We start from the raw sequence: 111,798 nt of genomic DNA, 5'->3' as shown, positions 1-111,798 counted from the left end.
GCTTTAGGATTAGTCATTTAATTGTAGGAAAGGCAGCGGATCCGATCAGCGTGCCTTGTGGTCGCTGGGTTTATTTAGGAAGCTCAACGTGGATGGTTTTGTTGTTTTGTTTTTTATTTTGTTTTTTTTTTCAGGTCCCATCATCAATGAACGACGCGCTTGTCGCCGAGGAGCCCCCGCACGCTGCCTGGGGATTAATTACCGTCGCTCTCGAGGCTGCCGCCGCCTTCTCTTCCTCTAGGCCAAAGCGCCCGGAGCCGAGTGCCAGCGGCACTTGCAGGGACGTCGCGTCCATCCGCCGGCTCTGCTCGCTGCCGCGGGATGCTCCAAGCGAGCGCCAGAGCGAAGCCGGAGGCGACGGTTCCCACGCCGGAGCCCCTTGCCGTGGGCGCCCCCGGCCTCGCTGCGCCTCCCCATCGCCGCGCCAGGGCTTAAGGTGTTTATCCGGTCGGATGGAGACGTGCCGCCCCATTCCCGCGTCCCCCCCCGTGCTGCCGCGGGGCTCTGCCGGGGCCGGCGCTGCCTCTGCCGCTCTGGAGAAGGCGTCTCATGGGCTGACGAACCTGAGATTGAGCCTCGTGTTTCACCATTCTCAGGTTAGACAGTCCTGGAGGTGCCTCTCGCCCGGGCGGCCGCGCGCGCGGCCCCGGCCCCGCTCCCGCTCCGGGGCGTCCGGCAGCCGGCGGCTGCAGCCAGGCGCCTGCTGAGTTTGGGTTTAAAGCCGCTGGTGGGGTTTTTTTTTAGTCTTTTTTGGCCATGCAATAGCGTTACCGCGTGGCGCTGGGACCCCGCTCCCGCCGCAGGGTTATCCGGAGGGGGAACTGCGGCCACCCCGAGGCCAGCGGGCACCCGGGGAGGGGGGGGGTGGCGAAGGGGGCCGAGCCCCCACCCGAGTCAAACGGCTCCTGGGGCCCGGCACGCATGTGGCTCGGCGGTGCCGGCGGGCTGCAGCGAGGACGGCGAGGCCACAGATGCTCCTGGGGCCGGTGCCGAGCGCCGCGAGCCCGCCAGTGCCGAAATCCGCCCCGGCTGCGGCGTCAGGGCTGCCCTGGGCAGAGCAGCCGAGGGCGCCCGCGCTGCGAAGCTGCGTGGCAGTGCGCAAAAAGCTTTTCTGGGTTAAAAGCAAAAAGAAAAGGAAAATAGCAGACAGAAGGGGCTGCGCAGTGAGCGGCACCCGATGCCGGCCAGGCCCCGGGCGGTGCGGGCGGCTCCAGTGCTCCCGACGCCATCCTGGCTGGCGGCACCGGCTCCCCGGCCGGCTCTGCCTGCGCGGTTTCCGAGCGCTTTCCGTTCCCGGCAGCGCCAGCCCCGGGGATGCTGCACACCCCAGCACATCCGCCGGCACGTTGCTGCTCGCTGCCAGGCATGGAGGAGATTCGCCTTTCGGCTTCCGAACACTAAACCCCGTCTCCGGGAAAGGGGATCTCTTGCCCCTTTCCTTGCAGTTGCATCACAGAGGTGCTTTTTTTTTTTTTTTTTGGCCATAAATGAGAAAAATGAATGTTAAAGTCTGACCAAAAAAAACCTGAATTAACTACAAAATCTAAAAGGGAAGGATTTTCCTTCCTAAGCTTGACACAGACGATCCTGTCCGTGCAAAACCCGAACAGGCCTAGAAAGTTGTCAGCAAAGGCGCAAAGGAATCTGCGATGGGTTTTCTGGCCCTTTCTGGGTTTCTTGTTGCGTTTGAAGCTTTCCGGGTCCTACCGCCTTCCCACGCGCCGCAGTACGGCCCGAGCCCTGCGCGGCCCGCGGGCACACGTGAGAAGCCCGGACGAGCCGTTTCGGTGGAGCGACTCTGCATTGGCCTGGGAGTAAATGAAAGAAAAAAAAAAAAAAATCTTTCGGCCGGGAACCGAGGGACTTGCAGAGCCGCAGCCCAGGTTTATCTTGTTGAATACCTCTATCTCGAATCTGTGATCACGGTTGGTGTTTTTTTTTTCTTGTTTTTTTTTTAAAATTCGCAGATGGGCTTGCAAAGACCAAAAAACCCAGATGCAACTAGCTCCTAGCAGCAAGTTTAAGCGCGGAACAGAGCAGCGAAGCATCGGCAAAAGCCTCCCGGCCTCACGAGAAGGCGCCGAGCCGAACCGCTCGAGGACTTCCAAGAATAGCTAGAAATCGCGTTTGCAGAAGGGAGAGAAAAGACGGTGCAGGGCAGCGCCTGCCTTACCTGCGGCGCCGCGGCGTCCCGGGGAGCGGCGAGCGGGCGAAGCGTGCCGGCGCCCGGCCGGGCCCCCCGCGCTCCTCCGCCCCCGCTCCCGCTTTTATGGCCCTTCTCGCCGCCGGGCTCAGCTGAGCCGGGCGACGCGCGAATTGCCACGCTTGCGGCTGGCTTCCTGTTTGTTCAGCGCGAGCGGCTGCGGTAAAATTTCCATTACACGCTGGACGGACAGGGCGGCGAAAAGAGGTGAAGAAAAGAGAAAGAAGAAAAAAAGAAAAAGGGAAAAAAAAAAAAGTGTTTTAGCGGTTCTCTCAATTTACTAGGAAAGAAGGAAGCGTGCGGCCGTGGGGAGGCGGGAGGGATTCCCGGGGTGGCGGCTCCCTGCCTGCGGGAACCGCGGCAGCCTCCCGCACCGCTCGCACCTGGCCCTCCTGCAAGCACCCCGGCCTCAGTCTGGCACCCCAAAGACCCTCTTTTCCCCCCCCCCCCAAAATGCATTTCTGAAATGCCACCTCTCCATGCGGAGCCCAGGCTTGGGGCAGGTTTCGGGGCAGCGGGTGCGTCTCTGTCCCCTTCCCACCTGACGGCCAGTCCCCTGAAGCAGCAAGTCCCCCCGGGATGCCCAAACCGGGGTGCAGAGCAGCACCAGCCTCTCACAGCTCTGAGCAGGGCAGAACCGCAGGGGAACAACTTTAATTTTATTTTTTAAAGCTTTTGTTAAACCTTGGCAGGCCCAGAAAAAGCCACTTTGGCCGTAGACCGCGGGAGCAGTGTGAGGAAAACAGAGGGAAAGGTGGGAAACGAGCTGTGAAAAGAGTGATGCTGCCGAAGGATCCGGGCGCATCGGCACCACTTGGTCCGGAGGAGAGGAGCGCGGGGCCGTGGCGCAGGGCGGACGGGAGGCTGCTCCTTGCCCTTGGTGCGAATCCCTCCCTGGGATCCCCGTGGCGGGAGCTGGCTGCGCCCTGGGGGCCCCTCGGCAGCAGCGTGGGCAGCGATGAGCACGGGAAACGCTGCTGCTGCTGTTTGCAAGAGAAAGCAAGGCCGGGGGGGGGGGGGGGGCAGCTGCGTGTTTGTTTGGATCCCCCCCCCCCAATCTGTTTATTAAAAGTGGAGAAGGAATATTTCGGCTCCAAGATTGCTTCCTCTGCACTGAATGTTGTGTTCTTCCAACCAGGCTTTTCAGAGTGCAGCTACCTTAGAGGCACCCCGACCGCCACATCGGTGCGATGCTCCCGACGGATCCCAGCACAGGCGGAGACTCCCGTGCTTGGCACAAGCAGCCCCACTGGCGCCCCGGGACGCCCCCGTCCGCAGCCGGGTGCCCCGCGCTCAGCTGCCGGCCCCGGCACAGCTCGCGGTGCTGCTGCACCCTCCGTGCAGTAATTTGACTCCCTCAGCAGCTCTCTATCATCTCCCTGGCTATTGCATTGGAGCATGCTGCTACTTTTATCACCTGCAATTTGCCCTGCAAATTATTGTTAATATAAAAGAATCATTTCCTATTAATTAATATTAGAAAAAGAAAAGAGGCACCGGGGAAGATGGATGAAACAGCTCAACTTTGCAAACCTATTGGCAGGGCACTGGAAAAGGAAATGGCAACAGCTGCGAAAGTCCTGGAGCCCCTGCTACCGCCTTTTGGGGAAGTTGTGCAGAGTTTCAAGGTGCGTTGTAATTTTATTGGCTAATGAGCAGTATAGAACAGTAGGAAAGAAAGCCAGATGGGTTTGCTAAAAGCTATCAATCAAACATGTGCGTGCAAAACCCTGCAGTTGCCATAACCAAGTTTCTGCACCTCCCAGACAGTGAACAGACCCCCTCATGCGGCTAAAATAATACTCTGAATGGCCCCGCACCGATCGGCCGCGGTGGCTTGGCCGCAGCAGAGACTGAGTGTTTTCACGGCCAGATGCGCTCGCCAGCCGGGCTGGGGCGGCGATGAGAGCGAAGGCCACTGCTTCGCCCTGTGATCGCATCCGTGGGGCTGGCGCCGGCGCCCTGCGGCAAGGGCTTGGTTGCAGCCGCTGCGGCGCCGCGGTTGCGCCTTCGCTGTCGATGATTTTGCCGAATTCTTTCCCAAGCCTTTTTCTTGTTGCAATGTGTTGATGCAGTCTATGGGCTAATAGGGTCAAAGGAACCTTCACGTATGTTCAGTGAGGTGGAATCAATTCTTTTAAATGTCTTTGATTTTTATAAACGGCTCTAGGACGAGTGAGCTTGACCAAGGATTACTTTACACGCGAGGGAGAGTGTGAATTTAATGTAAGAAAGATGTCAGTGAAAGAGTTTCCAGTGGTTCTCTCCGCTGGCCCAGGTAAACGCGTTAGTCTGTAACGTGTCAGGTGCATCGACTGATTGCAGGGTGTAAATATTGCCTCATACAACAGCTTAAAATACCCCTTTTTTCCACTGCAGTTTTGACACTGACTTCTGAAAAATAAAAATGCGTCTCTTAGTGGAGTAGTGTTTTTTGAAAGCAAGTCCTGTCCTGTCCGAGGCTGTTTGGAACAAATCCCCTCATTTAGAACAACCCAAAATGAGCTTTTTTTTTTTTTTTTTTTGCAGTTGGCCAAGGCTGTAGCCTGCGGAGCCGTGGCCCGGCGTGGTCGGGTCCAGCGAGCCCTGCAGCGCTGCCCTGCTCGGAGCTGGCACTGGGCAGGTGAGACGCGAGTGCGCCCCACTCCTGCAACGAATTGCAGAGGTCTCGGCTGAGCGGCGGGTTTCAGCCCATCAATTCTGCCTCTTTCGGAACAGATAGGAAACAAAGTGGTGGAAAAGGCAGAAGGGAACCGAGCTGTTTGCTTGGGCTCACTGTGCGACCCCCCCATTCCCGGTGCTGCAGCTGGCCACCATCCTCTCCGGAGAAACCCGGCCACGCTGCCGTGGAAAGCACAAACACACCCCAAAACTGCGCTCGCAGGCGCTGGTGGCTCGAGGCGCGTGCGTGTGCTCTTTGATGGTCCGGGAGATACCGTTCTCAGGGTTGTTTTTTTACGCGCTATGGTCTATTCTTAGCGACGAGGGGCCGGTGCCGCAGGGCCGGCCAGCGCCGCGGGGCAGGAAGCCGAGCGCGACGGTCGCGGCAGCACTGCCACCGGGGTCCCGGCGCCGCGGGGAAGCTGCCGTCACGGTGGCGCCGCGCCGGGCAACGGCAGGAGAGGGGGCAAAGCCGAAGCCTCGAGGCTGGCACGGCTCCACCTGGCACGTGGGAGGCTGGCGGCGGAGCAGGGCCCGGGACCGACCGAGCGCGAGGAAAGACGTGGCGTTTGGGGCGGGAATGGGCGATTTGGGCGGCCTCCCTGGTCACCGCGGAGGTGCCGCCAAGGCCCGCGGAGGGAGCCGGCCTCCCACGCGTTTTTTCCGCTGCGGCGCGTTTGCTGCCGGCAGGTGCTTGTAAACAAGGCGAAGCTGCGCTGGAGGCACCAGCGGAGGAAGGGTGGGGACAAGGGGCCGCCGCTGCCGCCTCGGCCGCTGCCACCGCCGCCAAGATGGCGTCGCGGCCCCCTCCAAGATGGCGCCGCGCTCGGCCTGGCCGCCTCCAAGATGGCGCCGGGGATGGCGGGAGGGAGGAGGACAGGGTGGTTTTGAGCAGCCCGGCGGAAGCGTAGCGCTGCTGGGGTAAAATGGGGGGTGCTGAGGTAAAAGGGGGCTTTGCCGAGGTCTGGTGTGGATCTGCTGGGAAGAAACAAAATCGCGGCTCCGCCGGGTGAAAGCAGGCGGCACCACCGAGCAGCTCCCGCGTGGCCGCGGCGCCGCTTCGCCCGGCAGCGAGGGCTGCGGCCGAGCAGTGCGGATCAGGACGAAGGGCGGTGGAGACGGGGTGCTTTGGGTGCCGCGGGCTCCTCGCCCCGGGGGCAGCCCCAGCCCAGCACCATCACCGCCTTGTCCCCCCCCTCCGCGAGGAGGCCCCGGGCTGCCGTCCTCCCTCACGCCCGGCTCCGGCGCCCGTCCCCCGTCCCTCGAGGCTCCCCCGCCGGTCGCCGGTCGCTGGCTGCCCCAGCCGAAGCCCCGGGCTGCTGCGCCGCCGGCCCCGGCGCTCAGGAGCCCTCCTCCCACCTACGCGGGCGACTATTTTTAGCCGCCTTCGATGGCGTGCCGGCGCCGGCTCTGGGCGTGTTTCGCGCGGGCTTCCACCGAGCGCCGGCAGGAACGCGGGCCCCTGCCGCCTTTTGAATTTAGCTGAGTATGTACACAGCAAGCCGTGGTGTGGTGGCAGTCATTTCGGGCCCATCACACCAGAGCCCACGGCAAAGGCCTGGCAGAGCATCCCCCCCCAGCCTGGCCCAGCTCTCCTTGCTCCGGCCGGGAGCCTGCTCCGGGCCGGCTCTGCTCATCTTGGCCCCTTTACAGCCAGCGTGAGGCTGCTGTGTTGCTGTGTTGACTCATGCAGGGAAGGAAACGCCTCGGTGCTGGGCCACGCGGCCCCCGTCTGCTCTAAGTCCCCCTCTTCGGGCCGGCCTGCTTGCGGCTTCCTGCCGGCAGCGGCGAGCCCCGCTCTGCCCCGGCGCGGCCCCGGCGTCCTGGCGTGAGGGGGAGCGCGGCGCCGGGTTTCAGTTCGGCTGCTCAACTGAAACAGGGGCTCGGTCCTTTTCAAGCTAAAGCGTGATTTGATTCAACCCGAGCTTCAGTTTTCCGGCCGACACGAAGCGCTGCCTTTCCGTGGGTACCAGCCCTTCGTTCAGGTCCAGAGCATGGTATTTCCTCCCCAGCGCCAGGCAGCAAGAGGAAGGAGCTGGGAAGAGTGTTTTGTATTTTTTTTTCCTGCTCCCAGCCCTGCTTTGGGCAGGAGACCGTGGTTTGAGGGGGGTTACGCTGTCTTTGCAGAGAGGCTGCAAGATGCTCTCTGTCCCCCCGGCTCTGACTAGGTGACGGTGCTGCAGAGCAGAAACTCAAGGTCCTTTGCACCCGTTTGCTCCCTGCTCGGCCGTGTCGGACAGAGCAAGCGTATCCCAGCAGATACTCCCCCAGGGCTCGGCCCTGTAAGGGCTGCTCACGGAGCACCCGCCTGGCTGTAAACTGCAGCGCAGACAGAAGAGGGCTCCAGGGCGGTGGGGTTGAAAGCAGGGTCTCAGCCTTTCATCGCCCACCCCTGCATCCAGAGCAAACCCGCTGTGCCGGGGCACCTCCCTTCCCAGGGCAGCAGTCCTGAAGGGTTACCGTTCCTCCTGGGCAAGCCCAGGAAGACCAGCAGCTCCTCAGGGCAGGGCTGCTGCCAACCAGTGGCTCCATTCAAGAAAACCAGAGAAAAAATTTATTATTTTTTCTTTATAAAATATCTCCAATAAGTTATATAGGCAAATATTTAAATTAAAATAAATTAACTCCACTCTACCCTGGGACACATGGCTGTCCACAGGGTCAAACTAGGATTTGTGTTTCTTTGAAAAAATATGCCCTAGATCTCCAATGTAAGATTTGAAAAAAATATCTATGCTTGGTGAGGAGGAGGGATGGACAGGAAAGGGTTAAGGTGCGGTGCTGAAGCTGCCTGTCTCCAGTGGCATCTCCACGTCCAGCTAAGTGCTAAGAGCATCTTCATCGTCACTCCAGTCGGGAGGAGCATCCGTCCCGAAGTACCGGTCACCGAAGTTCCCTGAGGGGAGAATGAGAGATGCAGTCATGGTGCAGCTCTGTGGGGAGAACCAGCCCCTCCAGCCTGTCCTCCTCCCAGCACACAGCACCACAAAAGCAGGGTTATCTGACAGCTCCAGTGGGGCTAAAATGTGTGGAGCAGCGAAACTGGAGCAGCCAGGAGGCTGTTTTAGCACCCCCTGGCAGGGGTGTTCCTGGCACCGCAGAGGCGAGGATGAGAGAACATGGTGAGTTTGTCTTGGACAAGCTTGTTTTGGAGGGCAGCTCAGGGAATGAGTCAGGCACAGGTTTGCTCCAGCTGTCCCAGCCCAACTTCTCCACCTGGGCTGCAGGAGGCTCATGGCACGTGGAGCAGCCCCCTCTGCCAACAAGGCCACGGATATCTGATGGTGCTCAGAGTGTGTACGTTCACTCCTTGACCCCACCACCCCAGTGGCAGCAGGATCTGGGAGAGGCTGCAGGTTCCCAGGTAAAACAAGGCCTGATCTAAGCTGCTGCTGACAACCAGCAGGCTTTACCCCCTCTGGTGAGTGGGCCAGAAACAAAATTCCCCTGCAATAGCTCATTCCTACCCAGTCACTCACCAATGCCAGGGATTATCCGGAAAAGGTCATTCACTTTCTTGTCCACAGCGGTGGTGATGATCTTCACCCGGGGAAAAGCATAGGCGACTGAGTGGACACCCATCTCTGCCATAAGTAGGGAGAGGAGGAAGATCTTGTCTTCTGGGACATCATGATCCTGCAGGAGAGGCACAGAGGCAGGGCAGAAGGGTGGGAGATGCAGCTTGGAGACACATGGGCTGACAAGCAATGGGATAAGGGTATCTGAGCTGTGTAATGGCCCATGCCTCCTGTAGCAGCAATTGAGGACCTTCCTGGAGCCACTTTCTCTCCTCCCCTCCCAGCAGCTGGCCAGGTTACTAGGCAAAGGACCAAGAAACCAACTGAATCCAGGTTGTTACTGCCCAAGGAAGGGGAGACTTTGTCAGTGTCAGGCTACAAAGTCATCCCAGCTCATTCTGTACCCCCTGTCCCCCTCCTTTGCCAGGAGGGACCAGTTGTAATGGACGGCTCCCCAGTATGGCTGGGGTCTGGTGTTTTGCATGTTTCTTGGGGCCCAACCAAACCTCTGACCCAGCACCCGCCCTCTGCAGAAAGCCCCACAGCCTCCGTACCAGCAACACCCTCACTGCCATCATGGCTGCTGCGCCCGTGGAGACCGTGCAGTCCATCAGGATCACGTGGTCTTCGCTGATGTCCTTTGGCAACCGCAGGTAGTGGAGCTGGGCAGGGGCAAGAGAGAGATCAGCTTGGGGGGCTGGAGGCATGAGGTGTCACGCGGGGACCTCTCCTGATGCACCGAATCGAGGGGCTTGCCAATCCCCTCTCATGGAGGGGCATAGGCCTGGGCTACATCAGTCCATCTTGAGCTCCTTCATGCATTTCTGTATCTCCAGGACCCAAGCCGTCCGCTTTGGGCCAGGCACAGGTGGCAAACACTTGGACAGCAAACCAGTTCCTGCATGCAGAAACATACTGGAAAGCCCACTTTGGAGGCTTTCAGAGCACTCACTTTGTGAGCGCTCACCCCCCGCCAAGATCAACTCTCAGATCTCTGAAGAGCTCTCATGAAATACCCAGGTCACCTCTCAAATACACGCTGATGGCCAGGAGATTCCCTCACCAGCCCAGGGCCCGAGCCTTTACCTCCGGCTCGCCTGTGTTGCAGTTGGTCTGGATGAGAATGGTCCCGATGCGGACGTCTTTGCACACAGCTCGCAGCGCTGGCTCCATAGTCTCACCTGCTCGCAGGATGGACACTCCGGTGATCTGCAGTGCACGGCAAGGATGAACGGCAAGGCACAACAAAGTGACTAGATGAGGACTAGGCTAGACCAGTAACTATGCCCCCAGTACAGCGCTGTGCCTGGACACAGTGAGCGCCTGCGGTGGGCAACCCAGAAGCACGTCCCCTCCAGGAGAGGCTTGTGCTGCTCTGAGTTCACCTGTCCCCTCCAGCGGGAGGGCAGCGGGAGGGCAGCAGTGGCACAGTGACACTGGAGCACACTGGTGACATCCCTGGCCACTGACCTGCTTCCTGTCCTGATGATATTGGGTATCATGCTCATGACTGCAGGTACCTCAGGTACCAAGTGCAGGCCTGATCAAAGCCCCAAGAAGCCAGGGGTGTCCTTCTCCTGAAGGCATGGGGTTTCAATCTAGCCCCACATGACAGGTTTGAATAGTGCCTTTTATTTCCACTTACTTGCTTCCCGCTGTACGTCCTCCCTTCGTAGTCCTGTCCCTGAGGAGTCTGGACTGTGCAACTCTAGAAAAACCACGTGGAAGCGTTACTACAGGCTCTGACATGGCCCTGGAGGAGCCCTGGTACCAGGGAGCCAGGTGTCCACTGGTTTGGCTGCTTGGAAGTGGAAGCTGGACAAAGCATCATCATCCAGAGATGAGAATCTGGGAAATGTGGCCATTTTCTGCACTTGTCCCCAGGGCTGTGCCAAAGGATGTCATCTCTTAGGGGACTTTCCAGCCTCCAAACGCTGGTTTGGGGGTGTGTGACAGCAAAGACCAGTCCATAGGCTAGCACCAGTCCCTGGACTGCCAGTGGGACCGGTCCGAGTTCTTTGCCATGCTGTTAACCTCTCCACCTGGGCCTTGCTGCAGGAGGTACAGCTTTACAAACGGATGCTTGCCTAGTCCAGTATGGCCCTCCCATCTCCCACCCCCCGGCGCTGCCTTCCCCAGTAAACGCACAGCAACGTGAGGGCACGGAGAGGCACGTGAACACAGATCACTGGGGTGGGAAAAGCAGGGGCAATAAAAGGCAAATGGGCTTGGCTGTTCTAGCAAGGAACAGATCACAGTGAGGTCACGTCGCTGCTCCACAGCCTAGGGGAATCCTGGCCCCATTTCAATCCAGAAGGAAAAGTTTGACATATGGGGAAGGCTGCAGGAAAAGAGCCAGGGCTGCCCCATCTTCCTGGCAGTTACAGGTTAGAAATTGGAGATGAAACACAGCACCCTACTGCCCATCCTCCCGGTACACACCGAACCTACCTGGAAAGGGAGAAACGAGAGTGCGTGCTCAATCAGCAACCTCATCAGCCTCTTGGAGTAGAAAATGAACTCGTCCCTGCTGGTCTCCTTGTTTCTAGAGGGGAGGGAAAGGCAATGTAAGCTATGGGCCAAAATGTGTCCCAGGAGATGCTGACACGGTCAGAAGCTGCCTGGAGGAGGGCAGCCCTCCTGGCCCTAGCTGGCTGTCAGCTTCTCGTTTACATGGTGCCCATGGGATGGAATTGCAATGGCAGTTTTAAGGTAAAAAGCAGACAAATTGTTGGCAAGACCATGGAGCACTTCAAGCCAGTGGATGCCTCTAAAAGCACCCCCAGCCCAGCTCCTGCATCTGGGGCCTACCATGGCATGGTCTGAACTGTGGCCTGGTGACATCTCACCTCCACGTGACCCAGCTTTCCCCGTACAAACTCCAAGGCCTCAGAGCGCAGATCACACCAGAGCCTTGAGCGCATCGTGCACCATGAGCAGACGCCCTGGCTTGGGCCCAACACCACATCTCACATAAGAGACCCATGAGAGATGAGGGCTGTCTTGTCCCGCATCCCCCATGCCACAGGGACAGGGCACAACATCAGCCATTGGGATTCAGGAGTCCAAACCAACCTGAGCCCGACCAAGCTGCCAGCCAAGCCCCATGTCGCCCGAGGAGCCGCGGTGCTGGGGGCTTTACCTGATGATGGTGTGCATGCCCCTCACCTGAGGGGTGCTCTTCAGCACACTGAGGGTCTGAGGAAGGGGGTGGCACTGGTGGGCAGAGGCCAGGGCTGCCCTGAAAAACAAACACAACATCAGAACCGCTCCAGGCGAGGCCTGCCCGAAGGCTGGAGTGCAGCACACGGCCAGAGCCATCCTCCCAGAGTTTATTTCACACTGCAAACACACACAAGGGTCATCCAGCTGAGCCACATGAGCGGCCAGCCCTGCCTGGACACCTGCGATGGCAAAGGGACCTCCTTGCACTAAAAGGGCAGGGAAAAGGTGGTCAGTGGAGCCAGAGCTGGAGGCAGGAGGTCTCACAGCCCAAGGACCCGCTCCCTTCCCACTAGGCAGCTGTGACACGCCAGGCTTTGCCCTCCAGATTCCACAGGCTGGGGAAAAAAATTTCCATGGAAAACAAAGTCAAAACATCCTTCTGCTTGAGAGTCTATCTGGCTACAGGCTGGTGATGGATCCTGAACTCACTGGGTGAGGAGGAGCCACTGCACAGTTTTCTCTGGCTTAGAAGACACGAGATGGACGTCACTAGGAACTGGACACTGAGCCAGGCCACCTGCGCTGGCGCATGGCTCGATCAGATAGGACAGAATCACGGGGATGGCTCTGCTGACTTGCGAGGGATGGAGAAACCAGGCTGCACTGAGATTGTTTGAGAGTGTGTCTGGCCCATTCAGAGATAGTCAAATCAATACCAAACTGGGAACAGCTTCAAGACTTTACTGCTGGACAGGACTGGCTCTGTGTGACTCATCTCCACATAACTAATAGGGCTGAGAGCTATTCTTGGATCAAGGGAACACCATTCACTAGGAAGCTTACAATGGATCCCCATTAGTCACCTCTCTATTTGAGAGCGATAGTAATGAGATGACGGTCACATCTATCTGGCTCTCATAAGGCTGGGCAGGATGGACAAGCAACTTTGTCTGGGAGGAGGGCTGGGTTCAGAAAGCCACACGTCATACCACAAACGTGAGAGCAGCTGTTTCCAGTCAGAGAGATGTTGGGAAAGAGAAGAAGAAAGCACACAAATGAAAACACCCGGTGAATGAGTTTCAAATCAAGCAGAAACCTGGATTAATTGCACACACACAGAGGCACACAAGCAGAAAAGACAAAGAAGATGACTGGGTAGGAATGGAGGATGGCAGGGCTAGATGGCCCGAGGCCTCCATCCGCATAGCCATCTCCTGGTCTCAGCCAGCCAACGCCAAACGAGACATTCCCAAGGCCTGCTGGGTACTTAAGGGCTCCTTTCTTTTGCCAACTCCAGTGCTGTGAGGCAGCAAAGAGTCCCTGTGCAGGGAACGCTCCCGAGAGCTGAGCCAACCTGTAACCGCTGCCGAGCACATGGGATGGGTTGCGTTCCCACTGCAGACCTGCCTGCTGCCTGGAGAGGCCGGGCTGGCTGTACCAACCCAGCATGCTCCCATGGCCAGAAGACCGCTGGTTTGGGAGAAGCAGCCCTCAAGGCCCTGGACTGGCCACCAGTGAAACGAGCCGCACTGTTAGTCACCAAAATTTGGGTTAGCCGTGTTCAGAGGTTTTCCCAGGCCCAGGCCCATGCTGCCAGCAGCACCAAGCAGCTCTGCTCCTGCAGCCCTCCCCTCCCTCCTCCAGCTTCGGCCTCCCACCAGCCCCTTGTCGCTGGCCCCGGGACAGACCCTGCAGGCGCCTCCGCTATCCAGCCCAACCTAAGCCCTTCCTGGCCCCAGGGACGCAGAGCTATGTGGCCCGAGCTGCCGAGGCAGGCTGGGGACGCGAGCCCTGCTTTCGGCAGGCGGAGGGTGCCTGCTCCCGGCAGCGGGGGCTGCGGGCTGGGACACGCTGCGCCAACACGCTGCTGCCCCCCGGCCGGGCAGGAGCCCATGGTGCGGATGTGGGGACGGCAGGGCACCGGGCTGCTTGCCACCCGCCACAGCCCATTGGGGCCACGTGCCCGAGCAGGCAACAGGCACCTCTCCGTCACTGCCACGTCTGCGCCCCAGGGACGCCCAGGGTCCCCTGACGCCAGCAGGATGGGGAGCTCCTCTCCTGCCCCAGGCTCTGCAGTGCCTGCTGCGACAAGCTGTGTCAATCGGCTCCTGTTCCCTGCCACAAATACCAGCAAGTCCTCCTACCTCTGCGAGCGGCACCGCGCGCCTGGGAACACCTCCCCTGCACCCCGAGCTGGGAACAGGCGCTGCTGAAACGCTGTCAGCGACCTGTCATCGAGCTTTCCGCGCCTCCCTGCAACGCCCGCTCAGGGGCTGGTGCTCGGCGCGGGGCTGGAGAGGTCAGGATTCAACCCTGCTCTGGCCTGGCATCCCTGGGAGCCCAGGAAAGTCACTTAGAGTTGTGGGCATCCCCACGGCTCTCTCCGGGGAAGCAGAGGCAGGTCCCGTTCCCAGGACGGAGGCATGGGATAAAGTCTCTTGAGTTTCTGCCCCCTGGTTTGGCCTGCAGAGCCCCAGCAAAGCAGGACCCCGCGCGCGGTCTGCCCGAACCCCCTGCCCAGGTTAGTAACGCGGCTCACGCTGCACAGCCCTCGCCCCCATCCACCGGTGTTAGCGTCACAACCAGAACGCGGCCGTTAGCGTTTGTCTCCTCACATATCCCAGCGCAGCTTCCTCTGTTCACCAGGTAGGAGGGATGTTCAGGGGAGACAAGACAGGAAACACGAGAGTTTAAGGGGAGAGGGACGAACACAACAGGAAACAAAGGAGAAAGCACTGTCATTAGTCCGAGGGGGAAAAAAAAAAGCCCTAACTGATCGCTGGCTCCCGGACCTGCCCGGTGCCCGGGCCATTGCAGCGGGCTCTGCAGGCGGTACGGACCCCGGCGCGCCTGCCTCGGTGACCAAGTGGTGTCACATCTGCTCTCCACAGTGCCTGCTCAGGTCTCGGCAGACACAGCCCCAGCTCCAAGGGAGAAAAGCCCCGTCTGCTCTCACCGCCCTGGACTCACAGCAGGGATGCTGTCACATCTCCATCCCGGACAGCGGCTCTCCGTGCCCAGACAGAAACGCCTTGAGGGCTGCCCAGCCCTCGTCCGAGCTGCTGCAATCCCCGCGCGAAGGCAGGTGCTCAAGGCCAAGCTTGCAAAACCTTCGCCCAACCCCTCCTGCACCCCTTCCCAGGCACGGAGGCCCCGCAGCGCTGCGGCGGGCCCACAGGGGCATGCAGCTCCTGGCCCGGTGGCAGGAGGCTCTGTTCAAGCCTTGGAGAGCCCGGAAGGGCCCAGCCTGGGAACAACGGGAGATTCCCAGCTCTGTCCCTGCCTGCCGGGAAGACCTGCACCAGCGTTCACCTGGGCCTGCCCTGGGGTCTCCGTCCCTTGGAGGGGGCTCGTACACCGCTGTGCCGAGGGGCCGCAGGGCCAGGTCAGGCAGAGGCAAGAGCTCAGCCCCTCCAGCTGCCGCCTCGCTTGCGGCCCAGGCGCTGCGGCTCGCCAGGCCTGCGGTCGCCCCCTTGCCCGGCCCGGCCGGGGGGCCCGGAGGGAGCAGGGCTCCGCTGTCACGACGAGCGTGCGAGAGCAATGCTTCCTGTCCCTCCCCCTGCGTGGCGGCACGGCGACGGAAAATTCAGACGGGCAGCCATGAGCGCGTCAAGAAAATGTCTCACTTTGGAAACTTATTTTTTCCCCCCAGAACAAAAGCTTTAAAGGAAAAAAAAAAAAAAGAAAAAAGAAGAAAGAAAGAAAGAAAAAGAAAGAGAGAGAGAGAAAGGGGGCGACCATGTCTCAGGAAGGCTTCAGGGAACATCCTCAGCTCTTTGTTGAGCATGCTATCAAACAGGAAGCAGACAAGAGACATCCAGCTACAAAGCAGCTAATGCAGTCAAGGCATTTCAAACACGTACAGCGGCTGGCTTTCACGGCTGACATTTCAAACAAGGGCTATTAAACTGCGCCACGGGTTGATATTTAAAGACACAATTGGCAAAGGGCATGCCAAGCTGATTGAGACCTGGCGAGGGGGGGGGATATTGATTGGCAAGGGAAATGCAGCTGAAAAGAGCAGCAGCTCCGAGAACTGGGTTTGTTGCTAAAAAAAAGTACGGCAGAAGGGACAGAAAATAGGCCTGGCTGCGAGCATCATGCCTCGGCAGGCTTGGGCTTGCGGGCCCAAGCTCCGCCGCTGGGCATGAGATAAAATACTCACCTGGGTGTGGGGGAAAGGGAGTGTGTGCACATAACCACACCTCCAGCACGTACATGGTTAAATATGCGGGAAGCTGGACGCGAAAATTCCTGATTGCAATGACACTGAGACCTGACCTGCACTCTGAAAGTGTCTTTCTGTCCTCTAAATCCAGAGGAAGGCAGCTATGTTCCTCAGCAGCCGACACAGAGGGAAAACCGGGGCCACATGTCCAGTGAACAGCACCATTTCCTTTAAACGCCTGAGAATTCACTAATCTGAGCAACTGACAGTCAGACAGGACCAAAAAAGTATCTAGGGTCAGGGCCAGATCTGAACACTAAGGTTTTATTCTACCAGCTACAAAGGCCAAGCTATGTCCCCACAGCCACCAAAAGGCACTGACATCAGAATGACTGTGACATTTAGATGAAGCCATTCAAGACTGGAGGATGGGGAATTGTTTTAGTTGAAAAGCCCATTTTGCCAAGCATGTCTCACTTGATATACATCTCCATCCACCTCACTCCTCTTTCTAGCCCAGAGCTGCAAGAGGAGCTGATCGGAAACCACAGCAGCAGTAAAACTACCAGGACTCCAGGAGTGTAAACAGATTTTTGCAGGAAATTTTTTCCAGGCTTTCTGGCAAAGGCATAAATGGAAACTACGAGCCTTAAACAGAAGACAAAAATTTCTGTGGCTGGGGTTATCATGGAGTTATTTGTGGCAGTCAAAGTTATCTTCCCAAACTTGCCATTATAAAATTACTAATATTGTCTTGACACATTATTAAATACTTGATTTTTAAGGTGCATGAGGAAAGTTCAAAGATCACCTCTACAGAGTGCTGCTTTGATAAAAGAGGAGAATAAGCGGAGAGAAATCTTATATCTGTCTATCTCCATCTGCTCTCTAATGTTCTTCCTGTAATTTTTTAAAGCAACAAACTTCTCTCCACACTAAATAGCACCTTCAAACCTGAACCTCCAGACACACAGGGAAGCTTACACATGGCACTGAAATGTCTGTATGGAAATGTCAGGCCCCATGGTGTTAAACAAACAAACAAAAAGAAATAAAATGAAACATTGACCAGTCTGGGAAAGAAATGGCTTAAAGAAAAACAAGCAAAGCAGAGAGTCTTTTCCTGTTCATCTTAGGTATTTTAAAAGCTTTTTTGTATGCCAAATGTAAATTTTAGGGTTACTTGAGTTAAGTGTCTCCATAGAGTGATGGAGATGTAAATGGAAACCCATCTGCAGTAATGCATCCCACTTGCTTCCTACAAAAATACCTGGAAACTTAGCTAGCTGCTTAATGAAAGTAAGAGAGCACAAGTCCCATCTGGATTCAAATGCTGAAGAGGTTAAGTAAAGTGCTGTATACTTTATAGCATCCACCTGTAGGTACTAAGAAATTAGAAATCCTGCTGGATTAAGGCTTAAGTATTTTCTTAGTCCCAAAGTAATTGCTGTGGAATTTGTCCTCTTTAGGTACTGCATAAAAGCAGGTATCTCACCATGCCGAAGCTGTTATGCTCCTTTTGGGCGCCATTAGCCTTGTGGCTTAGAGCCTCTCTGCACAGTGTGGATCCAGGGCTCCCACCGTCCTCGAGCAGCTTCGTTTAATCTAAGCCCTTACTGTGATTCAAGTGCCCTTGCGGCCAGGTTCTGTTCAGGGGTGGAGAGTGGCTCCGAACAACTTTTTGTCTTAGAAAACAAAGGAAAATAAAAGAGAATCCCAGGATGCAAAGCCTCCCACCCTGCAGAGATCTGGGGTCCCCAGCTAACAAACCTGACCCTGCCCCAGCTTCCAGGCTCTGTGCTCAGGGGGGTATGAGCTGGCGGCACCCTCGCAGGACGTACGCATCCCTGATGAACAGCCCTGGCCCTGCTGGCCCCACAGCTGAGGACGAGGTGACATCTCGTCAGCTCTGAACGTAACGAGGCCGTGTGTTGTGTGAGCTGTCGGTCTCGACCGCAGGTCGCGGTTAGGCCAAGCAGTGCCTGGCATTGGAAATGCCTCGGGCTGCACAGACAGGACAGAGTTAGGGACTCTTACCTGACACTGAGTTCACGCTGCGGCAGCAACACAAAGACACAATGCAACCGGTATTAAGCATTGTCAACACCAGGGTCGTTTCAAGATAAAAGAAAAGGAAAAATAGGAATATTTTCCTGCATTCACATCTTGCCTTTTCCCCTTCTTCCCCTCCCCAAATAAATGAAAGCCCCTCCCCAAGCCAACCCCTAGCCTGGCTCACAGCAGAGCTCTGGGTAGGAGCTGCCGCGTTTGCGGGCTGCAGCACGCAGCTGAGAGCTTTCCTTTCCAGATCCCAGGGGCTGGGAGAAACAGCCATTTCCCCCTCCTGGCCTGTGCTCCAAGGCTGCGGGCCTCCTTGGCCTGGTGTTAGAAATGATGCCAGGGCGGTGGGCCTTGCACAAACAGGCACTCCTGTGACCTCGGAGCAGGGTGTAGAAACCAGCTTTTCGACCTGCCAGAGTTTAGCGTTATAAAATAGGGCACTTGGAAAGCAGGCCCTGACTGCTGCTTGCAGCCCTGCAGAAAGCGGGAGCTCTGGGAGGGGGAACCTTCCAACGCCTTTGCATAAGAGGAGTCTCTCCTGAGCAGACGTGGGAGGCATGATGCTGTCACGTGCAGCCTCGCTTCCAGAGACTGAGCGCTCCTGCCATCTGGGAGCTCAGAAAGGCCTACAGGAATCAAGACCTTCACTTCCAAGTGCATCCATCTCCAGGTCATGCTCCTGCCACCTTCCAGAACATTGCTCCAAGCAGAGCAGGTGTCTCGAGAAGCAAAGTGACTCCAGTGCTGAGAAGCACTGCAGGGTTAGGATTTGGCAAGCATCTTCACAACTTAAACATCAAAGCTACAAACCACTCCAGTGATAAGGAGTGGGAGGAGGCTGTGCTGCTCAGAGAACGGCAACACACAACAGTCTCCTCTGATCAAAGGTCCCAGACTCAACCCACCGGTCCAGGCTGGCCCAGGACAGAGCAAAGAATTAAAGACTTGTTCAAGCTAGCGAGGGGGAAGGAGAGAGGAGCGTATGCCTGGATCTGGACTCAGGTTGGGAGTCAAAACATGATATGCCTTTGGGCTTGATACCCATGGGCTGCACCTGACAAAGAGGTGGAAAACTGGGCTCCTGACTGGAAAGACTCTGTGCAGCAGTGTCTGCAAGGGGGTGAAGAGGAGAAGCCAGAGCCAGCAGCCAGATAGCGAAATATTGCAGGGTTTGGTGCGATGCTGGGCCTGGGAAGGCTGTGAGGGCAGGGAGGGTACATCACTTAGATCATTTGAGGATGGTTAGTTTGTCTTCACTGGACTTGCTCTCCCAGGGAGACAGGGAAGGAAGGAAGCTCCTGCTGGACACAGATTGCAGAGGAGGGTTGCACTAACCAGAGCACAGGGATGAGGCAGTCTCCTTCAGTGGGCTCGGAGGATTTGCTGGGGAGCAGCCCTGCTGCTCACATGCCTGGAGCACAGAGGGAAGCCAGGCCATTCCCGCCTGGGCACCATGCTTTGGCACCCAGAGCGCTAGTTCCTGGCAATGCCGCAACTGCATAGGCAAGGTCGACCCCCACCAGAGACACCCGGGTGACCAGGCAGCTCTTACCTCTTCCAGCTGGCTGTGGACATGCTGAACAATCAGGTCGATGGCCACCGTGTTTCCACTCCCTGGAGCAAGTCAAAAACACGAGAGACATGGCCTGCATCAGAGCCACAGGGCTAACAGTGCCTGAAACAAGTTTCTTTCCCACGTTTCCCTCTATGCCCAAGAACATACAGGATTCCTGCTTTCCCAAACAGCCCTCCCCTTGCAAACCATCATTCAGCAGGAAACATTCTTGCTATTATTGTTATTATTTAATAATCTATTATTGTATACCTAGAAGTCACCTCTAGCCTTTAAATCCCTAAGCAGCAGGAGCTTGTATGGCAGGAGGCTGGTTGAGGGAAAAGTGTTTTTATGATTTCTGTTAGGAATCTGCTTTTGGTTGGTGTTGGAGAGCCTGGACCAGAGGGAACCTTTGCTTTGCACAGTACAGCCCCTTTTCTGTCCTCATCAGCCGGAGGACAGAGGGGGCTGGCTAGCAGAGCTGAGCCAAAGGGACGGCAGAGGGACTGTGCTGCCAGGTCCCGCTCAGGACTGAGCCACACGGCAGCTCGGGGGCAGCCCTGGGCAGGTACCTCGGGGCACGACGATGTCAGCCAGCCGCATGGTGGGCTGGATGTACTGGTCGAAGGCAGGCTTGACAAACTTGTTGTACTGTTTGATGACACCCTCAATGTCACGGCCACGCTCGCTGATGTCCCTGCGCAGGCGACGCACCAAGCGGATGTCCGAATCCGTGTCCACAAATATTTTCAGGTCAAGGAGCTGTAATGAGAGGGGAGGGAACAAACAGTGTGTAATTTGGACCAACCTTCTCCACTAGACACAGCCGGGAGGCTGAGCCCTACCTTCAGCAGAGCACTTCTTTAACGGAGCTTGGCTCATCTCCGGCTCCGGCCTGGACAGATGCCAGGCTGATGTCAGCTTTGCCTCTGCAGGCTCTGAACCTGGCTACCCAAAGGCAGTGCAGACATTGCAACAGGTCCCTTGTTGCCACCTGCCTTTTACTCTCATGCCCCGAAAGACCTGTCCTGCTCCAAAACCCATCCCCCTTTATAAACAGCCCCCAACCCTTCGGCTGGATGCTATTTAAGAGTGAGGAAAAAAGAGAAGTTAATGACCATGACACAGACCAACTGGCTTAACGCAGGAGTGCTGGCTTCTTAATGCTGGAAGGGAGCCAAGCACAGCAGGTCGACTCTGGGGCTGAGATTCATGACACTGCCCTTAAGTGCAAAAGACAAGAATGACGGTTGTTTGGAGGAAATGCTCCTCGGGGATTTACCCAGCTGTCCACTGGAGGTCATCGTTGCTCCAGGAAAGCATAAAACACTCACTTGGCAGGGAAGGACACTTTCTAGAGTAAATTTGGCTAAGTTTCTGCATGGCTCACTCCCTCCTATTTTTCACTTATCCCAAAAAATTCCCAGGAAAGCACCACCTGAGCCTGAAGTGCTGCATGAATCCACCCTAGGAACCCTGGGCTTTGCACCGCCAAGCAGCAGAGCAGGCTTTGCTTCCGGCTATGCAAGCTGAGACATGCAGCATGGAGGTGGGTTATTTCTAGTCATATTTATACATCATCACTGCCAGGGACCAGGTCACCACTCAGCTCCTAGTTCCTGGGAACGAAGGGCTGAGACCAAGGTCTCTGCAGAAAAGCCTGACCACTGCTGGGGGTTTTTCCACCTGCCTCTGCAAGAGTCAAGGCCTATTTCTCTTACACAGTGAGGAGCTGCAGCAGCTGGGGGTAACCTGGAGGACAAGGCCATTTCCCTGCTGCTGAACCTCAGGAGAAAGCATCCTCCCACCATCTCCCCCTGGCAGGCCATGGGGTGGAGTGCTGACTTGTAGGAGTGGGCACTGAAGCATTGCAGAGCAGGGTCCCGTGCAGGAGCCCCAGGGCACCTGCAGTAGTGGGACTCTGCCTGTGATACGCTGGGATATCAGGCTGCAGAATAGGGGGACTGGAGCACTCACACCTGTCAGGCTTCCCACAAACTGATTCCAAAATCCTTCCTCACCTTCAGGAGCTCCTTGTCTGCGAATGCCATGATGCCTTCAAAAATAATCACATTGGCGCCATATAAGGTTTTCTGTAGAGTCAAAATCAATGTGGTTAGACAGAGAACATGTGTTCAGAGATACCCCCATTCCAGGGAAAACGATAATGCAACAGGGAGATGAGCAAGAACAGGAAGGATGTGAATTTCTGCTCCCTTTCTGTTCCCCAGGCTTTGAGGTCATTGACAGCACTCCAAAAAGCTGCTGGCGGGATATTGTATGTGACACAAACAGGATCCTTCCAGCTACAGCTTCCTCTTCTGCACAGCCTGCAGCCCCTTGTAACATCCCGGCCCCTGTAAGCAGACTGAACGGACCCATATGCACTGCACAGACATCCTTGCTCCTGCCTCTCGAGTCCAGATGAGACCGTACTCCTTCCACTCTACATGCGCCTGCTTCTGCCACATGCTAACAAGGGCTGCCCTTGCTGCCAGCAGTCCTCTCTAGGTTGTTAGTGACTGCAACAGCGGTGCTGCTCACCTGATATATGCACCCTGAGCCAGCCAGGGAGCAGAGGACAATTGCAAGAGTCTCCTGCCTGCAAGAGGCAGGGGTTGGAGGGGTCCAAATGGCAGCCCTTGCCTTGGCAGGGCAGTCCCTCCCCTGTCTTGCCCCACATCCCTAAGTGCTCCGTACCCATTCCTTCTTCTGGCTGTGGGTGGTAAAGTCGTAGATGGGGATCTTCACACTCTTGCCTTGCTTCAGCTTCTTCAGGGTGGCGATGATCAGATCGAAGTCAAAGGCGTCAGGGTGGTCAAAGTTGAAGTCATTGCTGGCTGCCTGCTCTTGCTGCTGCTTGGTCAACACCTGTCCACGAGGGAGATGTTAGAGCCTGTGGCTGTCCCCTCTGGCAAGCTCCCCTCCCCACTGCTGTGCTCCTCCTGCCCACCAGCCCCATTCACCATCCCAGAGGGCCAGAAGAAAACATGAGGCTGTCAAACAGTGCATTTCCCCATCAGGGGGTTTAGGCCAAGGACCAGGGCAGCCCAAGAAGCCTAGCCATTATGACAAGCAACCTCACCTTGTAGAAGGAGTCCATGGACAGCAGAACCACCCACGGGACATCAAGAGCTTCAATGATCATTGTGGCCACTGTAGTCTTCCCAGAGGCGCTGCCTCCTCCCAGGCCTGCCAGAGAGAAGGAGACGAAGCCACCTTAGCCACAGTCTGGCTTTCCAAGCACAGGCTAGAGCCTAGCTCTTGCTTTGTTGCACTGAGTTGGAATGAACTTCCAAAAAGGGAAACTGATAGGCAGTCCAAGGGAGAGGTTATCCTTGAAAATGCCAAATGGAAAGTACTCCAATTGCCACTAATGCGCAGCAAAACTGTGAAACCCTTCATATGATGCTTGAGTAACAAGCGGAGAGCTGGCAAGACGGCCAGCCTGGATTAAATCCCTGGGAACTCGTGACAACTCAGGCAACAAGTACAAGAGCTGTGGGAACAGCCAGGAAAGACTGTGATCCACCCAGTGCCTGCAATAGTACATCATCCCAATTTGCAAGCTCCTCGCTTCTGCCCAATTCTAGGGGCTCACCTAGTCAACACTGGACTAACCACGGCGACTGTCCTTGCTCTTGCCTGGGCTGAGCAACTCACAGCCCTGAGTCTGGAGCCAACCTGAAGGTTGTAACGAGCGTGGGTGAAGCAGGAATCCTCCCAGGGACTCCTTGAGAGTCAAAGGACAGGTACACCAATGCCTCCAGCGCTAGCCTGCCCCGGCGCGACTCACGGCTCCAACGCTAACACTGGGGAGCCGAAGCACAGAGGTGAAACAGCCCTGACGTGCACTGCCTCTACCTACCTATCACGAAGGCCTCTTTGGACTGTGTCCCATGCTCGTTGTACCACGGTGGCCGGCCAGCTGTGTAGATGGTCCTTTTGCTTGTTCGCAGCAGGGGTGGCTCAGACTTGCACTGGCTAGTGGTCCGCTTTCGAGGTGGCTTGGTGGACCCCACTGTAGGATACAGCCGGTCCAAGGATTCAGCACTGCTGTTGCTGGGGAGAGGAAGAAACTTGGTTAGCTGGTGGTGCAAAAGAGGCCTGTGTCCTCCCCGGGCCAGAGCACCCAAAGCAGGGCTGCCCCCGATAAGGGGTCTGACTCTGCTGGTGCTTGGGGAGCAGGGTCTCTGGGAGGTTCTTGTGCTGCCAGTATGGGCGAGGGAGGGACGCAACGGAGGAGAGGGAAACGCCTGCAGCTCTGCAGCACCACTGCCAGCACCCAAGCCTCTCTGATCACAGGCCACGGCCGGCATTTAGAGCTTCTCATGCAGCATCACTTTTTTATCTGGAAAAGGTGCAGTGTAAGCATTGTATCCTACAGCTTTATTGCTTGGGGAACCCATGTGTTAAACAAACACCCTAGTGTTTGAGCTCTCATATGCACAGAGGAGTTTTACTATACAGGGCAATAGCCTGTCCTGAAGTGCCCGAGACACCTTTCCGGGGCAGGGAGGCCAACGCCCCTGGCTACAGTTAGACCTCATTCTGCCTTGCACACCCTTGTCCTCTTTTGCACTCATCTCCACACACAGTCCCACTTCCATCCCAATTTAGAGCTCCCCAATCTTGTGCCAGACTTCTAGTCCTCCCATCCGTTAGTGCTGCAACCCCTCGGGACAAGGCTGTGAGCTTGCCCAGGCCAGGCAGAGGGGCTCCACACGGTGCTGTGGCTGGAGGTGTGGGGAGAAACGCCCTCGCTGAGACTGCAAAGCCGTTTGCATCTGCTTTGCTCTGTGGCCCAAGCCCCAGCGCGGAGCGGGTGCCGCGCAGCCGGGTGCTGCGTGCGGCCCTGGAGCAGCCAGCGCTGAGCTGCTAAATGCCGCTGTCTTATCTAACCTCCCACTGCGGCCCAGGGGAGGGAGAGGAACAAACTACCTTCCAGAGGCCTTTCATGCTTGGCAGCGGGAGAGCAGAGGCTGGGAGGCGATAAGTGGACTCTGGCCAGGAGATAAGCTGCAGCCGCACTGCCCAGCCAGCGCAGGGATGGGGAGGATTATTTATACCAGCTCCTGCTATCTGTGTTCCTTCCCACTTTCCGTTTTGGAGGCTTGGGACGGATATTTCCTCCTTGTAAGTTCACAGAAGGGGCTAAGGACACACCAGGGCTGGAAGCAGGCTTAGCTCATCTCTCCTTCCAGCTGAGGGTCTGCGAACTGGCCCGGGAACGGCAGGAGCCGGGGCGGCAGTGCCTTCCCCGCAAAGGCAGCGGGGTCGTTTGCCTGGTTTCTATAGCCAGGTGCCCAGCGATGCAGGCGGAGGAATCCCCTGGCCAGGAAATCAGCCTTTTCCCCCAAATGCCAAGCACGCCGCGAGGGCCAAGGGGTGCCTTCGATACCGGCTCAAGCGCCTCCTCCCCGAGCACGACACATGTATCTGAGGCGTCCCAGAAACGCTGGGCAGAAGCCAAGGAAAACCGCCTCCGTGGGCAGGACCGGCTGAGAGGAGCAGGAGGGGAAGAGGCCAAGAGCTGCCGGCCACCGGGCTGCGGCGGGACGGCCACAGGCTGTAACCTTTCCCCGCCGGCCAAGGGACTCGCTGCAGCAGGGAGGCACGCGGCCAAGGGATTAGAGAGGGATCATCTCCCCGGGCCGGCAGGGACGCCCACCGCACTCCCCCCTCGGCCGCTTCGGCGGAAAGGCCAGGCAAGCACGCGGGGCCGGATCCAGCCTCGGGGCTCGGTTTCCACGTCGGTGCAAAGGGCTCCCCTGCTCAGCTCACACTCGCGCCTCTCTGCCAAGCGGCCACTCTCCTCTCCCCAGCCGTGCCCGGAGCAGAGACGAAATCGCTGCAAGGTCGGAGAGCCCCGGGCAGCAGGAACACACCCAGGAGGGCACGGTTTGGGGCAGCCGGACCTAGCTGGAGGGGCTTTGCTGCCTTTTTGTTATTTTTTTGCTCCTGAAAGGGTTTAAGCTGTAGGGTTTCATGAACTTTTGTTTGTTTTTAAGCTGTTTTGGTATGAAGATTAAGTCCTTTCCCTCACCCATCCCTTTTTAGAACAATTTCAGATAATGATCAAAATTTGAGAGCAGCCATCTGTGCTTAAAGCCTCTGCAGCAATCCCCATCAACGGACATCTCGGGGCTGAGCACAACGCGAGCGCTGGCCACGAGCAAGCGGCGAGGCGGGGAAGGTCTCTGCTTCGGCTAGAAGGGAAGCGGGCTCGTGGTTAAAGACAAACAGACCGAAAAGTCCCCGGCCCGGCCCCGGCGCTGTCACCTGAGCTCCCGTGGGGAGGAACAGCGCGGCAGGAAGCGAGACCTGCCTGCGCCAGGCAGCAGCCGCCTTGGGACACCTCGCGGAGCCGCTTCGCCCAAGTGGAGCCTTGCGCTGACGCCCGCGGCATCCAGCAAAACCCGCTCCTATCTCCGGCAGGCCTGGCCCAGCACCGTGCAACTCCACCTCTCCTGCATCCGTGCCTATTTAACAAGGTGGAAGGAAACAGCTATTTGCCCAACTTTGCCTGATCCTTCTGAACAAAACGCTGTTTCCAGCTCTTTCCCCTGTCCCTGGCACTCTCGCATCAACGCTAACTCTACGAGCGCTGCTGTTCACCCACGCGGTCCCTCCGAAGGACCAGAGCACCAAACTAAACCTGCCCATTGCAAGCACGAGCCCTCAGTGCACGCAGCCCGGACTGAGCACCGCAGGCCTCCAGCTTGCCCCAAAGTCAGAAACACCCGAACAATCATTTTTTTAAAAGCAACATCGCAAGGCGAGATCAGCCAGGAAAACCTTCTGGAGTTTCTTTCTGTGGAAAAGGAAGTAACATGGCTCCTTCCACCAGAGCGGCAGAAAAAGCAAAAACAGATGGGATCTTTTATTCTCCTCTCCCACAAGTGACTCTGCAGCAGCAATTAGCCACCGTGCACTATTCCCAGAGCAGGGCTGACATCAGACGATGATGCTGGTGCATAAACAAAGTCATTTTAGCCTGATAAAAGCAGAGATGACAAAGACGCAGTTGTTTACCAGAAAATAAAATCGTTCCTTTCATCTGCAGTCCAGCCCCCTCCCCAGGGACTGCAGCTACTCGAGAGCTGCTCTGGGAGCTTTGCCGCTGAGGGCTCCTTAGGCAGCGCTTTGCACTCGGGTTTCTTTTAGGGCCGTGACCATCGGTTTCTGGGCGGCACAGGGTCCCGGCGCAGCGGGTCAGCGAGACGAGGCCCGGGCTCTCCTCTCGGGCGTCTGATGTAACGTGGCACCAACCTCTCCCTTGCTAAACCTCAAAGCACAAAGTCGCATCTCAGCATAACGCTCGCGCAGCTCCCGGCGCGCGCCTTGGGCGCAGGCAGCCGCCGCGGCTCCTCTCCGCGCAGGGACCTCCGCAGCCAGGAGCAGCGGGGCGTCTTGCACGCCGAGACGCTGACGGAGGCCAGAAGCCACAGAGCAGCTCAAAGTCGGGCCCACCTGACAACCGTGAAACCTCAACCCAAACTTCATGAGAGGCCGCCGGTTTGGGGAGCCCAGAGACGGCCCACCAGGCTGATCCTTCCAGGGGTGCCACCGGCACCTTCACTTAGACCTGACATAACTCAGCTCTTTGCAGGGACGAGGAGGTTTTGACCCGCAACGGCCTCAGCCGTGCCCAGAATTACAGGCCGCGTGTCCAAGCTGACAACTCAATTTGCTCGTGTCTCACTCCACCACCTTCCCGCTTTCCTGAGTTACCCGCGTCTAGAGCACACCAAGTACGCTGGGCTCCGAGGGGACCTACCGGACGGATCCGCTCTGGGGCTGCGGGGAGTATTCCTTGCGCCGATCGCTGCGGGATTACGGACACGTGCAAGGAAGGGCCGGGACAGGAATTTCCATCTGCGAGAAGCAGAGCCATCCTCTACTAGCCCTCCCAGGGGCCTGCTCTTGGATTCAGAAGGTCATTTTAATCCTGTTCCAAGAGTTCATTTGCTGTCTTTTCTCATCCAAATACTTCTGGACTTTTATATAAATTGTATAATCCACCTCTTAAATCAATGTTTCCCATGATTTATCTCAGATAAACATGGGCTTTGGGGAGTGCTGCAAAGATCATAAATTCTCTGCTAATGTTACACATCAAGTTTCGTACTTGCAGCTTGTTTTCTGCTGCTGCATTTGCTAGGAAAGGGCTCTCCTGCCCTCCGAAGGAACGGCTGATCCCAGCCATTTCTTACTTATCTCATTTTGCTGTTTGTTTCTATCACTTTTTAAAATTCCCTGGAGAAGGGACAAAGCATTTTCAATGCACCTATTCGCAAGGTAAAGCGCCCAGAGAAGGGGAACTCTATTTATAGCATGAAGTTAATACCGTTGCTTTAACCACCCTGCAGTAACCCCCGGGCAGCAGGGACGGGAGCGGTGCAGATCACGGACCCACGGACAGCTTTCTGCTACTCCCAGGCGTGGATTTGCAGGGGCGGAGGAAGGAGCACCCCTCTGCGCCCCAGGGTCCCGCTCAGCCCGTCCCCGTGCCCCCGTGCAGCAGCCTGGCGCGGGTCCCAGCAGCCCGCGTGCTCCACAGCCGGCAAGGACAACTGGCAAAGCCCGAAGCCCACCTCCCAAACGGGAGAGCCTGTCCTCTGGCCCCAAGCGCCATAAACAGCGTGCTGACCAAAGCCTCAAATCAACCTTCAAATCCTCCCAGTAAGCGTCCCCGAAAGGCTGCTGTCAGGCTCTCCGCACTGGCTTCATCCCACGTCCCGTGGGAAGCTGATCTTTCCCCCAGCTGCTGCCTGTTATTTCCCAGCCTCAGACAAGCGGGAGCGGGGCTGCCAGGACCGGAGCAGCCGAGAACCCGCTGCCCAGAAAACAGGCAGCGAAAGCAAACAGAAAATCCCCGAAGCGACGCACAGGCAGCACTCACCTGCCTTCAGGCCCGAGGGCCCAGCAGCCCGATATCCGGACGCTGGAGTAGGTGGGAGGACTGCTCATTTTGACCCTGCCGCGGAGATCCAGGCGATCCCGGGCAGAGGGGTGTTTACTCGGCGTGCGCGCGCGGGTATTTTTTGGCTCGCCGTCTCCGCGCGTCCAAGGCACCAGGCTCGCAAGAGGGCTGCCACGTGAGTGCTTCGGCGCTCGGCGCAAACCGGGCGGAGAGGAGCCCCGCGCGGGAGCGGCCCCTCCGACGGCTCGGGCCCCGGGGAGGCCGGCGGGGAGGCAAACCCCGAGCTGAACCGCGGGGCCCGAGGCGGTAGCACGGGGCTGGGACGGGAAGGTGGAGGAAGGAGAGAAGAGCGCTGCCGGGGGAGTGTCTTTTGCTTGGAGTTGCGGAGCGGCCGGAGCGCATAAGAGGATAGCTTAACCCAGAGATTACGTTCATTACCTGATATTAATAGCACTGGCTCGATTAAAGAAAAAGCGGGGGGGGCAGGAGCGACACCTCCTCTAACCGCCCCTCCGGTGACACAAATAAACGCCCCCCCGCGCCTGTGCTCTTCGGGACCAGGGTTCATTCACCTGCCTCTGACATTCAGAGCTGGCTCGGCGAGCGGAGAGGTCAGCCCTGCCGCCGGGTAAGTGAGCGGGTGCCGCGGGTGCTGCGCTGCCGAGCCCCCGGGCGCCGATGGGGGCTGCCGGCGCTGGCCGAAGCGGCGCTGGGGGTCCTCCCGCGGGTGGGCAGGCGGGAACAGCCTCCGGGCAGGGGACGGATCGGGGCCGAAGCGGGTGCTCCGCTCGGCGCCGGCGTGGGCTCGGGGCCGCGAGTGGCGCAGGGGTGTTGCTCTCTGTGCCGGGCTGGTGGGGCAGCCCTGCAGGGACGGTGAGGGGCTCTCCGGCCCTCCGGAGCGGGGAGGTCCAGCCCCAAGCACTCCCACGGGTGCTCCTGCAGCTCAGCTGCCCCTTGCCATCTCCTTGCTCTCCGGCCCCAGCATAAACAAGCCTGTGAAACTCAACACCCCGGGGCTGCGGCGGACTAAGAATAACGTCCCCCGGCTGCTCAGGCCTCTGCGCTCTCAGCCCTCCCGCTGCCAGGCGCTTGCTGCCCTCCCTGCCGTTTCAGCAGCACAGCTTGCCAGCAGCTCCCGGCCCCTCGGGAGTCTCCCCGGGAAGGGCAGGAGCCCAGCCGCTGGCCCCTGCGCTCAGTCCCGGCACGAGCAGCCCTCGCAGGCAGCCAGGGACGAAGGGCAAGATGCCCAGCGAAGGATGGGAGACAGCTGGGCACCATGGCAAAAAGGGCCTTGGCCAGGCACGGAGCAGCCAGCGGGAGCAAAGAGGAGCCTGTAGGCAGTTTATTTTCCCATGGCACGTGAGAAATTGTCTGCAGCGGTTCTAGACAATGCTCCGAGGTCACGGATGCCTCCACGTGATGCCCATATGCACCATATGGGCTGAGGCAAGAGCAGCACCCAAGAAACAGCACTTGGCTGATGCAAAAGGAGGGAGGTAACCGAGGTCACATCAAAACCCTAAGCAGGGAGCAGCAAGCACGTTCTGCCAGTGACACAGTGAGTCACGATGATGTCCTGCAAATGCCGAAAAAGCTCCCCAGCCCACCCTCAGTGCTGGCGAGATGAGAGCTCTGCTTCACTGCACGCGTCTCCAAGGAGGAGCAGCCGAGGATGCTCCTCTGTCATTTAGCATCAAGCAGGGATGGATGCTGGGAGATGGGTCCAGAAACGGTGAAAAGACATCTCCCCCCGCTATCCCAGACAGTTCGGACACATTGCACCCATGTGTCCCGACCCAAGGAGCTGCTGTAACACGGGGCAGCACCAAGCACAACCGGACCTGAAGGTCTGCTAGCGCAGAGGAGCTCCGGATGCGACCCGTGGCGCAATCGGTGTCCCGCGGCACTCTCAGGCCTGCCAGCGAGACCTGCCTGTGCCCGTCCATCTCCGTGCGCGCTGGCAGGCGAGCTCCCGCTGCGCCCAAGCTCGCGGGCTAGCCCTCCCGTGCAAGGCTCGAGCCCAGCTTTGGGACATCCAGAGCGGGGACTGCTCTTCGGAGCAGATGCGGAGCACCACGGATGGCCTCCTCTCAGCCTTGGCCCTTTCGCGGGGCAAGCGGGGCATTCAAGGGCCAGATTTCTCCCCTGAAGCCACATACGTAGCTGAAACCAAAGTCTAGCTGGTTCTGGAAGAAAAACCCCAGGTGCCTGGATCCTGCCTGCACTGAGACATGGGCCCCAGTTAATGCAATATTGCTGATTCTGGAAACAGAAAATAAATCCTAAAAGACATCCCGAGGACAATTTCCTAGCCAGGAAGCCCCAGTCTCATAAGGTACACACCAGGCCGCCTGTGCTCGTGCCCAGCGGCGGGACTGACAGAGGAGAACATCACACTGAAACAGATCTCTAATCACTAATTGCTTGCCCTCTAACACTGCTAAAAACCAGGGACATTTAGGAAAAGACTCTGGCCTCTGAATAGCTGACTGAAGGAAGAGGGAGACCGTGACAGAGGTTTGCAGAGGTAACGTGTCCCCAGCTCAAACCGCTGGCCTTCGCCGCTACCCCTAACAATGCCAATAAAACGACTGATGATCAAAGGAGCTTTTCCATCCTGTAATTTTAGTATCAACTCCCCTTTCTCTGTAAAAGCCCTTTCAAAAGTTTAAAAATAAAATTCCTTTCCGTAGCGATTTCTATTCTTTCCTATTAAAGGAGAAAAAAAAAGGGACAAGAAATTTGAACTTAACAAGTCCTTGCCAATGTGTCATTGTTCCTTATCACACACTCCCTGGTGCCTTTTTTCCTGTCTTTGTTTAAAATGTCCAAGCAATGGGACCAATTCTCTCAACGGCTTATTCAACATCCTAATCGAGCTCCCAGGTAGGAAGAGAATTGCCTAAACCAACTTTTAATCCCTATAACAAAAAAAAAGCCCTCGCCGATGTCAAACACTGCCTTCGTAAATCACCTCCGACTCTGAGCAAAGAGCTGGTGTGGGTACACAGAGTGCTAAAAAGAATGATAGGTATCATCTGAAACAGGACTGACAGCTCTGCTTTCCGGTGACATCTATTGCCTCCCACAAAGAGCTTGCTGACCTTCAAGACGAACAACCTGCGATGCCGTCAGTGACGATTGCGCAAAAAGGGTGCCCGACGCTGTGGCGCGAGGCCAGCTGTAAAGGAGCGAGCTGCAACCGGGAAATCAGGTGGCTCGTCACTTGGCTTTTGAATTCGCTTCCTGGTCTCTGAGCTCTTAAACTGGCCGAAGATCATGTTTTTGGACTTTTTTCTTCTAGAAGATTTTTAAGTGCAAATTCATTCTCTATAACTACAGGACTCCAGGAGCTAGACTTAAAATTGCAAGAAATAGTAAAATGGTGAAGGTTAATGAAGCTGTATTGGAAGCAACTACTTCAACTCACTTCATTCTGTAAGGAGAGTTGAAGAAATAGGATTGTTTAATCTAGAAAAAAAAAGAAATAAAAAAGCAAATGTGGCATCCTTGAAATACATAAAGATTGTCACACAGGGGAAGAGACGAAGATGTTCTCCATGTGCACTGGAGATGGGGAAAAGAGGACTTTACCTGCAGCAAGGGAGATGCAAGCTAGTGTACGGCTGGGAGCGGGACAGTCAGTGCTGGGCAGCTGGGAACAATAAAGTTATCCCAGAGAATTCAGGATGGGACACATTCTGAGCCATGAACACCGGGGTTCCCTTTTCCTCCTCCACCTTCCTTCCAGAGATGGAAAGTTGATCAATTGTTTTTCCTTGGGATTTAAGGACGGAAGCTGAATTGAACATGGCTTTTCCTGTTTTGGTCACTGTAATCCGAATATTGTGATCGGATCCATGCAGGATCAGGAAACACCTAGCCAAAAGATAAGAGGTGCTTGCATTAAAGTACAGCTTGGCTTCGATGCGTACGATAACTAACAGGAGAAGCTCCTTTGTCCAAGGCAGGACAGGCCCTGGGTCGCTCACCCAGCTCTCATCACAGCTGTGCAGAGGAGCAGGAACCGCCTGAGTCTGGAGGCCAAACCTGATTCATTCCTATCTCTGAACATGTTACCAAACATTTGGTTTTGTTGAGTTTGCCTCGGTCTGTGCGCACCAGCCTGGGGTTAGGTCTGGCTTTTGTATCTTATGGCATCTTTTACTTAAGCTGAAAACAATTTCACTGTGAAGTTCAGCCTGATCTCCGGAGAGTTTCCAGGTGACGGATGACCTGGTCCACAGTCAAGTCACTGTCTGTCCAGCCTGCTAGGCTGGGGTGGGGAGGACATGGGATTGCACACTGGGCCGAGCAAGCACCCCTGCGAACAGCCCTCTGGCCGCAGCTCGTCCTTTGCTGCGCGAACAGCTCGCCCACGGCAGCCGCTGCTGCTCAGCACAGCCGTGGGGCAGGACACGGATTCAGTCAGCCCGTTGGGCAGCTCCTGGATTGGGATGGGGAAGAATCCTTCCTTCCCACCAGCAGTGAAACAGGATGGCCTGAAGCAGGCCTGAAACAGGACGGGAAGATCTCGCTGCCTCAGCTGCCACCACACAGGCCTGCCCACCACATCTGCTTTCACAGAAGGAGAGGACTTCCTTCAGTCCAGCTTCAGCAGGAGGGAGCAGGGTGCATCTGCACCCCTTGTGCATCAGATCAAGAGCATCACTATGGCCTAGTGCAAAAAGAGGATGTGAACTGACCCCTTATTTTATGTGGTGCTGCCCTGCACCAGGAATACCCTCATCCAGGGACCAGAGCGAGACATGGCAGGATCCCACCACCCTGACGACGCTGGGAGCCAGCCAGTCCGGAGAACACGTTTGCTGCAGGGAACACACAAAAAATGCTCTGAAGCCCTGAGCATCAGGATGGAGAGACCAACCTGCACTCGCTCTGCCACCAGCTCCGGCAGATGCCAGGAGGACACCCGGGGCCCCCGTAGTGGGAAATGCTCAGACACCGAAGCCCGCAGGAGACCTGCCACTTCCTTCTCTTGCAAACCCATCCCAGGGTGAGAGCATGAGAAATGCCAGCTCCATGGCTTCAGCCAAAACGTCAAGCGACGCCAGGCAGGGTGGGCCAGGACTGTTAGAGCGATCACCTCCAGCAGCCAGGCCTTCTTCAAAAGAAACCCGGCTCAGAGTTCAGTTCTCCCTAAACTCGCACCAAGCTTTGCAGCGATGTCGCTGCCTTGCCTCTACCAGAATTATTCTCCATCAGCGCTGGGAGCGCGGAAACAGGCCCCTGCATAGTTCACATGCGCACAGTTTTAAACGCTATTAAGGACTTTGATTACTAAATGCAAAAGGATAAACATTTTTCTTTTGAAATCCAATTATCTCGCTGCTATTTATACGAAGTGAAGCCAGCATTCTCTCTCCGCTGGGACATGGAAACCCTGCGGTCAATCTAACCGGCAGCCTCGGTTAAAATAGACAGTGTTACACAATTCAGTTACTCATCTCCTATCTAACTAGTATTACTCAGTAAGGCTCTTTCTTCCTTTACTACCCAACTCATATTCACAATCTCCATTTTACAAACCGATGCAACTGACTCAACAGGAAGGGCAAGGGCAACGTTTTCAAAGGCAGCTGCAGGGGCCATATTTAGCTATCGAAATAAGTGGTCTGTTTTTTTTCCCCTGACTTGCACGGAGCCCAGCTTGTTCAGCAAAGAATCGCAGCGCCCAGGTTTGAAAGTTTTCTTCTCTGCGGTCACGGCCAAGGTCGTTCATGGCATCAGGGATCGCGGGCTCGTGCCGACTGCAGGCACGCTCCCTCGGGTCCCGTTCCAGGAGCGAAAAACAAAGATTGCAACATGAGCAGCGCTTCGGTAGCACTCAAAGAGGCTTCCTGGGCATTTCATATTTGGAATTGGTTATTCTCCTCTCAGCCCAAGGACAAAAGCGTTTAAAAAAGGAAGGGAAAATCTGTCTTCTGAGTGAGGGGAAAAATGTATATTTCTTCTCCTCAGATAACAAACTTCCAGGAGGTTTCCCCTCCCTGCTTCACCAGCACCTCGTGTTCTCCGAGGTGGACGTGCACATATCAGTTCACTTACAAACAGCTCAAGTTCAGCACGTTTCAGTGACCAATCCTCACCGCGGATTAGTCTGCCAGTCATCACAAAAACCAGCGAGGAAGAAGAGCAGCGACTAAGGCCCCAGTTAGGAGATGCCTTCTAGAAACTTTCCAAAGGTTGCGATATGCAAATCTACCGCCCATCAAGAAACTTTCTTTGCTGAAAGATTTCAGTGCAGAAGGAGTTTTTCCAGGAAAACAAGGTAAAGGCAAACGGTGGTTTCAGGGAGGCTCCGGCCCCACCAACGCCCTCATGCCGTTGAGGGCAGCAGAAGTTCAGCTGCGGCGCTCCGCAGGGCCACCCCGGAAACTGGCTCCAGAGGCGCAGCAAGAGACGCTTACAACGAACGCGGCAAGCACTTTCGCAAGCAACTAACTGCATCGCGCTGCTCCGTGACGGGACAGGATGTGTCACGGGGTCACCGACAAAACCGGGCTGCGACACGGGAGCCCTGCTTGCCCTCCCGCCCAGCGCGGCCTCCCCCAGAAGGGCTGGGTGACGAGGACGACGCCGTTCCCAGGCCTGGCCCTGATGGGGAACCGGCTCTGGAAAATGGGGCAGCTTCAACCCCCGCTGGCACCAGGACCCCAAAGACGGATCATCCTGGCTCAGCTGCGAGCACCGCACACCTTTGCGGACACCCCAGTGCTCAGTCCCCAAGCGATATCCTAAGGCAGCGCAGCCAGTCCTGGCGGTGGGACATCCCCATCCCCCAGCGCTTGATCCAGGGCAGCACAGCCAGTCCTGGGGGGGACATCTCCGTCCCCCAGCACTGGATCCAGGGCAGCACAGCCAGCCCCGGGGGGAGGACATCCCCGTCCCCCAGCGCTCGATCCAGGGCAGCCCCCTGGGGCGGGACGTCCCCGTCCCCGTCCCCCAGGCCTTGTCCCGGGTGATGCCCCCGGCCCTGGGGCAGGACGCACTGTGTCCCAGGCTCCTTCCCACAGCAGCGCAGCCAGCCCCGGGGCGGGACGTCCCCGTCCCTCCGGCCCTGCCCTGGGTAACGCACCGAGCCCCGGGGCGGGACGTCCCCGTCCCCCGGGGGGCGGGTGGCACGTGCGACCCCCCAGGCCCCGTCCCAGGCGATGCAGGCAGCCTTGGGGCGGGACACCGTCTCGCCGCGGCCCTGTCCCGCGGAGGCGGCCAGCTCCGGGGCGGGCCCGGCGCGGCCCCAGTCCCCACGCGGGGGCAGCCCCGGGCGGGCCGGGCCGGGCCGGGGCGCGGCGGCGGCGCGGCCCCTCCGCGGGCGCTGCCATGGGAACCGGGCTCGGGCAGCGCTGCCGCCGGGCTCCCCGGCAGCCCTTACCTGTCCTCCGGCGCCGCCGGCCGCTCCGCCGGTCCCCTCTCGGCCGCCGGGGCCGCGGCCATGGTGCTCCCGGTGCGCCCGTGGGAGGGGAGGGGAGGCGGCAGGCCCGGCGGGCCGGGGCGGGCCGCGCTGGGGGCGGTGCCCGCCGCCGCGCGGCATCATGGGAGTCGTAGTCCGATGGGGAGGTTCCGCGGGCAAGACAGGGGTGCCGCGCGGCGTCATGGGAGTTGTTGACCGACGGGGGCTACGGCCGCGCGGCGTCATGGGAGTTGTAGTCCGAATTGGGCTACGGCCGCGCGGCATCACGGGAGTTGTAGTCTGATGGGGGCTGCGGCCGCGCGGCACCATGGGAGTTGTAGTGCCCCGGGCTGCGGGGCCTTGTCGGTGGGGAGCGGGGCCGTGGGAGTGGGGCAGGCCGCGGGCCCCGGCGCCGCGCTGCGGGGCGCTCCCGAGGCCGCCGGCGCTGGGCTGCAGCTCGGAGGAGGAGGAGGAGGAGGAAGAGGGTGGCGCAGGGAAGCGGGGGCGAAGGGGCGTCCCATCCCGCCATGCGGTGTGGGGCTCACGGGCGTGGCCAGGGAGGCGCCCGGTCGCCCTTTCCCCCATCCCAGCGGTCACCGAATTGCTTTTCCCCACGAACAAAAAAACGCCGAAGCAGAGAAGAGCAGATGGGGGAGGAGGGAGGGCATCCCTCAGCCGACAGCGTGCTAAAAAAGGCATTAGGAAGCGGAAGAGGATTTTAACCCCCAACCCAAGGCTGCCGGTGGCTCTGGTTCCCAGCGTGGCGCCGGGCTGGGAGCCAGTGCGGCCGTCGAGTGCTGTCAGGGCTCAGCACCGACGTCCCCCCGGCAGAGCGGGCCGGGTGCGTCCTGGCTGCCGGGCCATGCGCACGCTCCGGCCCCAAACCCGGCACCTGGGCCGAGCCGACAGCTCGCGCGCACATGGACGGGCTTCAGTGGGCTGCTGGCGCCTCCTCGGCTCCCAGGGCAGCCGGACACCCATGACTGGCATGGCCATGGGCACGGTCGGGTCTTCCCGGCACTGGAAATTCCCTGCTGTGCCAAGAGCCGGTGCGAGAAGTGCTGCCGTTTCCCACCGCCGCCATCCAGGGAAGCCCCAGGAGACCCGTTCTCCCCCCAGTCCTCCCTCATCGGCTCCTCGCCCCGGTTTTGGGGGTCTGTGCCCTGCCTGGGGGCACCTCCTGGGCCTGGCGGAGCCGGGAGAGCTTTGCCACAACACGAGCTCCATCCAGTGGCACAAGGCTGGGGCGTCCCCGGAGGCTTCCCCTGCCACACGCGGGCTGTCACCGAAGGAAGGACGAAACTGAATCGATCCCCCTCCCCAGATCGCTGGAAATGGCGCAATTAGATGCGTCTCCCCTCCAAGCCCCAGCGTGAAGCTCCTCCATGAAAGCAGAGGTTGAGATCTGGGCTTTTTCCACCCCATCCTGACGTCCACTGTTGCTGCCGGGTTGCGGCCCTGTGCGAATGCCCCTGCCTTGGGATCCGGGGCAGCGAGGTCCAGGGACTGTCCCTGGGGGTCCAAGCTGCTCCTGGGGATCTGAGCTGCCCCCGGGGTCCGAGCTGCCCATGGGAGCATCCCTGTGCGACAGGCCCAGGGGAGGCTCCAGGTGGATCTGCGGGGAGAGACGCAGCCAGGACATTTCCCAGGAAAAGTCCTCCCTGCGAGGCTGGAGGTGCTGCCGGAACAGCCCGTCCGGCAGCGGGGCCTCTCAATGGGGCCGTTTCCCGCATGCTCGCGCAGCATCGTGCTCATCGAGGGACGAGGAAAACTCGCTTGGGCTCGAACCGAGCTGCGAGGGCCCCTGGGAACCACGGGAGCAAAGCGGCGGCGAGGGCCTGCCTGGCCGTGACCCCCTCGCTTCCAACAAACTCTCACACCAAACTGCAAAATAACAATAATAATAATAAAAAATCAATAAACATTTATTTGATACAGCTGTTTTTAATACATACAGTACATAGAGTTATCCCTTCTAGGTGTTCAGTGGCGCTGTTATTAATAGCTGTTTATTACAGTACTCTCAAACTGAGGATTTGTCAATGATTAACAAAAGAACAGATCGTCACAAATTGGGAGTTTATTATAAGATAGTTTACTGTTAAAACAATTTTATTTTTTGCAAATAAACACTTTTTAATATATATATTTATATATTTATATATATGGTTACAAGTGATAAATTGAAAATTCTTTTTTTTTTTTCCATTTTGTTTTTTTCCCCAAAATACACTTATGCACTAATAACTGGCATTGACGAGAAACATTCGGATATGCTGTGGAATGGGTGGCACCGAGGAGAGAAAGAAAAGAACAAAACGGTCCCGGCGTGACCGTGCGCGGGGGCAGCTCCCCGGGCCCCTTTCGCGCTCCTGCAGGCGGCGGTGACCCGGGGGAGGAATCCGTGACCGCGGGAACTACAGCGAGGAGGACGTGGTCGGAGGCTGCCGTCTCTCCCTGCCCCGAGCGGTGACTTTGCCGTTGGGGTGCAGCCGACCGTGCCGGGCTCCCGGGGAGGTTTCCTGCCTGCTACCTGTGGTCGGGAGCCGTTTTGGGGACGGCGCCGCTGAATTTTCACGCGTAACGGGACGCGAGGTTGGCCGCCCGCCCGGGACCACGCTCAGAGTTTAGCCCTTTCCCGTGCAAAGCGCGGGCCTGCCATCGCCGCCTGCTCCTGCGGGACGGCCCTCGAGCCGGCGGAGGCACGGGCAGGAGACGGCGGGGGACGAGCTGGCCACGCTCGTCACCGGCATTTCCGCGAGACAGCGTCGCCCGCTCGCCCGAGGCGGGCTGCTGCCCTCGAGCACCGCTCTCCCGTGCGGCGCCGCCGTCCTGCGCCGCCCTCCGAGGCCTCGCGCGGGCAGCAACTAAAACATGAAGGAACCAATGTGCTAGAGCGATGCCCCACGGGGCTGCGCCGCAAAGCAGGGCCGGCCCCGGGGCCACGCGCCCAGCGCCACGCGGCCGCCTGCTGCCGGTGAAATTCCTATTATTGCTTTGGAGATGGGCAGGGAGCGGGGAAAGAGCTCTCTCGCTCTGCTTTCCCCGGAGAAGCGCGGAAACAAAGGTGTCAATGGCCCGGCCGGATTGCGGCCGAGCTCGCCTGCCCCTCGGGAGCAGCCTCGAGGGCGACGCGGAAGCGCAGCAGCGCTCCCGGCCCCAGCTCCCCGGCTCCTGCCTCCCTGGTACCGCGTGTCCTTGGGCACAGAAAGGACGCGGGAGCTAAAGAGAGAGAGCGCTGCAGAAACGGAAACGGCAAGGCAGAGACCGTGAGCTTTCCTGCCACCGGGATGCACGGAGAAAAACGCACCGATTTTTGCAACGCCCTCCCCGGTCTCGGGGGTTTGCTTGCCAGGGCCCCACCGAGCAAACGGGAATGCCTTTGCCTGCCTTTCCGGACGGATGGTCCTTGGGTACCGACTGGACCGACCTCTCCCAGGCCGTGGGACACGAGAAACGTGCGCTCGCTTGGTTTTGAGGGCGCTGGCTCCTGGCAAAGTTAATGGGTGAAAAACCTAAAAATCAGGAGCTTGGGCCTGACCTTGCTTCTGTTTGGGGTCAAATCCAGAGCAGGAGCCACCCGCAATGTCCTGGGGGGTCCGCACGGCCGCGGCCCAGGAGCAGCCCCGGCTGCAGGCGGCAGAGCCCACGCCGTGCCCGGCCGCCCGCCTCGCTCCGTGCCCTGGGGTTTGCACGGCCGGGGCTGCCCGGGACACAGCCGGCTTCGCGCTCCCTCCCCGGCCGCGGCTTCTCTCTTTGCAAGCTGCCACTGTGGAAGCAAACGGGGATTTGCACAAGCAACTCGGGTAGCAGGACGGATGCAGTGGGTCCCGCTGAAATTCGGGACACACTGTATAATGTTTGCATCAAGACTTCTCTGGTGAGTTATTATTCCATTTAGTTTTTTGCCTGCAATGAAAACGAAACCTTTGGGCCCTTTCTGCCATGGAGGCTGGGGTCCCTTCGGCTTGGGGCGATCTGGCCAGGCCGCCGGGACCAGAGACCCGGGAAGAAACGGGTTCACTTTCAGCGGGCTGAGCTCCCGGGGCTGGTTCCCGCCCGGCCACGTGCCGGCGGAGGCAGAAGGCGGCCAGGGAAGGCAGCGATCCCTGCCGGGCGCGCGTCTCCTTCTCGGGAAGGCGGAGAGGCAGGAGGGCCAGCGGCTGGGGGATGCCCCTGCAAACCCTGCTCCGCTCTGCCGAGGAACGCCCGGCTTTCAGCCTTCCGCTCCCGGCCCGGCTCTCGGTCCAGCGTTTCGTATCGGTCGGGAGTTCCCAGGCCCGGAGACCGCGCTGCGCCGCGGGAGGCTCCGACAGCTCACGGTGCGGCAGCCGGCTGCAAACAGCTCTGGCTACGTGACAACACTTAGGAAGAAATATATCCCCGTATTTTCACCATCATTAATGCTTTTTGCAGAACTTCTCCTTCGTTACGGAGAAGAAAGCAGCGGGAGAACGTTTTCCTCTTTGACTAATGCCCAGTGGGGAAAAAATACCTTTTAAGGAAAAGAACCCTTGAAGATTTCAATTTCTTGTAAAATTTTCCACTTGACCCAGGGGCAGCTTCCCGGGCAGCTCCAGCCGCAACGGTGCCCTGCGGCGCCGGCAGCAGCCCCGCAGCCCTGCTGACCCGCGGCTCCCGTCGGTGGCCAGCCAGGGCCCTGCGCCTCCCGCCCTCCGCCAGCACCGACCCGGAGCCAGCGGTGCCGGGCGGGATGTTTCCAGCCGGTGCCAACTGCCCACTCGCTGCCCAGGGCGCCAGGTTTGGGGGCTGCTGGCTGCCCGTTCGCACTATGTTCTTCCCTCTCCCCTCTGAGCTGCTGCCAAGTGAAAAGCTCTTCCGTCCCGGGATTGGGATCAGGGCACGGAGAGGCGCCCGGGCAGCCTGCATGCTGTCCGGGCAAAGCCCCCCGCCCAGCTCCCTCCAAAATATGCAGGATTTTACACCAGGCAACATGGAAAAGGCAAAAAATGCTACTTCTGACCAACAGGGCCAGGCTCTGCGGCGCTTGCCCCTGCCCGCGATCTTCTGAAGATGCTCGTTTTTCACTACAGCACAGGGACAGCCACCGCGCGCTGCCGGCGACGACAGCCGAGCCCGGGCGCCCCGAGGAGCTTTCGCCCCGCTGCCGGCGGACCCGGCATGGCATCGACTGCCGGGTGGCTCTGGAGGGGCTGCGGCACCCGCCGGTTCCGGGATCCCACCGCCCTCCGGGAACGCCCTGCCTGCCAGCATGGCGCAGAGCGTTGCGTCTGATTTTAATCAATGAGAATCCAATTAATTACATGTTACTGAGCACCAAAGCCCAAGGGGAGGCGATGCGGATTAAACGGCAAACTTTGGGATAACGCGGCCCGGCCCGCAGGGGTGCAAGCGCGCAGGCGAGCGGGGGTGGTGGCTCCTTCGCCCCGTGCAAGCTCAGCATGGCACTGCTGCTCCCGCGAAACCTTGGCACCACCCGGCCCGGCCTGCTGCAGCCGGGGAGCCGGCGTTTGCCGTGCCCGGAGGCAGCAGCCTCCTCGCAGGACAAACCGGCGAAGCCGCGGCACCTCCGCTGGCGTAAGGCGGCAGCGAGAGGTGCCGCACGCTGGCAGACCGGTGTTTTCCCAGAGTTGCTGGTGCCTGGATGCACTGGGATGCCGGCATGGATTTTATGGATTTTATGGCTTGTGGCTGCTGTCAGGAAGGCAAAACCCTGAGCCAAGCCGGGGACTGACGTCCAAGCCAGGCCCTGCTCCGCGCAGGAGCAACGAGGCAACGGCGCCTTCCCCGCGCTGCATCGTCCTTGCAGCTCTGCTGAGACCCGCGCGAGGGCTTGCTCTGGCCTCTCCCCTTGCCACGGGAAGCAGGAGGGATGGAGGGAAAGGGAGGGATACTTTCAAGGCGAGTCCCAGTCCGCTTCCACTGACGAGCAGAGGGGCTGCAGCCGCCTAGGCAGCCTGCAGGGAGGCCCAGGCGGTTCGTCCTAAACCACAGTAATTTTAGCCGCATCCCTCTGGAGAAGGAGGATTTTGGAAGAAAAGGAATCAATCTCTTTTGGGAGGAAGTCTTCAGACTTCCCTCGGCATCATCCCCCCCGCCGGGGTGAGCTGCCACCAGAGATTTATGGCTTTCCCGGAGAAAAGGGAAGATTCGGACCTTGCTGTCTCTCCACCGCGAGCAGGGGGGACGAGGAAACGAATGACCTGAGCGATGCGGCTCGCGGGCAGCGCGGCTCCTGGCGATGCCTCGCCTGCAGCCATTCAACGAGCGGGAGCCCAGAGCCTGGCCTCTGCATCCGTATTTAGGCTCCTAAATAAGCGAGCTGATTTTTGGAGCCAGCAGCTCCCTCTCTCACATTGGCAAAAGCTGCCAGATTCTCGGCCGTTTTGGGGGGAGAAAACATCCCCAAACGGGCCACTTAAAGCACCTATGTGGAGATTTCAGTGCATAACTCTGAGCCGCTTCCCTGGAGCCTCCCCGCGCTGCCGTGCAGTCGCTCCGACTGCTGCTCTCTCTCCTTCTCGCAGCCGATAAAAACAACCCGAAGAGGCTCCTCGCCCTGCACCTCTGCTGCGCACGAGCTCCCGCCGCAGCGCCGGCCAAGGACGGGCCAGCAGCGCTTCCGAGCAGGTTTTTCTCGGGGCCGGGGCAACAGCAGCCTCCTCGCAGCGTCTTTCACCGCTGGCCGCTTTGCCGGCCCAGCGCGGAGCTCCGCGGGAAGCAGGCGCCGGCCCCCGGGCTCCCGCTGCTCGGGGCGGCGGCGAGCCGTCGTCCAAAGTCCGCAGGCCTCTGCGGCAAGCGTCTCCCCGCTGCTGCTGCGGCAGCGGCCGAGCGGGCCGGGAGAGCTCCGGTCCTGCCGCGACTTGGAGCATCGCCCTTCCCCAAGGAGGTAAGAGCTGCGCCGCTGACACCATCAAAATAAAGCTCAGCTGCAGCGCAACAGGCAAACAGGACGAGCCGCAGCGACTAATTAAGCTGTCTCGCTAATTGCTTTAAAGCCCAACGCGACTAACAGTCTTCCGTAAACACCGGGCGAGCGCGCAGACGGGGTTTTCTCGCCTGGAAGCGCCAGGCCGGCCGGCGGGACGGCCGCCGCTCCCCTCCGCAGCCGAGCGCTGCCGGGGGAAACGCGCGTGTTCGCATCCAGCTGCCGGGAGCCCCGGCCGGGGCGCAAGCGGAGCCTCCCCGGAGAAGCTGCCCCAACTCGGGAAGCAGCCGTCTCTCCCCCCCTTCCTCCGTGGCAGCAATAATGTGTCAGCAGAGACGGACGTTAATTATCGCTGAACGGTTCCTCGGAGCGCAAAAACCACACGGAGCCTCGGCGGGGCGGAGGACGGGCTGTGAAGAGCAGCAAAGGAAAGCGAGGCTTGAGATTTTAATTGACTAAAGTAAAAGCAGAACTTCCCCTCCCCAGCAAACATCACCTTCCCAAGTCCCCCGCGGGGGAAGAATGGATGCGAAGCAGAATTAAGGTTTTCGTTCCGTTACCGAGAGCAAACTGCTGCAAGCGCCTTTCGGGCTGCAGCGAGACGTGTCCGTTTCCCAAGGATAGAGGTAGCCTGGTTTTTGTCTAGAGACAGACACATTTTGGTCTGGGGATGGTTTCCTCCAGGCCAGAACGAGGTGTTACGATGCTATTAGTGCGGGAAAATGCAGACAGAGAAAAAGCCCAGGAACAGAAAACAAGCAAGGAAAAACGCGTCTTTCAGAGACCCTCGTTCCCCATCCCCTCTGCAAGGAAGACGGTCGGGGGCTCAGGTGCGTTTCGGGGGAGCACAGACTTGTCCCCGGGAGCTGCGGCACATCCCGGCCGAGGGACAAGCCGAGCTCAACAGGCCTCGTCCAACGGGTCCCAGCCGCGTCCCGCCGGGAAGCAGGACCCATGATTGTCACTTGGCGCTGCCCCGTCACAGACCTCCCCGCGGCCTGGCAAAGGCGCTGGGCGAGCAAACGCGGGGATTGCTCTCGGCCCCGGGGCTGCTGCCGTGAGACAGCGCGGGAGCGGCTTCCATCGAAAATGGTCCCGTATCCGTCCACTCTCCCTCGGGCTGGGCGATCCTCACCTTTGAGACGGGGGCAGGATGGGGAGCCTGAAGTCCCCTGCACGCCAGCCGGCCGCAGGCTCAGACACCTGCCGCGCTGCTCGCCCAGCTCCGCGCCCCAGCTGCACGGCGGCAGCAGCGGTTTGGTACAGTACTTCGTGGCCGGGTCTGTTTGCAAAGAGCATTTAAGCAACAGGGCGCAGTTCTCCCACGTGCCACAGGTTTTCCTCCCTCGGCCTCCCCGTGACGCTCCAAGGTGCTGAGAGCATTTCCACAACCTTCAGCTAAACCAGCAAATCCGACCTGCAGCAACTGCCCTTCCCCATCCGGTGGGGCTGCGAGCGCTCAGCACCTCTCCCGACCTCCCTTCTCGCACGGCGCACGAGGCAAGCCCACATCCAGCCCGGCGCCGCCTTCCCCGCTCCTCAGGACCAACGGCGCTGGTGCCGCCACGCCGCTCTCCCGACTGCCCCCTGCTCGCTGCTCCATGCGGCTTGCTCCCGCCATCCCCAGAGCCGAAGAGAAACCACCATCCCGAGCAATCACAGCAGGCCACGAAGCCAGCAGACCGCGGAGCAGATCCCTGCCAAGGACAGCCCCACCATGGCTCTCCGCTCCGTGCCAGGAACGCGCTGCGGGAAAGCACCACCCCAATGCCTGCTGCCAGACCCTGCTGCTCCCCGGCCCTTCCCAACCCTGCCTGGCCGTTTGCATGGATCAAACATCTTTGGAAACGTCTCCCTGGGTGCAGGAACACGGGCAGCGCCCGCGCGAGGAGGCTCCAGCCTGCCCAAGGTTTCCCTGCCGGACCGGCCGGACTCGGAGGTGGGCAGCGGGGAGAGCCGCCGCATCCGGCCGCCCCCCGCCCCGGCACAGCCAGCCGCAGTGCGACCCCGTCCAAGGAGGCCCCGCTGCTATTGCACTTTTCTTTCACTCAAGCGTCACCAGTTTCGCGCACGGAGATAGGAGGAAAGTCCCGGGGAAGGGGCAGGGGGAAGGCAGCAGGGCGCTGGGCAGGGGCAGGACAGACGGACAGCCCGCGTCGGCGCGGGAGCGCAAGGGCAGGGGGTATGTACATGGGCGGCGAGGGGCAGAGAGCGGTCCAGCTTGCTCGATCCTGTTTGTTTTCCAGTGTGAAACAAGGTCCATGACTTTGCTTAAAGTGGTTAATTGGTATTTTTTGTCTTTTTTTTTTTGTAAAAAGGGGGTGAGTGGAGGGTGGGGGAGGTGGGAAGGGGAAGGAGGGGAGGGGGGGCAGAAAACCGGGAGTGACCCCCACCCTGTTACCCTGGGCTGTAAACGAATCCTCGGAGACAAGTCTCTGAGCTGCTCATTTCTCGGGCATCTTGCTGGCTCCCGCCTTCCGGTGGCTCGGGGGCTTGGGGACGCGCTCCTCCCCGTCGGGGCCGCAGCGGGAGCCTTCCCAGTGCTCGAGCGTTTTCTTGTGATTAGTCTTTGCTGCCACGCTCTCTCTGCCTTTCAGGGCCGTTTCCGGAGGCCTCTCCTTGGGTTTCCTCCCCCTTTTCTTCCCGCTTGTGCTTTTCTTTTTCTCCTCCTTGCTGGAAGAAAGCTGTTCCCTGCTTTTCTTTTTCCGGCTGGCCTCGGCGGAGGTCCGGAACCAGTTCTGCATCCAGGGGGAGACCAGGGCGGCTGGTTAGGGACCTTCCTTGGACGGCACGGCCCCTGGGGCTGGACGTGCCCAGCACGTGCCGACCGCCGCCGCTCCTGCCCTCCTCCCCGCGGCCGGGCAGGACGCCCGTCCCGCGCCTCGCTGCCATCGCCCGACGAGGAGCAGAGGCCTCTCCGACAAGGAGCCGGCGGGTGCTGAGCAGCCACGGCCGTGCCCGGGGGTGTCAGGGACGCGAAGAGGGCCGGCGAGGTCCCCCCCGGCAGGACCAGAGGCGTCAGGTCCGCGGCACGTCGGGAGCCCGTCGCGGCATTGCTGCCGCTGAGCAGCGACGCTGCGCGCCACGCAGACAGGACGGAGGGGGCGGACGGCAAATGGGGGCTCGTTTCAGCAGGGAACAGCCCGGGCCGGCCCTAGCCGCTTCCTTACCTCCGAGTGAGCCTTGATGATGTGGTACTTCACGCCGCTTTCGGAGCTGAACTCCTTCTGGCACAGGAGGCAGCGGTACTTGCCGACTGAGTGGTCCCCCTGCAAGAGAGAGCATCCTCCTGCAGCCGGAGCAGAGCCCCGCACGCCCCGAAGAGCCGCTGCCCCTGCTCTTCCCCCAGCCACGGGCCGAGGTGAAAGGAGACGTGAAGCGATGGAAAATAAACCCAATACATAAGGTCTCCGCAGGCCCTCGGTCCCAGGCCAGGAGGTCACAACCGCAGCAGGTCTCTGCTCTGACCGTCAGCCTGCCTGCGCAGCGGTAGCACAGCTGCCGCCGCCGTGCAGCAGCGCGGGCCGTCACGGCAGGAAAACCAGGCATCGAAGCGGGGGGTCCGGCCAGCTCGGAGGGCGCCGAGCGGGGGGTTTTGCTGTCCGTGCATTACGAATACCAGTTGCTGCGTCACCACCAACACCATGCACGTGCCTGCGGGCGTGCGGGTGTGCACGCGGGGGGCTAACGTGGCCAAACACCCCCTTTCCTCGCTGTCAGCAAATCTGCCATCTACCAGGACTGAACAGTCGTCTAATTTATGTCCAACAGACTCACCTAATTTTCCTTTCATGCTGTCAAAGAGACGCAGCAACTGCTGCCTTTCTGTCATTAGAGCCCTTGTGAGGATGACTGATCTCTGCGCTGCCGCAGTTCACGGCACAGCGGAGGTAACGTGCTCTCTATTGACTAGGGGCTTATGGACGGGCCCCTTCAGGCGATATATATGCTCGGTGGGAATTCCTCCGTAACTGGGTCCGCGCCGTAAATCTGGAGTTAGACAGGTCTTCCATTTCTAAGACAGGCAGCGCGCGGGCAGGCCTGGGCCTGCTGCAAGCCACCTTCATAAATACACATGCAAAAATCATCTCAGCTCATCAATCCCTTCTGAGGACGGGGCAGTGCCTGGGAGTCTCTTTCACCCTTGTTAACGCTTGATGTATTTCAACCAATTCTGTAGGATTTTACAGAAAAGATCGTTCAAGGCAGCTCCGGAGGGGCTGTGTGAGTTACTCTGGTTTGGCCATGGCTGGCTACGCACGTATCCACTGCAAAGCTAAACTCGTAGCAGTAGCAAAACTCTTGGCAACCCCAGCAAACTCCACGTGCGCGGTCCGCAGCGGGCGCGGGCAGAGCCCCGGGCAGGGACCCGCAGCCCCAGGCTCTGCGTTTCGCAGTGGGAGCCGCGGTGGGCAGCCGGGGGACCCGCAGCCCCTGCTCGGCTGCGCCCCGCGCCTGCGGGAGGGACAGCCCCTGGCCCCCGGGTGGGCTGTGCCGGACTCGCCAGACCCGGGCAACGTGGCCGTGGGTTTAAATAAAATGCTTATGCAAACGTCTGGCTGCTTTCTGCGTGCAGGTACCAGAGCGGTGACAACGGCACTTGTGGACGAGCCAGCCGGGCTCCCCCCGGGACGTGCCAGGCGCGCCGGTACATGCGAGGTGGTGTTAACGCAGGCCTGCGCCACGCTCAGAGGCTCCATTTCGCCCCCGGGGCTGTTTGCTCGTGGGCTGCCTGATTCTGCACACTAGCAAAGGAACTGCCGTGGTCTCCCATGTTTGCGCTTTTATCCTGCATAAACCCTGCTTCTTCTGCTGGATCTCTGCAGCCTGTTTTCTAGACGAGCTCATTAGGGGATGACGTTCCAGCTAGTGTTGGTGGAGTGCGCGAGTTGGTGTTTTTAATAACCACGGGGTATGTACTGGAGCTGCCTCCTGGAAGCTACATTCAATGGAAGCTGCAGCTGGAAACGTTTCAGGGTATAAAGCTTTACTAGCTCTTACTCCGTTCCAGTTCGAGGGACCTACGCTGAGCTCCCGAAGCCTCCTCCTGCGGCGGCTGCCGGCCACCGGAGCTCGTTTACTGCTCTGTCTAGCGAGAGGAACAGCGCTCATGTCCGTGGGCACCCATGTCCCTAGACAGACCATTTGCCTCTTCCATCCCGGGGACGCAATGCACCGTTAGGCACAGAGCTGCCTCTCCGTATGGATTCCAGAGGGGCTGCAGGGTTTGGTGCCCAAATCCATGGAGAAAGGGCCCTAATTTCCACATCCCTTGGAAAAGGTTCAGCTTCCAAGCTTTCCTCCTTGGCTGAGCTCTGCTTGACGTGCTGCTGACCACGTTTGGTAGCCGGAGCGGCAGCCTCACCCGGCTGGGGCAGTGGGGTCCTGGGGAGCCGGCGCTGCTCGGACTCCCTGTCCCTGAGGCCCTGGCTGTGTCGAAGGTCTCGGCCCTCGGGTGAGGGTGTCTGCACAGGTGAGACCTCTCCTCCCAGGCTCGGGAGCTAGCTAAAACCCCTCCTTGACATCTGCAAGGCCCAGGCCTCTCTGCCGGTGGCTGCCCACGGCCGTGGCTTCCGTCCTGCGCAGGGGGATGGTGCGGAGCTGAGCACCCAGGCCAGGCCATGGACCGGGACGGTGCAACAGGTCAAATGGCCACAACCCGTGGCCAGCCCTCCCTGCGGGCCTCGCACCCTGCCTTGAGCTGAGGGGTTACGGGACGGAGCGCGGTCCCACAGGCAGGATTTGGGAGCGGCATGCAGTATCTGTCTTCCATCCATTCCTGGCACTGTCTGGCAGCCACAGGAAGGTGGTTGTGACATTTAACCTGTGCCATTACCCCTTGGCCTGTTTCTTCCAAACGAGAAGTGGGCAGAGAAAGACAAGACCCACCCCCATCTCAGAGCCAAAGCTGTAAGAAGCGGGACCTACCTTGTTGCAGTTGGCCAGGTGAGCTTTCAACCCGGAGACGCTGGAGTAAATGGCTTCACAGCACTGTGGGGAAAAAAAAAAACGGAGGGTTTGCCACGTTTCTGCCTCGCCTCCTTGCCTTCCTCCATCCCGTGGCCAGGAGCCTGGTGCGCCAGCAAGGCCACCGGTCCAGGCTAATCAGCGTGAGGTTAATGCTCTGCGAGAGGCAGAGGGCTCTGGTCACACGTTTCCTATTAGTGCTAATGGGAGTCATGTGGCCACGTCCCTCTGCAACGGGCTCAGAAATGTCTCCCCTAAATGTCTCCGTGGAAAACGTACATTTGTGAGCAGTCAGGAGGCCCTGCTGGGCTACAGGAGTTCTTGGAGCCACAGCAGACGCTTAACGGAGAAGAGAAATCACCCGGGCAGCAGCATGACCAGTTTCTGAGCAACGTCTTTTCAAAGTGCCTGTGTATGACATTAATTAGCCAGCGCGTCTCCCCCGGCCTTGCGGTAACAGCCCCGTTCAACGTTCCCATTACCAAGGCTTTGTTTCAGATCATAAATCAATGGCCCAGCACGAGGGTGGAGTTCACCTCCCTGGGAGCTCAGGCCAAGGCTGCGTTTTACAGAACGATGAAGCACACACACCACGTCCCAAAGATCCGCGCCTACCCATATATCTTAAGAAACAGACTTAAAACCGGTCTCAGCTTTACTCTGCAAGAGGCGGGTGCTGTATGTAAAAAGGCTCTTAAGCACAGACAGTGCAGCCTTTACTCTGTCCTGATCTTGGGAACTGCCCAAAGGCAGCTCTAGAGCTTGAATCGGGCAACCCAAGCTGAACCATCAGCCCAAGAGCACCCGCTCCCACCTGGGGACAGGGTGCCCCTGCACCCTAGCCCCCCCCGAACCCTCGAGAGCGGTGGGAAGTTCCTGCGGACGGGACGTGCTTTGAGTAGCCACTGCAGCAACTACGGGGGAGCTGGTGAAACGGGTGTCTCAGCAGTAACCAAACCCCACCCTGGTTTCACCACCAGCTTCCTCAGGGGGCTGAATGACAATCTGCCTTTGGTGGGTTTCTGCCCCCAAAACTTCCCCCTCCTAGTGCAGCCTGCAACCAGGCCAGCCCAGAGGAGAACAGAAATGGTCCTTACGTTGTTGGGACAGTTGATGTGACCCTTCTCCTTCACTTCGTTCTTCCAGTTTTCCAAAAGCCTCGGATTTAGCTTGGGAAGTCCTGGTCGGGTGTAATTGAGCTGCGAACAATAGAACATGATTAGCAGAGCGGCACGTGCCAGTCCTGGCCTAGGTGGAGTCCTTGGCCCTCAAACGGGGTCTGCCCCCCAGAGAAGCGAATCGGGGCTGAAAATTAGTTGGGAAGCTTTGCCCCGAGATGTCATCGGCTCCCCGAGCCCCGTGCAGCCCTGCGGTGGGTGTCCCTGCTGCTGTGCCACCGGCGAGGAGGCAGCAGGGCTGGAGGACGGCGGCAGCAGAGGAGCACGGCACAAACCGCCTGTGCTACGGCCACCTCCGAGCAGCGCTGGGAAACCTCTCGCCTTCGGAGGAGAGACGTCCCAGGGTCTGCTCTCCCGCCGGCTAAAGGGGGGCCAGGCCCGGGCCCAGCGTTTCCGGCGCGTTGTGTCGGAGCGGTCCTTCTGCCGCGTTTCATAACCGGCAGAACCAGCAACCCTGCGCGCTGGGCAGAGGGGACGGCCGCCAAGTTTGAAGAGCCTCCCTGGCTGCCTTCCACCGATTAATGGGCATAACCCATTAAACAATGAAAGACTCTTGCGTCTCTGTCTCTCCTTTTGGCAGGGCTGCTCTTTCCAAGTGCTTTTAATTACTGCTTTATTAGCGACTTTGAGGCTTAGCATAGCAGGCTGGTCCTTCAAACTCCGTTTCTGCCTGTTCAGCACATGCAAACACGCCGGCAGCACCTCCACGCCGTGCGATCGTGTCGCTTGCCCGTACCTGCAGGGCCTGGTTTCTGCCTGCCGCTGCGGGGCTGGCTCCAGAGGCGCCAGCAGGACGGCGACAGCGAGGTCTGCACAGGAGATGAGACGCTCTGCCTGCGACCTGAGCTGCCTTGCGGCCACGGGACTACGTTGGCACAACTCCTGGCCTCACCAAACGAGCTCTGCTAGGACCGAAGGATGCTCCTTGGGTCCCAAAGCCCAGGCTCTCCCCACGGCAGAGCACGGTCTGGGCAACTTGCACTGGCTCACGATGTACAGACCAAGGTACCCAATGCCCAAATAGCTGCTTCCCTACTCGGGTACCACCGTGGCCTTTCTGCCCGCGCCCCCATGCATGCCAAGCGCTGATGGACACGGCCGCAGTGCCTCCAGCCCGTCGGTCTATCTGTGCTCACCCGGGAGGAAGCACAGAGAAACCGCGCTTGCAGAGGTGCAAAAACAGGCCCCGTTTTAAAATGTGCCCCTAGGACTCGGAGCTCACATTTCCGACGACGCGGGGAGGCAGCTGGCTGTGTTTCTTTCCCAGCTGTGACTTTTCCTGAACATGCTGATAAGCTGTAAATTTGCCGTTGTCCAGCTGGGCCGGGGTAACCCGCCTCCCCCGAGCAGGCTGCTCCGAAACCTCTGGCTCCCTGAACAGGCAGCTCCCACCGCGACTGCCCGACTTGCGAAGTGGAGGGCTGGCCTCGAGCGCAGCTCTTTCCTTTTCGCGCAAACCTAAGGGGGACGCGAGCACGCGCTCCCCCTCTGCCCCCGTCTCGGCACGTCGGAGGAGCGCGAGCGAGGAGAAAGGGAGCCCGGGGAGACCTCGCTCCTGGCGAGGGGCAGGGGCACGGCGGCTTGCGAAAACAGCGGCGTGAGCGGTTATGAGGACGGATGTGGAAAAATCCCCCGCGCCGCAGCATGCCGCTCTTCTGTCGTGCTTCGCAGCTGCGGAAGATGCCAGCGGAGCGCTTTGAAGCGCTGGGATGGTGCGTCTACCAGCGCCTGGTCCACCGCCCGGGGAAGGCAATGCCACCTCCGGCGGAGAACACAGGAGTCCCTTTTTGTCATTGATACTGAGAGCTGGGATGCCAAACGGCCTCCTTAATTAAAAGCCAATCAATCCCATGAATGAACAAACATTAATGGTAACCGCACACAGGCCCAGCAACAACCTCTCCCTCCGCGCGTCCCCCGGGAGGAGGCAAGGGGGGATGTTCAGAGATGTGGATTCTGCTGCTCTGGCTTCCCACTCCAGGGAAACATCCCTCCCCGCTCTCCTCCCACAGGCACCGCACAATAACATGCAAATCCCTGTCTTCCTGGGGCGCTGCGGTTCTGGGAATGTCAAAGTCATCTTTATGTCTCTATTAAGAAGGAGCCTCAGGCATGGAATATTTTATTTTTTTCCATTCATTTTCCTCAAACAGCCTGTAAGTGAAAATCTTCATGGCCAAATCATTAAACGACTACAACTGGTTTTGGCCACAGCCCATCTCTTCTGAACAGTCGAAGGATGTTGGGGTGGGAAGGCTTGTTTTCTTTGACTGACAGTTTTATTTAATTAACTTTCATATTTCAATCCTCTTGCTCCCTAGACAGCTCTCCCCTTCCCCAAAATATATCGCAATAAATGAGAACCATGCACGCCACCTCAGCCCAAGCCAACACGCTTCAATTTAAGCAGGCCTGCTAAGTTAGAAAGGTTCCTAGGGCAAGACACGGCGCCCTGATCGCCCCGCGTTCCTGTCCCTGGGAAACCACGGCTAATTTTGTCTGGAAGGCAAAGGCAAAACACATCCAACAGCTTTGGCTGAAAGCCGGTTCTGTAACGCCGTTCTGGACAGCTCTGTCACCAAGTCAGCTCTTGGCAGCACAGCGAAAAAGGAAGGACACAGCCCTGCCGAGGTCTCACCTGGAGGCTTCGGCTCAGACCTAGCGTGGCCCACAGTGAAACGAGCCTGCAGGGCTCAGCCGGGCTCCTTCGCTCGCCGGCTTCTGCCCAGATCACAGGGCCATTGTTCTGGGGACGACGCCGAGCCAGGCTCTTCTGGTCTGGAATTTATCCTGGTTCCACAGTGAGGTTTGCTTAAAACCCCAAGCCCAAAGCTGACTTTTGCCTTTCTGTTTTATGAGCGGCCTACACCAACCCTTCGCTGCAAACAGCCCTGGCTTCCCACCCCTGGAGCACCCCGGCTCTGCTGGGACTTTGCAGCCAGGGCCCTCGGCGTCTGCCCCGGCCGCACGCTGTGAAAGCGGCCCGGTCCTGCGGCAATATAGACCCCGATCCGCGGAGAGGCACCAAGAGACCTGCGGGCTTGGAAATGGGTCACGCTTGCGCTTCTGCGCAGGGCTGAGATGCAGGTGCTCTGCCGTCCTCCCGTGAGCGCCAGCGCTGCCCGGCGTGCCCGGCGCTCGCGGCAGCCCCAGAGGGAACCGGACCCTCCTTTCCTGCCACGTCCCTAAAGGAGGCGCTCCACCTTGAGCCATCACTAATTAACCCATCGTTAACACAGCAGTCCACGGCGGCACGAGGAGCCGGTCAGAGCGGGCAGCCAGTTCTCACCATGCACGAGCACAAAAGCAAACTGCTCCCGAAAGAGCCCTGGTGAGGCCGGAGGAGCGGCGTGCCGGGGCCGAGCCCCCGCTGGAGCCAGGGCCTGAGGAGCTGGCAGGCACGTGGCATGCACACATCCCTCCCCCAAAACCTCCGGCAGCGCAGGCTCTTCCACAGGGGCACCGGAAATGCATCAAACCATGAAATAACTGGATTTCCATGGCATTTTCTCCTGTCTTGCATTTTCTCCCATCTAACATCTGTTAGATGTTTCTCCCCTTGCTCAAGGAGGCTGTTTCTCTCAGTCAGTCGTCCAAAACTGGCAGGGGAATCGCTCCTCTGCCCGAGACCAGAGAAACCACCACATGGACAGCCGGAGCAGGGCCCGGTGTAGCTGCCTGCCCGCGCCGCGGCACCCGGGAACCTCTGCGGCCTCTTGCTCCTCTGCCAAAAGCCCGAATCCTTGCTCAGTAGACGGAGGCATGATCGGAGACTGCTCACAGGAACCTTATGCCCACTTGGCCCCGGCAAAGGCCAGTGGAGGGTCGGAGGATTGACAACGTCTTCACGGGGCTTCTGGAAAGGGGACTTTTCCCAGAAAAGTGGCAGGGGTGTGCCCTTCCCCATCTGACATCCCCAGCAAGCAGCCGTTGTGAAACACCCCATCTGGTTCAGCTTATCCAGAGGCAAATAAAGATTGGAGTGAGAAAATAAGACTCCAGTGTATATTTAGAAATGCTGGATTTGGTTAGTGCAGAAGGGAGGCATCGGAGGGCCTGGGATCCGAGCAGCAATCGTTTATTCCGATGCCATTGCTTTGGTGTGAAGGAATCTGTTCTCTTGGGGAAACGTGAACGCATCCCACCACGGGCCACCAACGGGATTCGAACCCAACCTCCCCTCCCCGGCCAAGACCGGCTGCCATCTGGCCAGGGAGGGGAGGGCCACGCGTGGGGCTGGGCCTTCGGGGAGGCGAGGGCCCGCGAGGGAGCCCAACGTGCCCAGCGCAACGGGCACGGCTCGCGGGAGATGTGGGAGCTCATGAGATCCCATCGGCTTGCTGAGGAGCTGCACGACTTTCCCTGAGGTTTTAGGGGATACCGACGCACACCAGATTGCTCCAAGGAAAATCCTTGCTGATTGGAGAAGGGATGGAGAGGAGAGGTGGCCTTCTTCATCAGCTCCCTCAAAATCCCCTCCGATGGGGGGACCGTGGTGGGTAACCCAGTGCGGAGAGTTTGGGGACAAGCTGGTGTTGCTCTGACACAAGCAGTGGGAAAAAAAAAAGCAGAAATCCCCAGGTCCTGCTGAGACGGCTGTAAGTGCAGTAGCAATCCGCTGCTCATCCCGGACATCCCACTCTTCTGCAGGTACAAGCCAGCGAGGGCCCCGCCGTGGCCAGGTGCAGCTCTGCAGCGTCCTCCCAACGGCCGGGTATGGTCCGGGCGAGAAGAGGAGGTGGCATGTGTTGGCTCTTCTCGACACAGTTAGTCCTTGGGCCCCAGTCCCAGGTAACAGGCATTTGTCTTTCCGCAGCTCCAGCAGCTCCAATTTGTCGGCTCCCCGGGAGGGCCAGCCACCACGAAACGTGGCAGCAGCATCGCGGGGACACTGCCCATTCCTCCGATCCTCCCGCATGCTCAGGGACCGGACCCACAACAGAGCACTCCTGCCAGGATGGCTGAAGTCAGTCCTCAGGAAAGTGCTATTTTTGGGGCTGTAACTGGGTCAGTCTGGGCATTCGCTGGCACGTTTCGGTCACTCAGAGTTGGCAGGTTTTTCCCGTACTCTTAACTGAAGCAGTTTTGAACCGCAGACCAGTCCTAAGCGATGCAAGACGTTACTCAGCAAAGCAGTGCTGGACCCAGCAGGACATGCTGAAGTCAGCAAAGCTCCTACCAACTTCCCTGGGAAGAACCTGCCTCCTGCCACCTTCCAGCACTGTTCCTCAAGTAAAAATGCCATAGACTGAACAGATTAGAGTGTTGTCAGGTGAATGTGACACTCTTTGCAAGATGCACTCACAGACGCACCCACAGAGCCACACACGCGTTCAGCCAGTGCACCGACCTCCTTGAAAATTCATCTGTGCAACACAAGGCCAGGAACAGCTGGGGAGAGCAACCCATCACGCAGGGCTGCGGTCCCAGCCCTTAAGACCAAGAGCCTTGTTTTACAGCACGGGACCTGCTCTAACCCCTCCTTCCCGTTCATCTTCAAGGCAAATCTGTTTCCGTCCTTAACCTCACTGCAATTCTCTTTGTTTCTCAGCGCCGAGTTGGGGCTCACATTAAACTTACACAATTAGAAGCTGAACACAAGAAATGTCTCATTAAAAAAACACAAACAAAGAGCATTTCATGGAGCAGTTATGCCAGGGGCTGGAACCTTTACAATGTCTTTGTATGTTAGCTTGCACATGGGTCCGTTGTGCAGGCCTGGGACTCCTGGCTGCTCCCTCAGCTCAAACACAAAATACCCAGAGTCAAGAGTAAGGGGAGCAATTCAAGGAGGAGGGAGAGGAATGCAAGTGTTGAGGCTGGAGCAGGGAGAAGAGAGCAGAACACCTCTCCTCCCTGAGGCCTGCAGACAGTATGTGAAATGAAACCGCTACTTTGGGCTTGCCTTTTTTAGGTTATAAACGCATTTCAGATGAAGTCATCTGGAAATCAGCAAACTCTTCCCCCACCGGCAACACAGAGCGTGTGGGGAAAAAACATTTTCAACCAGCTCTGGCATGAAAATCTCCAGCCCTCCTCTAAGACAGACAGTAGCATCGAGGCTGCCTCGCAGGGATGCCAGGGCATGTAAAGAAGATGCTGTTTGGTTTGTGTGCTAGTTTTTCACCTGCCCACTGTGTGCAGACTGGGCACTGAGTCAGGCTTAGCTCTTTCAAGTTGTCGCAGGACGAAGGCGGCACTTCTGCTGAAAGCACTCGAGCCAGGACAAGGGTAGCTGGAAGGCCTTTCCACTCAAATTCAGCTGTTATGCCACTGATTTTCCATGGGCGAGTCGCATCACTTCTCCAAACTGGCTCTTGGACTCTGTTCTGGGGTAGAGTCAGGTCCTTTGGGCTGGGACTGTCCGACACTCTGCACCCTCATAGCTCTCAGCACCACTGCACTCTCCTGCTGCTCTTGCACTGAAGCATTCCCCTGCTCCTCAGAGTAGGAGGAATCGCTTAAGAAGATTGGTACCGTGAGCAGAAATGACACTGCAGAGAACTGCAAGGAAGCCTGGGCTGAGGGCACCTTCCAGGCTTCCTCTGTTCTATGGGAGTTCACCTCTGCAGGAGGCTGAAGTGCTCATGTGTCCCTCACTCCCACCTTAGCAATGTGCACAATATCCTGCCCAGGGGGAATTCCCAGGGGGAATTTCAGGGCACTGGACAAGAAACACCCAACTGCACAGAGCAAACAAAAGACCTGACACTTCATTGCAAAGCTGTGCACTCAGGAAGCAGGTGTGCAGCTTGTGCAATGACTTCCAGGCTGGCTCGCCGTCGTGTCCCTGCGCTGCCTGAAAGGTATCAACCGAATGACTGAAAAACTTCCTGACTCCCTCTCTTTTCTTCCTTCTGCACTGAAAAGGTTTATGATTTGCTGCTGTTTCACTGTTTGTTAAAGTCCAGAAGAGGCATTCCTTGAGGGAATTTCAGCTCAAGAGCACTCCCGATAAACACCTCCTCCCAAGGCCAGATGGGATGTTTGATTTAACATGTTACTCCAATGTCTCCATGAAGCTCAGAGTTGTTGGGGTATCAACTTTTGCTGAGCAGATCCTGCAGCCCCAGGATGACTGTGCATTGCTGCTGGGGACAGCAGGGCTCCAGCCCTGTCTCCATGCTCAGGACTTCTCTGCTTGCAGGAAGCACTGCTCTCCCAGAGAGCGGGTGACGGTGAGAGCTGGCCCCTGCAGGGTTGCTGGACAGCAGGAGATGCCGCCGGCCCTTTACCTCCAAGGTGTCCAGGGAAGAAGCCTCTCTCAGCATTAAGTAAAAGCATGGAAGGAAGGAAATTTTTTCCGGAGTATCTTTGCCCTCTGACAGTGCAAGGGAGAGTGTTTGAGATCTGACCTCCAGGCTCTCCATGTGCTCCTCTTGATTGCCAAACCCACCTCCCCAATGACCATGGACCACAACTGACCTCTCCCCACGATCTCCTCTAGGCCAGACTCCGATCTCTCCACTGTCTGCACAGCACCACCTTTTGTTCCGTTTAGATTTGGGTCCTGGCAGTGGAAAGCACAAAGCTGCCCTCAGCCAGGCATTGTAAAGAGGCTCCAGAGCAGTGGAGGCAGCTCTGGGGCCCAGCCAGTGCTGGACGGGCTCTTTAGCAATGATTTTGCCTCCACCACCCCTAATTCATTCAATATGCAGAAAATGCAACGCGTGAATGATCAGCCTCCTGGGGCCACGCTGGCCTTCCAGGATCCCTGTGTACAGCTAGCACAAAAGAGGAGAGGCTTCTCACCCGCTTGGTTTCAGGTACCAGGTCATCCTTCATCCTCCGCTTGGTCCAGTCCCTGGCAAGCTCGTCCTCTGCTATCTCCTGAAGGTGGAAGACGGCCACTTGGGCCGATGTGCGACGGATGCGGCCACTTGGGGTCCTTTCAAAATCTTCTACGGGGGGGGGCTCTGGCTTCACCTCTGGCTCTTCTGGAGGCTGAAATAGAGACCGAGTCAGGCAGGGCAGAGCCAAGGCAGAGGAGGCAAGCTCTCCTCCCCCTGGGGCAGAGATGCTCAGATCTACTTTGTCTGCGTGTTTGCAGACCTGCTTTTCTGCGGGTGGGGACCACAGAGACAGCAGCGTGCCCCCAGGCTGGCTGGAGGTTCGCTGGATCAGTTTTGCAGGCCTGCTCAGCACCCAAGGCTCAGCCTCTGAGCTGCAATGAACCCGCCTTCTCGCGTAGCCAAGCAGACAGCCCGAGCGTTGGACTGATCATGTCCTTTCATGCTCTTAGCGTTCCCATGTGTATAAATGTCTCCATTTATTAGAGTTATGGAGTTATTAGAGTCGGATGCACTGTCAGTAGGGATCAAGAGAACACAAGAGGACGGTTCCCAGGGACAGATCCTGCCACCCCGGCGCTGGCGAGCAGCCGGCGCTCGCTGGCTGCTGAGGGAGCAGCCTGGTCTTTTTTTGCAGAACGTGGACGCAGGGTGGCCGGAGCACAGCCCTGCGCTCAGCGGGTGCTCCGGAGCGGGAGTGCTGCCTGCTGCGCCGCTCGCCGGCCCTGCCTCAGCCTTCTAGAGCAGGGCACAGCTGCCCTTACTTAAACACATGCCCCCGCTTTCTCGGAGGGACGAAGGGGGCTGCGGTCGGCTCCCCACCTACAACGCATGGCACAACGCATGCTCAGTGTGATGTTAGGGAAAAAAACAACATCAGTTCGATGTCTGCACCTGCCTTGCCCGGCTCGGCCCGGCCCGGCTCGGTCCTGCCCGCAGGCTCTGCAGCTCTGCAGTCACCCACGGGTAAGGATGGCCCCGGTCCTCGGGCTGCGGAGGCGTCCGGGGGGCTCACTGAGGCCATGTGCTCTGACCGCACATGGTAGTCGTGGCCAGCCTTGGATTTGTACTTCTTTCCGCAGTGCGGGCAGCTGAAGACAGGCTTGTCAGCCTCGGCGAGCTGCTTGCCGCACCGCTTCTGGTGGTACTGGTACCCCATCAGGCTGGAGAAGTTGGCCACGCAACCCTATGGAGATGGGGAGAAGAGAAGGGTTGGGGGGGCCATCGCTTCACGCGCCCGTGTTGGAACGGTCACGGTGCCGTCGCTCCCTGCACGGCAGGGAGGAACACGTCCTGAGGAGCCCCCTCACAGAGCTGCTCCGCAAACCCTGTCCCCCTCGAGCAATGGGAGAATCGCCAGCCAACAGGCCCGTCCCAAGGCCACTCCTCTGCCAGCCTTGACAGTGTCTTTCCACATCCTTCATTTCTGAGAGAGAGGATTACACCCCAAACTCGTGGTCCCCTGGGACTGGCATTTCCTAACCTGCAGCCCCTGTCCCAGCCTGGCCAGCCCTCCACCCCTGCGGAGAGCCACGGCGCTGGGCTACGTGGGCTCGCCGGGGCCTCGTGCCCCACGCCGCAGTCTGCAGACCCCACGCTTTCTCTCTGCTGCTGTCCAGCTGCTCTCCCCAAACAGCCACAGAGGCAGCAGTCGCTTGTGGGGGACAGAGCGACGGAGGGAGCAGCCCCGGTCCCCTGTGCTACCCACCGCGCTTCAGTACGCCGGTAGGGCTTTTCAGAAACACGCAAGGCGGGCAGCGAGAGGTGAGCGTGGCAGGGACTGCGCTGTGCGGAGAGCAAACCATCCGCAGAGACAAAGCTCTGCCTCACGCCCCCCTTTACCTGTTCGTGACTTGTCTGCAGCTGCCTTAGGACCGTCTCAGTTTGGTTTGGTTTATTTTTATGCTGTGCCCAGGATGCCACCAGCAGCACAACGCCCTTTTCCGAGCAGTAGCTTGAGTTCACGAGTCAGAAACTGCCCTCCTGTGAACACTCTCCAACCTGTCCTACTTCCAGCCCTCTGGCTAGGACGGCCCTTCGCTAGAGCGCTCAGAGCCGACAGGCCGGGGCCAGCGAGCTAAGGTGCACTCGTGTGAGAAGTCGAGAGCGTGCTGAGGGGTGCCTGGAGAGCACGCGTGCCCCTCTGCACTGGGACTCACTCCTTCCATCTTTGCACAGAACAAGAAACAGGAATTGTTCTTATACCTCATTGGGGCATTTCAGTTTTCCCATCTGCTTTAGCACTTTCCTCAGCCTTTCCCGCTCTTCCTGTTCACCAAGTCCAGCGGTTTCCACAGGAACAGGCTGGAAACAAGGAAGTAACAGAAGCGACAGAGTCAACCATCTACTCATGTCCTCTGTGCCAGGAGTGGGTGGTAAACCTCTGCCTCGCAGGAGTTGCCCTTGGTGGGGGATGAACCTCCTGTTAAAAGGGTGGATCTCCCATTGCTTTACTGCACGCCAATGTCTTCACTGTTATATGCCAAATTTGACCATGCATTTCCTGTATTTGCCCTCAAAAAGCCAACTGAGAAATCCATGAGCAGTTCCTGCATGGAAAATTCACCAGCTAGACTAGACAGCAGGACACTAATGCACAGGCAAAAGACAAGTCAGAACTGGTAAACATGGGACATGTAGAAATACAGTTATGCCTTGCCCTGGTATCTCAGAGACATATGCAACCAGACTTTTAAGAACAACCTCTAAATTGGCGCCTGCCAGATTTTGCTCATGATAAATTTTGTGGCTACTTCTCACATGCATGGTGGAGAGCTAAACACTGGACTGTGAGATTCGTGCAAGGCAGAATCCATCAGTCCTGGATTTGCGGGCACAGTTTTGGAGGCAGAGCTTAGCCACTCAAAATCCGCCTCAAAACTCACTGAAAAGTCCCCCATTCCAGAATTTGAAGTTTTGTTTTATTCTTCTAGTCCTCTGCTCTATTCCCAGGGATCCACATGAACATAACTAAATGCCTAGGAATGAATGGTTTTGTGTGGCAGCCAAGGGGGAAGGCTACCGTCTGGACTGAGCAGCGCGCGAGACGCTGCAAGACGGTGTTCTGAATCACTCCTTTGAAAAGGCAAAGAAAAGCAGACCGCTGATTGCTTCATCTTCTGCATCTGCATCTTGGGGGAGAGAGAGGAAACGAGGTGTGAGGTGAGAGTTGCCCAGCTCTCTTACCTTGCTGACGTGTTCAGCCATGGTATGGTAATTCAGCCCAGCTTTGGACTTAAATTGCTTTTTGCAGTGTTGGCATTTCAAGGCATCCTGCAGCTGAAGAAATTAGAGGCAAGTCACCATGGAGGCCACTACATGTTTGATTTTCCAAGGGCTGCTGCTCTGCTCTAACCCCACGGGCAGCTGTTGCTGCAGCAGTGGGACTCAGCAGGCAGCTCAGCACCTCTTACCCCATCCCAATTCAAGTCTGCAGCCCAGAGGTTTCCCTCCATCATCCTGAAAACTGTTATCAAACCCACATGCCCCAGTTTTTGGAAAACATTCCATTTTGGATGCGGATTTAAAGCCCATTAGATGGAAACATCTGGACCTGGTGTCTTAGTCTTCCTGTTCGAGGGATAGGTAAGAGGAGCTTTGATCTAGCGGTACATTAGTGGACTGTGCTCTGCAGCCCTATTAACTATGACAGATACTGCGTACAATCCACTTTATGGGCGTCTGGACTGTTTGGAATTAAGACGCTGCTGGACGCAAATCACAAAACTCGCACCAGCAGAGTATTTCCCGCTTCATATTACTCTGCCGCTTGACCCCTGACTTGGCTTCCTGAGCGATTTAAGAGAGGCATTAAAAACACACTGTTCTGCCATGCAGCCATGGACGTGCTGATTTACAAGGGGAACTTGCAAAGTGAGTAAGCAGATCCTGACTTTTGTTGGAGCAGGTATCAGAATTTATTGACTCAGGAGATGAATACTCCCGGCACCAAGAGACAGGATGTCTCGAGCAGGAGCTGGTGGCTGGACAGCCAGGTCCATTCCCTGCTCCACCTGTCCCAGCTGCCTGGCTGCCATTCCACCTTTGCCAGTTCCTGTTCAGTTGAGTCTGGACTAGCAGCTGGAGAGGGGATGAAGATGGAGCTACAAACCCATCCTCATCCTGGACCTCTTGGGAAATGAAGAACAAACTGCAGCCAACTGGGAGTGACTCACTTGTACTTATGCCCTGATTGGTTAATTGTGCTCCAGACCTAAGCACTGACCCTAACGAGGTGGATGCTAAAAGCTTCCTGACTCATTGAATGCCCATTTCAACCAATCTGGGGTTTACACCTGTGGCTAGAACTGAAGAACATGACATGTTCATATCCTAACAAGCCCTTCCACCCAGGCTGCAAAGAGGAGATCCTGCCCTCACCTCCTGCAGGCTCTAGCAAGTCACAACCATTTCCATCCCTTATTTCCTTTCCAGAGCCCAAGGAAACAGGGCGAACTGCTTAGTGACAACAGTGGAGCTGAGGAACCTATTTCAGTTGTCGTACAAGAGGTTCTAGAGTCTGTGTATCCTTTTCCCATCATAAGAAATACAAATCATTAAAGTGGGGTGGAAGCAGGTGGATTGGGAGGCTAGAAGCACGCCACGGGCTCATCACAGAGCTGCTGCTGAGCGATGGAGCCGAGGTCATGCACCCGGAGGTGGCCGTGTTTGGGGAACCTGCTCACTGGCAGGGCTGCTGTGAAGTGCCCCAGCCCCAGCCAGCCCCAGGGGGGACCATGCCTCACGGGGAAGGACAGCGAAACACCCGCTCCTGGGGCCAGAGCCTGCAGCTCCACTGGGGCAGTTGCTTCTGCTCATGTATCCCAGAGGGGCACTCATGCCCTCTCCAGGCGGATTCAGCCTGCAGGCACTGGCTCTGGAGCAGCAGAAACAGTCACTACACTTTGTCATAAGCTTAGCAGGCTGCGAGAGCCTCATCTCCTCCTCTGAACACCCACGTGCCTATTTATAGAGGGGAAGCCAGGCCTGACTGCTCTCGCAGACCGCGCTCAGCAGGTTGGCTGGCCTCGCGTACAACCTGCCCGGAGAGGGAGACATTTAGGAAGCACAGGAGGTCCGAGAGACAACAGCCAAGATCCCGCATCCCCTGAAGCCAAGAGGATGTTAGCAGCTTCAGGATTCTGCCCAGCATCAATGTAATATGAGGTTTGAAAGGGATAATAGCCTCCCACTGCTGCATAAATGCTGAGGCAAAGGCTGAGGAGGCATTTACAGAAAATGAATGTGGAATCAAAGCCGAGCCACATATTTTCAAAGCGGGAGGCAGCGATCCCACGTTAGCTTTCTGTGACGATGGCTCTGCACCATGCCAGGTGATGGATGAAGACGTAATCCTTTGCTCTGATGGATGGCGCTGTGGCAGAGAGAGAGTTTTTCACTGCACCATTACTGAACTCCTGTGTCTTGACAGTCTGCCTGAGCACATTGCGGCTTGGTGTCTCTCTGAGATGCGCTCTCATTCAACCACAATTTATCTGGCCTGATGAGAGGCATGGAGCACAGTAAAATCCCACAGCTGGAGCTCTGAAGTAGCCTAGATTAGAGACAAGCCCAGCAATCTCTCTAGCCTTAAAGCTATTCAGTTAGCTACTAGAAATACCCAGCTCTGCTGGAGTCACTGGGACAAGGGGCCCAGACCACAAAGGGATTCAGAATTGATGAAAATTAGGTATCCAAATCCCTCTGTGAATCTGAAACTAAGTGAAGCAGTCAGCTCTCTTTAGATGACTAGCAAGTGCTCTATCAAACAGCCCTAGAACCAGTTTTAGGAACTACCGATATGGATTTATGAGCGTGGCTTGAAAGAGCATGCATATCTGCATTCCCCTCCGAAACACAAACGAGCCATGATTGAGTATAGCAAGCCGTTACCTTCTGGCAGACATCCATGTGCTTTTTGAGCCCAACAATAGTTTTTCGGGTTATAACGCTGCAGGTCGGACAGGCGACTTCTCCCTTCTCACTGATCTCACGCTGCCACTGGTCCTCAGGATTTGCTGGCAAGGGGAGAGGAGAGAGGTGTTACGCTCAGCAAGAGACAGCAACCTGCCCAGGGTGTTCGTCAGGAGAGCCCTTTTTTAAGTCTTGGTTTGCCAAGTTGAAAGCCACTTTAGCAGGAAAAGTTACTGAAATTCTCTCACAGTCATGGGTCAAGTCAAATCCAGACATACGAACCGCACAGACACTTGCAGCTCCACCTGCCACGCAATTCCTGCAGCTGCCTGAGCAAACTGGGTCACTGGGCCATTTTACATAGAGTTAACTAACTTGCTGGCATTTCATAAGGAAAATGAGGTTTGCTTTTCCAACCCCACTCCATACCCTGCCTATCGGGAGTTTAAACACTAGGATGCCCCGGCCACCTCATCTTGCCCTGCCTAGAACAACTCCCCGCTGCCAAATGAAACAATTAGTGGGAGTGAAACAAAGGTGAACGTCTCGGTTCCATCCGGACTGTGTGCCTGGAAAGTTTTCCCTGGCTTTCTTTTTTCCCGGCAGAAGCACAGGCAGCTAACAGGTGTGCTAGCTTCCCGCCATGTGTTTATTTGAATGGCTGTGACAAGCTTAAAAAACACCCGGAATAAAAGATAAGTGGGGCCAAAACCTGCTCCCAGGCCCGGAGTTCATGCCGTGTTCTCAGCAGAACACGCTAGGTTTCCAGCAAGGGAAGCCTGGCCTGAATACAACCTGCCAAGTCTGTTTATTTGGATGCTCTTGCACGGCTGTGAGATCAGAGAGCCATTTATTTGAATTTGAAACCTGTGCAAGGCATTGCAGCTGTGTTTATCTTGCACATCCTGCATTCCTCCTGCTGTCAGAGCTCCCCAGGGAAAGTCAGCAACCTGTGTTAGGATGCAGGCTGTGCCTTGGAGGCTCAGGGAAGACACAGTTTCACCTGAAGCCAGGCACTGGCACCATTCTTGGAGGTGACGGTAGAAAAATGCCATCAACCCAGGAGCTGGTCCAAACTGTGGTCACACTGCAGCCAGCAGGAACCAGGATTTGGCTATCAACTCCCAGTGCTTACAGCAAAGCATTCTGTCCCCGTGCAGGGTACCCACGGCAGGATGCCACTGCAGCCACGCCAATACGTTAGGGCCCGTGTCTGCTCCCACATCTGTGCTATACCTCGGACACAGGGGAACTGCCTGCTTTCAGCTCTTCCCTTGTGCTGCATTTAGCTCGTGCTTCTGCTCACAAACCTGGTAGAAAACTAACCTGGCAAAACAGCCTGCTGGGCCTGGAGGGGTGTGAGGACCACCAGTTGCAGAGCAAAGGAGGGGGACCACACAGGCTTGGAGCAGAGCACAGGAATGAGCTGGTAGAGCAGCTAAGGTGTGCACAAAGCTGTTGCCACTGCTCCGTCTCCACCAGCCTTACCTGCTGGTAAATGCGTGACCGTTTCCTTCTTGACACCAGCTCCTGGAGGTTTCTTTTTCAGGTCCTCCATGTTGGTGCTCCCCTCCAGCTTCTTGGCTCGATGGGCTTTTGCCTTGTCTTCTGCTTTGACAAGACCTGCACAGGGAGGGAATTTTAATTTAATGCTTGCTTTAATACCATCAGACCTGAATTTAGTAGGAAAAAAAATCTCTGACATGGGGACACTGAGTCAGCTGTAGGTCTGCCAAGACTGTACGTGTAGGATCAGGCCCTTAAGTACGATAGGCAATGTCATAACAGCTTGTGGGGTTTTGTAAACACAAGAGAATCATTCCCCCCCCGCCGGCAGTTCATGGACTAGGGAAACGCTAGGGCAAAGCAGGGGTAGGCTGCTTCTAGCAAGGGAGAACCCTCCCCTGCACGAGCGCGCGGGCAAAGCGTGTGCTTCCCATTCAGGCTGCTAAAGACATCGGCTGTCAGCTGCTGAAGCGCGGGCCCCGGCCAGCCCTCCTCTCTGCGCTGAGCGGAGCCAAGCGAGCAGGAGGAAGGCTCAGCACGTGCCGAGAGCGTGATGGCAGCAGCGGCACTGCCCAGTCCCCCTCTGCTGCGCCGAATGCCTCAGGAGCTCCCAGGCTGACGTGAGAAATGGAAAACGGGACTTGCAAATGCTGCTTCGGGAAGCCTAGTTAACGGAGGACTGGGGCTCTGTCCCTGGGTCCGACCACCCCAGACCAACGTGCAGCGCAGCCTCGCGTCTGCGCTTCCCGAGGAAGGAGGCTGGCGAGGCGACGTCAGTGCCAGGGTCAGACCCACACTCGTCCCCTGCGAGGGTGCACGTGTCCCTGAAGGGCCGGGTTGCAATTCTTGCAGCCCCAGGGTCTCAATGGAAACAGCATCCCCCGCCTGGCTGCGGTACCCCCGCTGGGGGGGTGTTACAGGTGGCACGCTGCAACCGCGTGACGGAGGCAAACACTTGTCCCTTCTCACTCTCCATTCGAGGCAGTGAGTCGGGGGGACCAGTTTATTCATGAGGAATCCACAACAGATGTTTCGTTTCAGTCTATGGCAACACCTCTGTGAGGAAGTGAAGGGAAACGACCCCAGACTTCCCAGGAGCCAGAGAGGAGGAAATCGGAGGGACCACATCCAATCCGCTCGTTGGTAAGTGTGTTTAGTTCCTTCAAAGCCATTAGTGCCTCTCCCTCAGGACTCGTACTGGAAAGTGCTGCCTCCTCCAGTGCCTGGAAACCTTCTTCTAATTTCCCCGGTTGAATGAATTTCACAGCCAGTCCAAATCCCGTTGCTCTCGTGCCAGGGACCTTCCAGGTTTCCTCCCTCCCTCGTACCCACGCTGGGGTGTTTATAGAGCACAACTGCAGTCCCTCTCACTCTCCCTTCGTCAGGCTGAGCAAGCCAACTTCCAAGTCTCCTCTCGGAAAACACCCTGGCAACGCATCTCTTCCCCCTCGAATTCATTTTCTTGAAAGCGACCAGTGCTGGAGATGCTGTTTGGGGGACGGATATGTCTCTGAGTCTTTCTACACAGCACAAATCCTTCTTGACTCCACTGGAAATACTGCTACGTCCCAGGCCTGTGTTCGCCTTTTGCATGGACCACTTGTGTCAGCAGCTCTTCAGTCTCGTGTCACAACTTGGACATAGCCAGGTCCTTTTCCCCTCTTCCCTCATTTCCCAGGACAGGCTCCCGAGGCAGAGCGGACAGGGCTGTTAGCAGTGCCGGCAGCGCTACCACCTTTCCTTCCCTTTCCGATGCTCCCCCAGCGTCACATCCCCCAGGGCACGCACGGGTGGCCCCCACGTGCCGCCACCACGGGGAAGGGGCGTCCCTGATACGCCCCAGGGAGAAGCTACAACCCTACAGCTGGCCAGGGTCGCCCCCGGATTACCTTTCAGTCCAAACGTCCCCGAGATGGACGGCTGCTCCCCCGTAAATTTCTTAGGAGTTTTCTGTTTCCTTCCTGACTCAAGAGAGAGAAACAGAGAGAGAGATTTGGTCAAATAACCGTGCTGCCAGGTGGACTGCAGCAGTCCCAAGGCAAGGGGTGTGCGCAGGCTCACGTCAGGAGTGGGCAGAAGGGATCCACCCCACAGAGGCCTTTTCCACCGTGAAATAAAGGGGCTATTGAAGCAGCTACCCCACCAAACAGTAACAGGACACTGCTTCCCACCCCCACAGCCGAGGAGAGATGGTGGTATCCAAGGAAGGCCAATTTAACAACTGGAAATTGTGGCTCTACGTAGTGCCAAACGCCTAATGGTTTCCATACCCTGCACAGCTTCAGCAGCTATGGTATCCGTGCTGGTTCACTTTGGAGCCACAAGCAGTGTGAAATTGCGCTGTGGTAGGAACAACCGCGGCCCGGCACGTCACTGCCTGCCAGCCACGCAGCAGTAATCGATGGAGTGAGCCTCCTTACCCTGTCCCAGTACCTAGGGAAAACGTGTCTGCTAGAACCACCCTGGTTTAAACTGCCACAGTCAGTTAGGACAGATGAACCGACAGATGGTAGCTTGCTATGCTGTGGGTAATTCAATCCATTTCCAAACGTACGGGTCCCACAGATATACCTCTACCACAGCTGCAAACTGTTTTTAACTCGCTGCGGAAAGAAACTGGTAGAGGCAAAATTACCAGGACGCTCAAGAAAAGGATCGGATACACTCAGAGAGCACAGGGTTTGCAGGGTCACCGAGGCTTGTTACCTGGGTAGCCGTGCAAGCCATGGCAGGGTGCAGTCCCTAGCACGGGAAGCCCCGTGCCGACCGCCAGAGGCCAGGAGGCTTTGCCAGGAGAAGGAGCACCGTGCCGCCCTGTTCCTACCCTGCTCCTACCCTGCTCCTCACGCATCCACGACAGGCCCTCCCTGGATCCCGTTTGCCCTCTCATCTGAGACCCGAGTGCTCATGGAGAGAAACTCGCAGCAGCATTTCCTGGAGCAGAGTCCCTGCCCTTCCTACGGGACACCCTCTCCGGGCTCTAATCTTACTGTGCTTCATCCTCTCGGGGTCCTCCTCCTGCAGCGAGGCCTGGCTGCCCCCCTGCTGCCCAGCATCCTTGCAGCTCGAAGACTTCGCCGTGGGCGTCGCGGCTGCAATTGCCTCTGCTGCTGCGATCTGAAACTCCTTGCTCTCCCGGTTCTCCACCAGGCACTCGCCATTCTCAGCGTGGTCCTGGGCCACGGCTTTTTCCGTCTTTGCCTGTTTGGGATGGATGGTGGGGCAAGCTGAACTCTCAGCAGCTCTAGGGCAAAGCACAGAGGGCTTGTTTAAAGAGGGGTTGAGAGATAAACATCGCTGACACCTCTCCCCCCTCCCCAGCCCATGGGAATGGAAGTGGGAAGGTTCCCCTTCTCCCTGCTCTCAGCCATCCCCACCCCACTGCCCAGCAGCCCAGCCACCACCTGGTACCTTTTCTTGCCACTGCTCTTCCCAATGGACTTCTGCACTTTGTTTTCTGCTTTGCTGGTTGGCACTGGCCGGTCCAAGTGATTCCAGAGGCGATGCTTTTCTAGCTGGGTTTTGGAGGTGAAGGCAGCTTCACAGTACGAGCATGAGTACGTCAGCTTCTCCGAGATTGCACCCTGTGCAGGACGGAAGAGACAGATGGTCGCTGACATTAGACTGCAAAAAGACGAGGCTTTTCCTGACAGAGGCATGCACTGCAATGAGGCCAGGAATCTCACAAGTGCTTTGTGGCCGGTGGACAGGAGGAGACGGTTGCTGCTCCCAAAGGGGCAGCAACAAGCTACTAAGAGAGCTAGATCAAAGGTCTGGCTCAAACTCTGACCCTGAGTTGGTTGGTTGAGGGATAAATTGAAAATGCCTTTAACAGCAGCGCATGCTACGGGTGTGCAAATAGGACACTGCATAAATACCCTTCTCCCCATTGGAACGGAGCTACCGATGGCCCGGGTCACCTCTGAGCTAGGCCTGACACGGTGTCGAAGGGACCCTGGCCCTCTCGCACACACCTCACAAACAGCCTCCGGTCCATTTGTGCCCTCCTGGCTTTTCTCCCCTTTTTTATCTCACGTTTCTTCTGAGGTTGAAGGCCCAAGAGGGGTGGCTTTACCCTGAGGATGGTAATGCAAGAAAGGACGCAGAGCCCTCAGGTCTGCTTACCCCCTGGCAGCGCTGATAGTGGTACTTCAAGCCATAAATGCTGGGGAACTCCAGCCAGCAGCCCGAATTGGGGCATTTCACCCTGGAGTGGGCTTTGAACTCGTCCTTCCACTGGTTCATCAGGGGGAGCTGGGAACAGGAGACAGGAGAGACGTAGCTGAGTGAGGAGCATCGCCTGCCCAGGTGAGCAGGCAGACGCATCTCGAGAGGGCTGGGGGCACGGATCGGACCTTCGCGCTGCTCCTGTCCCCCTCCCCAGCCCCTTCCCACCGCACCGCCGCAGAGCAGACCGCAGGGCTGCGTTTCAGCACGCTCGGGCTCCTGCCAGCGAATGGGACCGTAATGGAGTTGTACGATGCAGGCTCGACAGGCTAGCGGTTCCTCCTGAAAATTTACTTTGCCATGCCTCCCAGAGCATAAAGCACACTCTCGCCCAGGCCGGGGAATAAATCAGGCCACGAGTCACCTGGGTGATTTAACCACCCCACATTTCATCTAGTCAGTAAATCACCCATGGCCACACTCTCATGACAAACCGCTCTGTGTGTTGTCCACGCTCCCATGCTGAAATTAAACTGCACAATTCCGCAGGGAATAAATCACCCCTTCCCTGGTGCTCCCTGATCATTAAACCAAACCCAACGCGGCTGCGAGAGAATAAAGCTCAGCCGGGAACGGCCCCAGGAAGGGCAGGCTGGGGCAGGGGGTGCCGTTCCACACCGTGGTTTTCCAAGGTGCTCAGTGATGCTGGGGGCCTGCAGGGAGGAGGTTCAGGGGCCCAGATCTTGCAGAGCCCCAGACTATGTCGTTCTGAAGATTAAACCATCTGATGGGCAGGTTTAACTCCAGAGGGGAGCTGGCTGGAGCAGCCAGAGCAGCAAGCCACGAAGGACAAGTCAGAGGGAGAGAGATGGGGCCGCATCTGGGATGAGACAACACGGGGGCTTACGGGAATGTCCTTCAGCGCCTGGTTCTCGGCCTTGGGTCGTCCTTTCTTCCTGCCTTCTGCTTTGTCGCTGGTTGCATTTCCTGCAAACAGACGCAGCACACATGACCCTCCGGCCGGCCGGCCACCCCGGCGGGCGCCAATCCGCCGCAGCTCGGCTCTCCCCTGCCCATCCCCGCCGCCAGCTGCCCGGCCAGCCCTACCTCGTCTCCTGGCTGCCATAGGACTGATGTGCTGCAGTCCTGGCGGTGATGGAGATTTCCCTTTGGAAAGCAATTACAGCTTCCCTGGGAATTCAGGGCACAGCCTGTGCACCCACAGACACCCATACGGGAGAGGGCTGCACACAGCCCTGCTGCTTCTGGCCACTGGAGAGCCTGGCCGGTGCCTGTCTCCCTCCAGCCATCTCTCCTTCCATTTACGGAAGCAAAGCACGGAGCAATTCCAGCATGGCTGGGGCTTGCTTTGCAAAACCGGCCTGTAAGTCCTTCCGCTTGGGTTGGAAGACGTCCTTCAACAACTGTACTACTTAGCAAAAGAAATTTGGGCCTAAATGGGCACACTGGGCCGGGGCTGGCTGTGGGGCCGTGACGGGGGCCAGGCTCAGGCGGCAGGGAGGCCACGGGGACCGTGCGCGCTGCCTCCGCAAGGGGTTCGCAGCTCTCCGTGAGCTCGGAGCGGACCCTCGCAGCACCCTGACCGCAACGCGGGGCATCGGCTGTGCAGGGCAGCAACGTGGCCAGCTCAGCCAGACGTTGCAATGTTGTCACCACTTCTGAACAGCCAGGCCTGCTCTGAAGCCTCCGGAGTCGGATGCTGGGGCACTCCGGACACAACTGTCATCTGTTCAACTGTGCTGAGCCCCAGACCGGACACTTTGGTTCACAACGGTAGTGAACTCCCTGGTTTCACCTATTTCACATCTAAAGTGGTTTGAGTGAAGCAGTGCAAACACCACAACAATTTTACTACAGTTTGTATGCGAGGACTGAGGGCAGTTTATCAAACTAATCCACTTTGACTTCCCGTTTTCAACCATCGGGGTGATTTTCAGGCATCCCAAAAAGATGTGCTCAGCTTTGTCGGACATCCGCCTCTTGCTCTTTGGGCTCTTGCAGCTGCATTTGCAAGCTTCAGTCAACGAAGGGGAGACTGAAGATGTGACCGAGGAGGCGCGTGGCTGGCTGTCGGTTTGGAGACCGTGGCTCAGGACCCCAAGCAGGAGCAGGCAGAGCTGCAGCGAGCGATGCCCCGAGGGGTCTGGCTGCGCTCGCTCTTCTGCGCGGCTCCCCGGCACCGAGGGTGCTCTGCACTGCTCAGGGTCCTTTGCTGCGCTCTGGTTTTCAAGCTTGACAATTGCTAACAGAAACAGCCAAAATCAGGGCAATTTTGGAAAATACAGGTCACGACAGAGCTGAAACGATGGGAATAGCAGGAAATAGCAATGGCCATTTTCTGCAACGGATTTCAACCTGGGTTTGTAGCTTGGCTGCGCTAAAGCCAACACCGCGGACAAGAGAAGGGCGCAGGTACCCGAGCCCCGTTTTTAAACCCTTGTCTGCTGTGGGGCCCGTGCAAATCTGCCTGCACGCTCACTTGTGGGCACAGCTCAAAAGAGGGGGGAAGCAAAGGCAACAGCAGAGAGGCACGACAGCTCCTTGGTCAAAACCACGTGATCAAAGCAGGTCAAGCTCCGCACGGGTGGATGCGAGCAGCCAGCGTGCAAAAAGTGAACGTGCCTCCAAGTGAAACCAGCCTGCTGTGGAGGAGTCGCTGCAAAGCTCTCTCAAACGTATTTTGAGGGCCAACCTGTAACTTTAAGTGATGTGGGGAGGCAGCGTAACCCAAAGCCAAGCCGGACAGATGTGAACAGCCTATGGGAAATACTGTGCACGGAAGACTCAAACTGAGATCTGGGAGGGTTTAATGAACAGGCCTGGGAATAAAAGCCATTTGCTACAAAAACAGAAACAGAAAGAAACCAAAAACCTCCCTGCAAAGGAAACCCTAAAACAGCTAGCAGAGGATAATTTAGGTAAAAAACCCAAACTAACTCAGCCTATAAAAGAGCCTTCCCTGGTGAAAAGCAGATAAAAAGAACAGGCCAGCAGCACCGCCTGCAACCTCTCCAGCTCCTGAGAAACCAGAGCTCAGCTCCGAGGCTGCTGCTGGCCGTATTCAGAAGCCAAGCCAGCATTTTTGGAACAAGAGTTAGAGGTTAAACGGAAAGCCAACAGGTTACCTACAAAAGCACTGCCAAAAACACTCTCTCTCTCCTTTTTCATGCCTTCTGCCCCACCAGCCAGTGGAAAAATAGCAAACAAGACAATTTAATTTCCAGTCCCCTGAAGTTGTGCCAGCTGGTTTGCTCTGCTTTGATATCCATAAAAGCATCATTTGATGATGTTGCATCCTTTGGGAATCCCACTCGCCCAGAAGGCCTCGTCGGCAAGACGTGACTGTTCACGTACAACACAGCAGTGACCTTTATGGAATATAAATTAAGCCCTTAAAAAGCCATTTACCTTCCCCCCTGCAAGGCAACCTCATTGCTCTAGCGGGGCCCCAGAGCTACAATAAACCCGAAGGACGACCACAGCAACCCCGAGCCAGCTGGCGTGTCAACAGGTACCTGCGGCTGTTAGACGAGGCTCGTTCACAACCACGTATTTAATGCTGCTTAGTCCCTCTCCAGCCTTACGCACCGCCTCCCACAGTTGTCACAAAAATGCCCCGTTTGGTTTGGACTCTCCCTTGCTTTGCTCTGCCCCAAAACGTAAGGGATGGCTTGTGGCCCTAAAGAGAGGGGAGAGGAGGATTTTGCAAGCTTGCGCCTGGCCCGTGCTAGCTCTGGAGCAATCTTTGCAGGGCTCCTCTCAACCCCTCGCAGAGCTTCTGCAGAGGGCTTCTGTTCATCACAGGCTCCCTTTGCGTTTCATATTTTCCCTGCTGTTAAATTCAGGCTCACTCAGACCACACATTCAGGCTTTTCCTCCATGCTTGTGGAAGTGAGGGCCTCACCCTCCACTCGAGATGGGAGCTAGGAGTCTTGCACATCATGGGACTCCGCGAGCTGGGAGTTCACGAAAAACACCAGATAATACAGCATTTGCAGAAAAATCACAAAGGCTCACAACACCGCAGTTACCTGTCACTCCTCCTCCTCTTTTCAGCTTTGTCTCCTAAATGCTTCAAAATACTCCAAGTTCAAAATATCCCAAAGCAGCCAGAACAGCGTGTCACCATTCCCCCAAGCCACTCTCTCCAGAATGAATCCAGCACATCCAGGGACGCAGCATGTTCGGATGCTCCGGTGACAGCTCCGCTCTCCCTCTGCTTTTCACAGCTTGCAAAAGTTTCAAAACTTTTGGGGACATTTCATGCAGAGAAGCACATGAGACTTCCCAGTCGAGACACCCCTCGTGTCCTCATTCAACTGCCAGGTGGGGACAGCGAGGACGGGGATGGGAGAGCCCCGGGGAGCAGAAAATGCTCCCTCTTCTCCCAACATCTGCACTGGCAGCTCCTCGCACTGCCACCTGCCAGCCCGGAGCCCGCTGCCGCGAGGCCAGCTGCAGTGACCATGGTGGGTACGTGCTGTGCTGGCACGCAGCGCGCCCCGCAGCGCGCTCAGTGCGAAACCCAGACCTTTTATAGGCATCTGCAGCAGAGGCGCAAACCTGGCTGCGCTTAGTTTTACGGCTGGCCTCGTGGCCGTGTGTCCCTGCAGCCGGTTCCCGCAGTCGTGCATTGAGTCAGCAAGATGGAAATGGCAGGTCCTCTAAAAGCAGCGACTGGGGACAGCTTTCCCGTATACTCACGGCTTCTCCGGACCAAGACCAAAAGCACACAGCGGAAAGCGCGCTCCCTGCGCCAACCAGGCTGCTGCATCCGAGAGAGGGGCCAGCAAAGCCACGGCGAGGGAGGCCCCTTTCTCCCCGGTGCGCGTTAAGCCTAATCTCCCCCGACAAAGGGAACGCTGTTAAAAGTTTTCACCCCCAGCGCTTTCCCAGTAGGAGCAATGAAACTTCTTCCCTCCAGCACGTCTACCTAAATCAGAAGGAAGGGCTGAAAAAGGGAGGGCTTTTCCACCTTTAAAGTTGTTGATAGGATGTGGCACAGGGGAAAAAGACCCCCAAAACACAGGTATATTTATACTGCAGGCAGATGTAGTTCATTCTCTGTAGCAATCACTGCTCTGGTAGCAATTACAGCTGCAACTGCCTCGAGGGAAGAGCAACATTTGGGAAACATTTAGGGCAAGGTTTCCCCAGGAGGCCAGGGATTTTGGATGTCCAGTCTGAGATACATCGCTGGGGTCTGTTTTTCAGAGGAGCCGGGCTCCCACCTTGTGCAAGCGCTGGGCCGCGGCAGCGATCGGAGGCTACGCTGAGCAGCCGACGGGGCCCGGGCCGCACCACGGCCTACGTCCTGCCGACCTCAACCTCTGTGTGCCCCGATGCCCGGCTGCCTGGGCAAGGTGAGAGGTGAAGAGGCACCAGCCAAACCTCGGGCCCAGAGCTGCCCAAATACAGCAAAACCGCGTCCAGACCAGCAGCTCTGCCCCACGGTGTCCAGAGCTGCCCCAGCCTCGTTAGCTCGGGTGAAGGCGGCTGGAGCGTTTCTGTGCTCGCAGTGTAGGTCTGCCCGGCACAAGCAGACAAGAGAAAAATCTCCTTGGGCCCAGAAATTCCTGGATAGAGAAATCAGCTATCCATCAGTGACAACCCTTCGCAAGCTGGTCCCCCGGGCTTGTACGCTCACAAGCCGACATCCTGGGGGACGCGACACGGGAGACAGCAGATGGTCTAAACTCGTTTAAGCCTTTCCATCCTTTCATGTAACACTTAGCTACCAACGTGATAAATAGACGGCGAGACACCCATCTCGTTAGACAGATGCACACCCCTCTAAAGAGGGAGATCATCTCTCTCCCTCCCCTCCTGGCACTCCCCGTTTCCTGGGAGCAGCTCCCTACAGGTCCAGGGGCCCAGGGCTTTCGTGGCCCAGCACAGCCAACGCCGGTCGTTCGAACCCACAGAGCTGAGGCTGCACCGAGCCGCTCAGGCACACTGGGAGACCCGATGCATTTGCACCTTGTCCCCTCCACCCCCTTCACCTCCGCGGAAAGAAAACCCCGTTCCTTACCAAGCTTGGGAAGCTCTGCCGGCGGATTTATCCTGGCGTCTGTCCTGCTTTCTTTGCTCGCGGTGGGTTTGTTCGAGCCTGCAGTTTTCCTTCCACCTTTACAGGCATAGGAATCCGCCATCTCTGAAACAAGCAGGGGACGTGTTAAAACTCACGCACAGCCCCACGGAGCTGGGAAAAAAAATATGCTGAAAGCAAGGAGAGCTGCTGGGGAGGGAGGGAGGGGACTTAGAAAACTACCGGACAGCAATAAGTGTTGCCACAAAGAGAAGAAACGGGATGTGTTTCTAAATGTTTGTTATATGGCTGAGCAACGCCACAGACATGGTTGAAAAGCTGCTTTCATTACAGGCTGGTTTTCTCTCCGCGTATAACAGCAAAGACTTTATTAAAAATTATGGGCTGGCTTCATCCAAAGAAGTAACGAATAAATGGCTTTTCCCCTTCGTTTATTTCTACACTTTCATTTAAAACACCAAAAGAAAAAAGAATAGTGAGTTTTAATGAGCAGATGTAGTGATAAATTTCCAATTTTCCTTATTAATGGGAAACTGTTATAAACTGAGAATTGTTAATGTTATCTAAATTTTCCATATTAATAATTCAATTTGGTTTCCTCTATAAATAATGAACATCAGAAATTATCGCAAAAGGCCCAGTCTTGCTCCCAGCGGAAGCAGGCAGTAGGACAACCCCTCAACTTCAACGGTGCCAGGAATGAGCCCACGGCACGGCTGGATCTTGCCTGAGTTTATTCCAAATATCTTCAGATGCACGCCAAGCCCAAACCCCGTCACGCTCAAATTAGTGGAGGAGCGACAATCAGCTAGAATGAGTCACCTGAACGTGCTGGCATTGACTTCTCCCCGTTTGGCTACAACGCAGCAGGAGCGAGGGATGCCCGGCCACCTCGCAGAAGACACTCACGCCTTTCTGTTTTGGAAATGCCTCTAAAAATGCAGACGAAACTTCCTGGAGTGCTGAGCAACCGGTGATTTTGGGGGAGCACGTGGCAGGTTCAGCACGGGAGAGGCAAGCTGTGTCCAGACAACTGGGAGCACTGCCAGGACCAAGCAGACGGACCCAAATCCTCTGCGGCTCCTGCCTTGGCCCGGCTTCTGCTGGAAAGGCCGGTCACACCAAGGGAGCCAAATCCTGCCCTATGTCTACAGCTCAGCTGAAATCTAGGGGGCAGAACGAAGGATGACTCTGGACCATCTGTTTATACCAACATTCATTGTGTTCTCTAATGCACAAACCAGCTCCTCACTGGGATCTAGAAGATGGTGCCAAATCAGTCTCCTGGGGAAACTGAGGCACGGAGCTTTCCCTCTTCCTCACGGTCCGCAGTGAAGCAGGCGGGGTGGCATGCACGGGGGAGCTCTGTGGTCATGCAACAGGCTGCTCAGCCCCAGTAGATGACGGTCCCCATCCCATCGGGACCAAACGCAGCAGGGTGGTCAGAGCACCTCCAAGGGAAGGGTGTCACCTTCCCTTCTCTCCCGGCTCCTAGACCCTACAGAAATTGAGAGTCCAGGAAGAGGTGCAAGAATTGAGACCACGAGGTGATCTTGCAGGAGGACAGCACTGTTCCAGCCCGACACGCAGCCTTGCTGCGCGTGACACGGTCTTTGCTGACCGAGAGCCAGATGACGGACCACCATCAAGGCAAGACAGGCGGGCATTCACGGACACCGAGGTTTCGCTCTCCCGGCCCAGCAGCAGAGCCTGTCCCTGCAGCGTTTCATTCAGTCGCCTCCTTATCGCGTGGGTCCTTCTTTGCACAGCTCTGCCCTGAGCCAACCACCTGTTCGGACTTCTGGGGTGCAGCGGCAGCGGCGAGGCCTGATCGTTCCGCTGCGGCCTGCAGTAATTCTCCAGAAACGCAACCAGGCTGCCCGCAAGCCTGTACTGCTCGAAGCTGCGGTGTTACGTGCTCAAACGCCCCGACGAGCCGCAAGCAGCCGCGAGCCGATCCCGTCGCAGACGCGCGACTTTCCCTCTAGCTCCTGTCTCGCACGGAAAGCGAGCTCCCTTCACACCCCGGGTCTGCCAGCCACCGCTGCGGTTCCTCCCCTCCAGACAGCGCAAGCTAAGACACCTCTGATTACAGGGGCTGTCGGGAGACACCACGTTCCCCTTGACTGAAAAGCAGCAAGGCCCCAGGGACTGCGCCCTGGGCACCAGGGAGAAAGGAGTCCTCCAAACCTCCGCAAGAGCTTCGCACTCTGGGAGGGAAGCCTTGCTGACCACCGTGGCCACTTTTGGCCCGGAGGCCTGGGACGGGACACGGGGAGGAAACAACGCTGGTGCTGAGCCAGGCGCCCGGCAGCACGGCTAAGGGAAGCGCCAATCGGTGCTTTCTTCCCCTTTGCTTAGCACTTCTCTCCCCCACACACACATCCTAAAAAACACAGATTTGACTCTTCGCCCCCAAAGCCTCCCACAAAATCGCATGTTTGCATCGTTTAACTCAACCGAAGGGGAAGAGGCGTCGCCCCGCAGCATCCAGCAGCCAACGTGCTGCTCGGCAGCCTCAACCCAGCCAGCCGAGCAGCCAAAGCGACAGCCCTCGCGCGCCAAGCGCGTGCTCAGGAGAACGCTACTCATCGCAACCAGAGCGATTTCAGCGGTCTGAGGAGCGTGGCGGCATCCCTGCCTGGAGCGCGTGGTAAACGGGTCTTCCTTCAACCCACCGCGCAGAGGCCCCGGAAGGGTCGAGCCTGCCACGGTAGCACACTTGCACGGCCTCGCGAGGCAAGTCAAGAGCCCAAGCACGGGAGGCAGCAAGACCCCGACGCTGCCGCCCGTGTCCTCGCCACGCGGGACACGAGGGCGTCCTTGTGACGGGCCTTGCTGCGTGGGAAAGGGCACTGCCTGTCGCGTGCAAACCAGACGCTCCGAGAAGCTCTGGCAAAACCCTCCAGCACGTGTTCAGCTGGTGACAAATATTTGGTTGTTTGCACGGACACAAAGGTTAATCGGATCAAATGAGAAATTTCAGTCTTGGCAACAGGTTCTCTGGCATTTGGTGCTGAACACAGGAATCATTATCCAGCTAATTTGGGCTCCTTCGGCAGGAGATTGGTGCATTAGCTACAGCTTGTCTGCTGGCAGCGTCGGGAAGGCCCAGCGACCCAGGGACCCCGGGACGCCAGGCGCTGCACAAACCATGCAACAACCTTTTGGTCTGAACAAACAAGCCTGGCCGCGGGGGTGAGAGGAGGAGCGGGACCGTCTCCACGACTGAGGCAACTGCACGTGGCTGGAGAGACCAGAGGCCTGGACAGCCTTTTTACGGCTGGTCGTCTTCCCATCTGAGCAAGAGAAGACACCCCAGCTCCTAACCCCATCCGCTGGTGCATTCCCAGGGACGACTGCTGGTCTCCAGAGCAAGCAGAGAGGTGGTTCCTGCGGTGCATTCCCAAATCTCAGCCCCAGCTCATCTGCACGGCCACAGAGGTCCGCTGCACTGTCCCTGCTCCTCCAGGGGACGGACATACCAGTCCCCCTCCTTCCTCTGCTATCTCCTAACCCCTCTGCTCCCTCTGAGCTCTCCTCACAGTTAAGTCACTTGCAGGAAGAAAAGAAAAAAAAAAGAAAAAAAAAGACTGAAGAAACAAAGCTAACTGAAAGCTGAAGACGACAACATCTCTGCCTGTTTTACAACCGGGTGAAAACCAATGGGAAGTTCACACAGCTGACGTCGATCAAAGCTGGGCTAGTGCCTAAACCCAGCAGCTCCACAATTTAACTCGTTTGGCTACGCACACGCTTCCAGAGAGAGGGAGAGACGGGGAAGGGAGCACCGGGATAAAGATCTCACAGGAGCCCCGGCGTGCCCAGAGGCACAGACAGTCACCCGCGAGCGGCAGAGCTGCGGACGGGGCGCACACCCTCAAGAGCGCCGCGCTCCTGCCTATCTAGACAGGGCTGTAATTAGACACACTATAGAGCATAAAACGTCTGCATTTGCCACATAAACACTGTACGTATTTGAGCAGTTTTAAGGAAAATCACACTAATTACACGCCGGGCAAATGCTGCCTTTAAAGTTGGTGCCCGGGAGCCTGGTTGCACTTGGGCTCCCAGCGCTGGCTGCCCGGGAAGATGCCGGGGATGCCGGAGGGAGCGAGCCGCGTGATGGTGCAGGAGCAGGGACAGGCCGGGCTGCGCACGGATTTGCTTATTTACTTTCTTTACTTAACACCCAAGGGCAGTGTAAACTAAACCACAGGAGCCAGGGCAGGAGCCAAGCATCGCCACCCCAAACACTCCCTTCCAAAAACTACATTCGCGTTCAGCATCTTCAGCTCAGCCCTATTCTCACAGCTAATAACTTCTTCCTCCCCTTCACACATCTGTCTCCTCGCAGAGATCCTTTCTGGCCAGCTTAGAATGGTTTGAACTTCTTTTGTTTTCCACACCAAATACTTCTTTGATTTTTTTTCCCCTCTTATTTTTGGCTAAATGAAAAATAAAAGCAAATAAACCATTTAGCAAGAGCCAAACTCCACTCCCTTACCACCGATACAACCCCAGGGATCCTGGAGGAATTGCCCCGGAGCCAAAGAGCAGAAATCAGCCCATTGTTTTTTGTAATGTCCAAACTTCTCACTTGTTTTTGCCTAACGCATGCTGAAACCAGACAACAGATTACATCCCGCGCCTTTCCGCGCTTTCATTAAATTTTCTTTAAAACCCTTTTGCAACTTATGGGGCGGGGGGGAGAAAAAGATATCGGCAGGTCCTTACTGTGCATGGTGCGAGGACACCTTATGCTCGTGCCATCGGAGCAGGGCGGCAGGCAGGGGACGGAGCAGCCGGGGACGCGGCGGGAGCGCACGAACCGCCGCGGGGGCTCACGGATTAACGTTCCGGCTCGGCTCGAGGCACCTGGGGCAGAAGTGAGAGGTAGCATTTTTAAAGCATCCCATTCCCGCTCCAGAAAAAAAGCAGCAGGCCAACACAAGAGGCAGCCAGGGATGAGCGGCAGCCCGCACCGGCGCAGCTAATGTCACACTCGCTTTGCTTTCCCAGACAGGCTATTTTCTATTACAAACCACTCCAACAGCGGTGTCGAGCTCTGCTGGCCGGGCGCAGCCGCGAGCGCACGGATCAGCACTTCGAGCAACGGCTGGGGAAACTGCAGTGACTGCCTGGAGATTTGGGTCAGTCTGACACAGACTGAAAAAGGGGAAATAACTCCATGCACAAACACACGGCCATTGCCTTGGATAAAGTCAAGGGGAGGGCGCGCACGGCTGTACCCGAACGCTGCCCGTTTTAGCTCGGCTGGCAGGCTGGCTCCCATCCGCCAGGGACTGCTGGGATCCCCCCATTCCCAGTAAGCCCTGTGGCTATGGAGGGGGAAAAATTGCCTGGCAGGTTTTAGGCACAAAGTTCTCCAGCTGAAACTCCTACACAGGTCCCATTGCTAAGGGTGCGCCTCGTGCAAGCGGCCCCCATCACCAGTCGATACGCTCCACTTATCGTTAATAATTTAGCAACGGCTCCAAACGGCCCGTGGTGATGCTCAGGGCTGGGTAATGCCAAAATGGGAAGCGACCGGCACATCCCTGCCCTGCGCAGCGCAGGAGCTAGCGGCGCGCCAAGGCCGGCGGCGGGGGATGACACGAGGACACCGCGGCCGACGGAAACCAACGGAGCTCCCCGATTTCAGCTGCTCTCCCGGCACCCGAGGATCTGCTTTCTCTCAGTGTCGATTACCCCTTCCGCTAGCTCGAGACAGAAACTGCAGCAGCAGCACGAGGAGTCTAAGGTTATGCACTGGGAGACACTTCCTAAGAGCAAAGGCAAGGAGCAAAATCCGAGCAAAAATCTGGGGCTGCTAGTTCCCACGTTTAACATCCCCCTGCAAAGGTGCTTCTCAAGGAAATAATTCTCATCAAGTACAAACAGCATAAAGCCGCTGTCTTTCAGCCAAGTGACTATTTCTGGGCGTGGGTGAAGCTTTTGATGGTTTAAAGTTTCTGTTTGAAACACGTTAGCAAGTCCCTCCCCCTCGCCCATCCTAAGGCACAAAAGCAAACGGGAAAAGCACACACACGCGCACAAGAAAAACCCCAGCAGACAATGAGCAGCAGCAACTTCATCCGATCCCCGCTGCCGCCTGGCCTCCTCGGAGCCTGCCCCCTCCAGCAGCGACGTTCCGGCTAGGCCAGCGCCCCTCGCGCGCCGGACCAGCACAGAGATGTCCCCGACCTGGCCTGCCCCGTCCGCGGCAGGTCTCGCCTCTGCCGCAAGGTCGTGGCAGCGGGTGCCCACCACAGTGACCACGATGTCCCTGTGTCCCCTCGCCCAGGGGTGTCCCTAGCGTGAGGGGATGCGGCGTTTGGTGCAGCTGTCCCTTCCCTGGGCCTGCTGGGGCCACCCCATCTGCCTGTCACCTCCCTAGCCTGGACATCCCATCCGCCTGTCACCTCCCTGGCCTGGCCATCCTGTCCGACCATCACCTCCCTGGTCATCCCATCTGCTTGTCACCTCCCTAGCCTGGCCATCCTGTCTGCCTCTCACCTCCCTGGTCATCCCATCTGCTTGTCACCTCCCTGGCCTGGCCATCCCGTCCGCCTGTCACTTCCCTGGCCTGGCCATCCTGTCCGACCATCACCTCCCTGGTCATCCTGTCCACCTGTCACCTTCCTGGCCTGGCTGTCCTGTCCTGTCTGACCATCACCTTCCTGGCCTGGCCATCCTGTCCATCACCTCCCTGGACATCCTTTCTGCCTGTCACCTCCCTGGTCATCCCTGTCCACCTGTCACCTCCCTGGCCTGGCTGTCCCATCCGACCATCACTTCCCTGGTCATCCCGTCCGACTATCACCTCCCTGGTCATCCTGTCTGCCTGTCACCTCCCTGGCCTGGCCATCCCGTCTGACCATCACCTCCCTGGTCATCCTGTCCGACCATCACCTCCCTGGCCTGGCTGTCCTGTCCTGTCACTTCTCTGGCTCTCCCATTCACCTGTCACCTCCCTGGCCTGGCTATCTTGTCTGTCACCTCCCAGGCAGGCCCCCGCTTCTCCTGCCACTTCCCAGGCCAGGCCACCTGCCTGTCACCTCTCCGGCCCCCTCCTCGGCCAGGGAGCCGCACGGCGCGTCCCCTCCCCTCCCGTCCCCTCCCCTCGGCGGGGCCGCGCCACCGCCTCTGCCCTGCCCGGGCCCCTCGCGGGGCGGCCGGTGTCACCCGCCGCCGCCTGTCACCGAGGGGGGGGGGGCGCTGGGCCGGCGCGAGGCGACACGCGACGCCGGGTCCCCCCGGGGGAGGGGGGGAACAAAAAAAAAAGGGGGGGGGAACCCCCAACAAAACAGGGGCAGGAGAGGAGCGGCGGCGGCGGGAGCCCCGCGCCAGCGGAGCGAAGGCGGCGAGGCAAAATGGCGACGCCGGCCGCGGCGGGCGCGAGCGCGGGGGGGGGGGGGGGGGGGGCGGCGGCGGCGCTCGGAGCTTACCTGGGCGGCGGCGGCGGGCCGCGGCGCGGGGCGGCGGCGCGGGGCGAGGCGAGGCGGCGCCGGGCCGCCCGCCGCCCCCGGCTGCGGGCCGCCGTGCGGGGCTCCGAGGCGCGGCGACACCCGCCGCGGCGGCGCCGCGCTCCGCTGCCGCGCTCCCGCCCGCCGCCGCCGCCGCCGCGGCTCATGCGCGCTGCCCGGCCCGGCCCGCCCCGCGCCCCGCGCCCGCCGCCGGCCCGCGCCGGCCCAGCCGCCCCGGCTCTCGCGTGGCTCCGCCGCCGGGCCGCGGGGCGGGCGGCCGGGGGGGGGGGGGAACCGCCCCGGGAGGGCGGGACGCGGGCGGCGCCCCTTCCCCCGCCCCGCGGCCCCGGCGGCCCCGCGGCTCGGCCCGGTGCGGTGCGGCGCGGCGGCAGGCAGGTGCGAGCCCCGCGGCGGCGCGGCGCGGCGCGGGGGAACGGGACGGGGACGGGGACGGGGACGGGGACGGGGCGGCTGCGCTGCCCCCTCCCGAGCGGGGCCGCGGCGGCGCGGGGGCAGCGCAGCACGCCCGGCCCGGCCCGTGTCCCGGCCTGTCCTGTCCCATCCCACTGCATCTTATCCCATCCCATCCTGTCCCGTCTCATTCCCTTCCATCCCATCCCATCCCATCCTGTCGCATCTCGTCCCATCACATCCCATCCCATCCTGTCCCATCCCATTCCATCTCATCCCATCCTGTCCCATCCCATCCCACCACATCTCGTCCCATTGCATCCCTTCCCATCACATCCCATCTTGTCCCATCCCATTCTGTCTCATCCCATCGCATCCTGTCCCATCGCATCCCATTCTGTCCCAGTCCATCCCATCCCATCCTGCGTGGCCGTGGGGCAGCGTCGGAGTGGCGAGGCCCCGGACAGCCCCGAGCCCCATGATCCCAGGCGGGCGGCTTTCCGCGCTGTCGCCCCGGGATCGCAGCCCGGCTCTGGCCCATGCAGGTCGGGGAGCGCAGGGGACGGTGTGGCAGGGCAGGGCTGTGCGCCCGGGCGTTTCGGGCGCCCCCTGCTCCCCCAGGCCCCTGCTGCCGGAGGACGGAATTTCCTTTGGAAATGCCCGTGAGGCCGAGGTGCTGCACCGGCCGGGGTCCAGCCGCGGGGCCCCGTTGCCCTGCGTGAGAAACACCGGGCTTTGCGCCGTGCGGGGGCTCTTGCAGCAACGCGCCCCCGTTGCGATTGCCTGGAAACTCCCAGCGTGGGAGCACAAATCCCATTTTTCCCTCCGGAGGAAGCAGCGAGGTGCAGAGGACCGAACCCTGCAAAAGCGAGAGCCTGCACCCACGGGCAGCGGCGCCGGCAGCCAAACCCAGGCGTTCCCAGCGTTAATACCGACCTCCCGCAGCCCCCAGACCCACAAGCGACGGGGTGGGATCCTCCCTTAGCCCCTTCTCCCCCAAGCAGGGGAAACTCCGGAGTTTTGCAACGCGGGAGCTAAGCTGTCACCCTGCCCCGAGCCACCTTGCACCCTCGCGGCGTCAGGACACCTCCGGAACGGAATGGGAAGCACGGATAACTTCCTGCATCTCCGGGGACCTGGGCACGGCAAGGCTCTCGGCTTTATTCGCATCTCATTCCCCTGTTCCCCAAGTCCGTGGGATGGGCCAGCCTCCGCTTCCAGGCTGAGAGGCCGGAGAAAAGTGCTGTCTGCTAGGGAAAACCCGACGGCAGCTTCCCCCGGGCAAAGGCTCAGCCCTGCCGGCTCCCAGGCCCTGCTGCCGGGGGCTGCCGCTGTTGTGTAATCCAAGCAGGAAAAAAGAAAAAAAATACCAGGTGGGAGTTTCCCCCCGGTTTCCCTCTTGGTCTCCATTCCGGGGAAGGAGCTTAATTAACGTCTGCGGTGAGCGTGCAAAGCTCCGCGTAATTGCTGGGTGTTTTCCGCCGCGGAGCGGAGGGCGGCGGCGGGCCGGGAGGGGAGGTGCAGCCCCCCGGCTTCGTGCGAGCCCGGGCAGAGCCGCGGGTGCCGCGCTTTGCCGGAGGCGTCGAGCGGCACCGCGGCACCCGGCAGCGCCCCAGCCGCCCCGCGCGCCGGCGGGCCACCCGGAAGGCTCGGAGCGGGATGACGGGTACGGAGACACTCTCCAATAACGCGATATCGAGGCGACCGCGGCGACTCTTTTCAGGCCCCGCTGCGGGAAGGGGAGGGGGCCGAGCGGTGAACTTGAAAAGAGCAGCAAATTCGGAACAGATGCGGAGAAGCGCCCGCCCCCCCCCCCCCCCCCGCCGCCGGGAGGAGGAGGAGGAGGAGGAGGAGGGAGGGAGCCCCGCGAGGCCGAAGGCTTCGCCTGGCGTGGGCCGCCTGCAGCCTCTCCTCATGTGCCAGCGGGAAACACCCCCCCCCCCCGTCTTCCTCTTGCTTCCCGGCTCTGCCCGGGGGCCTGCGCCCACGCGTGTGATGAGCTGCCGCTCCCCAGTGCTCTGCCGCGTGGCGCCGGCGGCACCGGGCGAAGCGGAATGAACCAGGAGAGGGGAAGTTCAGCGCGCGCCACGGCTGCAAACGCCTATAAGGTGTTTGGCGGTGGGGGCGAAGTGGGCAAAGCAGGCGATGCCATGAATTAAATGGATACGGACCCCGGGAATGGGGGCCCGGATGGGTATTTGTGCAGGGACCAGCTTGCTGGACGCCCCCAGGGCTGCTGCGCTGGGGATCCCGCCCGGCCCGGCCGCTCTCCCGCGCCGCTCCGCTTCCTGCTTCCCGCGGGCACGGTGAGGCTGGCGCCAGCGGGAACAGGGCTGGCTGGGTGCCTCCATCCCCACCGGGAAGAGAGGAAAACCGAAGCGCTGGGAGTGGCAGCCTTTGCTGGGAGCTGCTCCATGCAGACCAGGGTCCCGCATCCGACCCCTTCGGGGCCCGGCCTGGCCCCGGCGCAGCGGATGCTCCCAGGAGCCTTTCCCGAGCCCTCTAGCGGCTCTCGCTGCTGGCTCTGCCGGCCGCCGGGAATCGGCCGCGGCGAGGTGCTGCCATCCCCTGTGTGCTTCCCACGCTGCCGGGGAGGAGGGACGGGATCGCGTTGAATAGCGATAAGGAGCAGAACCCCCCGAGGACCCCGGGCTCCTGCCCCAAGCCGGGGGCTCCGCGCGGGGCCAGGGCAGCTCCGACTCGGGAAGGCGCCCAGCCAGGAATCTAAAAACACCAAAACCGAGCAAAACCTCTGCGGTATTAAAGCCAAGAAGTAGTTCAATAGCCCAGAACGACCGTGTCCGGCTGCGGATCCCGCCGGGATGCAAGCGGGTGCCGAGCTGGTGCTGGATCGTGCGTGCCTCTTCCTGGAGCGGGTCCGGCTGGCGAGCGGGCGCTTACAGGGCCGGCGGCTTCGAGACGCGCATTCGTGCCTCCAGGGCCATCTCATCCCCTGGGACAAAACGGATTCCGGATTTATGGAAGCGCTCTTGAGGCATCTTTAGCAGCCGGGCGAACGCTGCAGGCCCCCCGAAAACGCGCGGCCCCGGGGCCGTTTGGGCTGCGGCAGCGCTGCCGTGGCAAAGCAAAGGGAGGGAGGGAGAGGGAAAATAAATAACAAACAAATGAAATCGCTAATGGCTCGCGAAGCGGCATCCGGGCCGCCCTCGGAAACGCGCTCGCTCCGCCACGTGGGCCCGCGATGGAAATCGGAGCCCGCGGTGACTGTGCGAGCGATGAATTATGCTGTTTTTTCTTTTCCCCTCCCCTGCGCCTGCAAGCGCTCAGCAAACATAAGCAAAAAAAAAAAAAAAAAAAAAAAGCAAGCGGGAGCGCGCACGAGAGAGAAAATCCCAACAGATTCAATTTTAGATACAGCAAGGAAGCAAAATGGCTGAACCGCGGAGAAGGAGGCTTAATGCGGACGCCGCTGCCGCCTGGGGCGAGAAAGGCCGTTCGCAGCGGTGCCGAGGCTGCGCCGCCGCCGGCCGTTCCCGGGGTTATCGGCCGCGGTGGCACCGGCTGCGCAGGGCCTGGTGCCGGGGCGCTCCGGCGGGAAGGGGCTGGGCACGCCGGCAGCTGGGAGCGTGGGGGCGAAGGGCCGGGTGCAGGCACCGGAGCCGCGAACTCGGTGATTAAACCGAAACGGGCACGAGCAACCCCGAACCTCCATCGGTTTTAAGGAAACGCGTCGTCTGCTGGGAAGCCCCTTGCGCGGGCCGGGAGGTGTTAACGCGGTCGATGGACTCAGACGCCCGGCCGGGGCGGGTGTGCACGGCCGGGACCCCGCAGGGGAGCTGCGCCAGGCCCCTCCCGCACCCTCCTGCCCCGGCACTGCAGCACCTCGCCAAGCAAACCCGTGTGCATGCACCCCTGCAAGGACACCCCCGTGCACCCGTGCGCCCTTGCAAGGACACCCACGTGCACCCATGTGCCCTTGCAAGGACGCCCATGTGCCCATGCACCCTTGCAAGGATGCCTGTGTGCGCCCGTGCACCCCTGCAAGAATGCTTGTGCACCCCTGCAAGGACACCCACATGCACCCATGCACCCCTGCAAGGACGCCCATGTGTGCCTGTGCACCCCTGCAAGGACAGCCACGTGCACCCATGCACCCCTGCAAGGACTCCTGCATGCGCCTGCAAGGACGCCCACGTGTGCCTGTGCACCCCTGCAAGGATGCCTGCGTGCACCCGTGCACCCCTCTCCCAGCACACCCGCACGCGTGCACCCCTCCAAGGGTATCCGCACGCGTGTGCACCCCTCTTTCTCATCTCACACCCAATAGCCGCTTCGGAGAATTCCCGGCTCCAAGGAGGCATTTCTCCCTGTGGTCAATTAGGAGCTGCAAATGAGAACCTAAAAGTGAAGGAAATTATATAGGGAAAAAAAAAAAGAAATGAAGCAATTATCCCTGCTCCAATAGATTCCAATTAAAGGAGCTGTCACCCTTATTAAGAGCCCATTAGTTCACCCTCGTAAGTCACCATCAGGGGTGCGAGTACCAAAAATGCTCCTGGGCCGCACGGCGAGCAGAAGCACCGCTCCCTCGATGCCCGCAGGGACGCGGGGCATCCCGCAGCTGCCCGCGAGAAACGCTCCGGCCCCGCGCCATGGCCGTGCTCCGCCGGGAGCCGCGCGCCGGGCAGCACCAGGCGCCCGAGCCGAGGCACCCTCCGCCTGGGTTTCTCCCAGCGCCGCCGCCGGCAGCATCCCATTAGCAGCCGCTCATTATGCATGCTGCACGGCGTGCCCTGCATCAGCTTAATTAACGAGGTAAGAGAGACGGGACCTTTGAGGAAATCTTAATTATATTATCCATCTCGCCCTGAGTGGCACCTGATCCGTCCCACCACTGTTCTCGAGTTCATTAGCAGCGGATCGAGATTGATTAGCCCTGGAAGAGCAGTGGGGACACACTGAGGTGGGAGGCGCCTGCTCGGCTCCGTCCCGGGCCGCCGCGTGGCCCCAAGCCCGCTCCGGCCGTCTCCGAACGCAGCCCGGCTCTGCGGAAAGCCTCCGTTCAGCCCTGCCTGAGCTGCCGTTATTTATAGGAATGCACCCGCCGCGGCTTAGCCAAGCCCCGAAGCCGGCGCCCGCATCCATCGCTGCTTGGCAGCTCTCGTCCTCGGAGCCCGCAGCGGCTGGGGAAAGCTAAGTCGCTTTATAGCCAAGCGTAAATTTAAATGTTTGGGGAACGGGGATCATTTACGGAGTCAGAGGCGCAATCAGCCGCGTTTCAGACCTGGAGGTATCTCTCTCATCAAGCCAGGCTCGGTAATCACCCGGGCAAATTAGACATGCGTTTTGCATGTGCAACCACGTTGGGCTTTTTTTTGCCTGAAAACCTTGCTGCAACCTCCAAACTGCCTCTGCCCCTGGGAGGGGGGTGCTGGATTTTTCCTTTTTGAGAAGGGAAGACGATGGCCATGGTTTTTTATGCCGGTAGTACGTTTCCCTGCTTGTTGCAAAAAAGTAGCGGAGAGCAGAAAAGGTTAATGAGACACAACAAAGTCCGGTGCTGGCTCCGCTCGCCCCGGTGCTCCTGCACGCTGCGAGAAACGGAGCCAGGCTCGGCGGCGTCCTCCGCTTCATCGCTGCCTGCTTTCCGTATTCGCCCTCCTCCTCCTCCTCACCGGGAGGAAGGTGAAGCCGGCACGTGCCTCCGCCGGGGTTTCCAGGTGGGAAGGCTGCGCTGGGCAGCGGCAGCGCTCGTGGGGGTTTTATTTGCTCCGCACCTCTGTGCAAGAGCCCGGCTGCTGGAAGAGGCGTTTTTGCTAAGCGCCGTGTCGGAGGGGACCCGGCCCCACGCAGGGCGCCCCGGCGGCAGCTCCAGCAAAACGACCCCAAGGAGACCCGGAGCCGCTTCTCCTCCCGGCGTCTCCCAGATCAAAGCTCAGCGTCTCCCTCTAACGACGCCGGAGCGGCGCGGTTTCGCTCCGCGGCTGCTCGGGCTTTGCTTCGCTCCGCTCCGGCCGAGCCCACGCGCTTCGGGGCGCCGTGGAGCCGAGCCGAGCCGAGCCGAGCCGGCAGCAGCCCCGCCGAGACCCTCGCTGCCGCGGAAGAGGCTTTTTTTTAATTAATTTTCCTTCCGGTTGTTTTCTTTCCATTTTTAAAAATTCAGCAAGTCCCCCGGGCTGCGTTGCCAGCGACGTTCTGCAGAGGTGAGAAGAGCCGGTTTCGCCGCGTTTCTGCAAAGCTCAGCGCCAGCAGCAAGGGAAATGCGGGTTCCTGCGGCGGGGAGGGCTGGGCGAGGGGGCTGCGAGCGGCCCGGCGCGGATGGCAGCGCGGGACGCTACCCGGCCGGGCTGGAGCCGCTCGGCACGCCACGGAGTCCGGGTGTCGTGGTTTGGGTGGTGCCGTCGTGGCGACAAACCGGGCGATGCGGGTCTCTGCGTTGGAGGAAACTTGGATCTGGGGGCTTTGGCCGAGCCTCGCCTTCGGAACAGTGCCGAACCTTGGCTCCTCCTGGCAACGCTGATAGCGCGGAAATCGCCCTGCTGCAAGGAAGAGAATTTGTCTGCTCAGATCTAAATATCCTTTGGGGAAATCGTTATCCAAACCCAAACTGGGCCGGCTGCTGGATGAGACCCTTCCCTCGCTGGCACCCCGGAAAATCGCTTTGGGCACTAGGAGCCAAGGCGAGTTGTTGAGGAGACGCCAGAGGCTGCGTGCATCTGCCGGGAGTGTTTCCACCGAGACTCCCTGGCCGCGCTGCTCCCCCCAGCCTGAGCCCTGTCCCGTGTTTTCCGAATGCCGAAGGCAGATCCTGACCCTGCTCTCGGCTCTGACCCCCCTGTGCCTTGGTCAGGGCAGCCGCTTCTCCAGGCTGGGCTAATGCCCACGTGCATCCACACACGCGTGTCCGGCCACAGCGTTTCTGCTCAAGCCAGCAGCACGAGCGGGGAGCATCCCCCCCGGATCCGTGGCTCCAAGCCGCACTGCTCCGATGGGCTTCGTCTGCCGCCGGGGCCATGGGAGGGATTGGCAAGCGGTCCGTGCTCCCTGGCACCGAGCCTCCTCTCTGCTTTCCCATCCCACATCCTCCCACAGGATCCACCGCTGCGCCCCTGGAGCCGGCTCTTCCAGGGCGGATTTCTGCCCTGCAGACCCAGGCCTGGGCCGGGCCGCAGCGTCCCCGAGTCCCTTCCCTGCGTGCCGGGAGCATACGGCCGTGCTCCGCGGCTGCCTGCTTCCCTCCCAAATGCCAGAGGCGGATCCCTGGGGCGTTGCGTCGCCCCTCTCCCAGCCCTGCTGGCCCTGCGGCGCCGCCTGAACCCTGCTCTAAGGATGCTTTTTCTTGGGATCGCAGCGGGCGGCCAAAAACGCCCCGAGTGCAATCATACCTTTTTGCTAGCACTGGGCAAACAGCTCCTCCCGGCTCATCCTTCATCCCACCTTCCTGCCCTTTTGGGAACATTGCAGCTCCTTTTCCGGAGAGCAGCCAAACAGCAAGAGGTTGGGACGGGACACGGATGGCGCCGGGCTGTTTCTGGCCCGACGGGATCGGGTCGGCCCCAAAGGCAGGAGCCCAAACTCCCCTTCCCGGAGCATCGCCTGCACCACTGGGGGTCACAGCCCCCCGCTAATCCCGTCTCCGTCTCACGGCGGGTCGCGAGCCCCCGGCTGATCCGGGAGCAGGGGCTCTCGTGTGCATTCGCTGGTGTGCAGTATCCGCCTTACCTGCTTTCCAGGCACGCTCGGTGTCTTGCTCCTGCTGCCTTTTCCCGTAAACCACGCGGGGGCTCCCGCACACCCCCGGGTGCCGCTCCCTTCACACGGGCCAAGGAGTCAGCGGCTCCGAGTTCGGAAAGCCCTGGGGGAGCAGCCGGACAGGTCCTCACATGCCCGCATCCGTAAGCCTCTGCTCCTGGCGAAGCCACGCTAAACAGCCCGGATAATTTTCCCATTCCCGCAGCACGAGTTGCTCCAGCCCCTGGCAGCGACGCTTCACCACTCTGCCCTGTGCAGAGCCCGTGGGGTCGCGTCCCTCTGGCCGAGGCCCCGTCCCCGTCCCCATCCCCGCATCCCTCTGCACCCTGCTCCTTTTCCCTGCAACTCCTCTGTGCCCGGGATGCCCCCTCTCCCGTCTCAGGGACTGGCTATTCCCCTTTGCAACATCTTTCGCTTCCCATTTTCATTTCTGGGCAGGGACCGGCACCTGGGGTGCAGGTGCAAACCGTGGGAAGAGTCGGAAGAAGAGAAAAATTAAAATAACAGTCTCCTGCTTTATTACCAGCAAGGGAGGCGAGCTGCTCGCGGCACGCAGCCGCCCCGGCCCGCGGGACCCGGGAGCCGGTGGCCGCTTCCGAGGAATCGGAGGCGCAGCGGAGGCGTCGGGCTGGGCCGGGGCGCCCACCCTGCCCCAAATCCCGGGTTTGCGCCTCCTTGCTCCTTACCTGCTGCCGGCTTGGGAAACGCGGACCGTCAGGCAGCCGCCCCGGGGCTGCGACGCCTCCGGAGGGGCAGCGCTTTGCACGGAGCAGGGGCCAACGTCCGGACCGCGCCAGCGGGAGGGCTCGCAGCCAAACCCGGCGGCTGCGGCAGGGAATTTCACCGGAGAGGGAGGGCGAGACGCGAGGCTACGGGAGTATTGCACCGAGGAAAGCCTCAACCTCACTCCTGGAGCCTGCCCCTGTCTCCGTCCTGGAGCAGCGGCAGCAGGGAGAAGCTCTCCGGAGAGCAGCGGGAGCGGGGAGCGCAGCCCTCGCGCCGTCTCCCTCCCGCGCTCGCGGCCGAGGACGGATGAAGGACAACGCGGCGCTCCCTGGCACCGCTCCCCCGCGAGCGCGAGCACCGCGGCCGCCCGGAGCGCCGAGCCGGCATTTTCGCCTTTTGTGGCCCTCTATTTTCCGGCTTCGCTGACTCAGCTCCTTTTTTTAATTCACGAAGTGAAGCCGGGCTCCGGCGACTTGGCCCTGCTTTTAACGCTTTTGCCTGCTCGGGTCACCTTATTTGCTACCGATAACGTGATCTCCTAGGACGCTGGAAGACAGCCCAGCCCGAAGAGCAACCCAAAGCTCCCTGGATCAGCTCCGAGGGGTTGACGCCGGCAGAGCCTGGGGTGTCCCCAGCCTTGGGGCGTGGGAAGTCACTCGTGTGCACAGGATTCCACCTTCCTGTGCACGGCCCTGAGTCGTCCCGAGAACAACCGTGCTTGACTCGTTCTTGGCGGTAAGCGCTGCCCGTCACCGTCGTCTTTGGGCAGTCTCCTTCCCCGCGAACGAGCGAGCTCGGAGGGGCAAAAGTTCACCTGCCCCGGCAGCTGTTCCCTGGATTTTCCTCCAGCCGGGAGCCCTATCTGCTGAAGGAAGCATCCCATCTCTGCACAGAAATACGTTAATAAAAAAGGGAGAGAGAGAAGACAGAGGAAAGCCCCGGAGCGCTTTGGAAGCTGTCTCTTCACATTCCAAGCATGCGATTCAGGTTCCTATCTGCGGTGCACAGTCCGTCCCGGAGGTGCTCGGTTCACAGTGTTGGTACAGTCGGCCAAACGGAGGGATCAGCTAGGAGATGTTTCCGAAAGAAGCTGGAAGGAGGAGGAGAGGAACGAATGAGCGGCCGGCGGGCTGGTGCGTTCGAGCTGCCCCACCGCCAGCCCCGGCGAGTCCCAGATCTTCGACGCCGAACGCCGCGAAGGGGCTTCGCGCTCTGCACCCTGCCGCCGCCGCCGCCGCGCTCAGACCCCGCACCGCGAGGCGTCCTGGCCACGAGCCCCGCGGGCTGCACCGGCACCGGCGACGCGCGGGCCGAAGAGGCCGAACGCTCGTCCGCAGGCTCGCCAAGCCCACCGCTCTCCTCGTCCGGATAGATGCCGGAGGGGGCACAGCCTCCGGCGAGCTCGGCTCTCTCGCGCCGTGGCCGCCCGCCGGCCCTACCTTGGCTGAGCAGCTGCAGGTTTCGGACCTCCTCGCGCACCTGGAGCTGCAGGACCTGCTGCAGGACCTCCTGCCGCTGCGACTCGTGAGCGATGCCCATGCGCTGCAGCTTCTCCGCGTTGAGCCGCAGCAGCGCCCGCCCTGCCAAAAACACAGCGCGGGTCAGCGCGGGAGCCACGGCGGCACGGCAGCAGCGCCCGGCCGCTGGTATCCCCGAGGGACACCTTCAAAGCGCAAGCGAGACGGGAACCCGCATTTGCTCACCTTCCCCCCCCAGGAGCAAGGGAAGGTGAAGGGATGGAGCCCTAAACCTGCCCGTTTGCTACCCGGCCCCCCGGCGGCACCACGGCCTCGGAGCAGCCTGCCTCATCCCGCGTTTCCCCTTGCTGCCCTGCTCCCGGCGAAGCTCAGGCTGCTACAGCGAGGCTGCAAGGGAAGGGACGGGCAGAAGCGCCCGCGGCCCAGCCGGGGAGAGGTCTCGCCCAGCGGCTGGCTTTCCTTCGGCGTCGCCCCGACCTCCTCCGGCTGCGCCGGCTGCTCTGCTTTCGGCGCAGCCCGTGCAGCCGGGGCCGCGGGGCTTTGCAGGCGGCCGGATGGGCAAGGCTGCCGCAGGCGGGACGCTCCCGATGGGCGCCGTGCCCTCGTCACCCTCCGGCCGTGCCTGGCTGGCACATGCACAGCTCCGGACTTGCTCCTCGGGCGCTCTCCGAACCCGACGCTAACCCCGCGCAGCCCGCGCCCCCCCCCAGCCCCAGCGCTGCCTGCCAAGCGGGGGGGCTCGAGGGCCTGAGCCTGGGGCCGGGGCCGGCTCCCGCGATCGCGTAACCTGCCCCCGCGGGCAGCAGCTTTCCATCGCTCCGCTCCACCTCCCGCATCGGGATGCATTTTCCTGAGCGCCCCGTCTCCGCCGGGGCGGGATGGCAGCTCTGGGGGGGGGGAACAAGAGGGACCCGTCAGAACGCATTAGCATCGCCGTCACCATCAGGCCACTCTCCTCCGGTCCAGGGGCTATTAAAAGAGGGATTTACAACCAGCTTTTGTCCTTGTTTCCCCGCGTGCGTTTGCTAATGCTTCCTCTAGTTCCCATGCAAGGGCTCGCCGAGCTCTCGCATTAGTGCTGTAACGTCGCTCCCGGGCACAAGGCTGTGGCAGAATAGCCAGCGCTCCGCTCCCCGCTGCTTTCCCAGGGCCGGGACGCGCTGCTCGGTGCCCGCGCGGTGACACGGGCTGCAGCCGCAAAGGCCAGGGGTTTGCCCGTGCCCTCCAGCAGTCCGTGCCCTCCTTTCCCGGCTCTGGCCACAAACACGTGCAAGCGCCTGAAGATTAATCCAGCAGCTCCAGTCCCTGCCTCTCCCTTAGCTCTTCCGCAAACATCCCTTTGCTTTGAGGATCTGACAGCCCCAGGTGTACTATTTGGGGGCGATCTGCTTCGTTTGGGCGCCGGCAAGGCCTGTAGTTGTGCCATGCAGCTGTTAAGCAGGCGGGTGACCCACAACAGCTGGACAGATGTGGAGCCGTGCTGCCATCCGCCCCGGCGGCAGCCAGGGGAGCGGGAGCCTGCGCGATCCTCATCCCCCCAGGAACTGCTGCCGCTTAACAAAGTGAGTCGCTGGGAGCTGAACCGCTGGCTTGGGATGGGAAAGGAGTAGCGCTGGAAATCCTTCTGCTTCTGGAAACGCTTCCGGAAATCCTCACCTTCGCCTTTACGCCTCACGATGGCCCAGCAAGAACGGAGAGCAGCTCACGAGGAGCCTCTCCGCACTGCTCCGGCCACGCGCCGGCTCCCGCAAGCGCCGGGGCAGACCCCGGCCCCGGGGTGCCACCTCTCCGTCAAACCGGGACCACGCACGGACGCGAGGGTCCAAGCCAGAATCTGAGCCCAAACGCCACGTGCAAGGGGAGGGAGCCGGTCCTGCGGCTATGGCCGCTCGGGGGAGTGGGTTTGCAGCTGGATTCAGGCCTGGGAGGGGACGGGGGCAATTTTTATCCCCCTTGGGTAGAAATCATTCTTCCTCTACAAAAAGTTTGCAGTATTAGAAAAGCTATAGAAAGATTCCTATTTGCTGATATCTAGGTGAGGGGAAAACAAGATTAAAATATCTGCGAAACTTCTCTTGTCGAGATCACAAAATCAAGGCTCGACTCATTCAGTAGATGGATCCGAGCTCAGCCCAAAGCTCAGTAAGTTGAATCCGTGCCCGCCGAGCAGCAGAAGAGCCCCGTCCACCCGCCGCGTGCCCGCGCGAGAGCCTGCGGGGACGGACCGCGGCCGGCACCGCGGGGGAACGGCAGAGCTGGGAGGCAGCCCTTATCGGGAAAGTTAGGAAAAGACGCTCCCAGCGCTTATTTTTCCCTCTCTCATGAACCTCATCCAGAGCAGTGATGAAGACGATCTCTCCCCCCGGCGATTTATGCTCATTTTGAACAGTTTCCAGCCTGTCCTGGAGTTCAGCCTGGTGGAAGATCCCTCCTGGCCAGCCTGGGAAAGGGGCCGGGGCCGTGGGAGTGGGGTGGGAGCCCCGGTCCCCCCCCGGCATTCGCTAGCGGGGAGGTAATCACACCGGATTGCAACCGCCCTCCGCTTCGGGCAGAAGCAGGTCTGATTTGGTGCCGGCATGAGCCAGTGCCCTGCTCCAGCGAGGAGCTGCCGTGTCCGCAGCCGGGGGGGAGCCGTCCGGAGCGTGGCGACCCGGCATGCACATCCCTGCCCTGGAGAGCACGGCGACTCTGCACGCACATCCCTGCCCTGGAGAGCGCGGCGACCCGGCATGCACATCCCTGCCCTGGGGAGCGCAGCGACCCGGCACGCACATCCCTGCCCCGGCGAGCGCAGCGACCCGGCACGCACATCCCTGCCCCGGCGAGCGCAGCAACCCGGGATGCACATCCCTGCCCCAGCGAGCATGGTGACCTGGGATGCACATCCCTGCCCCAGCAAGCGCGGTGACCCGGGATGCACATCCCTGCCCCGGCGAGTGCGGCGACCTGGGATGCACATCCCTGTCCCAGCGAGCATGGTGACCCGGCACGCACATCACTTGCTCGCGAGCGGTTTCGGCAGTTGGCGCCAGCTGCTGGGGGCAGCGGCTACGGTACCTGTGATGGCGTGGTGGGAAAACGCCTCCACGTAGACGAGATAGTTGTGCGGGCAGTGCTTCTTTAGCCATTTGCACACATCCTGCTGGGTCCACAGCACCACCGGCTTGGTGAGGCTGCCTAGCGTGGGGCTGGTGTGGTATATGCCGTAGTGGTCGCAGGCACGGCCCTGCAGAGAGCGGGAAGCAGGAGACGGAGAGAGGGAAGGCGTTAGCGGGACTCAGCACCCCGAGGAGGAAAAACGCCTCGTCCGGGAGGTCAGCGCGCGGGGCGGGGAGAGGCGCTGGGCACGGCGAGCCCTGCTCCGAGCCGCCGGCCCGACCGCGGGGACCGAGCCGCCGGGGCACGGCGGCGGCCGCGCGGAGGTCCTGGGGCACGGGCAGACCGCGCGCGGGCACCTCCGGCTGGGCTGCGCCCGCCGCCCTGCGTGGCGCTTTGCACCAACGCTGGCAGGGGAGGATGGCGCGGGAAAGCTCTGGGAGCCGCTGCCAGAACGGGCTGGGCAAAACCACCTCTTGTTCTGCCTCCCTCCTGGAATAGTCGGACCTTCTCCCCTCTCTCCCGAGCCGCCGGCTCCCCTTCGGGGCTGCCAGCTCCCGCGGGTGGTGACAGCTGAGCGCGGGCGGCGACGGCCCAGGACGGGCCGGGCTGAGGCTCCCCCAGCTCGGTTCACGCGTGGCCAGAAACAGCAACGTCGCTGGAAGCAGCTTCTCCGCCGCATCGGCCTCGGTGGGCAGGGAGCAGCCGACGAGCTCTCCGAGACGCTTCCTCTCCTCGTCCCGCTTCGAACCACCCACTCCCGCGAGGAGCCCAATTCACCACGGGGCTGCTGGGGCTCCGATCCCCCGGGAGCCACGCGAGCTCTGCACCTTTCCCGGGAAGCTGCTGCTTCTCCCTCGCCGCCGCCGGGAACCAGCTGCTGCCCGGAAGCGGGATGGACGCGCTTCCTCGCTCAGCCGCCGTCGGCCCGGAGCTGGCTGGGCGTGAAGGGCTCTTGCAGCCCGGCGGCGGCAGCCAAACCGCACGGGCAGCCAAAGGCACCTCCGAAACCCCACGGCCCTTTCCTGGTGCCGGAGCGGATGTGAGCCCAGGACTGCTGCTGCGAGCCCAGCGGCCTCCTGCAAGCTGCCCAGGGATGCGGTCCCGGCGGAGCAGCGGCCTCCGGGATAAAGCTTAGCGCACTGACTTTGGGATTTTAGGAGAAGGGCGAAGCTCAGCGTTCAGCTCCGCATCCCCTCCTCCGCGGAGGGGAGAGGCTTTGCCCAGGCCGCAGCTGCTCCGCGGCTGTTCCGGCTTTCGGGCACACGGGCAGCGGGACAAGCCCGGGAGCGCGGAGCAGAGGGGATGGAGCGGGGGCAGCGGTGCTAGCGGGGGGGGCCTGCGTTTCCTCGCAGGGCCCGTCTCCTCGCCCTCCCGCTGCTGCGCTCTGTTTTCTTGTCCGTGTTGCAGTGATTCCAAGGAATTGCAATTGCAGCCTAGATTAGTCTTGGCATGAAGCAAAGACGATGCCGCGTGCCGTAACAGCGCGGAGCAACTAGCCCCCCTCTCCCAGGGAAGCGTCCAACCAGCAGGATCCTCAAGGGTAGGAAACGAGGCTGGGGAATGCAGAAGTCCACATTTTCCCTTTTTTAGCATGCAGGGAAGAAGAGGGATTAGTGGATCCGCCCGGAGCGGGGCCCAGAGTGCCAGGACGATGCCGAGCCCTCATCCTCGTCCTCGTCCTCTGCAGGAGCGCGGCACCAAGCAGCGCTGGTGAACGTGGCTTCTCCGAGCGGCTGGAGCTCGTGGGCTCTGCCCGGGTGACGGAGGGACATTCCTGCCTCTCCCATGAGTCCTGGCCTGAGGGATGCCGCCGAAATGTGGGAGCAGGGGCCGCGTTGCCAGGGCCGTGCCGGCACCTTCCCGAGCGCGCCCAGGGCGCCGGGGGCCAAGGCAGAAGCGGCATCCAGAGCAGGGGCCGGCGTGGGAACCTGCCAGCATTCAGAAGGTCGACGGCACTCGGACCGCAGGACGCCGGGGTCGACTTCCGCGAGCGGATGCTGGCTAATTAAGCAGGCCTAACAGAGGAGCAGGGATAACGAGCGCAACGGGAACGCCAGGCATCCCTCCCGCGGTTGCCGAAACGGCCGACACGGCCCTGGCAGACGTCAAGCACGAGGCCGCTGAGGGCGGTGGGGCTCCGGGGGGCCACCCCGGCCCCGGCTCCGGCCCCGCCTGGGGGCGTCCAGCCATTCCAAAGGGACCTTTCCTCCAGCAGGATTTGCCTTTGGCAGCGGGTAATGGGAGAGCAGGGGGGAAGGATGCAAACTTGGGAGCCTGTGAATTGACAGCCCGGGTCCCTCCTGCAGCAGAAGGAGGCTGCGGAGCTACGCTGGGAGGCTCCCGGACGGGCTTGGCCGTGCTCCGGGCGGCTGTCGGGGCTGGGGGCTCGGGGGCAGCCATGGAGCCGCCTCCTCCGCGGGAGCTCCATGGCCCAGCTCCTGTCCCGCTCGGCTCCTGTCCCGCTTGGCTCCCATCCTGCTCCGAACCCCCTCCCCGGCAGGTCCCTGCCAGCGGCTACTGTCCCCGTTTCCTCAAGCCGCTCCGGGCACGCGGGGAAGATGCTCGTTCCCACGGCGGCGGCAGGAGAAGGACCGGAAGCCTTTGGCACGCCGTTTCATTAAGGCTCGCTAATGCAATAAAGCGCAGGATTTAACGAGGGAAACGCTCCGAGCCCGGCTAAGAGACTTTCCAACCGCGGAAGGGCTTTGAGGCATTATAAGGAATCGGGCTCCGGAGCGCTGACTTGCAAAACCGCGTCGCCTCCCTGCCGCGAGCGAGGGGGGGGCGCGGAGGCCGGGTCCGGTGCCCTCCCTGCCGGCGCGCGGCCGCGGGCCCGGGAGCGCCGCGGGATCCGGCGGGGGCGACGGCGGTACCTGGGAGCCGTCGGTGCCCGGCTGCCGCAGGAGCTTGACGGCGCGGCCGCCCTCGGCCCGCTGGCTCCGGCCGTCGTGCCAGGTGAGGCTGCTGCCCGCGTTCCTCTGCCGGCGGTAGCTGAGGTTCTCGGCCGACACCGTGTGCTCCAGGAGGCTGCGGCAGAAGCTGAGGCGGGCGGCTGCGGAGGGAAGGGCGGTGAGACGCGGATGCGGGCATCCCGGCGGCATCCGCGACGTCGGCACCGGCATCCCGCCGTTCGCCCTCGCTGATGCCGCGCTTGCCCCTGGGAGCGGGGGGATTTACGGAGAGCCCATGGGCTCCCCGAATAGCCCAGCCGCCCACCTGCCGCACAGAGGGTGCAGCTGGGGCCCGGCTCCCATCGGGGACCTCTTTCCACAGGGGATTTTATTGCATCCGGCACCGCAGCACGGAGGCTCGGTAGCGGGGGACCCGGGCATGCACCCTCCTCCGGTTTCCTGGCAAGGGGGGGACGGCACGAGGGGAGCCTGGATGCCCCTCCGGGGAGCCACCGGTCCCAATCCCGTCTTCCCGGGACCCTCACCGTGCCCTCGGGCCCCTCACCTGGCTCCGAGGCGCCGCGCGAGCCAGGGCCGGCGGAGACGCAGCAGAGGACCGGGCAGCCGGGCTGCATCCCGGCGGCAGGAGGGAGGCGTGTGGGAGCGCTCGGCACCGGCTCTGTCCCTGCCTCCCCTCGCGCCTCTTCCACGCCGGCCCGACTCCTCCCGGCGCCTCCGTCCTCCTGCCGACGGGCGGCCCCCAGCCAGCCCCTGCGCGGCAGCAGGGTCACCGCCACCTCCAAAAGGCCCTAATCCCCAGCGCCGCGGGATCTGGCGAGCTGCTCGGCCCGTGCTCCCTGCCGGCTCCCTCCTAATCCCGCGGCTGCTGCCGGGGCTGGGGGCAGCAGTGCGGCCAAATGGCACCAGGACCGGCGGGAAGCTCGGCGTGGGCTGCGGCAGGGAGCTGCGGCGTCACGGGGGCGGAGGGACCCGGCAAGGAATCGGCGCGCTCCGGGGACGAGCGAAGCCGCGGAAATCTCACGTGCGGCAGTAACGGGGTCACCGGCGGCTTGGGGCGTTCGGGGAGCAGAAGGCGCCGGAGAAACAGAGGAGGGAGCGCGGCAGCCGAGCAGCGCCCAGGCTGCCGGGGAGGCCGGGGCACGGTGCCGCGGGGCACGGTGACATGGGGCACGGTGCTGCAAGACACGGTGCCGCGGGGCCCAATCTGCCCCCAGACCGTGCCAAAGAGGTCGCAGCAACTTTTGGGGTCCTGCTGCCGGGCACCCGCAGGAGGAGGCTGCCAGCAGCCCCCGGCGCAGGCTCAGTCCGTGAGTGCCAAGCACGGGGAACGGCACGCGCGAAGGCGCTGGAGGAGCCTTTGGTGCCGGCCGGAGACCAGCAGAACAGAGCAGCTAACATTCGTCCGTGGCTCCGAGCGGTGCCTGGACCCACGGTGCCTCCCCGGCATCCCTCTGCGCCGCTCCGCCTCGGGCTCCCGCTCCCGCCTCCGAGGCCGCCCCGGCCCCGCGACGGACGCGCAGCACCTTCGCCCCTGCAAAGCACGGGCCGAGGGGGGCACCGAGCCGGCAGCACCCCGGCTCTCCCGGCCCAGCCCTCGCTCCGTCTCCCCCCGTTGGCTGCGGCCACGTCAACCCGGGGTCTCCCGTGCATCCGGCTCCCCGGCTTTTCCCTCCGCTCCAGCCCGAGCTGCTAGGAACGGCGGTGAGCAAGGAGCTCTGCTTCCCCCAGCATGGCCGCTTGGGGCTTCTCCCCCCCGAGACGTCTTCACGGCCGGCTGGAAAGCAAGTGCTGCGGCAGCTCGGAGCGGTAGCAGGCACTCGGGGGTGGGGGACGGGGAACCTCCCGGGAACGCTGCTCCCGGCAGGATGCGGCGACGCGGCAGGAGCCAGGCAGCGGCAGCGAGCACGGCCGTGCGGGGGCAGGCGCGGACCCGTCGCTACCTGCCTCCCCAAACGGGCCTCGAGCAGCCTCCGCCCGGCCGCTTCGCCCACCCGCCCGCCCGCAGCGGTTACGGCCCCCCCCGGGGCAGGGGGGGGTTGCAAGCAGCCCGGTTCGCACGTCAAGGAGACGAGCAAGGAGCGAGGCGGCGGAGGGCGGCCCGGTGCCCCCCTTCGGCTCCCTCCTCTGCCGCCGACTGCCAGCGCGACCTCCGGCAAGTCGCTCAGCCTGCGTCTCCGACACCACCGCATCGCGGACCATCCCGGCCCCATGGGTTGCGTCCACAGGCAGATGCTACGGGCAGAGGCACCGAAGCACGGGAAGAGGCAGGCTTCCCGGGATTAACGGAATTTCGGGCAGTCCCTGGGAGAGGTGCTTTGCAAGGAAGAAAACCTGCTTGTCGGTTTGCCAGGCTCCTCGTGTCCCGGCGGGAAAGAGACATTTAGCACCAAATGGTGCGAGAGATCTGCCTGCAGGCAGGGAGATGGATTTGCAGCTGGGATTCAGGAGGAGCCAGCCATCCTTCCGCTCCTCGAGGAGGGGGAAGGAAGATCCGATCTCGCCAGGGACTCCTCGCCCTGGGGCAGCAGTCACGGCACGGCCCCGCGGCTTGGGAAATGGCTCATTGAAGGACTCGCCTGGCTTTGGGCATCGGCACCGTGTGAACCGCAAACTCGGCCGGCCTGGCCATCGCCTTGCTGCCTGTCCCTCCGTCCCTCTGTCCCTCCGAGCCACCGCGGTGCAGCGCGGGGCAGAGACGCTGCTCACTGCGACGCGCTCCCGGGAGCCATGCAAACTGCGAAGCCGTACCCATACGACGTCCCTACGGAGCACACGCTGCCCCGAGCCGTACCCGAAGACCTGCTGGCCTTGGGGAGCACGTGACCGCACTTAAAAAGGAGGATTGACGCCAGAGAGCTGACGTATTCCCAGAATAAACCCTCGCAGGGTTATCCCAGGAGCAAATTTGGCCCTGGACCTAGCATCATCCCAGCCTTTTCCTCCTATTCAATTCCCCGCTCGTGAAGGTTAAATCAAGAGCCTGCCGCGCGCGCAGGAGCTCAGGCCTGCGGCCGCTTGCCGCTGCTTCCTCCCGAGGAAGGAGGAGGGAAGGAACAAAGGCGGGTGCCCCCTCCTCCCTCCTGCCCGGCGCCCCGGAGCCGGCCTCGGAGCCGGGCTCGGAGCGCCTTGGCCGCCTGCCCTGCCGGGCAGCACTGGCAGGCGCCCAGCGGGGCCGCTCGCCCGGCGCGGGGGGCAGAACGCCTTCGTCCCGTCCCCGCCGGCGGAGGAGGTCGGAGCGCCGCCGGAGCGTGGCCCGGACGCCCCGTCCTCATCCCGGGCAGGGGGCCCTGCTCCTCGCGCCGCGTCTCCCCGGGGGGCTCGGGAGGGATGGGGGGCGCGGGGGGGGGCAGCCCCGCTGCGGGAGGGCTGGGGGGCAGAGCCTTTGGGGTGACGGTGACCTTCCTTGCCCGTGCATTTGGGGGTGTTTGCGCTCCGGAGCCGCGGGAAGGTCCCTGAGCGCCCGGAGCCGGGGTGGCCGCAGGCTCGGGCACTCACGGCGAGCGGGAGCGAGCGCCCGGAGGGGAGCGAGGGCGGCAGCCAGGCGCCTCCGGGCGGCTCCGGGCAGGAGGCAGGCACGGACCCCCCCGCCCACAGCCAGCCGCCTTCGGCCCCTAGGAGCGGGCTCTTCCCGGAATCCTGCCCCGCTCCGGCGCCCCCAGGCCTACCCTGTCCCGGCTCTGCCCCCCCGCCGGGGCCTGGCGGAGCCATCCTGACCCGCGCGCCTGCACCCCCCACTCCAGCCCAGTATCCCCAATATTTACCAGTATCCTGCAGATGGGGGCGGCCCCCCCGGGACGGAGGGGGAAGCATGGGGGGGATGGAGGAGGGCACAGTCTGGGGATGGAGGGGGCAGCGTGGAGGGGGCAGTACGGGGGGATGGAGAGGGCAGACCCCCGGGATGGAGGAGGCAGCACATGGGAATGCGGGAGCTGATCCCTGGGATGGAGGGAGCAGCATGGAGAGGGCAGCAGGGGGGGCGGGGGGGTGAAGGGGGTGGACCCCCGGGATGAAGGGAGCAGCAGGGGGGGATGGAGGGGACAAACCCCCGGGATGGAGGGGGCAGCACAGGGGGAATGGAAGGGGCAGCGTAGGGGATGGAGAGGGCAGCGGGGGGGGGTGAAGGGGGCAGACCCCCGGGATGGAGGGGACAGCCCGGAGGGATAGAGGGAGCAGTCCGGGGGGGATGGAGGGGGCAGATCCCCAGGATGGAGGGAGCAGCCCGGGGCGATGGAGGGGGCAGATCCCTGGGATGGAGCGTCTGATCCCCAGGATGGAGGGAGCAGCCCGGGGCGATGGAGGGGGCAGTTCCCTGGGATGGAGCGTCTGATCCCCAGGATGGAGGGGGCAGCCCGGGGCGATGGAGGGGGCAGATCCCTGGGATGGAGCGTCTGATCCCCAGGATGGAGGGAGCAGCCCGGGGGGATGGAGGGGGCAGATCCCTGGGATGGAGCGTCTGATCCCCAGGATGGAGGGGGCAGCCCGGGGCGATGGAGGGGGGCGGACCCCCGGGCTGGAGGGGCGCAGGCTCCCCCGGGAGGGGGGGGGGCGGATCTGCCCTAAGGGTATTTCGGGCCGGGGCAGGCAGCTCCCGGCGGCTGCACCTGAGCCCGCCGCCCCCCGGCGCCGCCGCCGCCGCCGCCCGGCGCCGCGGTACCTTCCATGTCCTTGGGCTCGCCGCAGCTCATCGTGGGCGCCGCGGGGCCGCCGCCGCCGCCGAGCCCCGAGCCCCAGCGCCGCCGCCGCCGCCGCCGGCACCGGCCGCTCCCGGCCCGCCCCGCCCCGGTGCCCGCGCCGGGGGCGGCGCCGCCATCCGCCCCCCCGCCCGCTCCGCTCCGCTCCGCTCCGCCCGCCCCCCCGGCCCGGCCCGGCCCGCTCCGCTCCGCTCCGCTCCGCCCGGTCCTGGCGCCGGTCCGAGCCTGGGGGCCGCCGCGGGGTCCCGGCGCGTGTGCGGGGTCCCGGCGCGTGTGCGGGGTCCCGGCGGGCGCGGCGCAGGTGCGTGTGCGGCGCATCGCCGGGGACACGCGCTGCTGGACAGCGGCTCAGCCGGGGCGGCAAACAGGGACCCCTTCGCCACCGAAGACCCCCCCCCACTCGTGATTTCCCGAATTTGGGAAATTGCCGTGCTTCCCTCCTTCCGGCGGCTCCCCGCGTTTGGGCGATGCAGGGTTGCTTAGCCCCCTCCGTGCGACACGAGGCTGCGGCGGGCGGCTGCGGCGCGAGCGGGCGTTTAACCAGGACCGAGCAGGACAAGCGTCCCCAGCACACGTCGCTCCCCCAGGGGCTGCAACCCTGCGAGTATTTTTGGAGTTGCCTGCCTTCGGCTGCAACGCCCAGCTCGGAGCCGGGAATGCCGCTCATGTGCAAGTCTGTGGAGCGGCGGAGGGGCCGGGGGCTCGGCCGCGTGCCCTGCAGTTCTCCCGCGCTCGGGTGCATGGCTTGGCGCGTGTGCAAGTCGGCCTGGCCCGTGGCTTGCATGCGTCCGCGCTCCACCTGCACCCAGGGGTCGGTCGCATGGGGGGAGACAGACGGGGAAGGAAGCGGGGTGATGAGTGCGGAAAGGACTGGGAATTGCTGCGCAAATCGCTGGGAATTGCTGCGTGGGCCGGCAGGACGGCAGGGACATCCCAATAGTCTGCAGCACGCGCCAAGGCCAAGCAGGCGCCCGGCCGCGACACCTCGCCGGTGATGCTCCACTGCTGCGAGACCTTCCCTGTTGCAAGCCTACCGCGACACCGGCGACACCCACCACCTCGTTTTAATCAGCAAAACTCAGGCTTGCAGGATGCTGATTCCAAAAACGCATTCCCTTCTTTGCACGCTGCTTCGGCAGGTTTAAAGCCTGTTGCTGGGCGGGTAACTGCAGCGGGTGCGTGGCGCTGTGCGGGTGTAGCTGGCGCTACCAACCCAACACGCAGCCTTGCACCAGGGCTGCGCCGCTTTTCACCGCGTTGTGCACAGCCTGGTGCATCTGTTGCCTGAAACCCATGCGCATCGATGCTGTGCATGTGGAGCTTACAAAGATGAAGCTCGGATCCCTGAATCAATATGAACTTTCCAAAATTTTGCACCTTGTGGTTAATAAATTTGATGCAAACTTTGTCCTGGCCAGAGATCTCAAAGCCGCCAAAAACCACTCAGCTCCAGGTCCCTGAGACTCGCTCGGGAGTTGCTTTGGACCGACCCCAGCGCCGTGCCGAGGATCCTGGCCAACCTCCATGCAAAGCACCGGCCTGGGCCGCCGTGCTCAAACCGGCTCTCCAAACACGGATCCTGACTGTGGCCCCTATGGAAACCGTCAGGCTGTGAACTGTGCGCACAACCCGGACGTAGGCACCGTCTCGCGGGCAGGAATAGGTGAATGTGCCTAAAATACCGCACAGCCCCTGGTATTAAGAGACGTTTGGGAAATGGTGCTTATTGCAGCCATCCAATGCCTGGAAATAAAGAATGAACCTATTTTCCATTACTCTTAAATTCCCAGTTCTTAGGTCTCTGTCTACGCACAGAGCTTTCAAGCCGTGGCAGAAATCTTCCAAGAGAAATATGGTTAAACAGGGCTCTTGGCAGGAAAAGGCTAATGTCTTTTGAAGAATGTGTGCAGATTACGCCAAGCTGTTATTAAAAATAAGTGCTGCACTGTTCCCAGTCTCTGCCTTCCCTGATTTTTCTAGTAGTAATTGCACTTCTCCAGGAAAGGTTTAGTGTGTACAGAGGCAAGCATTTTTTCCAGCATTTTTTTCCTTGTAACCATTCGCACGCAGGCCCATCCCACAGGATTCGATGCAAACCTCCCGTCCTGCAGCGCCGTGACACCTCGGAGAGGCCTGGAAACCCGCGCCATGCCTGGGCGCAGCGCCCCCGCCGCGATTTGCCTTATTCTCCCCCAAAGTCGCTGCTGGGGGGCGCAGAGCCGCCGTGCCCGTGGGCACCCGGCACGCACACGCTCCGGCCTTCCTCCGCTTTTGCAGGATGCCCACGTCGCTTTTGGGCCGTGGGCTAAATCCTGCCTGCGGTTAAGCATCTCTTAACGTTTCCTCTCCAAACCCAGTGACTCAGCTGCAAACGTTTCCCAGGATGAGGAGAGCGGAGCCGGGCTGAACCCACCAAGCAATTTCTGCGACGTGCCAGACTGGAAGCAGCAGCCGTGCTAACTCCGGATGGTTTAAAAACGCGGCAGCGAGGGGTGGCCTTTGGGTCTTTAAACGCCCGATCCAGGGCTTTCCTCCATTAAAGAAAACAGGATTTAAATAACCGGGGGGAAAAGTCTGTGCATTGAACCCCAGCCCAGGACTGGAGAGCTGCAGGCAGCAGCTAGGTGCCCGGTTAGGAACCTGCTGAGCTGCTGCTGCAGGCAGCTGCCACCCGAGCACGAGGGAGGGCTCAGGGTTTTGGGGGGAAAGTGCAGGGGATCGGGGCTCGCGCGCGCCCGGCGCCTCTCGGCCCGGCCTCCGGCAGCGCGGGGACCTCGGCCAGCCGCAGCCGCCCCCGGAACGGGTGATTCAGCACCTCCGTTTTGCAGAGCGAAACGGAAGCAATTAAACAGCAACGATCCCTCCCGCTGCAGCCCTCGACGCCGGCCTGGAAGGAGGAGGAGAAGCAGATAAAAAGATCGCAGGCGGAAGTTATTTGTCTAAGGAGAAAAGCGGCTAATTTCACTGTTGCTTCGCTCGTCTGCTCCGTCAGGGAAACCTCCCGTCAGCAGGAAACGGAGACGCCGAGGGAGAGGGGGCGAATCCAGCCCTAAGCCGCTGATCCGCCGCGGCCGCGCGGGACCCCGGTGTCTTCGCGCGGATGCGACCGTCACCGCGGCCGGTGCTTCAGGTGCCTCCTTGCCCGGCACCGCCGCTCCCTAAATCCCGGCAGGCTCAAGGCTGGCGCTTGCGAGCAAAACACCGGAAAGGTTTTTTCCCCATCTCTTAATTCCTGTGCAAAGGGTTTAAAATGGTTTTGTTAAAGCGCTTGCAGGGAAGCAGGAGAAAACAGCTTCGTGCGCAAAACCTCCTGCTCAGAGAGGGGTGATTGATGCTGCTTAGCGCGACAGGGCATGGAAATATTTAGCATTAGGAAAATCTTCTCTGCCTGAAAATAATTTGTTTTCGCACTGGTGCTGAACACCCACAGGCCGTTTGTTGCAAGGTGGGAGCTGGTTCAGATGCTGCGAAACTCAAGCTTGGTCCCGCGCGGCCGCTGCCGGGGCGAGCCGTCGTCCCGCCGCTCCGGGGGGGAATAGACACCCTGCACGGCGAGGAAGGTGATTTATTAGCAAAGTAACGCCCGAGACTGGCTGGCTGTTTTCTCAGCCATCTCCCAGCTATTCCCTTGGACACAAGGGGGACTTGAGAATACGGAAGCTCTTTCATTCGGAGCCTTATAGAGATACATTTCTAATTGGATTTTTGCTTGTCACAGTTGTTTTCAGTGCGGTTTGTAATTATTTGAGAGCGTAGCCCCGATCGTCTCCTCTCTCTCGGCGCAGACTTTTTTAATATTGTTTCCCAAAACTGAATTGTAAATTTGCGGCTTAATCCAATCGGAGGGGACACACAATGCCGTCGACTAGCAGGGCACAGCGAGGCAGCGTGATTCACATTTCCCAGCTTCATAATCAATTTATAGTAATAATAGAAAAAGCCAAAGTAATATCTTAATTCTTTCCAGTAAGAAAAAAAAAAATTTTTTCTAAGAAGCTGCACTGTGCTCATGGATATTTTATGAGCAGAAAAAGTGCTAAGTTCAATGAAGAATTTACTGCTTGCCAAACCAGCCTCTTGGCTTAGCAAAAATCCTCAACAGCGAGCCCATTGCCCAAGATGCCGGCACGCTGGGAAGAGGCGAGATTTATTCGGTAAGCTGGAGGAGGGCGAAAGTTCACCTTTAGCTCCGGTTTATAACGGAAGAGAGTTTGCAGCCCGGGAAAATTCATCAGTATTGTGTCGAGGCAGACAACACTCGTCCGCAAACCCGCCGCGAGGCTGCTTTCCGCGGGGCCGACCGCCTTGCCGCGCCTGCCTCTTCGCTCGCCTCTGGCATCCCTGCTTCGTCCGGCTAAATCACCTCGCCGGCTCCTTCCTTGCTGCGGTTCCCGCGCCTGGGAAAAGGCAGCCGCCGCAGTTCCCGTGCGCGGGAAAGCTGGCCGCCGTGGTTCCCATGCCCGGGAAAAGGCATCCCGCCAGCGCAGCAAGGATACTGTGCCGTGCCGACAGCTCCCGCGGCGCCCACGAGTGCCGCGATGCTAAAGGAGCCGGCAAATCCGGAGGCCTTCCCGGAGGAGCGGGATAGCGCCACGTCGGTTCGCTGCCGGATGGCCGGACTTGCCTTGCCAACCTTCGCTCGCCCGCGGAGAAGCGCCCTGTGCTCGCGCCCCAGCGTCACGGGGGGGAACGGGGCCTCCCGTGCCATCGGCCGGGCTCCACGAGCTGCCCTCGAAACGGAATCCGTGCAAATAACCGACGTTTCCCTTCTCACGCCGTTCTGACGCCCTTCGCCTGTGAAAGGCATCAGTTTGGGCTGACACGAGGCTAAAAGCGCCGTCGGCATCCGAAAGGTTGGGCAAACCGAGCGGTAAGGAATCCGCTGAGGTCAAACAAAATCCCGCGCTTCCTCCCGCCTGGGTTTTTTCTCTCCCAACTTGATGAAATTGCCACGAGTTTAATTACATGTTTTGCAATTTTTTTTGGCTAAAATCATTTTGGCCGAAAAGGTTCAGCCACTTCCATCTGGTCTCTATTAGCTAATCGAAGCCCAAGCGGGTCGGATTCTGCCCTTCTCACTAGGGATATTCCCCTGCTCCGGGCAGCGAAACCACCGGAGCGCCGCAGTTATTGAGCCAATACTCAGACCAGGCACAAGCGAAAACCGGCACCTGAGAAAAGCATCCCGGCATCCAGCTGCCGACCGGCGTGCGAAAGGCAGTGACCGTGGTACGGCCACGGATCAGCGGCCTCGAGCTCCGACTTTCCTTCCGGCCTGATCTGGGAATCCTGCCTGCTCTATTTAGCTGCTCCCGGAATTTGATTTATTATTTACATCGCTCCAGGGTGAGGTACGGCCCGGCTTGGACCGGCTCTGCGCGTAGCTGCGTGGTGCGGCGCGATCTGCTAACCGGCTGCTGTTTAACTGCAAACCCGAGCTCTTCGCTTCGAGCCTGCCGCACCCGTCCGTGGCCCCCGCGGACGCACCCACGCGCGCACCCGCCGTCGGGGGAGCGCTCTTAGCTTGCAAAGTCACGTTTCCCAAAGTCAGGAAACGCCGGACTTAACGCTGCCTGTGCGCCGCGGTGCGGGTGCGTTGCGATGCCGCCTTTAATCCCTGGCCCCTCCTCAGCTTCTCCTGGCTTTCGACAGCTCTGGATAAAAATGCAATAAAAAAAAAAAAGACCTGTTGGTGTTCTCCTCCGCAGGCTGCGGGCGAGCGGCTCCCTCCCGCCTGGGGGTTTTTCCTTGCGAACCAGGAGCTGGCGGAAGCTCAGCGCTCGCGAGCGCCACGGCGAGGACCCCCGGCAGCCCCCGCTAACCACCTCCGCGGGGCGGGATGGCGTCGGCGGAGGCGCCGGCTCTCGGCACCCACAAGCTCCCGCCGAGCCTCCCGCTGCCGCTGGGTCGCGGCAGGAGCAAGCAGACGCGGCGGCGGCGGCCACGTCCTCGCGGGCCCCTCCGGGGCTGTTGCGTGGCACTAATTAACATCTCAGGAAGTATATTTACCTAATGCCGAGCTGATTTCGCTAAGTAGGACATCCTGTCTTCAGAGGGCTTCACGGCACAGGGTGAGAATCAAGCGAGAATAGGCTCCAAAAGTGTTAATTTAGCAGCTGAGCAGACAGGGATTAAAAACAAGTCCCTGCTTTAGTCTTTGCTCTCGCTTTCGCACCTGAAATCCAAGTAATCATGCGATTCGGGATTGCAAAGCAGCAACACCTCACCCCAGCAAAGAGCAAGACGCCAGCGCAGACCTGGCAGCGGCCGAACTTGTGCGAGAGCGCAGGGAAGGAGCCGGCGCCGGCAGCAGCCGCCGCTCGTGCGACTCGCGCCCGCGGCGTGCGATCTGCATCGTCCCTCCTCGCAATAAACTCCCGCGTCACCGATTCTCGCCGCGTCACGTCGTATTGACAAACGCACCTTTCCCACGCGCACGGAGCCCCGCGTTTCTCTCCGGCACAGGGCCGCGGCAAGGCCAGCTCCGCTACACCGGCTTCTCCGGCTCCTTCTCCCGCGAGGAGACGGAGACTCCGGGGCCTTTCCCCACCGTTCGCGCTGCGGATAGCCGGGAGCGGAGGCTGCGCCAACCCCGCAGCCCTCTGCCGCCGCCGCCGCTCTCCCGCCCCGGCGAGCGCAGCCTCCCCCGCGGGCTTTTGCTTTTGTGAACGTGCGGAAACTACTTGGAAAGCCCTAAAGCGGAGAAGGGGCGAGCAGGTGGGTGCTCGCCGGGGAGCGCCACGGTGCAGGCGAGCGGCAGCGGCGGCACGGCGCGTCGCTCCTTAGGGGGTTTATTGCCCCTGCCCCAAAACGCAGCCGCGAGGGATGAGACACGCTGTGCAAACGCGCCGGCCGGGGCGCAGCTCGGTTGCGCTCGTGAAGCTACAGACGACCCGCGCAGGCCGCGGGAGCAGCGCGGGTGGTGCGTTACAGCTGCACGTTCAGCAGGCGCAGTTGCCCCTTCGCCCCTTGGATTTTGCCACTGAAAGCAAAACCGGTGTCCAGGCATCTCCTGGTGGCAGCTTCCCCTTCGTTTCCATGTTTTTGCAGCACCACGCGCACGGTGCACGCAAATACCTTTGGGCCGCGGCCCTGGGCGAGCTCGGCGGGTGCTGGTTTTATTCTCATGGCCACGTTGCAGCGGCGCGGCTCGGGGCTCGCGGCACGGCTCGCGCGCGAGGGATGCTCCACGCCGGGCTGCTGGCTCTGTGCAACGCTCACCCACACGTAATCAACCCTGGGTACACATGGAGACGATTAAAAATCCTTCACGAGAAATTTTACTGAGCCTATAAATTATTCCGGGTGTTCTCCCCGGCCGTGACCATGCCGCGAAGGCTGGCGGCGGCCGGAGCGCGGGAATCCTTCCCACGCAGGGGAGGAAAGGGAATTTTTGTGGCTTCGTTTCGACGCGGTGCAAATAGAGAAAATTTACAGCGCTAAAACAGGCCCCGTGCTCCGGCCGCCCTGGACGGCGCGCGGGGCCGAAATCGCCCCGAACCGAGACCGGGGCCGGGCGGGGGCTTTGCTCCCCTCGCTCCCGTCCTGCGGGCAGCCGCCTTCCCCCCCCCCCCCCGCGGGGGCAGCGGCGCATCCCGCCCCGCGGCCGCAGCACGGAACCGCTCCGGGCGCCTAAGGGAGCCGCGGGGGGGGGGGGGGGGGGCGGCCCGGCCGGGCTTCCCCGCAGGCCGGTGCAGCGGGAGCCGGAGCCCCCAGCTCTGCCACCGAAAGCGAAGCTTATTTGTTATTATTATCTATTTTTTTTTCCGCCAGCAATACCCCCCCCCCCCCCCAGGAGCTTGCTGCTGAGCGGCAGGGGCTGGGCTGGCCATTAGCATGCAAAACGGGGCTAATTGTCTTCTCCGCAGCTGGTTTGCGCTGCCGGGAGGGAGGGAGGCTCGGGGGGGGGGGGGGAGCGCCGAGCCGGGGCCGCCAGCCCCCGTTTTCTCCCGTTTTCTCCCCGTTCCGGTGGCGGCTCCCGGACGCCGCTCGGGGCCGGTAAATCCGGGAGCGGCGGTTCCTCGCTGCCGCCGCCGCCGGAGCGCTGTGGCAGACGGGCGTTAATTAACGCTAATGACCCCCCCCCCCAGGGGGAAGGCGGCCGCTGCGGTGGGCGGCGCTTGGCAC

General features: G+C 60.0%; 3 protein-coding genes across 6 annotated transcripts; all 3 read right to left on the bottom strand.

Moving 5' to 3' along the window:
• Positions 1 to 7,448: 7,448 nt before the first annotated feature.
• On the bottom strand, positions 7,449 to 35,885 carry UCKL1 (uridine-cytidine kinase 1 like 1). Of its 3 annotated transcripts, none has more exons than XM_067307422.1 (15): positions 35,654 to 35,873; positions 23,200 to 23,393; positions 22,417 to 22,523; positions 22,032 to 22,202; positions 21,353 to 21,424; positions 19,904 to 20,093; positions 19,329 to 19,390; positions 14,163 to 14,182; positions 11,525 to 11,623; positions 10,834 to 10,927; positions 10,028 to 10,090; positions 9,469 to 9,591; positions 8,937 to 9,044; positions 8,344 to 8,500; positions 7,449 to 7,760 (listed from the first exon to the last, which is right to left on the bottom strand). In XM_067307422.1, the coding sequence occupies exons 1-15, from the start codon at positions 35,713 to 35,715 to the stop codon at positions 7,684 to 7,686; spliced, it is 1,599 nt and encodes a 532-aa protein (XP_067163523.1). In that variant the 5' UTR covers positions 35,716 to 35,873; the 3' UTR covers positions 7,449 to 7,683. The 3 variants fall into 3 exon arrangements, with proteins under 3 accessions (XP_067163523.1, XP_067163525.1, XP_067163526.1); XM_067307424.1 differs by lacking the exon at positions 14,163 to 14,182 and adding an exon at positions 17,753 to 17,769 and having other exon boundaries at positions 35,654 to 35,872; XM_067307425.1 differs by lacking the exons at positions 7,449 to 7,760; positions 8,344 to 8,500; positions 8,937 to 9,044 and adding an exon at positions 9,052 to 9,280 and having other exon boundaries at positions 35,654 to 35,885.
• An 8,141-nt stretch (positions 35,886 to 44,026) lies between these two features.
• ZNF512B (zinc finger protein 512B) lies at positions 44,027 to 82,678 on the bottom strand. 2 transcript variants are annotated; one of them, XM_067307492.1, is made up of 18 exons: positions 82,624 to 82,678; positions 79,910 to 80,050; positions 75,155 to 75,277; positions 70,010 to 70,089; positions 69,061 to 69,189; positions 68,347 to 68,519; positions 67,926 to 68,179; positions 66,825 to 66,896; positions 64,918 to 65,052; positions 63,409 to 63,533; positions 60,703 to 60,795; positions 59,722 to 59,820; positions 58,415 to 58,702; positions 57,479 to 57,670; positions 49,646 to 49,747; positions 48,510 to 48,572; positions 45,752 to 45,850; positions 44,027 to 45,319 (listed from the first exon to the last, which is right to left on the bottom strand). In XM_067307492.1, exons 2-18 carry the CDS (start codon positions 79,914 to 79,916, stop codon positions 45,026 to 45,028), a joined length of 2,328 nt encoding a protein of 775 aa, XP_067163593.1. In that variant the 5' UTR covers positions 79,917 to 80,050; positions 82,624 to 82,678; the 3' UTR covers positions 44,027 to 45,025. The 2 variants fall into 2 exon arrangements, 1 of the variants encoding a protein (XP_067163593.1); XR_010885974.1 differs by lacking the exons at positions 44,027 to 45,319; positions 45,752 to 45,850 and adding an exon at positions 48,828 to 48,956 and having other exon boundaries at positions 48,509 to 48,572.
• Positions 82,679 to 91,250: 8,572 nt separating this feature from the next.
• SAMD10 (sterile alpha motif domain containing 10) lies at positions 91,251 to 99,594 on the bottom strand. Its single transcript, XM_067307622.1, has 5 exons — positions 99,525 to 99,594; positions 98,942 to 99,126; positions 96,027 to 96,195; positions 92,932 to 93,071; positions 91,251 to 92,539 (listed from the first exon to the last, which is right to left on the bottom strand). The coding sequence occupies exons 1-5, from the start codon at positions 99,592 to 99,594 to the stop codon at positions 92,483 to 92,485; spliced, it is 621 nt and encodes a 206-aa protein (XP_067163723.1). The 3' UTR covers positions 91,251 to 92,482.
• Positions 99,595 to 111,798: the final 12,204 nt, after the last annotated feature.

Source organism: Apteryx mantelli, chromosome 18, assembly GCF_036417845.1.
Source record: "Apteryx mantelli isolate bAptMan1 chromosome 18, bAptMan1.hap1, whole genome shotgun sequence".
Lineage (NCBI taxonomy): Eukaryota > Metazoa > Chordata > Aves > Apterygiformes > Apterygidae > Apteryx > Apteryx mantelli.
The sequence above is the reverse complement of the archived record's forward strand: the minus strand, read 5'-3'. Positions and strand labels throughout refer to the sequence as shown.

Coding starts and splice junctions, on each gene's coding strand:
- UCKL1 (XM_067307422.1), bottom strand. CDS start 35,715: ATGGCCGCGGCCCCGGCGGCCGAGAGGGGACCGGCGGAGCGGCCGGCG. Junction 9,592..10,027: donor GGACGTACAGCGGGAAGCAA/GTAAGTGGAAAT, acceptor CGTGCACTGCAG/ATCACCGGAGTGTCCATCCT. Junction 9,045..9,468: donor GCAACACAGGCGAGCCGGAG/GTAAAGGCTCGG, acceptor GCCCCTGCCCAG/CTCCACTACCTGCGGTTGCC.
- ZNF512B (XM_067307492.1), bottom strand. Junction 69,190..70,009: donor AGGCGCTGAAGGACATTCCC/GTAAGCCCCCGT, acceptor TCCTGTTCCCAG/CTCCCCCTGATGAACCAGTG. Junction 49,748..57,478: donor TGGTACCTGAAACCAAGCGG/GTGAGAAGCCTC, acceptor TATTGTTCGCAG/CTCAATTACACCCGACCAGG.
- SAMD10 (XM_067307622.1), bottom strand. CDS start 99,594: ATGCAGCCCGGCTGCCCGGTCCTCTGCTGCGTCTCCGCCGGCCCTGGC. Junction 99,127..99,524: donor GCGCGGCGCCTCGGAGCCAG/GTGAGGGGCCCG, acceptor CCGCCCTTCCCT/CCGCAGCCGCCCGCCTCAGC. Junction 96,196..98,941: donor CGGGCACCGACGGCTCCCAG/GTACCGCCGTCG, acceptor CGCTCTCTGCAG/GGCCGTGCCTGCGACCACTA.